The sequence below is a fragment of the Ranitomeya variabilis genome, chromosome 3, assembly GCF_051348905.1.
Source record: "Ranitomeya variabilis isolate aRanVar5 chromosome 3, aRanVar5.hap1, whole genome shotgun sequence".
Lineage (NCBI taxonomy): Eukaryota > Metazoa > Chordata > Amphibia > Anura > Dendrobatidae > Ranitomeya > Ranitomeya variabilis.
The window spans coordinates 486,570,706-486,714,884 of NC_135234.1; the positions used below are offsets into that span (position 1 = coordinate 486,570,706).

The 144,179-nt window shown below is 45.4% G+C and overlaps 3 protein-coding genes across 7 annotated transcripts; 2 read left to right on the forward strand and 1 right to left on the reverse strand.

Moving 5' to 3' along the window:
* Window positions 1-457: 457 nt before the first annotated feature.
* Window positions 458-59,195, reverse strand: ZBTB11 (zinc finger and BTB domain containing 11). 2 transcript variants are annotated; one of them, XM_077296766.1, is made up of 11 exons: window positions 58,882-59,195; window positions 35,473-35,705; window positions 34,744-34,975; window positions 31,838-32,988; window positions 25,066-25,239; window positions 18,762-18,974; window positions 18,161-18,305; window positions 17,167-17,284; window positions 16,255-16,413; window positions 15,947-16,122; window positions 458-1,250 (listed from the first exon to the last, which is right to left on the reverse strand). In XM_077296766.1, exons 2-11 carry the CDS (start codon window positions 35,608-35,610, stop codon window positions 736-738), a joined length of 3,021 nt encoding a protein of 1,006 aa, XP_077152881.1. In that variant the 5' UTR covers window positions 35,611-35,705; window positions 58,882-59,195; the 3' UTR covers window positions 458-735. The 2 variants fall into 2 exon arrangements, with proteins under 2 accessions (XP_077152881.1, XP_077152880.1); XM_077296765.1 differs by lacking the exon at window positions 58,882-59,195 and adding an exon at window positions 36,847-37,156.
* Window positions 37,259-67,688, forward strand: RPP21 (ribonuclease P subunit p21). Of its 3 annotated transcripts, none has more exons than XM_077296769.1 (6): window positions 37,259-37,339; window positions 52,551-52,610; window positions 56,383-56,483; window positions 58,502-58,584; window positions 60,954-61,085; window positions 67,304-67,688. In XM_077296769.1, exons 2-6 carry the CDS (start codon window positions 52,554-52,556, stop codon window positions 67,381-67,383), a joined length of 453 nt encoding a protein of 150 aa, XP_077152884.1. In that variant the 5' UTR covers window positions 37,259-37,339; window positions 52,551-52,553; the 3' UTR covers window positions 67,384-67,688. The 3 variants fall into 3 exon arrangements, with proteins under 3 accessions (XP_077152884.1, XP_077152883.1, XP_077152882.1); XM_077296768.1 differs by having other exon boundaries at window positions 37,333-37,462; XM_077296767.1 differs by lacking the exon at window positions 37,259-37,339 and adding an exon at window positions 37,354-37,490.
* Window positions 67,689-93,309: 25,621 nt separating this feature from the next.
* On the forward strand, window positions 93,310-130,099 carry CEP97 (centrosomal protein 97). Of its 2 annotated transcripts, none has more exons than XM_077296783.1 (11): window positions 93,310-93,451; window positions 98,427-98,569; window positions 100,250-100,408; window positions 101,096-101,197; window positions 101,340-101,453; window positions 107,069-107,235; window positions 107,605-107,769; window positions 116,409-116,539; window positions 119,142-119,817; window positions 125,361-125,436; window positions 126,401-130,099. In XM_077296783.1, exons 1-11 carry the CDS (start codon window positions 93,400-93,402, stop codon window positions 127,040-127,042), a joined length of 2,427 nt encoding a protein of 808 aa, XP_077152898.1. In that variant the 5' UTR covers window positions 93,310-93,399; the 3' UTR covers window positions 127,043-130,099. The 2 variants fall into 2 exon arrangements, with proteins under 2 accessions (XP_077152898.1, XP_077152897.1); XM_077296782.1 differs by lacking the exon at window positions 93,310-93,451 and adding an exon at window positions 93,492-93,734 and having other exon boundaries at window positions 126,401-130,087.
* Window positions 130,100-144,179: the final 14,080 nt, after the last annotated feature.

Here is a 144,179-nt window from a genome sequence, read left to right on the forward strand (position 1 = left end):
GGATACTGGAGGTGACACTACCAGTGCTCGTCTGTAAAGCAGGGTGGAGATCGGTGCCCTTGAAGGGGCCCGTCACCCCAAAAGTCAGCTCAGGCAGTGGCATCCCACGTCGCAGGAGAGGATACGGAGAGGTAAAACTCCCGTGCTCGCCTGTTGTTGGTTCGGGGAGACCGGAGCCTTGAAAGGTTCCGTCGACCCTTCGGCCAGTAAAAAGTTAAATCCAGTGTGCCTCCTACGGACACTAAGCTTGAACTGGGTCTCTGGAAGCCAGCATGAGGGTGTATACTGCAGGGGAGGAACTAACCTTTTTTGTCTCAACTTAGTGTCAGCCTCCTAGTGACAGCAGCATAACACCATGGTTCTGTGTCCCCCAATGTGGCGAAGGAGAAATGGTCTTTTGATCACACAGCTTTTAATAAAGAAAACCAACATTCAGCTGTACCTCTAACACACAAGACACATTGCAAAAATTAATTTTAATCCAAACATGTCCAATGAACATAGGTTCAGAAACCTAAACTTTATAGATATATATATAAAAAATTATTACAACCTGCAATGTTTGGTTTTGAATACCATTCTTACAACTGTGGTTAATAAAACAATCTGTGCAAATTCACAAAATAAGCCAACCGTTTAAATAGTTTTTACACATAAAGCGCGCACACTTTATTGGCATAGACTAAATGGTAAGTGCTAAATTATGTACAATTAGTTATGCTTTTATACAGAAGGTCAAAGGACCTCAGACACCTGGTCAACCTCTACTTCCACAGTTTCAATGTGATCAGTCTCTTCAGGAAGCTTCACCCCTTGTTGTTGGGCCAGTACATAGTTTACTACTTGCATGATGCTCTGGTCAGAAAGAGAAGACACTGCTGTTGAGCCATCTTGGGTGCCAGACTCATCTTCAATGACATCTTCAGATACTAAAACAGTCTCAATCTCCTCAGATACAATTTCTGAATGTGACTGTCCAATGTCATTTGACAGAAAACTGACAGCATGTTCAACCTGGGTTCCTTGGTGGTGAAACTGTAAGCTGTCTTTCTCCAACATAATTTTGCAAGGAATATAGTTATTGTGATACTTGGTCATGTGTTTGCGTAGGTTGCGGGCATCTATGTAGGCTTCATTGCACACAGGGCAAACGTATGGCCTCTCTCCTGTGTGCGTCCTTACGTGGCGTTTTAGAGAACGTGCATCGGCCCAGGCTACACCACATGTTAGGCACTCAAATGGTTTTACCCCTTTAAAAAATAAGCACAGTACATTACATAAGCAGTAATTATACAACACACTGAGGAAAGAAGATACATCACACATGGCAAATTACACATCTTATTTGGATAACATTTATCTAATAAAGCTGACCATACTAACCAGAATGGGCTGATTCCATTTTCACTTGAAGTACCTAAAAAACTATTATTTGGGAAAATATTGTTAATTGGACACATTTGCACTGATTGATCAAACCAGGAGATTTATTTGTCATGTAGTGGATCACCACTGGCTAGTCAACAAAAGTAAAAGCCAGCTTGTTTGGCTAATGAAAGTCAATAATCACGGTGGCCCTTTACATCAGAAGAACGTTGCTCAAGTGTTAATTTTGGTGATATTTGCCTGAACAGTGTTCAAAAATGCAGAGTAAACTGCACAGTGTACAGCGGTATTTGCACGAGCATGCATCTGGCAGAATGTTTCAAATGGTCCCATTGACCACAGTTCCAGAATTAGTGTAAGGGTGTAAGGGGAGAGTCACGCGGCTGTATAAATCTGACGAGGATCGCAAAGCAATGCTTGGACTTTCCATCGGCTCACCCAATAGGAGTTGGACAACTGCATAGAAAAACATGTTCTCATGCTGGGGTCAGGAGATCTGACGGCTAATCCAAGCATTGCATTGCTACCCATGTCCGAGTTACACGGTCGTGTAATTCTCCTGTAAAAATTAATATGATTATGATGTCCATTGTTTCCCGCTAACCACTAAATGATAAGTAATCCTAATCGAGTATTTTCAGCGTGCTTGAAAAAAAAAAAAAAAAAAATGCTCGAGTCACCGCCGCTGCATGTCTTGCGTCTGTTTGTTAAGCAATCCTTGAATGTGTTTCGGCTGTTGAACAGCCGCTAAACATGCAGTGGTGGCGACTCGAGCATTTTTTTCCCCCAAGCACGTCGAAAATACTATGACATGAGCATGCTAGGATAACTTCTTATCATAGCACGCTCACTCATCACTAGTATACAAATAGTGCTGTATGAAGTGATCACCAGCCAGTATGTGTACAAGTACAGAAACAGAGGGCTATTAAGTGCATGGAGGGTATAGGAACGAATGTTATGAGTAGAGTTGAGCAAAATTTTCAAAATTCGGTTCCAATTACAATCAGCGGGAATATTGGTTTTGCAATATTTGCTGAACATTGCCGAACATCTCCGGTGTAAATGGGAGCAGAAATTACGGAATATGTTCAGAACAGATCATCAAATATAAATTTTGCACAAATATGGCAAATTCATATTCGGCGACTAAATCCAAACATTCGCTTAACTCCAGTTATGAGGTTTCAGATATGGAAGAAAATTTTGGAAGGGCAAAAAGGAAATAGTTACCGTATACACTTGAGTATAAGCCGACCCAAGTATAAGCCAACCCCCCTAATTTTGCCACAAAAAACTGGAAAAACTTAATGACTCGAGTATAAGCCTAGGGTGGAAAATGCAGCAGCTTCTGGTAAATTTCAAAAATAAAAATAGATACCAATAAAAGTAAAATTAATTGAGACATCAGTAGGTTAAGTGTTTTTGAATATCCATATTGAATCAGGAGCCCCATATAATGCTCCATACAGTTCATGATGGGACCCATAAGATGCTCCATGCAAAATACGCCCCATATAATGCTCCATACAGTTTATGATGGGCTCCATAAGATGCTCCATATTAAAATATGCCCCATATAATGCTGCACAAAGGTGGATTATGGCCCCATAAGATGCTCCAGAGATATTTGCCCCATATAATGCTGCACATGGCCGCATGCAGATATTTGCCCCATATAATACTGCACATAGCCCCATAAGATGCTCCATACAGTTAATTGCCCCATATAATGCTGCACAAATGCTGATTATGGCCCCATAAGATGCTCCATACAGATGTTTGCCTCATATGCTGTTGCTACGATAAAATAAAAAAAAAAAAAAAAAAATCACATACTCACCTCTCAGGCCCCCGGCACTTGCTATATTCACCTGCTCCCCCCCCCCCCGTTCCACCGCCGACCGCTGCTGCGTCTTCTCTGTCCTGTGCACCGACGCTCAGGCAGAGGGCGGTGCGCACACTAATCGCGTCACCACGCCCTCTGACTTGAGCGTCATCGCAGAGGACGTGGAAGACGCAGCAGCGCCGATGGTGGAACGGGGGAGCAGGTGAATATAGTGCACTGCGTTATACTCACCTGCTCCTGGCACGGTTCCTGGACGTCTGTTCCCTGGCAGCTTCTTCCTGTAGTGAGCGGTCACATGCCACCGCTCATTACAGTAATGAATATGCGGCTCCACCCTATGGGAGTGGGGTGGGGTCCATATTCATTACTGTAATGAGCGGTACCATGTGACCGCTCACTACAGGACCAAGATGCCGGCGCCGGGAAAAAAAAAAAAACGTCCAGGGACCGCGCCAGGAGCAGGTGAGTATTATTACACAGCTCCGCTCCACCTTCCCTGCGTATGACTCGAGTATAAGCCGAGAGGGTTACTTTCAGCCCAAAAAAGTGGGCTGAAAATCTCGGCTTATACTCGAGTATATACGGTACATAAGTGGGGTGAGGCAATGGGCCAGTCTAAAGAAGTGCATTTTTAGGGCACGCTTAAAACTGTTGGTATCGAGAATTGTCCTGGGTAGTGTATTCCAGAGTGCAGCTCGCAAGAAGTCCTGGAGATGGGAGGTTCAGATTATTGAGGATGTGAGTGTTAGGTCATGAGCGGAACGGAAGGCAAGAGTAGGATGAGAGAGGAGATGTATGGTGGTGCTGAACCGTGGAGTGCTTTGCGGGTGAGAGTGAAGAGTTTATATTGTACTCTGAAGCACATGGACAACCAGAGCAACGTCTTGCACAGGGTAGAGGCATTGGTTTAACTGTTGGAAAGGAATATTATCCTGGCTGCAGCATTCAGGACGGATTGGAGAGGGGATAGTTTAGTAAGCGGGAGAGTTGCAATAGTCCAAACAAGAATAAATAACAGCAACTAAGAGTTTTTCCAGAGTCAAAGGTAAGAAAAGGTCAAATTCTAAAGATGTTTTTGAGGTGTAGATGAAATGAGAGAGAGCTTAGGGATTTTTTTTTTTCTTAAACTGAGACAACTTAGAAAGTTACTGTATTTATTCGATCCCCATGAAAGCATAACGACAGAGGTGATCCGCCCTTCAAGGACAGGAAACCTACAGACATAAAAGGGCAGCACCTCTCCCACGCATCAATTGGTTTCCTGTCATTGACGGGTGAACCTCTTACATACATGCTTTTTAGAAGCATTTTAGGCTTGACATGGGCGCTTCTTCCAATCTCACATTTGGAAGAAGGGTGCTTCAGGCTGTGGTTCCTCCCTAAATTCTTACCTCTCTGTAAGGCTGCCGTCACACTAGCAGTATTTGGTCAGTATTTTACATCAGTATTTGTAAGCCAAAACCAGGATTGGAGCAATTAGAGGAAAAGTATAAAAGAAACCTATGCACCACTTCTGCATTTATCACCCACTCCTGGTTTTGGCTAACAAATACTGATGTACGAGAAATACTGACCAAATACTGCTAGTGTGACGGCAGCCTAACTCTCTTGTGGTGCTGTCATGGGTGGATCGAATAAAGTTTTAGTTACCTGTAACGGATTTTTCGGAGCTCATGACAGCACCCTTATAATACCTCCCTTCAAGTGTGGGTGAGCACTTCTTCCACTTGTACGTATTCACGTGTGAGAAATTATCTGGTGTTCGGATTGTATAATTTTTTGCTATTAACCATGGGAGGTCCTCCTGTGCTTTGTAATCCAACTGATGCGTGGGAGAGGTGCCGACCTTTTACGTCTGTAGGTTTACTGTCCTTGGAAGGGCAGATCCCCTCTCTCGTGTTGCTGTCAGGTATCATTTTAAATCAGTATAACGGTGCTGATCTGACACTGTATGTATGTTACTGTGCACAATCCTGCTGACAGGTTCCCTTTAACCCCTTTCTGACATTAGACGTACTATCCCGTCGAGGCGACCTGGGCCCGTATGACCATCGATGGGATAGTACGTCTAACGCGATCAGCCGCGCTCACGGGGAAAGCACGGCCGATCGTGGCCAGGTGTCAGCTGACCACTCCTGGCACATTAACCACCAGAACACTGCGATCAAACAGTGCTTCCCTGAGACCTTCAGAGCAACGCGATGTGATCACGTTGCTCTGAGCATCTCCTCCGTCCTCCTCCCTGCAGGCCCCGGATCCAAGATGGCCGTGGGGCTCCTTCCGGGTCCTGCAGGGAGTTGGCTTGCAAGCGCCTGCTCAGAGCAGGCACCGGCAAGCCTCCTGCAGTGCCTGTCAGATCGCTGATCTGACAGTGCATTGCAAAGTGTCAGATCAGACACCATAACATGATGTCCCACCCTGGGACAAAGTGAAAAAAAATATATATATATATTTACATGTGTAAAAAAAAAACAAAAAAAAACAAAGCTCCCAAATAGATAAATAAAAAATATTGTTCCAATAAATACCTTTCTTTATGTAAATAATAAAAAAAAACAATAAAAAGTACACATTTAGTATCGCCGCATTCGTAACGACCCGACCTATAAAACTGTCCCAATGGTTAACCCCTTCAGTGAACACCGTAAAAAAAAAACCAAAAAAAAACCCAAACAATTATTGTAACGCCGAAAACGTCATCTTGTCCCGCATAAAACGAGCCGCCATGCAGAATCATCAGCGAAAAAATAAAAAATGTTATAGTCCTCAGAATAAAGCGATGCAGAAATAATTATTTTTTCTATAAAATAGTTTTTATCGTATAAAAGCGCCAAAACATTTTAAAAAAATGATATAAATGAGGTATCGCTGTAATCGTACTGCCCTGAAGAATAAAACTGCGTAATCAATTTTACCAAAAGCGGAACGGTATAAACGCCCCACCCAAAAGAAATTCATGAATAGCTGGTTTTTGTTCATTCTGCCTAACAAAAATCGGAATAAAAAGCGATCAAAAAATGTCACGTGCCCGAAAATGATACCAATAAAAACGTCAACGCGTCCCGCAAAAAACAAGACCTCACATGACTCCGTGGACCAAAATAGGGAAAAATTATAGCTCTCAGAAGGGGTAACACAATTTTTTTTTGCAATAAAAAGCGTCTTTTAGTGTGTGACGGCTGCCAATCATAAAAATCCCCTATAAATAGTAAATCAAACCCCCTATTATCTCCGCCTTAGTTAGGGAAAAATAATAAAATAAAAAAATGTTTTTATTTCCATTTTCCCATTAGGGTTAGGGTTGGGGCTAAAGTTAGGGTTGGGGCTAAAGTTGGGGTTAGGGGTGTGTCAGGGTTAAGGGAGTGTTCGGGTTAGGGGTGTGGTTAGGGTTGGGATTAGGCTTAGGGGTGTGTTGGGGTTAGGGTTGGAGTTAGAATTGAAAGGTTTCCACTGTTTAGGCACATCATGGGCTCTGGAAACGCAACATGACATCCAATCTCAATCCATCCAATTCTGCGTTGAAAAAGTAAAACGGTGCTCCTTCCGAGCTCTGCCGTGCGCCCAAACAGTGGTTTACCCCCACATATGGGGTATCAGCGTACTCAGGACAAATTGCACAATAACGTTTGGGGTCCAATTTCTCCTGTTATCCTCGGGAAAATAAAAAATTGGGGGTGAAAAATCTTTTTTGTGAAAACAAGATTTTTTATTTTTACGGCTCTACATTATAAACTTCTGTGAAGCACTTGGGGGTTGAAAGTGCTTATCACACATCTAGATAAGTTCCTAAAGGTACCGTTACACTAAACGACTTACCAACGATCACGACCAGCGATACGACCTGGCCGTGATCGTTGGTAAGTCGTTGTGTGGTCGCTGGGGAGCTGTCACACAGACAGCTCTCTCCAGCGACCAACGATCAGGGGAACGACTTCGGCATCGTTTAAACTGTCTTCAACGATGCCGAAGTCCCCCTGCAGCACCCGGGTAACCAGGGTAAACATCGGGTTACTAAGTGCAGGGCCGCGCTTAGTAACCCGATATTTACCCTGGTTACCATTATAAAAGTAAAAAAAAAAAAAAAACCACTACATACTCACATTCTGATGTCTGTCACGTCCCCCGCCAGCGTCCACAGGGTTAAAACTGCTTTCGGCAGGAGTGCTGCTAATATGTACGCGCTGCTGCCGACAGCTTCCCTGCACTGAATGTGCATATTAGCAGCGCTCTTGCCGAAAGCAGTTTTAACCCTGTGGACGCCGGGGGATGTGACAGACATCAGAATGTGAGTATGTACTGTTTTTTTTTGTTTTTTTTTTTACTTTTACAATGGTAACCAGGGTAAATATCGGGTTACTAAGCGCGGCCCTGCGCTTAGTAACCCAATATTTACCCTGGTTACAAGTGAACACATCGCTGGATCGGCGTCACACACGCCGATCCAGCGATGACAGCGGGTGATCAGCCACCAAAAAAAGGTCCTGATCATTCCCATCGAACAACGATCTCCCAGCAGGGGCCTGATCGTTGGTCGCTGTCACACAACGAGATCGTTAGCGGGATCGTTCCTACGTCACCAAAAGCGTGACGTTGCAACGATATCATTAACGATATCGTTAAGTGTGACTCAGCCTTTAGGGTGTCTACTTTCCAAAATGGTGTCACTTGTGGGGGGTTTCCACTGTTTAGGCACATCAGGGGCTCTCCAAACGCGACATGGTGTCCTATCTCAATTCCAGCCAATTTTGCATTGAAAAGTCAAATGGCACTCCTTCCCTTCCGAGCTCTGCCATGCGCCAAAACAGTGGTTTACCCCCACATATGGGTATCGGCATACTCAGGACAAATTGTACAACAACTTTTGGGGTCCAATTTCTCCTGTTACTCTTGGTAAAATAAAACAAACTGGATCAGAAGTAAATTTTGTGTGAAAAAAGTTTTTTTTTTTTTTTTTTTTTTTTAAACATTCCAAAAATTCCTGTGAAACACCTGAAGGGTTAATAAACTTCTTGAATGTGGTTTTGAGCACCTTGAGGGGTGCAGTTTTTAGAATGGTGTCACACTTGGGTATTTTCTATCATATAGACCCCTCAAAGTGACTTTAAATATGATGTGGTCCCTAAATAAAAATGGTGTTGTAAAAATGAGAAATTGCTGGTTAACTTTTAACCCTTATAACTCCCTAACAAAAAAATGTTGGTTCCAAAATTGTGCTGATGTAAAGTAGACATGTGGGAAATGTTACTTATTAAGTATTTTGTGTGACATATCTGTCATTTAAGGGCATGAAAATTCAAATTTTGAAAATTGTGAAATTTTCTAAATTTTCGCCAAATTTCCGTTTTTTTTCACAAACAAACTCAAGTAATGTCAAGGAAATTTTACCACTAACATGAAGTACAATATGTCTCGAGAAAACATTGTCAGAATCACCGGGATCTGTTGAAGCGTTCCTGAGTTATAACCTCATAAAGGGACAGTGGTCAGAATTGAAAAAATTGGCCCGGTCATTAACGTGCAAACCACCCTTGGGGTAAAGGGGTTAAAAGTGAACCTGTCAGCAGATTTTGCCGATATAAGTTGCGGCCACTGCCTTTCAGGGCTTATCTACAGCATTCTGCGGTCCGGTCCGATGGGTGTCGCAGGTCCAGGCCCTCCCACCTTCTTGCGATGCCGCCCTCCTGCTTCTTCATCGCTCCCACGCATCGGCGCTCCTGCGCAGGTGTATGTCTCTGCCCTGTTGAGGGCAGAGTAAAGTACTGCAGTGTGCATGTGCTGGGAAAGGTCAGAGAGGCCCGACGCCTGTGCACTGTAGTACTTTACTCTGCCCTCAACAGGGCAGAGACGTACACCTGCGCAGAAGCACTGTAGAATGTTGTAGATAGGCAGTGGCCACATCTTATAGCAGCAAAATCTGCAGACAGGTTCCCTTTAAGAACACAAATGGCAACCACTTAATTGGCTGCATTCATACATGCATTTTTCTCATTTGTTTTAGAACTGACAGAAGGCTGACCCATTCACGACCCATTCACAACCCATTCACGCATCACCTATTTATGAAATTCATGCGATGTCTTTTTCGCATCAGTTTTTGTGAATCACACTCAGCCAGTGAATTCGATCCATCAGAAATGTATGAAAATTCTAAGAATCCGGTTCCATAGCTTATTTGTTTTTTAATAATAAAATGAATTAAATTCAGAAAAAGAATAAGAAAACAATTTGCAGTAAGACAAGAATTTACTAATCATATATGTAGAAGGAGTTAAGACTACAAGAATTACTGGTGGGGAAGATTTTTCATATGATAACGCAGCACAGGCTTTTCCCCATGCCCCAGAAAAATGGAGCACTCTAATACCTCTCAGGGAAAACTCGAATATAGGTAATGAGTGCCATAAGGACATGCTCAGAAGATGACATAATTAAGTCACCTAGGATTGCTCCAAATTCTTCAGTCTCTCCAGATTCCTTGCCATCCCCAATTGTGGGACATTGCCTGTGTTTTCCAATATTTGGGTATCATGCTGCATTCTGCAGTGATTAATACTATAAGGGTATGTTTCCACGGTCAGGAAACGCTGCGTGTCTGACGCTGTGTACAGCCGCAGCGTCAAACACGCAGCGTCCAGATGTTACAGCATAGTGGAGGGGATTTCATGAAATCCTGTCTCCACTATGAGTTAAAAGACGCAGGCAGCAGACCCGTGTAAACGGACATGTGGCACGTCTTTCCAGAACGCAGCATGTCTGTTTACAATGCGGCGATGCTCCATCGCTGCGCCGTAAAACCGCATCTAATGATTAGTCACATGCATAGTAAGTGGGTAAAGGCAGCTTACTACGCGTGTCTACCGCAGGAAGTCCGCATCCACTGCAGTTCTCGCGATAACTTAGCTTACAGCGAGAACTGCCGTGCACATGACCGGGGGTTATCAGGTCACCCTATGCTGGTTCTCGCGGTCAGCTGACCGCGAGTGCTACAGTGTAGGTGATCACTGGACAGTTATCTCCGGTGGTCATCTACGAGCTCTGCTATGTCTGGATGTCAGTCATCCAGATGTAGCAGAGCTGGACTCGTCGTGGGACACTCGTTATTAACGATTCGTCGGACCAGAGAGTATACTGTGGGTTTTTTTTTTTTTCCAGGAGATCAAGGACTTCACTTGGATTACCAGTGTAATAAAGATGGCAAAACTGTGGTGTTTGATTTCATTAAAAGACTTTATTCTGCGCGCGTGCGTGTGTGTTTTATTAACCCTTTACCAATTATAGGATTGGTAATGGTAGGAGTCTTAGGGTACCGTCACACATTGAAATTTTCATCGCTGCGACGGCACGATTCGTGACGTCGCAGCGTCGTATAATCATCGCTCCAGCGTCGTAGACTGCGGTCACACGTTGCAATCACGGCGCTGGAGCGATGCCGAAGTCCCCGGGTAACCAGGGTAAACATCGGGTAACTAAGCGCAGAGCCGCGCTTAGTAACCCGATGTTTACCCTGGTTACCAGCGTAAACGTAAAAAAACAAACAGTACATACTCACCCGTCGGTGTCCTTCAGGTCCCTTGCCGTCTGCTTCCTGCTCTGAGTGCAGCCGTACAGTGAGAGCAGATCGCAGCACCGCTGTGATCTGCTCTCACTTTCCGGCCGACACTCAGAGCAGGAAGCAGACGGCAAGGGACCTGAAGGACACCGACGGGTGAGTATGTACGGTTTGTTTTTTTACGTTTACGCTTGTAACCAGGGTAAACATCGGGTTACTAAGCTCGGCCCTGCGCTTAGTTACCCGATGTTTACCCTGGTTACAAGCGAAGACATCGCTGGATCGCTGTCACACACAACGATCCAGCGATGTCAGCGGGTGATCAAGCGACGAAAGAAAGTTCCAAACGATCTGCTACGACGTACGATTCTCAGCAGGGTGTCTGATCGCAGTAGCGTGTCAGACACTGCGATATCGTAACGATATCGCTAGAACGTCACGAATCGTAACGTCGTAGCGATGGAAATTTCAATGTGTGACGGTACCCTTACTGACGCCTCTCCATTACTAAGCAGGCTTAATGTCACCTTACAAAGGTGACATTGACCCCTTTTTACCCCATATGCCACCGCTACAGGGCAGTGGGAAGAGAGAGGCTAAGTGCTGGAATTGGTGCATCTTACTGATGCGCCATTTCTGGGGCGGCTGGGGGCTGGTATTTGTAGCCGGGGGGGGGGGGGGCAACATCCATGGTCCCTTCCTAGGCTATGAATATCAGCCCGCAGCTGTCTGGGGCGCCCCCTATTTAATAGCCAGGCTAAATATACAGCTGCGAGCCGATACTCACAGCCTGGGAAGCCCCATGGGTATTAAACCCTTCCCAGGATACAAACATCAGTCCCCCAGTCGCTGGCTTTCCCTCTCTGGCACAGAAAATTCCGCAGGAGCCCACGCTATTTTTTTTTTTTTTTTTAATTAAACAGATATTGCATTTATGACTGGGGTCACACTTGCGAGAAACTTGCCCGAGTCTATTATCTATCTATCATCTATAGCAATATCTATCTATCTGTGTGTGTCAACATTATTCTTTAATGGAGTATGTAAAAGAGAATGAACTAGGAAATTACATCAATTTTTTTTTTAGATCTTTATTTAGCTTACAAAAGCACACAAATCCGCATTAAAAAAAACACATCAAAAACGCAGGTGACCTTCCAGTGACCTCAGATGCAGATTTTACCTGCATCAAATCGTGAGCAAATCCTGACCGTGGAAACATACCCTTTAAGGTACCTTCACACGAAGCGACGCTGCAGCGATAGCGACAACGATGCCGATCGCTGCAGCGTCGCTGTTTGATCGCTGAAGAGCTGTCACACAGACCGCTCTCCAGCGACCAACGATGCCGAGGTCCCCGGGTAACCAGGGTAAACATCGGGTTGCTAAGCGCAGGGCCGCGCTTAGTAACCCGATGTTTACCCTGGTTACCAGCGTAAAAATAAAAAAAAACAAACAGTACATGCTCACCTGCGCGTCCCCCAGCGTCTGCTTCCTGACACTGACTGAGCTCCGGCCCTAACAGCACAGCGGTGACGTCACCGCTGTGCTTTCACTTTCACTTTAGGGCCGGCGCTCAGTAAGTGTCAGGAAGCAGACGCTGGGGGACGCGCAGGTGAGCATGTACTGTTTGTTTTTTTTTACTTTTACGCTGGTAACCAGGGTAAACATCGGGTTACTAAGCGCGGCCCTGCGCTTGGTAACCCGATGTTTACCCTGGTTACCAGTGTAAAACATCGCTGGTATCGTTGCTTTTGCTTTCAAACACAACGATACACAGCGATCGGACGACCAAATAAAGTTCTGGACTTTATTCAGCGACCAGCGACATCACAGCAGGATCCTGATCGCTGCTGCGTGTCAAACGAAACGATATCGCTAGCCAGGACGCTGCAACGTCACGGATCGCTAGCGATGTCGTTTCGTGTGAAGGTACCTTTAGAATTCCCTTTGAGGAGGGAAACAAACTAGGAAAACTGAAAGTAGTAAGACCTTTAACCACTTCACCCCAGCCTGTTTTCACCTTCCTGACCAGTCCAAATGTTACAATTCTGACCACTGTCACTGTACGACTCTGGAACGCTTCAACAAATCCCAGTGATTGAGTGTGTTTACGTGACACATTGTACATAATTGTAGTTATAAACTTGTCAATATGATCTGCGTTTATTTCTCCGCTGATGGAGCTGTATTGGCAGCTTGTTTTTGCAGGACAAGATTATGTTTTCAGCAATAACATTTTGATTTATATTCAATTTTTTTATCTAGATTTCACCGTTTTTTGGCAGTATGATGAAAAAGCATAGTTATTGCCAAGTTGTTTTTTTTTGTTTTTTTTTAATGGTGTTCACTGAAATGTGTACTTTTGGTTTTACATAGACATACATATTCATAGGCATATTTTTTCAATTTGCATTATCAAGTTTTGAGAAAAAAAAATTATATATATATATATATATACACACACATATATATATATACACACACATACGTGTGTGTGTGTGTGTGTGTGTGTGTGTATGTATGTGTGTATATATGTGTGTGTGTGTGTGTATGTATGTGTGTATATATGTGTGTGTGTGTGTGTGTGTGTGTGTGTGTGTGTGTGTGTGTGTATATATATATGTGTGTGTGTGTGTGTGTGTGTGTGTGTGTATATATATGTGTGTGTGTGTGTGTGTATATATATGTGTGTGTGTGTGTGTGTATATATATATATATATGTGTGTGTGTGTGTGTGTGTGTGTATATATATATATATATGTGTGTGTGTGTGTGTGTGTGTGTGTGTGTGTGTGTGTGTGTGTGTGTGTGTGTATATATATATATGTGTGTGTGTGTGTGTGTGTGTGTGTGTGTGTGTGTGTGTGTGTGTGTGTGTGTGTGTGTGTGTGTGTGTGTGTGTGTATATATATGTGTGTGTGTGTGTGTGTGTGTGTGTGTGTGTGTATATATATGTGTGTGTGTGTGTGTGTGTGTGTGTATATATATATATATGTGTGTGTGTGTGTGTGTGTGTGTGTGTGTGTGTGTGTGTGTGTGTGTGTGTGTGTGTGTGTGTGTGTGTGTGTGTGTGTGTGTGTGTGTACATATACACACACACACACTCACCGGCCACTTTATTAGGTATACCATGCTAGTAACGGGTTGGACCCCCTTTTGCCTTCAGAACTGCCTCAATTCTTCGTGGCATAGATTCAACAAGGTGCTGGAAGCATTCCTCAGAGATTTTGGTCCATATTGACATGATGGCATCACACAGTTGCCGCAGATTTGTCGGCTGCACATCCCAAAGATGCTCCATACAAGGCAGGATGGATCCATGCTTTCATGTTGTTTACACCAAATTCTGACCCTACCATCCGAATGTCGCAGCAGAAATCGAGACTCATCAGACCAAGCAACGTTTTTCCAATCTTCTACTGTCCAATTTCGATGAGCTTGTACAAATTGTAGCCTCAGTTTCCTGTTCTTAGCTGAAAGGAGTGGTACCCGGTGTGGTCTTCTGCTGCTGTAGCCCATCATCTGCCTCAAAGTTCGACGCACTGTGCGTTCAGAGATGCTCTTAGGCCTACCTTGGTTGTATCGGGTGGCGATTTGAGTCACTGTTGCCTTTCTATCAGCTCGAACCAGTCTGCCCATTCTCCTCTGACCTCTGGCATCAACAAGGCATTTCCGCCCACAGAACTGCCGCTCACTGGATTTTTTTTCTTTTTCGGACCATTCTCTGTAAACCCTAGAGATGGTTGTGCGTGAAAATCCCAGTAGATCAGCAGTTTCTGAAATACTCAGACCAGCCCTTCTGGCACCAACAACCATGCCACGTTCAAAGGCGCTCAAATCACCTTTCTTCCCCATACTGATGCTCGGTTTGAACTGCAGGAGATTGTCTTGACCATGTCTACATGCCTAAATGCACTGAGTTGCCGCCATGTGATTGGCTGATTAGAAATTAAGTGTTAACAAGAAGTTGGACAGGTGTACCTAATAAAGTGGCCGGTGAGTGTATATATATATATATATATATTTTTGTAGTTTGTCTTTTTTTTTTTAGGCTGAAAGTGCCCCTCCCGGCTTATACTCAAGTCACCCCCACCGGTCTCTCTCCCCTCTCCGTCTCTTACCCCCTCCTTCACAGCAGCAGCGGCACAGCGAGATCCTGGCATGTATTGAGTCCCAGAGGTAGCGGCGTGCTGGTAACGTATGGAGCAAGCGGTAGCTGTACGGCAAGCGGAGGTTGCGGGCGGCCTGTATTTTCAGTGCCGCACGTTTCACTTCCGCTGATGTCACGAATATTCTTAAGTAAAAATGAGCGGTAACGGAAGTGAAGTGTGCGCAGCGAAAATACAGGCCGCCCGCAACCTCCACCTGCCGTATAGCTATTGCTTGCCTCCAGGACAGCTACTCCATACGTTACTGGCACGCCACCACCTCCGGGACTCCATACATGACAGGATGGCGCTGCTCCGCCGCTGCTGCTGTGAAGAAGTGGGTAAGAAACACCCCCGTGGGAGACTCGGGGAGACTTGCGGACAAAGTAGCTGCTGCATCTCCCCCCTCAGTGTATACTCGAGTCAATAAGTTTTCCTGTTTTTTGAGGTAAAATTAGGTACCTCAGCTTATACTCGGGTCGGCTTATACTCGAGTATATACGGTATTTCCTTTATGTGACTAACTTTTAGTACTCTGACCACTGGTATAATGCATTGCAGTGCACATGTGACACTGACAAACGCCTTTTAGACCATGCTCCTGTCAAGATCTAACAGGCCACTGTAGATGGCAGACCCGGTGGTCATCATTTGATCCCAGACTGCCACAACAATGATCGGCAGGCCGCGAATACGTCACAGGGGTGCTGATCAGAATGCAGAAGGAGCCCCCTCCCTCTCGTGGCCTCCTAAATGCTGCAATCACTATTGATGAATATCAGTATTAATTTATTATACAGATTTGCGTGAAGTCTAATTTTAAATTAATCTAAATTATCTAAATCTCAGCTCATTCTGAGCCAAGAGATGGTACTAAATAGTGACTGACAGGGAACACAATGTGCACAATAATACAGTGAATACAGTCAGCCATTGACCAGACCACCCACTGGACTCCTCCTAAGCCAACAATGATCAGAGACTCAGGACGACAACTTGTCTTTGTTTTACCTTCATGGTTGTTGACATGTCTTCTGAACTCTCTCAGTTGGGTAAAGGTTTTTCCACAATGGGTACAAACTCGCTCAATATTCCTCTTAATTCTTCCCTTCTTGCCATGGGTTGCCTTATTGACATGTCTCCTGAATAATGACTTCTCAAAGAACTCCTTTCCACATGTGTTACATCTGAAATGATGAAAGTGGACACATGGGGTAGCAAATTTGATGAGATCAACTACACCCAGAGAAGTACAGAGCTATAGCGAGAGGGATAGTCAGATGTGTTACCATACAGTACAAGAAATACAGGATCCTCACCTGTACGGCTCGGTTACAGAATGGGATTTTACATGCGAGTACCAATCTTTCTTCCAGCTGTAGCACTTCCCACAAACCTCACACTCAAAGGGCTTCACGCCAAAGTGCTTATTCATGTGCTGCTGCAGATCCCGGGCTTCTGAGAAACTTTTTTCACATCTATACTCAATACAAATATCAGAAACTGAAAATCTCTGATAGAAGGTGAATGTCACAAATAGAAGTACAGTTATTGAAATGCTTCCCACATGGGAACTTACTGGGTGCAAATGTATTAAAGGTGTAATATGCATTTTCTATACTGCTATGGAAATCGGTGGTGGGGAACATGACATCTGAAGCTTTTTGCAGGAAAACTGACACCAGTTTATGCTTCCCAATCTGAAGGCAGCATAAAATAACGACAAGACCATGATTCCAGTGCTGAATAACTTACTTGGCTTCTTGCTGTAGATTTAGTAATAATACTGTTATCTGCTGCAGATTTGCTAGTCTTCTCAAAGTTGAGTTCTATATAACTTCACCCACTTTTGATTGACAGATGTCTGCCTGCACTGTGTATAGGCAGAAAGCAGCCAGTGTTGGAGGTGAGGCCATACAGAGCTCATGAATATCGAAGACTATGTTAACAGGAACTGATTATAGAGGAATACCAGAGCTGCAGCAGATAAATTGGGTTTATCAAAATTACAGTTTGTAGCCCAGTAAGTGATCCAGTGTCAGAACCAGGCCATTTTCAGTATAAGAAACCTCTAACAGTTGAAAGAATATTTTGGACAGCCTGTGAATACCAGCTGAAGGGAAAAGGCGATGTTACTCAATCTCATTACAGAGGGGTAAAATAAAAGACATCCCCTGTGCGGGGGGCTTGTTGGGTCCAAGACTGTGAGAAGAAACAATGTGGACACTTACTGTGTGCAGCGATATTTCTGAACTTCAGGTTTGGGCTTGTGCTGCTTGAGATGTTTACTGAGACCAGATGCCCGATGGAAAGTTTTCCCACACAGTGTGCAAAGATACTTTGTTTCACCTACAGAACAAAAAGAATCAATTATGCTAAGACTCATTGAAGCCCAAGAGGATAAGGGTACCGTCACACATTGAAATTTCCATCGCTACGACGTTACGATTCGTGACGTTCTAGCGATATCGTTACGATATCGCAGTGTCTGACACGCAGCAGCGATCAGGGATCCTGCTGAGAATCGTACGTCGTAGCAGATCGTATGGAACTTTCTTTCGTCGCTTGATCACCCGCTGACATCGCTGGATCATTGTGTGTGACAGCGATCCAGCGATGTCTTCGCTTGTAACCAGGGTAAACATCGGGTAACTAAGCGCAGGGCCGCGCTTAGTAACCCGATGTTTACCCTGGTTACAAGCGTAAACGTAAAAAAACAAACCGTACATGCTCACCCGTCGGTGTCCTTCAGGTCCCTTGCCGTCTGCTTCCTGCTCTGAGTGCCGGCCGGAAAGTGAGAGCAGATCACAGCGGTGCTGCGATCTGCTCTCACTGTACGGCTGCACTCAGAGCAGGAAGCAGACGGCAAGGGACCTGAAGGACACCGACGGGTGAGTATGTACTGTTTGTTTTTTTACGTTTACGCTGGTAACCAGGGTAAACATCGGGTTACTAAGCGCGGCCCTGCGCTTAGTTACCCGATGTTTACCCTGGTTACCCGGGGACTTCGGCATCGCTCCAGCGCCGTGATTGCAACGTGTGACCGCAGTCTACGACGCTGGAGCGATATTCATACGATCGCTGCGACGTCACGGATCGTGCCGTCGCAGCGATGAAAATTTCAATGTGTGACGGTACCCTAAGGCGGCATTTAGCATTAGCAGCAAACAAGCCATCAGTATGGAAATCTCCACACATGTTGGACGTTCAGCCGCCATGAATTACCTGTATGGGTGCTCACATGTTCCTGCAGGCTGCGGTTGGTCACAAAGGACTTGTCACACAGATTACATTGGAACTGCTTGTGCGTTTCATGTAAAGCCTGGTGCATCTTTAAACCATTCTTGTGAGTGAATGTCTTCTGACAAATCTTAGGAGGAAAAAAAATCTATAAACAACTTGGACTTCTAGAATATATTGATCTAAATGCAATCTTATTCTATTTCCATCTTCATGGGATACTTTAAAAGTCGGATACGAATCTTGAAAAAATAAAAAAACACATAGAAAGCAGTATTTCCTCACTAATACTACAGGTTTACGCTGTATAAGTAGCTTTTTTTGCCCCGCTATTGCTTGGCTTTAGCAGCCGCCACCACCACCACCACCATGGTGGGTGCACTGCTGACATCTATACCAGGTTGGTCTCCTCCCTGTATGTTCACCTGGCAAGCCTCTTGTGTATTCATTATGTTCCCTCATCCCCCTCACATAAGTCCTACTGCGGAACCTGAGGATGCCTGATCAATAAAGTAAAGCTGTAGTACGTGTATCGCTAGCAGACGACCTATACACATCACATTTTATATTACTGCGCCACACTTACCTGGCATTCATGAGGCTTAACGCCAGTATGTTTGAGCATATGTAGCCTCAAAGAGTACATTTTTGGAAGGGTTCTTCCACAAATGTCACATATGTATTGCCGCTTGGTCATTCCTTTGATCTCTTCCGCCTCCATATCCGGCTCTGTTTTACGAGAGTGCCTGATCAAATGGGCACGTAATGACGCCCTGTACTGGAACTCCTTCTTGCACAGCTATAAGATAATTCAGATATACAACACTTTATAAAAAAAATTATTAACTTTCTGTACATTTCTATTTTTTCACTAATCTATATGTGGATGCAGCTTTAGCTAACCAACCCAGCAAAGTGGCCATTTATTTCTTGGCAAGGAAAATTTCCATACAAGATGTTGGTCATTTAAATGACAGCCCTTGGTGACATCCTAGCAGAGCGTATGGATGGTTGTCTTGATGAAACCATTCCCTTTAACAGCTTCAGAACCCCCCCATAGCCTTTTAACGACCGGGAGATCATGCTCCTACTGTATAGTGATGTTCCAAAACGTCATAGCATGGTAGTACAGCTATACATGACTGTGTAAGGAGGGAGTGGGGATTCACCATAGAGAAGGCACAGATGGTTTATTCGCTTCTGTGCCTTCTCCATTGGTGTATATATAGCAGTAAAGCAGCGCTGGGTACACAGTAATAGGAAGCCCCGATGTTGCTTCCTCCTCTATACACAGAGGACATGTGGTCGTTGTGTACAGGGAGAGAACAGGAGCTGCTGGGTGATCAGAAGCCCAGACATCTCTGCTAGTAAGGAGGCTGCATTCACTGTAACAAGGGCTAATGTACCAGCCCCAGTTACAAAAGAAATAAGTTGAAAAAAAAAAATATTTCAATATTTAAATGCCCCCAAAAGAACTATTTATGACCTTATGGAAGGCCCAATGTGTAAAATAAATTAAAAAAAATAAAAAATTACTCTTATTACTGCTGCACCCATAAAAACAAAACAAACAAACAAAAACGTGTCCAATATATAAACATATTTGTCACATAATGGGGAACAATTTTTTAAATGTATTTTAGTAACCCTTTTATGGTCAGAAAAAAAATAAAAAAAAAAAATGGGAAAAGCAGACCTTTATTTCCTTTATTTTTCCACAGATATCAGAGAAAAAAAAATAAAAAAATAAGCACCGTGCATCACAAAGAAAACCTCAAAAAATTACTTGGATAGCCAAATAATTAACTGATTTTTGCCAAGCACAGAATGCAATATACCTACCATACCCTTTAATGGTACATCACCCAACTTTCCACACAGACCCTTACCACTGCTCCTAGTATTCACATGGTATGTCTTTCAACTAACCCCAGCATTACCCCAGTGTTACTTATGACCTTGTTTACTCTGGGTTGATTGTATGCGTCTGGTCTACTCTTAAAGGTACCGTTACACTAAGCGACGCTCCAGTGATATAGACAACGATCCGACCTAAACTAGATCGCTGGAGCGTCGCTGTTAGGTCGCTGTAGAGACGTCAAACACAGCAGCTCCAGAACGATGCAGGAGCGATCCAGTGACGTAACGGCGACTCACTTATCGTTCACGCTCCATGTAAAAACATTGCTGGCATCGTTGCTTTTGCTGTCAAACATGACGATACACGCCGATCTGCCGACCAAATAAAGTTCTGGACTTCTAGCTCCGACCAGCGATATCACAGCAGGATCCTGATCGCTGCTGCGTGTCAAACACAACGAGATCGCTATCCAGGATGCTGCAACGTCACGGATCGTTGTCGTTCTCGTTGGAAAGTTGTTTAGTGTGAAGGTACCTTAAGTCTCTGACCAAGATGAACAGAGACCACTCCTCTCTGCTTCACACCTGAATGCACTTTGTAGCAGATATATTGCATAGCACAAATCTGTCAAGACTTTAGTCTGCAGTGTGTATCCTATAAGGCTATGTGCACACGTTGCAGATTTGCCTCTGGAATTTTTTGTGCGGATTCTGCATCTCTTGGCAGAAAACGCAGGTGCAGATTTGTTGCCCTTTTACCCCTGCGGATTTCTATAATGGAATGTGTAAAAACGCTGCAGATCCGCACAAAAGAAGAGACACGCTACTTCTTTTATTCCGCAGCGTTACCGCACAGAATTTCCCGCAAAATTAGCACAGAATTTTTTTTTACATTGATTTACATTGTACTGTAAATCACTTGTGGATCTGCTTCATTTCTGCACGGTAAAAAACGCTGCGGATCCGCAGGAAATCCGCACCGTGTGCACATACCCTAAGTGTGAAGATCAGAATTAATTCCAGAATTGAACTGAAGGTAACTGGATACAGTCACTGTAAACAATGTTTCTGTTTGTTTTCCCTCTCACCCCTATAATCCTTCACTTTGTAATAACCCCCCTAATCCCTACTCCTAGTAAATAACTGGTCATCTCTTCTTCAATCCTCCCCATCCATCTCGCCTCCTCCTCAGAACTGTTCCTCAACATACAATCCTCTGTCTCCAAACACAGACAGCCACCTCATGAGTTCTCCTGCTCCCACCTGCTAACACTTTCTCTGCTCCTTCTCACTGCTGGTGATATCTCTCCAAATCCTGGTCCTCCTCACCACATCCCCACAGTCAGTTCTACCTCCCATCCACGCTCTATCACAAGTTTCCATAACCTCTCTAACCTTATACCCATTCGCCCAGCCCCCACTTCCCCAGTCCCACTAACAGGAGCTCTATGGAACGCTCGCTCTGTCTGCAACATGCTTTCCTGCATCCATGATCATTTTGTTACTACCAAAATTTCCTTCCTCGCCATCACCGAAACCTCACTCACCCCTTCTGACACAGCCTCCCCTGCTGCACTTTCGTATGCTGGATTCCACCTTTCCCAGATACCCAGCCCCAGCAGCAAGCATGGTGGAGGAGTTGGTTTTCTCCTGTCAGATAACTGCCCCTTCACCCCAATCCAATTACCACCCTCTTTTACCCTCCCTTCCTTTGAGGTGCACTCTGTACGTATCTACTCCCCCTCCAACCTCCAAATGGCTGTCATTTACCGCCCCCCAGGGCCAGCAACCACCTTCTTTGACCACTTCACCACCTGGCTACTTCATTTCCTTTCTGCGGACATGCCCATTATCCTCTTGGGTGACTTCAACATCCCCATTGACACTTCCCTCTCAGCTGCCACTAAACTTCTATCTCTCACTTCCTCCTTTGGCCTCACTCAATGGTCTTCTGCAGCCACCCACAAAGATGGCCACACACTGGACCTCATCTTCACCCGCCTCTACTCCCTAGCTAACCTCTCTAACTTAACTATCAAAGTCATTTTATGTTGTGTGTGTAGCCCATTCACTATCGCCATCTATCCCCAACCCCCTGAAGATGACTGGAGCATCATTGTAAATACATCATTGTAAATACACACCTGTACTTTGTATCTCCCCAACCTCATTGTAGATAGTAAGCTCTCACGAGCAGGGTCGTCTTATTTTGCTTTAATTATTGTATTGTTACTTATGACTTATGTTTGAAATTGTTTAACTGTAAAGAGCTGTGGAATATGTTGGAGCTATATAAATAACTATTATTATTATTAACTCACCTCTTCCTCTTTCTGACCACAACCTACTCACATTCTCTTCCCTCTCCACTCCTTGTCTGCAATCCCCAACCCACAAACTTGCACACCCTCGCAGAAATCTTAAACACCTCGATCTACACTCACTCTCTGAATCCCTCCACCCTCTTACAGACATAAGGTCCCTACACAATGCGGATGCCACTCTATAGAACACCACAATATCTGTAGCTTTGGAATCTGTTGCCCCTGTCACACATACCAAAGCTCGCAAAATCAACAGACAGGCCTGGCACACCAGCCTGACTAAAGAACTGAGGCGAGCTTCCAGGGCTGCTGAGCGCAGATGGAAAAGATCCCACTCCAACGAGCACTTCATCGCATTCAAACAGTCCTTCACTACTTTCAAGGCCACACTCGCTGCAGCAAAACAAACCTACTTGTCTCTCATATCCTCCCTGTCTCACAACCCTAAACAGTTATACAACACCTTCAATTCTCTCCTCCCTCCCCACTCATCTCAGGTGAAGACTTTGCCTCATTTTTCAAGCAGAAGATTGATAGAGACAGTTTTGGTCGGCAACCCCCAAAGCCCTTCCTCCCAAATGCCCAGCCATCCACCTCCAAAACCAACTTCTCCACTCTACTCTCAAGATCACATCTCACCACCTGTGCACTTGACCCGATCCCATGAAACTTCATCCCAAACCTCGCCACAGTCTTCATCCCAACCCTAACCCATCTCTTCAACCGATCCCTAACAACTGGTGTTTTCCCCTCAAGCTTTCAGCATGCCTCAATCACACCTATCCTCAAATAGCAATATCTTGACCCATCCTCTGTATTTAGCTATCGCCCAGTATCACTTATCCCTTATGCCTCAAAACTACTGGAACAACACGTCCATCTTGAACTGTCCTCCCATCTCTCTTCCTGCTCCCTCTTCAACCGCTTACAATCTGGCTTCCGGTCACACCACTCCACTGAAACTGCCCTAACTAAGGTCACCATTGAAATATTAACCACGAAGAGCAAGCGACACTACTCTCTCCTCCTCCTCCTGGACCTGTCCTCTGCCTTTGTCACAGTGGACCATTTCCTATTATTACAGACCCGCTCATCCCTTGGTATCACACACTCGGCCCTCTCCTGGATCCTGTCATACCTGACAGACCGGACATTCAGCGTCTCCCACTCACACACCACCTCCTCACATCGCCCCCTATCTGTTGGAATCCCGCAAGGTTCAGTCCTAGGGCCCCTGCCCTTCTCCATTTACACCTTTGGCCTGGGACATGGCTTTCAGTATCACCTCTATGCTGATGACACACAGATCTACATCTCTGGACCAGATAGCACCTCCCTACTAACCAGAATCCCTCAATGTCTGTCCGCTGTTCTGCTCACTCCCCCCAGTCCCACAAGCTCGCTGCCTCGGGGTAATCCTTGACACTGATCTCTCCTTCAAACCATATATCCAAACCCTTTCCACTTCCTGCCGACTTCAACTCAAAAATATTTCACGGATCCGTACATTCCTAAACCAAGAATCTGCAAAAACCCTAGCCCATGCCCTCATCATCTCTCGCCTCAACTACTGTAACCTCCTGCTCTGTGGCCTCCCCTCTAACACTCTCGCACCCCTCCAATCTATTCTAAACTCTGCTGCCCGACTAATCCACCTGTCCCCCCCACTATTTCCCGGCCTCTCCCCTCTGTCAATCCCTGCACTGGCTCCCCATTACCCAGAGACTCCAGTGCAAAACCCTAACCATGGCATACAAAGCCACCACAACTTCTGCCCTCCATACATCTGTGACCTCGTCTCCCAGTATTTACCTGCACGCAACCTCCGATCCTCACAAGATCTCCTTCTCTACTCCCCTCTTCCCACAATTGCATACAAGATTTCTCCCGCGCATCACCCCTACTCTGGAACTTTCTACCACAACATATCAGACTCTCGCCTACCATCGAAACCTTGAAAAAGGACCTGAAGACCTACCTCTTCCGACAAGCCTAGAACCCGCAGTAACCACCAACAGACCAAACCGCTGCACGACATGTAAAGCGCCATGGAATAAATGGTGCTATAATAATAAATAATAACCAGGAAAGGGGACAGCAGCTATGAATAAATAGCAGCCTGGAAATATGGCTGACAACCCAGCAGGGAAAACTATGATAACCATTTAAGTTGTCAGACAGCCATGAATTAGCTGAACATAATCTGAAATGTTGTGATGTACTATATTATCTTTGCAAGGGCTTGTTCAGACGAATGCATTATCCGTCCATATGAAAAAATGTAGGATATCTAGTACACTGACCAATGCAAGTCAAAGTGGTAGTCACATTAATGTTTTTACATACTGACTGATACTCTGCGCGTATTAAAAAAATGAAAATAAATAAATAATTGCAGTATGAACTACTTTGATCTTTATCTTGAATCAGACTATCATACATCAATGGGTGCGCAAAAAATAAATCACATGTGGGTTATCGGTATGTCGTGATTTTGACATACATTGAAATAACAATGGAAACTTTATTTGACCTTTATTATTTATTAAATTGTGCATATAAATATGGATGCCATACAAATGGACAAAACGGACATATGTATGGCACATATATAACAAGAAGTCATGTTTTTTCTGGACGATTTCGCTCTTTTGAACCTACCCTAACTCCAATAATATGTAACATAACCCTCATTATGTAACTTACCGGGCATTTGAATTTTTTGATGTGATCATGACTCATACTGTGCATTATCATGGCATACTTGCGCTGAAATATCATTCCACATTCCTTACACGTGTGATGCTCTTCTACCTCTGGGGCGTCTTTCTTCGGTGGCAGCATTATCTTTTTACCTCTCTGCACCAATTTCCTAGCAGCCTTTAAAAGAAGAAAAATACATAACCTTTGAGCCCACTTTCTTTGGCAATAAAATCTTCACTGGATTACGGGAACAGGGACATTGTCATTTTGACCTGTATTAAACATAACTATTAAACTACAATGACATGTAAAAGTTTGGACACTCCAGAAGAAAATTACTGTTATTGTGAACAGTTAAGAAAGTTGAAGATGAAATGATCTCTAAATGTCCTAATGTTATAGATGACACATTTCCTTTGTATTTTAGGCAAAACAAATATATATTCGCTTACATTTAAAAAAAAAATTACAAAAAGTGCAAACGTTTGGGCACCCTGTATGGTTAGTACCTAGTAGCACCCCCTTTTGCAAGTCTCAGAGCTTGTAAACGCTTTTTGTAGCCAGACAAGAGTTTTTAAAATTCTTGTTTGTGGGATTTTCATCCATTCTTCCAGTTCTGTGAGATTCCTGGGTCGTCTTCTCTGCTATTTTGAGGTCTAGCCACAGATTTTCAATGATGTTCAGATCAGAGGACTGTGAGGGCCAATGTAAAACCTTCAGCTTGAGCCTTTTGAGGTAGTCTATTGTGAATTTTGACGTGTGTTTAGGATCATTATCCATTTGTAGAAGCCATCCTCTTTTCAACTTTAGCTTTTTACAGATTGTGTTATGTTTGTATCTAGAATTTGTTGAAACTTCATTTAAAGCCATTCTTCCCTCTACCCACGAAATGTTCCCCGTGCCATGAGCTGCAACACTACCCCAAAGCATGATTGATCCACCCCCATGGTTAATGGTTGTTGACATGTTCTTTTCCTGAAATTCTGTGCCCTTTTTCTCCACACATACCTTTGATCATTGTGTCCAAAGAGTTCCAGTTTAACCTCTTCAGTCCATAGAACTTGTTTCCATTATGCATCAGGCTTGTTCAAATGTTCTTTTGCATACTTCTGATGATTAATTTCATGGGGAGGACACAGAAGAGGTTTTCTTCTGATGACTCTACCATGAAGGCCATATTTGCACTAGTCTCTGAACAATAGAACAATGTACCACGACTTCACAGTCTGCTAAATCTTTCTGAAGGTCTTTTGCAGTCAAGCAGGGGTTCTGATTTTCATCACGTGGTGTTTCCTAACGATGACTGTGAACAAGCCATAACTCTAACAGGCCAATTAAGGTCTGAAACCTTGGCCAAAGTTACCTGAGAACACCAGTCTCCAAGAAACTTTAGCATTGGCCAATTTTCCTTTTTATAATTTTTTATAATGTAAAAAATTACAATATACTGTATATACTCGAATATAAGCCGACCCGAGCATAAGCAGAGACCCCTAATTTTGCCACAAAAAAGTAGGAAAACTTAATGACTCGCGTATAAGCCTAGGGTGGAAAATGCAGCAGCTACTGGTAAATTTCAAAAATAAAAATAGATACCAATAAAAGTAAAATTGAGACATCAGTAGGTTAAGCGTTTTTGAATATCCATATTGAATCTGGAGCCCCATATAATGCTCCATATAGTTCATGATAGCCCCATAAGATGTTCCATACAGTTCATGATGGGCCCCATAAGATGCTTCATACAAAATACGCCTTATGTATTGCTCCATAAAGTTTATGGGTCATTCCACATCAAGTGGACCAGTTTTAAAAATCGTCCCCACTCGACCTTCTCCGATTTTGCTGAAAATTTATAAGGATGTACATGTATGTTTGAAAAGAGGTTCTGTAAATTTGTAGGGCCAGATCTCCAATACATTGGGCACTGTTGACCTTTCGCTGGAGGTTCCACCAAGCCTGCGGCTTCAGCTAAGAGGATTTTGCAAACTTTGGCACATAGCCATTAGAGTTCTATACTGGCTATGATGCTGAAATTTGGCATACTAGCTCAACTTTTGCTGCTAAACACGATAAAATTATTACCGGCTATGACAAAACAATATTTCGGCCGCAAATTTGTGTCAAAGTAGCTTGAAAAACGTGTTGCATAAAATTTATGCCAAACTTTGCCCATATATAACTCAAGACCAAAAACCAATAGTAACTGGTGCTTTGCCCTGTACACCAAACATCTACATTACTTTGCATTGCTGCAATATCACGGTCAAAGCATATGTATTTGTGGAAATATTCACACCCACATATGATGAAAAACTTAAAAAAAACGAATTTTACCTATTTTTAGGTCAAATTTCTCAAAAAGGGTACCCCTAAAATATATTAATTCTGATATAATTAGAAAGAGCACATTTTTCTCTACAAGGATCATTGGGGGTTTTTTGGAGTCTCTCAGTTTAAGAAATGAAAAATGCCACTGAACATGGTGTTATTTATTAATACGCAATGAATGGTAACTGCACTATTCAAACCCTTGCGTTGGTCCATGGTGGTTATACCACAACCAATTCCCTAAGAATTGGTAGTATAATCCTATTAAGAATTGTAAGAATGCTGTCTTTCGAGAATTGGCAGCCCCATCGCCTAGGAGCCATGGCCGATAGCCGTGCAAGGCGAGCCTCGGGCGGTCTCTTTATCGCAGGTTCCGAAGCCTGAGGGTGGGTGTCTTTGCCTAGGATCCCAAGCCTAATATTGGGTATCTTTTGTTGGTTCCCAAGCCATAATGTTCAGTCTAAGTGGTCTGGAATTGTTGCTGAATTTGCAACATAATCAGTTCAGAGAAGCTGGATTGTCGGCCCATTGCTGTTGCAGCTGGTGCTGGAATTATTGCAATGATTGACTGCTCGGGAATCCAGCATGTATCATTTCTCACAGGCCAGTGAAAGAAGCTAGCTGGTCCATGAGGATGCATAAAATTTATTAATGCATTATGCTCGTCGACTGAAATTTCAGAAATATTTCTAATCCACCAGTTCCTATCGTAAATGCAGGCAATGTATTGCCCTGGCTGGAGGTTTGAAATTGGCACAAAAGGCATTTCTGATCTGACAGATCTATCTACATGGGCAATGAAAGATGATGGGTCATTTGACACCCTTGAAATGCAAATCTTTTTGTCATCAATTGGCACAAACTGGTGATTTTCTCTTGTTCCAGCAATCGTATGTCCATCTTTGAACCTTTCCTCTTGAACTACCCGTATTTCGTCAATTTTTTCATTTGGAACAAAAAAAAAAACCTTGATTCCATGCAGTTGCTTGTTGCAAAAGTTGAATAAATCCACCGGGGTCAGTATTTGGTTTTCAGTTGGGCGTTGAAGACTGGCACGAGCTGCCAAACTCTTTGCTGTCTCTCCAATCCCATCACAGGGCGACTCTCCATGACTGGTACCAAAAAAATTCCATTCAGCGCTGATATTGAAATCAGCATTGTGGTGGCACAAGTTGAGAAAATTTTTGAAATTTTTGTACTGGGCTGCAGATCCATCGCTGAAGTAGTGGATATGACGAATCCCATAGATGAGAGTCTTGAGATACTCCACAATTACTGTTAAGAAAGTGTGGACTACAACTGTGTCATGTCGTGAGCAATCACTGATTATGCACAAGCTGATGTTCTGCGCAGCTTCACCATTTAACTCCTTGAAGTAAATTACAAATGGGTGTACTGTAGCTTGACTATTTTCCCAGTGGAAACCTTGAATGGCATCTTGAACAATAAATGAGTAATTTTCAGCAAAGTCCATAAGGATCACAAACTCTCCAGGTCTCAGGTTTTCCTTCAACGATTTCAGACTGCAACTTTGATGCTTGGCGATGTAGTGATGGCTACAAAGTTTAGAAATTTTCAAAACCATTTCTTCCATGAATTCTCTATAGTCAGTTGTTTGGTATCAAGCGTGTCTCGATCAGTGTGAATCCATTGTTTGAACGGAATAATATCTTCAGGGTCACTGTTGACAAACACATTGACTAGAAATTCTTTTAAAACTTCAGGACCCGGGCATTTATCACAACGGCCAAGCATACAGTCCTTGGATTCAATTCCACAGACCATTTTGCACATGAGCTCTTTGTAGTCATCATTGATTGGGCATGCTGCAAGCATTAGTTTGACATTTTGGTGAATGGTACATTATAATATATAATATTATAATGGTATTATTACAACTCTTAATAGGATTATAATACCAATTCTTAGGGAATTGGTTGTGGTATAACCACCATGGACCAACGCAAGGGTTTGAATAGTGCAGTTACCATTCATTGCGTATTAATAAATAACACCATGTTCAGTGGCATTTTTCATTTCTTAAACTGAGAGACTCCAAAAAACCCCCAATGATCCTTGTAGAGAAAAATGTGCTCTTTCTAATGATATCAGAATTAATATATTTTAGGGGTACCCTTTTTGAGAAATTTGACCTAAAAATAGGTAAAATTCGTTTTTTTTAAGTTTTTCATCATATGTGGGTGTGAATATTTCCACAAATACATATGCTTTGACCGTGATATTGCAGCAATGCAAAGTAATGTAGATGTTTGGTGTACAGGGCAAAGCACCAGTTACTATTGGTTTTTGGTCTTGAGTTATATATGGGCAAAGTTTGGCATAAATTTTATGCAACACGTTTTTCAAGCTACTTTGACACAAATTTGCGGCCGAAATATTGTTTTGTCATAGCCGGTAATAATTTTATCGTGTTTAGCAGCAAAAGTTGAGCTAGTATGCCAAATTTCAGCATCATAGCCAGTATAGAACTCTAATGGCTATGTGCCAAAGTTTGCAAAATACTCTTAGCTGAAGCCGCAGGCTTGGTGGAACCTCCAGCGAAAGGTCAACAGTGCCCAATGTATTGGAGATCTGGCCCTAAAAATTTACAGAACCTCTTTTCAAACATACATGTACATCCTTATAAATTTTCAGCAAAATCGGAGAAGGTCGAGTGGGGACCACTGGTCCACTTGGCATGGAATGACCCTTATGATGGGCCCCATATAATGCTGCGTAAAGGTTGATTATAGCCCCATAAGATGCTCCATAGAAACTTTAGCCCCATATGCTGCTGCTGTGATTAAAGAAAAGAAAAATGACTTGCTCACCTCTTGTCCTGAGCAGGCGGGGACACCGGCACTTACGATATTCACCTGTCTCCGTTCCACCGCTGCACACTAAACACGTCATCGCGCCCTCTGACCTGAACGTCACAGCCAGAGGACGCGGAAGATACAGAGGCGCGTGGCGGTGGAACGGAGACAGGTGAATATCGCATGGCTCACCTCCACCGTTATACTCACGCTCCTGGAGCGGTCCCCGCTTCTCCGATGCGATGGCAGCTTGTTCCTGTGTTCAGCGGTCACTGGTACCGCTCATTAAAGTAAGGAATATGCGGCTCCACCCCTATGGGAGTGGAGTTGCACCCATATTCATTACTTTAGTGAGCGGTACCACGTGTCCGCTGAACACAGGAAGGGCTGTGTGCGCCAGAGAAGCAGGGACATGCAGAGACGAGCCGGGAGCAGGCAAGTATGATGGACAGCTGCAGCTCCCCCTCCCCCGCCGTCCCCCTGGCGCAATGACTCGAGCATAACCAAGAGGGGTATTTTCAGCCAAAAAAAAAAAAAAAAATGGGCTGAAAATCTCGGCTTATACTGGAGTATATACGGTATATTTTTTTTCCTTAAAATACAAAGGAAATGTGTCATCTATAACTTCAGACCTTTTAGAGATCGTTTCATCTTCACTTGCTTAACTGTTCACATTAGTAATTTTGACCAGAGGTAAACAAACTTTTACATGCTACTGTATGCTCGTGCAGAATTGCAAGCACAAATGTCCCCAGTATTTCTGGCTTGGTGTCTCCCATCTGCTCTATAAGCCCAAATTCTGGAAAGGGAAGTTTTTACAATACAACTACATGGTAGGTGCAGGAGAGTAAGAATGCAATGTAACAGAGTGGCTGATATCAAAGGTTGGAAGTTCTGACCAGCTCCTAAGTAAGGCACGACAACCACACTAGACTTTATTTGCAGATCTTATATTGAACTCCTGCTAATATAGGCAGATATTATTTGTTTTTGTAATAACGCAATATAAAAAAAAAAAGAAAATCAGATGTAAAAATTAAAAATGATAGAATAGATAGATAGATAGATAGATAGATAGATAGATAGATAGATAGATAGATAGATAGATAGATAGATAGATAGATAGAGAAAAAATGGAACAGCACAATGCTCACCAATGGTGGGTGCCTGGCCCCCCGGACAAAATGGTCCACTCATCTATCCAAGATGCATACAAAAATAGTAAAAAGAAGGCAGCACTCCAAGACTTTCCGGTAGAAAAAATGTGAAGTTTTTAATCGACCCACATCACTGCGCGACGTTTCGGCTCCATGAGCCTTTTTTCATGGAGCCGAAACGTCGCGCAGTGATGTGGGTCGATTAAAAACTTCACATTTTTTCTACCGGAAAGTCTTGGAGTGCTGTATATATATATATATATATATATATATATATCACGACTTTTTAGTGCTAGTAGCAGGATGCAATTTCCAAACATTCATATAGCGACAAATTGCACAGAGCAGTATATAAAATATATCTACTTACATCAAACCAAGAAGGGCTCACAATATGATCAACGTATTCTACACAGTCACTGGAACTGCAATTAACTAGTTTACAAAAAAAGTGCTTAATCAAATCTTTACCTGTTGAACAGCAGACTTGGGGATGGACTTTCTATTACAGTTCTTCTTGTCTTTGCCTCTGTGTAGTTGTACGTATTCACCTTCTCCAACAGAGCGTTCTCGTAACTTGCTTTTATATGGATCCATTTCGGACGATCCTGGACTTTCAGGGGCGGTGGTATCTGTTCCAGAAGACTGACTATCCACTTTGGAAGAGCAAGGTCCGTCAACTGCAGCTCCTTCACTAGATGCTCCGTCGGCATCATCCGGGATGGCTGGGGCGCTTTCTACATCGGTGGGAGAATCTATTGACTTGGACGTCTTACCACGCTTTCTCTTTAAGCTCTCGATAGCCTTTGATTCGAGTTCTTTCTCCTCATTAACATCTACATCCAAACAAGGTGATCCTTGGGCATCGAGAGGATGTGTTACTTCAGAGTGCTGGGTATTTCTAGCTAGATCTACCTGCTCTTCTACAGCACTCTGGCTGGGTATCTCCTGTGTTTCAGATCCTTGCACGTTGGTGAAAGATGGCTGGCTTTCCAAGGACTCAGAACTAACTTGCACTTCAGACATAATAATCTCCTGAACAGTTTCTACGGTTTGCTGAGGTGCAAGTGACACCACATCAATAATTGTAGGAAGAAGGACGTCCGGCTGCACATCCGAAGCAGAATTTGAGATGTAAATTGCTGTTGTGCCGTCAATAGAGCTGACCTGGGTGCCAACGGAATCACCCGGTATATCGGCACCATTTGTCAGTTCTATGGTGTCTACAGATAGAGTTGTTGAAATGGTATTTGGCTGCGAAGCTGCGCTTGCTATTATTTCCTGCGTACCCGGACACTTCACATTCCACACGGTCAATATCTGTTGCCCACTTTCCACCTCTTTCACTATAGATAATTTTGGCGTGCTTACATTCCCTGCCTCTCCCACTTTGAGGACCTCCACGTTCGTATCTAAAGCTACAGTGTGAACACCTCCTTTCTGATACAAGGTGAGCTGCTTTTCTTCCATCTGTTTATGCACAGATTCACATATTTCTAACACTTCATGCATGTAGAGATGGCGAGCGAGCATTACCAACTCAGCCATGCTGCAGAAATCAAAGCACAATTCAGAGGTGTAAGCAAATTCTAGCAGTGGCAGAAAGCTGGCCTTGAAAAATCCTAGAAATTAAGCAAATGAAAAAAACAAACAAAACCATCATGAGATCACAGTAATATGGCGCTATAAAAATGTATAATAATAATAATAAATAATATGTTAAGAATGGTGCATGGCTGGTGCGGGTGTAAGGAAAGGGCTCAGGAGCTGAACCTGCTCCACGGACGATGAGGGCAAGCTGTGCTGTACAGCCAGCATCTGCCACTAACAGCAGCAACTGAAGCTTGCACTGATCACTGCTGTTAAGCTGCTTAAATGTCACTACCAATATCTGACAGCGGCATTCACGTCATGCAATCAGGGTAATGTGGCAATTTGGATGCCCATTGGCCCCACATGCCATGCTCATGGGATGCTGATAGGTTGCTATGTTAGACGGGGGTCTGCAAAATTTATTTATAAAAAAATGCCCTGCACACTGAGAACACAAAATTCATGTCATCCATGTGACACGCTTCGGCAACGGGGAGAAAGCGCTACAGTAAGCGCTGTTCCCCTGCAGCAGGTGCTGAAAACGCTCTCATCATTCTCCCCTGCTCTGCCAGTGATCAGCGCAGGCAGAGGGGAATGATGAGTGTTATATTAAAGTCAGAACAATGACAGCAGGTGGGGGCTTTTGGGACTCTTACTCTCATCATCCGACACTTGCTGCCGCTAATAACAGTGACAGCAGGAGCGGAGGATCGGGGTATTCCTCACACACCTCCTGCGATATAACAAAAGAAATGAATAAAAAACCCGCCGTGGGTTCCCCCCTATTTTAACAAACCAGGTAAAACTCACAGCTGGGGACTGCAACCCTCAGCTGTCAGCAAGGTTGGTTATCAAGAATAGAGGTGTCTCCATGCTGTTTTGTTAATTTAAATAAATGTTTAAGAACAGCGTGGGGTCCCCACCATTTTTGACAACCAGCCTTGCTAAAGTTCACAGCTGGAGGCTGGTATTCTCTGGCTGGTAAGGGGCCAATTATATAGTAGCCCCTTCCCCCTGAGCCTAAAAACAGCAACCTGCAGCTGCCCAGAAAAGGCACATCTATTAGAGGTGCCAATTCTGGCGCTTTGCCCGGCTCTTCTCACTTGCCCTGTAGCGGTGGCAAGTGGGGTTCATATTTGTGGGGTTGATGTCACTTTTATATTGTCAGGTGACATTTAGCCCACGGCTTAGTAATGGAGAGGTGTCTATAAGATGCTGCGCTCGCCTCAGCTCATTCACCAGTGCTTCTCAGCCTGAACGGTCACATCTTGGCACCGTCCACGTTGAAAACTATTTAGCACCGAGACATGGATTACGGCATGGGACAGAATGACAGACAGGTAAGGTATATTGTTGTTTTTTATTTTACTTATATTACAGGAGATCGAGGGCTTCGATGGAATTAAGCGAGGTCGTAAGTATGGTTTAATTAAGATTAATAAAGGAGTCTGTCATTTTTTCAGTTAGAGGACTTTATTTTGGCTGTCTTTATTTACCATATAGCTATAGGATTAATAATAAAGAGGTGTCTTATAGACATCGGGGAACAGCGCTTACTGTAGCGCTTCTTTCCCGGCGGCCGTCCGTGTGGTACTGATGCGGCACACGTTTGCCACACATGTGCCGCAAGTATTACACACACACAGACACGGATATCTCCGGTACTGTTTTTTCCGGTACTGGAAATATCAGGACGTGTGAAAGAGGCTTAACAGAGGGATGGCACAACAAGAATTGTAAAAGACAAGTTTTGTGAAAACTAAATAGAAATTTCACTCAGTTACCTGAAAGATCCACAAAGGCTTCATGACTAGAGACAGCTCCTTTTTCAATAAAGAGTTCTCTGAAGTATTCGCTGCTGGCAGCCAGAACTGACTTATGGGCCTTGAATTCCTCTCCTTCTATGAGCAGGGTCACATCACAGAACTGGTTAGCAAGCCTCTGCTGGTTTAACTGATCCAGTACTGCCTGGCCATGCTTAAGAGAAGATTGCTTCACTACGCCTTTACTGTCAACCTGAAGAAATAGTAGAACACATACGTAAGTCTGCATATTGTTCTTTAAGGGCTACTCCAGCAGAAAGAGGTGAGCAGGGCTGGAGACGTCGCGTCAACTGAAATTTGTATATGTGATATCAGTGGTGCCCTTATCTACCGATGTGGGAGGGAGCCGGATTACCACTTTAACTTCATGTATGAACTTGGGAATTTCAAAAGAGTTTCTTAGGGAGTCTTACATCCGGCACCCCCAATGATCAGCAGACTTACAAGGCTGCAGGGCTCCAGTGAATGTCATGTCCTGATATGGTCTACCAGCTAGGCAGTGCTCTGTACCCTGTGTAGCAGATGTGCCTGGTCCTGCAGCTCATCCAGATAGGTGCAAGTGCTGGGAGTCTGATATTAATCAGTATCAAAGTCCCAAAAACCTCTACAAATTACTTCAAAAATGTAAAAAAACAAACAAACATAGCACAGACCCCCTATACTGTACAGCAGAATTAGAAAGGTACGTACAAGAACCAGCTCATGCTTCGCCACTGGCTTCTTTTTTGAAGACTTCGGGTCGGCATTTGCTCCAGATGTGGAGTTGCCGAGTTCATCATCTGTGTGGCTGCTGTCTAAATGCACTGTGATCCCAAACTCCTCCAGCATTTCAGTGGGATCATTAGAGGGACCTCGTGAGCGGTCAACCTTCTCCTGGCATTTACTGCACTTCTTGATGTAATCCTTCAGTTCTTTCAAAATACCTGTGAGTAAAAAAACACAATGACAGGTTCCGATATGTTAATAAAATGCAAAGTCAATTGCAGGAAATCTCCCCACGATGTCCTGCCGTCACCACATCAGTAGTCATAGCACACCACACGTGTCACAGCGAGTACCTAAGAGCAGCGCAGGGAATAGGGGACGTAGCACCATGGTGTGTGGGACGCCCTAATCTGCGGGTAGCCCCTTCCCCACTGTGTAAGCACAGAGCTTTATATTCAGCCCGCCATTGTTCTTCCATTAGGGAAGCGCTAGCAGTGTGATCGCAGGTGGAAACAGAAAGTCAGTTGTCGGTCGCCATCACTTTAGACTATTGCAGTGTGAAGCCTCCGCTGCTCCCCAGACCCTCTCTCCTCCGCTCTCATACATTTCACCCAATCCACTCCCAAGACTTACCCCAAATCCCCTCCCCCCATCCTTGGATTCTGTGCCCAAACATGTCCGATTGTCTCCCAAATACGCGCCCGCGATCCGGAATAGCAGCTCTCCTGCACTGCGGCAGTGATGTTATGGATAGCCGGAATGCTGACTGGAGGAATGTGTACATTTATCCCCCAAGTGATAACCTCTTGTAGTAAATTCCCCATTGTCGGGGGTCTCTCATTGACGGTTTACCTCACAGAAGCACTGATGTGCCATAGTAGGGCATGCTGTGAGCACTGCAGCCTGTCATTAGCTGCAGCGGTCACGTGCGAGTGTAAACAGAGTACGACTTCCCTGTTAGTGTGGTGGAGAATGGCAAGCTGAACATCTGAACAGAACATGGTGTCCGATGTGGGACCAGGGGAGTAGAAGTGGTAGGACCGTCCACAAGGAGACGTTTCCGTAGAATAAGCAGAGTGGCCAAGCTCCGGTGTACGCCGCCGTCGTCTGTGGGGGAAGGAGGCCTCAGTAAGAGGTATTAGATTTATTTGTAATATTTTATTTGTAGGAGACTCCTTGTAGCAAAGAGCAGCGCCCCCTGCCGGATACAGGAGCATAACAGGAAGACGGGTCAGAGGGGCTCAACAACGAGCCAGTCAGGAGGCTGCTTTCATTTCACAGGCCAAGTCACATACAAGCATGATTCTGATTGGGCCTCCCGCCATACACCAGTGACGACCACCCCACAGAAGCCCTCACCTCTCCACCAGTAGCGCTGGGACAGCCGGTGCCACGTCTGGTGCCGGGTCAGGTGCTCCCCTCCCGCCCCGGTGTGCGCCTCCTCCAGCAGCCCCTTCCTGCGCTCGGGCTGCAGCACCACCTCCAGCTCGGTGAAGCGCTCCTTATCTCGGTGCCGCCGCTGAAAGTACAACGTGCCGGACCGCACCACATAGCAGGCGGCAGCTTTGCGGATCTTGCGCTTGACATTTCCCTCGGTGCCCGGGGCGTACGGCTCCTGCTCGTTAGTGAGGTAGCGCAGGATCGCAAGGTAGCTCTCCTCACTGGACATCCTCCCGCGGACGGAACCAGGTGCGCCGCTGCCACTGACAGCCCCACGAGGAACTGCTGATATCGGAACGTCTGGCGAAGGCACTTCTCACGGAAAGACAAAATGGCTGCTGCACCACCGGAAGTGACGACACGCCGCGGGCGGGGCTTATGAACGCTTTACCTTTCAGAAACTGAAACAAAAGTGTCTTTGGTTTTCCGTTCTACGTGTGCGGCAGCGGCGGCCATTTTACCGGAGACTTATTTATAAGTGTGCACGGATGTTTTCCATGTCTCCCCGCCTTCGTGAGCCTGTGTGACGGCGAAAGTAAGGAGCCTGCGGGCGCCTCTTGTTGGTATGACAGGGGAAGGTACATGGGAGTGCGGCCCGGGAAGGTGCAGCCTGTATTGTGCGTGCTCCGGGGAGGCGCAGCCTGTAGTGTGTGCGCTCTGGGGAGGCGCAGCCTGTAGTGTGTGCGCTCCGGGGAGGCGCAGCCTGTAGTGTGTGTGTGCTCCGGGGAGGCGCAGTCTGTAGTGTGTGTGCTCCGGGGAGGCGCAGCCTGTAGTGTGTGTGCTCCGGGGAGGCGCAGTCTGTAGTGTGTGTGCTCCGGGGAGGCGTAGTGTGTGTGTGCTCCGGGGAGGCGCAGCCTGTAGTGTGTGTGTGCTCCGGGGAGGCGCAGCCTGTATTGTGCGTGCTCCGGGAGGCGCAGCCTGTAGTTTGTGTGTGCGCGTGCTTCGGGGAGGCACAGTCTGTAGTGTGTGCGCTCTGGGGAGGCGCAGCCTGTAGTGTGTGTGTGCTCCGGGGAGGCACAGTCTGTAGTGTGTGCGCTCCGGGGAGGCGCAGCCTGTAGTGTGTGCGCTCTGGGGAGGCGCAGCCTGTAGTGTGTGTGTGCTCCGGGGAGGCACAGTCTGTAGTGTGTGTGTGCTCCGGGGAGGCACAGTCTGTAGTGTGTGCGCTCTGGGGAGGCGCAGCCTGTAGTGTGTGTGCGCTCCGGGGAGGCGCAGTCTGTAGTGTGTGTGCTCCGGGGAGGCGCAGTCTGTAGTGTGTGCGCTCTGGGGAGGCGCAGCCTGTAGTGTGTGTGCTCCGGGGAGGCGCAGTCTGTAGTGTGTGTGTGCTCCGGGGAGGCGCAGTCTGTAGTGTGTGTGTGCTCCGGGGAGGCACAGCCTGTAGTGTGTGCGCGTGCTCCGGGGAGGCACAGTCTGTAGTGTGTGTGCTCCGGGGAGGCACAGTCTGTAGTGTGTGTGTGCTCCGGGGAGGCGCAGCCTGTAGTGTGTGTGCTCCGGGGAGGCGCAGTCTGTAGTGTGTGCGCTCTGGGGAGGCGCAGCCTGTAGTGTGTGTGCTCCGGGGAGGCGCAGTCTGTAGTGTGTGTGTGCTCCGGGGAGGCGCAGTCTGTAGTGTGTGTGTGCTCCGGGGAGGCGCAGCCTGTAGTGTGTGTGTGTGCTCCGGGGAGGCACAGTCTGTAGTGTGTGTGTGCTCCGGGGAGGCACAGTCTGTAGTGTGTGCGCTCTGGGGAGGCGCAGCCTGTAGTGTGTGTGCGCTCCGGGGAGGCGCAGTCTGTAGTGTGTGTGCTCCGGGGAGGCGCAGTCTGTAGTGTGTGCGCTCTGGGGAGGCGCAGCCTGTAGTGTGTGTGCTCCGGGGAGGCGCAGTCTGTAGTGTGTGTGTGCTCCGGGGAGGCGCAGTCTGTAGTGTGTGTGTGCTCCGGGGAGGCACAGCCTGTAGTGTGTGCGCGTGCTCCGGGGAGGCACAGTCTGTAGTGTGTGTGCTCCGGGGAGGCACAGTCTGTAGTGTGTGCGCTCTGGGGAGGCGCAGCCTGTAGTTTGTGTGTGCACGTGCTTCGGGGAGGCACAGTCTGTAGTGTGTGTGTGCTTCGGGGAGGCGCAGTCTGTAGTGTGTGTGTGCTCCGGGGAGGCGCAGTCTGTAGTGTGTGTGTGCTCCGGGGAGGCGCAGCCTGTAGTGTGTGTGTGCTCCGGGGAGGCACAGTCTGTAGTGTGTGTGTGCTCCGGGGAGGCACAGTCTGTAGTGTGTGCGCTCTGGGGAGGCGCAGCCTGTAGTGTGTGTGCGCTCCGGGGAGGCGCAGTCTGTAGTGTGTGTGCTCCGGGGAGGCGCAGTCTGTAGTGTGTGCGCTCTGGGGAGGCGCAGCCTGTAGTGTGTGTGCTCCGGGGAGGCGCAGTCTGTAGTGTGTGTGCGCTCCGGGGAGGCGCAGTCTGTAGTGTGTGTGTGCTCCGGGGAGGCACAGCCTGTAGTGTGTGCGCGTGCTCCGGGGAGGCACAGTCTGTAGTGTGTGTGCTCCGGGGAGGCACAGTCTGTAGTGTGTGCGCTCTGGGGAGGCGCAGCCTGTAGTTTGTGTGTGCACGTGCTTCGGGGAGGCACAGTCTGTAGTGTGTGTGTGCTTCGGGGAGGCGCAGTCTGTAGTGTGTGTGTGCTCCGGGGAGGCGCAGTCTGTAGTGTGTGTGTGCTCCGGGGAGGCGCAGTCTGTAGTGTGTGTGTGCTCCGGGGAGGCGCAGTCTGTAGTGTGTGTGTGCTCCGGGGAGGCGCAGTCTGTAGTGTGTGTGTGCTCCGGGGAGGCGTAGTGTGTGTGTGCTCCGGGGAGGCGCAGTGTGTGTGTGCTCCGGGGAGGCGCAGTCTGTAGTGTGTGTGTGCTCCGGGGAGGCGCAGTCTGTAGTGTGTGTGTGCTCCGGGGAGGCGCAGTCTGTAGTGTGTGTGTGCTCCGGGGAGGCGCAGTCTGTAGTGTGTGTGTGCTCCGGGGAGGCGCAGTCTGTAGTGTGTGTGTGCTCCGGGGAGGCGCAGTCTGTAGTGTGTGTGTGCTCCGGGGAGGCGCAGTCTGTAGTGTGTGTGTGTGTGTGCTCCGGGGAGGCGCAGTCTGTAGTGTGTGTGTGTGTGTGCTCCGGGGAGGCGCAGTCTGTAGTGTGTGTGTGTGTGCTCCGGGGAGGCGTAGTGTGTGTGTGTGTGTGTGTGCTCCGGGGAGGCGTAGTGTGTGTGTGTGTGTGTGCGCCCCGGGGAGGCGCAGCCTGTATTGTGTCTGTGTGTGTGTGTCCCGGGGAGGCGCAGCCTGTATTGTGTGTGTGTGTGTGTGCCCCGGGGAGGCGCAGCCTGTATTGTGTGTGTGTGTGTGTGCCCCGGGGAGGCGCAGCCTGTATTGTGTGTGTGTGTGTGTGTGTGTGTGTCCCGGGGAGGTATTCCATCCGGAAGTGCCGTACCTTTTACGTGCTTGTTTAGGAGCTTCAAGTCCAAGATGGGGTGCACTGTCCCGTCCTTCTTTGGCACGACGAAGAGGTTTGAGTAAAAACCTCTGAATCTCTCGTGTTCCGGAACCGGAATGATGACCCCGTTTTGGCGGAGGGATTCGATGGCGCAGTGAAGAGCGCGAGACTGAGCTTCCGAACTTGGGAGACGAGAGGGAAAAAAACCGAGCTGGAGGGGAGGCGGAGAAATCTATTTTGTAACCAGAAGACACCAGGTCTCTGACCCATTCGTCGTGGATGACGGAAAGCCAGACATGTCGAAAAAGAAGCAGGCGTCCGCCTACCTCGGTGGTGTCGACTGGAGTTCTCCCCGAGTCATTGTGAAGGAAATCTGGAAGGTCTAGAACCTCTGGTTCTGGGTTGTCTAGGTTTTCCCCACCAGGACTGGTTTGGTCTGTAAGAAGGCCGAGAGTCTCTGTCTGTGCGTGTAGATCTTTCTGACCTGGACGATGTAGTGGAGTTGGACCAGAAAAGGCCACCGTGAAAGGGGCGAAAACGAAATGCTGCTGGTGCTGAAAAGCAGCTTTTGGCCTGTGTTGACGGAGAAACTTGCTTTTTCCCCCTGTAGCATTGGAAATAAGTTGGTCCAATCTTTCTCCAAACAGGCGTCCGCCCTGAAAGGGGAGAGAAACCAGAGACTTTTTTGAGGAGGAATCCGCACGCCACTCTCTAAGCCAGATAGCTCTCCTGATGGTAACGGCGTTTGAAGCCGCGGTTGCCGTCTGCTGCGTCTAAAGATGCGTACATCACATAATCTGCCGCCATAGTAATTTGCTTGGCGAGGTCCGCCGCCTCAGACGGAAGAGCCTGGTCCTGAATGGATTGTGCAAGAGCATCAGCCCAGAAAATCATTCCTTTGGCAATCCATGCCGCAGCGAAGGAAGGAGATAGGGAGGAACCTGAGGCTTCATATACTGAGCGCGCCAGAGAATCTAACTGGCGTTCTGTGGGATTTTTGATTGATGCCCCGTCAGGTACTGATAACAGCGTTTTGGTAGCCAAACGCGATACCGGAGGATCTACCAGCAGTGGTTCCGTACAATCCTTAACCAGATCTGTGGAAAAGGGATATTTTGATTCCAGGACCTTTTTACCTGTAAAGCGTTTATCCGGTCGCTCCCTGTGCCTCCGAACTATCTCTAGGAAATCCGGATGGGAGGCGAACACCTTATGAGATCGCTTGTTTCTCGTGAAGGAGACTGCGTGATCCGGAGCTGAATTAGGGTCATCATTAATCTTTAGAGCATGATTGACAGCCTCAATGAGGGAGTCAACAGTTGATCGGAACTCCGGAGAATCCGGGTCCATGGACGCCTCAGACTCATACTCAGTCATGATCGCTTCGAGCCCCTGGGGAGGGTGAGCGAGAAGTGGAGCTACTGGAGACTGAATGGCGTGGTGAATGCTCAGGAGAGGTAGTGCGGATCCGTTTTGTGGATGTCCGAACCTCCTTCGGGTGAGAGCGGCCCCTGCTGACCGATGATTCCCCTGTTGTAGAGGGGTCTCTTAACCCGGGGAAACGAACGCCCGGCTCCCCAGAGGGGTCATGAAGGAATTCAATCGCCTTAGCTAGCGAAGCCACGGATTGAGACAGTGACGTGGCCCACTCAGGGGGGCTAGGAACACTGGGGTCGGTAGCGGCGGAGGGCTCCTGGGCACATTGGGCATCACAGGCTGGGCAGAGCGGGGAGCTTTGAGGCCTGGGGAGAGGAGCCTGGCAGGTGGTACACGTAGAGAAAAAGGTATGTACCTTAGTAATCTTTTTACCCCTTGACTGGGACATGTTGTACCCCAATGTAATGAGAAAGCTGCTATGAGGAAGCTGAGGAGTAACGCTGCAGGGAAGCAGATAGTGCCGTCTCCTTACCCGGTCCTGTGCCCCGCAATAGCTGAGTGGGAGAAGAAAGGATCCTCCGTGGAAAAGAGAAAAGCCGGCTGGCGCTGCGTGCTGCCGAGAGTCTGATGTGTAGTCTCGCAGGGAGCGAGAAGCGCCAGAAGCGTGGGCGGGGCCGCAGGGATGATGAGCCTACCGGAGTGCGGCCTAGACAGGGCCGAAGCCGGGGACTAAATTTCTGGCCTCGGCCGGCGCGCACCCGCGGACCGCAGGGAAAAGAACCCTGCCGCTATGGAGCCCCCAAAAAAGTGTGTGACCGCCAGGAAAAAACCGACCCCTAGTGCACTTACCCCAATGAAGGTGCCTGGGGTAAATAGGACGGTGCAGGGTTGGGGGAGCCTCCATCCACCATCCCCATGAAAGGGGGGTGGAGAGGAGCCATCCGCCTCCTTCCATTATCTGCTTTTTCAGTGGTGATGCAGTGGGGGCTGCACGGACGCCACAGTGGAAGAGTGCCTCTGAACAGCCGAGGGTGAAACCTGGTGGGCAGGGCAGATGTCCGGCAATAAGGCCTGGCTGCAGAAGAGGATACTGGAGGTAACACACCAGTGCTCGTCTGTAAGTAGGGGGGAGATCGGTGCCCTTGAAGGGGCCCGTCTGTTGTGAATTAGACTGAATTAGATTCGTTTTCTTGTTCTGCATAAAATGCATGATTTGGTCGTTTTGGGTCTGCCATGGTTACAGACCCATAATCCAGTCTTGGATTGGAAGGCAATGTCTGTGTCAAGTTGGGGCTGTCAGGGAATTCATGGTGATTCCCCACCGGTGTCTATTGCTTCCTCTACTCCTTCGGAAGTTCCGGAGTATTTGTCTGATTATCAGGATGTATTCAGCGAGTCCAGGTCCAGTGCTCTTCCTCCTCATAGGGACTGTGACTGCGCTATAGATTTGATTCCGGGTAATTTCCTAAGGGAAGATTATTTAATCTGTCTGTACCTGAGCATACCGCAATGCGTTCGTATATCAAGGAATCTCTGGAGAAGGGGCATATCCGTCCATCCTCTTACCCTCTTGGTGCGGGATTCTTTTTTGTGGCCAAGAAGGACGGATCTTTGAGACCTTGTATTGACTATCGGCTTCTGAATAAAATCACTGTTAAATTTCAGTATCCTTTGCCTCTGTCGGATTTGTTTGCCCGGATTAAAGGTGCCAAGTGGTTCACCAAGATAGATCTTCGTGGTGCGTACAACCTTGTGCGCATTAAGCAAGGAGATGAATGGAAAACTGCATTTAATACGCCCGAAGGTCATTTTGAGTACTTGGTGATGCCTTTTGGGCTCTCTAATGCTCCTTCAGTGTTTCAGTCCTTTATGCATGACATCTTCCGGAAGTATCTGGATAAATTTATGATTGTTTATCTGGATGATATTCTGGTTTTTTCTGATGATTGGGACTCGCATGTAGAGCAGGTCAGGATGGTGTTTCAGGTTTTGCGTGAGAATGCTTTGTTTGTTAAGGGCTCAAAGTGTCTCTTTGGAGTACAGAAGGTTCCCTTTTTGGGTTTTATTTTCTCCCCTTCTGCGGTGGAGATGGACCCAGTCAAGGTCCGAGCTATTCATGATTGGACTCAACCCACGTCAGTTAAGAGTCTTCAGAAGTTCTTGGGCTTTGCTAACTTCTACCGTCGTTTTATCGCTAATTTTTCTAGCGTTGTTAAACCTTTGACGGATATGACCAAGAAAGGTTCTGATGTTGCTAACTGGGCTCCTGCAGCCGTGGAGGCTTTCCAAGAGTTGAAGCGCCGGTTTACTTCAGCGCCTGTTTTGTGCCAGCCTGATGTCTCCCTTCCCTTTCAGGTTGAGGTGGATGCTTCTGAGATTGGGGCAGGGGCCGTTTTGTCGCAGAGAGGCCCTGGTTGCTCTGTAATGAGACCATGTGCTTTTTTCTCTAGGAAGTTTTCGCCTGCTGAGCGGAATTATGATGTTGGCAATCGGGAGTTGCTGGCCATGAAGTGGGCATTTGAGGAGTGGCGTCATTGGCTCGAGGGTGCTAAGCATCGTGTGGTGGTCTTGACTGATCACAAGAATCTGATGTATCTCGAGTCTGCTAAACGCCTGAATCCTAGACAGGCCCGTTGGTCATTGTTTTTCTCCCGTTTTGACTTTGTGGTCTCGTATTTACCAGGTTCAAATAATGTGAAGGCTGATGCTCTTTCAAGGAGCTTTGTGCCTGACTCTCCTGGAGTCGCAGAACCAGTTGGTATTCTTAAAGAGGGAGTAATCTTGTCAGCCATTTCTCCGGATTTGCGACGTGTGTTGCAGAGATTTCAGGCTGGTAGACCTGACTCTTGTCCACCTGACAGACTGTTTGTTCCTGTTAAATGGACCAGCAGAGTCATTTCCGAGGTTCATTCCTCGGTGTTGGCAGGGCATCCAGGAATTTTTGGCACCAGAGATTTGGTGGCTAGGTCCTTTTGGTGGCCTTCCTTGTCGCGGGATGTGCGGTCATTTGTGCAGTCCTGTGGGACTTGTGCTCGAGCTAAGCCTTGCTGTTCTCGTGCCAGCGGGTTGCTCTTGCCCTTGCCTGTCCCGAAGAGGCCTTGGACACACATTTCCATGGATTTCATTTCAGATCTTCCGGTGTCTCAGGGCATGTCTGTCATCTGGGTGGTATGTGATCGCTTTTCCAAGATGGTCCATTTGGTATCTTTGCCTAAGCTGCCTTCCTCTTCCGATCTGGTTCCTTTGTTCTTTCAGAATGTGGTTCGTTTACACGGCATTCCTGAGAATATCGTGTCTGACAGAGGATCCCAGTTTGTTTCCAGGTTCTGGCGATCCTTTTGTGCTAAGATGGGCATTGATTTGTCGTTTTCGTCTGCCTTTCATCCTCAGACTAATGGACAAACGGAGCGAACTAATCAAACTTTGGAGGCTTATTTGAGGTGTTTTGTTTCTGCGGATCAGGATGATTGGGTGACCTTCTTGCCGTTGGCTGAGTTTGCCCTTAATAATCGGGCTAGTTCCGCTACTTTGGTCTCGCCATTTTTCTGCAACTCTGGTTTCCATCCTCGTTTTTCCTTGGGACATGTGGAGCCTTCTGACTGTCCTGGGGTAGATTCTGTGGTGGATAGGTTGCAGCAGATTTGGAATCATGTGGTGGACAACTTGAAGTTGTCACAGGAGAAGGCTCAGCGTTTTGCCAACCGCCGCCGTGGTGTGGGTCCCCGACTTCGTGTTGGGGATTTGGTATGGCTGTCTTCTCGATTTGTTCCTATGAAGGTCTCCTCTCCTAAATTCAAGCCTCGCTTCATCGGTCCTTACAAGATATTGGAAATCCTTAATCCTGTGTCCTTTCGCTTGGATCTTCCGGTGTCGTTTGCCATTCACAACGTGTTCCATAGGTCTTTGTTGCGGCGGTACGTTGTACCTGTGGTTCCTTCTGTTGAGCCTCCTGCTCCGGTGTTGGTTGAGGGCGAGTTGGAGTACGTGGTGGAGAAAATCTTGGATTCTCGTCTCTCCAGACGGAGGCTTCAGTATCTGGTCAAGTGGAAGGGCTATGGTCAGGAGGATAATTCCTGGGTGGTTGCCTTTGATGTGCATGTGGCCGATTTAGTTCGTGCCTTTCACGCTGCTCATCCTGATCGCCCTGGTGGTCTTGGTGAGGGTTCGGTGACCCCTCCTTAAAGGGGGGGGTACTGTTGTGAATTAGACTTTTTTGGCTCCCTCTTGTGGTCACTAGTGGTATGACTCTGAGATTGTCTTTCCCTAGTTTGGCACCCACCTCGGTCGTTAGTCCAGGGGTGTTGCTATATGAACTTCCTGAATTCCTAGTCTGGTGCCTGGCATCGTTGTAATCAGTCCTTTCTGTTTGCTCCTGTCTGCTGGTCCTGGTTCATGCAAAATTAAGCTAAGTCCTGCTTCCTTGTTTTTTGGTTATTTGTATTGCTCTTATTTTTTGTCCAGCTTGTACTAAATGTGATTCCTGATTTTGCTGGAAGCTCTAGGGGGCTGGTATTCTCCCCCCGGGCCGTTAGACGGTTCGGGGGTTCTTGAATATCCAGCGTGGATATTTTTGATAGGGTTTTTGCTGACCGTATAAGTCATCTTACTATATTCTGCTATTAGTCAGTGGGCCTCTCTTTGCTAATACCTAGTTCATTCTTACGTTTGTCTTTTCTTCTTACCTCACCGTTATTATTTGTTGGGGGCTTGTATCCAACTTTTGGGGTCTTTTCTCTGGAGGCAAGAAAGGTCTATCTTTTCCCTTCTAGGGTTAGTTAGTTCTCCGGCTGGCGCGAGACGTCTAGAACCAACGTAGGCACGTTCCCCGGCTGCTGCTATTTGTGGTGCTAGGATTAGCTATACGGTCAGCCCAGTTACCACTGCCCTATGAGCTGTTTTTTTGTGTTTGCAGACTTGGTATTTATTGCAGAGACCCTCTGCCATTGGGGTCATAACACCCGTCGCACAAAAAAGGTCAGCTCAGGCAGTGGCTTCCCACGTCGCAGGAGAGGATACGGAGAGGTAAAACTCCCGTGCTCGCCTGTTGTTGGTTCGGGGAGATCGGAACATGAATCCTTCGTCCAGAGATAAAAAGGTTTAAATCCAGTGTGCCTCCTACGGACACTAAGCTTGAACTGGGTCTCTGGAAGCCAGCATGAGGGTGCATACTGCAGGGGAGGAGCTACCCTTTTTTGTCTCAACTTAGTGTCAGCCTCCTGGTGACAGCAGCATAACACCCATGGTCCTGTGTCCCCCAATGTGGCGAAGGAAAAAAGGGATATACAGTGGGTACAGAAAGTATTCAGACCCCTTTCAATATTTCACTCTGTTTGATTGCAGCCATTTGGTAAATTAAAAAAAAAAGTTCATTTTGTTTCTTAATAATGTACACTCTGCACCCCATCTTGACTAAAAAAAACAAATGTAGTAACTTTTGCAAATTTAGTTAAAAAAAAAACCTGAAATATCACATGGTCATAAGTATTCAGACTCTTTGCTCAGTATTGAGTAGAAGCACCCTTTTGAGCTAGTTCAGCCATGAGTTGTCTTGGGAATGATGCAGCAAGTTTTTCACACCTGGATTTGGGAATCCTCTGCCATTCTTCCTTGCAGACGTTCTCCAGTCCCGTCAGGTTGGATGGTGGACAGCCATTTTCAGGTCTCTACAGAGGTGCTCAATTGGGTTTAGGTCAGGGCTCTGGCTGGGCCTTTCAAGAATGGTCACAGAGTTGTTCTGAAGCCAATCCTTGGTTATTTTAGCTGTGTAGTTAGGATGATTGTTTTGTAGTAAGGTGAACCTTTGGCCAAGTCTGAAGTCCAGAGCACTCTGGAAGAGGTTTTCATCCAGGATATCTCTGTACTTGAATGCATTCATGTTTCCTTCAAAGACAACCAGTTGTCCTGTCCCTGCAGCTGAAAAACACCCACATAGCATGATGCTGCCACCACCATGTTTCACTGTTGGGATTGTATTGGGCAGGTGATGAGCAGTGCCTGGTTTTATCCACACATGCCGCTTAGAATTATCACCAAAATGTCTAGCTTCATCTCATCAGACCAGAGAATCTTATCTCTCATAATCTGGAAGTCCTTCAAGTTGACTTTGTGGAACTTTCTCTCATCTCCCTTCTGCTTCTCTGGAACTCAGCCACAGTGATCTTCGTGTTCTTCTTTACCTCTCTCACCAAGGCTCTTCTCCCACGATTGCTCAGTTTGGCTGGATGGCCTGTTCTAAGAAGACTTCTGGTGGTCCCAAACTTCTTCCATTTAAGGATTATGGAGGCCACTGTGCTCTTAGGAATCTTGAGTACTGCAGAAATTGTGTTGTAACCTTGGCCAGATCTGTACCTTGCCACAATTCTGTCTCTGAGCTCCTTGGCCAGTTCCTTTGCCCTCATTCTCATTTGGTCTAACATGCACTGTGAGCTGTGAGGTCTTATATAGACAGGTGTGTGCCTTTCCAAATCAAGTCCTATCAGTTTAATTAAACAGAGCTGGACTCCAATGAAGGAATAGAACCATCTCAAGGAGGATCACAAGGAAAAGACAGCATGTGACTTAGGCTATGTGCACACGTTGCGTATTTTGCTGCGGATCCGCAGCGGATTGGCTGCTGCGGATTCGCAGCAGTTTTCTATGCGTTGTACAGTACCATGTAAACGTATGGAAAACGAAATCCGCAGTGCACATGCTGCGGAAAATACAGCGCGGAAACGCTGCGTTGTATTTTCCCCAGCATGTCAATTCTTTGTGCAGATTCCGCTGCAGTTTACACCTGCTCCTCAATAGGAATCCGCACAAAAACCGCAGCTAATCCGCAGTGCGTTTTACCTGCGGATTTTGCAAAAAACGGTGCCGAAAAATCTGCACACTAATCTGCAACGTGTGCACAAAGCCTTAAATATGAGTGTCTGAGCAAAGGGTCTAAATACTTATGACCATGTGATATTTCAGTTTTTCTATTTTTAATATATTTAATATATTTGCAAAAATATATCAGGATAAGGTACATGTATACCAGGATGGGGCCCAGGAATATGTTACTGTATATACTCGAGTATAAGCCGACCCCCCCCCCCCCCTAATTTTGCCACAAAAAACTGGGAAAACTTAACCTGGGAACCTGTCACCCCCCCAGGCGTTTTTAACTAAAAGAGCCACCTTGTGCAGCAGTAATGCTGCATTCTGACAAGGTGGCTCTTTTAGTTCTGGGTGCTGTAACTGCCGAAATAGTCAGTTTTGTAATTTGTCCTAAATAGCTACCGGTAAATGTCAAAAGTAAAAATAGATAACAATAAAAGTAAAATTAATTGAGACATCAGGAGGTTAAGTGTTTTTGAATATCCATATTGAATCAGGAGCCCAATATAATGCTCCATAAAGTTTATGATGGCCCCATAAGATGCTCCATATTAAAATATGCCCCATATAATCCTGCATAAAGGTTAATAATGGCCCCATAAGATGCTCCATAGACACATTTGCATAATATAATGCTGCACAAATGTTGATTATGGCCCCATAAGATGCTCCATAAAGATATTTGCCCCATATAGTGCTGCACAAACCTTGATTATGGCCCCATAAGATGCTCCATAAAGATATTTGCCCCATATAGTGTTGCACAAACGTTATGGCCCCATAAGATGCTCCATAAAGATATCTGCCCCATATAGTACTGCACAAACGTTGATTATGGCCCCATACTGACACTTGCCCCATATTGTGCTGCACAAACGTTGATAATGGCCCATACTGACACTTGCCCCATATTGTGCTGCACAAACGTTGATTATGGCCCCATACAGACACTTGTCCCATATAGTGCTGCACAAACGTTATGGCCCCATAAGATGCTCCATGCAGACACTTGCCCCATTTGCTGTTGCTGCTATAAAAAAAAAAATAAAAAAAAAAAAAATCACATACTCCCCTCTCCGTCGCTCAGGCCCCCAGTATGTTCAGTATTCACCTGACTTCGTTCCAGATCCGCTCCATCTTCAGCGTCTTCTGCACTGACGTTCAGGCAGAGGGTGCGCACTAACCACGTCACCGCGCCCTCTGACCTGAGCGTCACTGCAGAAGACGCTGAAGACGGAGCGGTTCCCGGAACGGGGAGCAGGTGAATATCACGCAGCGCTGCGCTCCCCTCCCCGTTATACTCACCTGCTCCTGGCGCGGTGCAGTCCCTGGTTCCCCGGCACCGCAACTTCTCTCTGTACTGAGCGATCACCGTTACCGCTCATTACAGTAATGACTATGTGGCTCCACCCCTATTGGAGGTGGAGCCGCATATGCATTGCTGTAATGAGCGGTACCATGAGCGGTGCTCAGTACAGGAAGAAGCTGGGGAGCCACTGACCTGCAGGGACCGCGCCAGGAGCAGGTGAGTATAATAAGACAGCCCCCGCTCCCCCTCCCCTGCCGACTCCTGGGTATGACTCGGGTATAAGCCGAGAGGGGGACTTTCAGTCCCAAAAAATTGGCTGAAAACCTCGGCTTATACTCGAGTATATACGGTATTTATTTTTTAAATTGACGCGACCGCATTTGTTACTTCACTGATGACTAATTTATATAACTTTGTGATGCAAATATAGAAAGAAAATGTGTATATTTTCTCACTTTGTTTACACTGGTCACATGTGACACCAAAATATTCAGTTGAATGAATTCTCAAGGGTTATATGCTCTGGAAACACGTAGGTGGTCCTCACTAAATGGTAAAATATCCGTCATGTAGTGAAAAGGGACTGTGGGCACTTAACCAATCCTTCTCGCTAGGGCAGGGGGGGATCTTTTTTTTTTTTTTTTTTCCCTGCCAAGGACCATTTGGATATTTTATACCATCCTTCGGGGGCCGTACAAATTCCGCTCGCAAAGTGCATTCTGACACTGGTTTCAGGACATAATCTTTCATTGCATGCTTTTCAATATTCAGTAGTGAATCAAAATACAGCTCTTTGCCCAAGAATGCGGTCCCTGAGACTTTGCTCGAGGTCCTGATAAAAGGTCGAGGGCCGTAAATGGCCCTGGGGCCTGAAGTTCCCCACACCTGTGCTAGGGGCACCCTAGGCTATCCTGTCCCCCAGATTACCCCAAATGGTGGTGATACTGGGGTCTCGTATCTTGCTATGCTCCTATCTTAATACTTATCTGATCCCTCCCCTACCTATGGATGTGTGAGTCTGAAGTGTATTAGTAAACCCTAAACAGACAGACAGTAGTTTTCTTTAATCCCTGTCTGTTTACCCCTATCATACAAACACACAAAACAAAATCGAAAGGAATAGCAGGCACAAACCAAATGGGAATGTATTGCAACTGCACGCAACCTCCACCAGGGGACGCAGGTAAGGGGAAAAGTAGCACTCACCATGTAGCACCACAGTGGAAAGCGCGGAGCGGCAGAGTAGTCAGACAGGCTGGTCAGCAACAAACAGGAAGACTAAGTACCAGAGGTCACACAAATGCACGTGGTCAGAGACAAGACAGAAATCGGAACCAGACAGGAGCGCGGGATCCAAAACATGAGGAAGAAGATGTAGTCAGGGTACAAGCCATAGAGTCAAAGCCAGACGGGGAACATAGTAACAGATGGAAAGCAGGAGGCAGGTTTCAGAATTTAAAGCTGAGTCATACACTGTAGGAAACCACCAAACACACACTAAGTCCGGGATAGGGAATGGGTCAGACACAAATACGAGTAGTCAGAGGTAGAAAGATTACTAAGGTATACGGGTCAGCTGCTCAAGTCAGAGACTGGAACTATCACTGACAAATGCTACCAGAAATTGCACCAATAAATGGCTACCCACGAACCAAAGAGAGGCCAGGAAAGGTTAACCCCACCATAACCAGGCCGGGGAAAGAAAAGCAAGAAGCAAACCCCGACCTGGATCATGACAAGGAGAGGATACGGATAAACACAAACCAACTCCACGCAGAAATCTTTTGAAAAACTCTCCAACGGCTTACTCCAAACACTGAACTTCTTCAACTCCAAACCAGGTAGTGATAAACTATTACTGGCAGCTCCAAAAGTGCCAGTGGCAAGCATATATACCAGAGGGGAGTGGCCAACACAGAACAGCTGCGAAAATTCAGGATGGAGAGCTCCAAGAGATCAAAAGAACTGATTAAGCCTTGCAGTGACAGAGCAAGGAAAACCTGCACTGTTTAATTGGATGGTGAAGCAGTCCTAATCCGCACAGGAGTTTGTGTCACAAGGTGACTTAATGGCCCCTCACTGTTCCGGTGACCCCATGACAATATCTCTGGGAAACTAATATTTTTCTTGTTGTAATTCATGCATCCATGCAAGCCCCAGTTACAGGGGAAAACAGTCTTCTGCTGTGAGGACCCAATTGCTCTTCTGTGCTAGGCAGAGACTTGGGGAACATGTAATCATAAGGTCCTACAGAAACATGGACAATGCTAATATTTCTGTTCGCACTCAGCGAGATCTTTGCAGTGATGTAGCTGGCAAATGAGAAGACAGAAGTGGTAATAAACCACATCTGTCTTCTCAAGGTCCATGGATATGCCTGACAGCTGGGGACAAGACCTGCTGCTAGTTTGCAGGAGCTTCAACTTGCTCTGTCAAGTTAGAATGCCACATGGTTGAAGCCCAGGACTAAGCGCAGTAAATTTATGACATTTGGTTAATATCCAGTTAATCTACATATAGGGTTTTAGATATTTTGTTCCTGTGTTTTATGCCAGTTGCCTTTTACCCTAACAATCCCTTATTGTAGGGGCAGATACATGTAGATGAAATGTGCAAATTTTAAGCTTATATGAACAGGGTTTTTTATTTTATTTTTTTATTGTTCCAGAAAATGGCAAATCAGATTAAAGACAAAGAAGCGCTGCAGAGGCTCAACTTTCTTTATCAGGTGAGACTGGCGAACGTCTCCATATACAGTTGTACTTCAAGGTTTACATACCTCGGCAGAATTTTTACTTTCTAGGCCTTTTTTCAGATATGAATGATAACACCAAAATTTTTTCTCCACTCATGGTTAGTGGTTGGGTAAAGCCATATATTGTCAAACTACTGTGTTTTCTCTTTTTAAATCCAAATGACAACACAAAACATCCAAATGACCCTGATAAAAAGTTCACATACCCTGATGATTTTGGCCTGATAACATGCACAGAAGTTGACACAAGTGGGTCTGAATGGTTACTAAGGTTAATATCCTCACCTTTTGACTTGTTTGCTTGTAATCAGTGTGTCTGCATAAAAGCTGAGTGAGTTTCTGAAATCCAGACAGACTCTTGCATCTTTCATCCAGCCACTGATGTTGCTGGATTGTGAGTCATGGGGAAAGCAAAAGAATTGTCAACGGATCTACGGAAAAAGTTAGTTCAACCTTATAAAACGAGAAAGGGATACAAAAAGATATCCAAGGAATTGATAATGGCAGTCAGTAGCATTCAAACTGTGATTAACAAATGGAATTTCATGGGCTCTGTAACAACAAAACCACGGTCAGGTAGGCCAACAAAAATGTCATCCATAACTGCCAGGAAAATTGTTTGGGATGCAAAGAAAAACTCACAAATAACATCAGCTGAAATACAGGACTCTCTGAAAACTATGATGAAAGGAACACCTTTCCTACTGTAAAGCATGGAAGTGGATTGCTGATGATTTGGGGATGTGTGACCTACAAAGGCACAGGAAACTTGGTCAAAGTTGAAGGAAAGATGAATGCAGCACGTTATCTGCAAATACTGGAGGCAAATTTGCACTCCTCAGTCCGGAAGCTGCGTATGGGACGTACCTGGACATTTCAACATGACAGCGATCCAAAACACAAGGCCAAGTCTACCTGTCATTGGCTACAGCAGAACAAAGTGAAGGTTCTGGAGCTGCCATCTCAGTCTCCTGTCCTCAATATCATTGAGCCACCCTGGGGAGACGTCAAGCACACAGTTCATGCTAGACAGCCCAGGAATTTACAGGAACTGGAGGCTTTTTTTCCAAGAAGAGTGGGCAGCTTTACCATCTTAGAAAATAAAGAACCTCATCCACAACTACCACAAAAGACTTCAAGCTGTCATTGATGTTAGAGGGGACAATACACGGTATTAAGAAATGGGATATGTGAACTTTTGATCAGGATCATTTGGATGTTTTGGGTTGTCATTATGATTTAAAAAGAGAAAACACAGTAGTTTGACAATAAATGGCTTCACCCAACCACTAACGATGAGTGGAGAAAAAGTTTTGGTGTTATCATTCATATTCTCTGAAAAAAGTCCAAGAAAGCAAAAATTCCGCCGGGGTATGTAAACTTTTGAGCACAACTGACACATTTATTAGGCACCAATGGGGGAAAAAAAATCCATGGGTGCTAGTGGCAGGATTACTGCTAATTTGGTGTTTGTCACTGGTCATTAACTTCCTGATGATACAATCTCTCAATTTTGTGGTTTCATATGCCCCCCTCCAAGATCCATAATTATTTTATAATTTTTTTCTTTTTTCCTTTTTCAATCGTAGCTCTGAGGGCTTGATTTTTGTTGGACAAGTTGTAGTTTTGCATTACACCATTCCGTTTCCTTCATGATGTACAGAAAATTGGGGGGGGGGGGGGTAAAAAATTCAGAGGGCAGTGAAATTGTGAAAGAAATGCTGAAAATAAGTAATCAATTTACATCCTCTCCCCAATTAATCTGTTTTATCTCCTCTACGACTCAGGATGTTGTCTTTTCTCAGGCACCATGACCACTCATCTACCATTAAAGGAATATTCCCATCTCCAAGATCCTATCCCAATATGTAGTAGATATAATAATAATCTTAATTAATAATAGAAATGTAGTATAGTTTTTCTGATTAGCTATGTCTTTCATCATGTGCAGGCATTGCGGGACCTTAGGTCTCCATAGCAATTAGTGAACTGTCAATACATCAGTGGTCTAACCATGGATACCTAAGGTCCTGCAATGCCTGCACATGAGAAAAGGGTATGGCGAATTAGAAAAACTATACTACATTGGATCTTGCAGATGGGAATACTCTTGAGGCCGGAGTCACACTACAGCGAGATACATGCGAGTCTCGCAGGTTAAATCCAAGCTCTGGCACAGGCACTCCGGAGCAGAGCGTGCAGCTCCATGTTATGCTATGCAGCCGCACGCTCCGCTCTGGAGTGCCGGTGCCAGAGCTTGGATTTAACCTGCGAGACTCGCACGTATCTCGCTGTGTGTGATCCCGGCCTAAGGGTGACCGTACCCTGTGAAGTTCTCTTGATTCGTGTATGGTGACTGCTTCTTAGTGGACAGATTGGTGTCTGACATAAATGGCACCCTATATTTATATTTGCATGGTGAGAAACAGGATTTTGATTTTGCAGCAGTCTTTCTAGCTTGGCATCATACTACACCTACGGTACTTATTGGGGTTGTCTCCGCATCATAAATGGTTAGAATTGCAAAGTACCTTGCAGTTTACTTGTTAGTAAAAGTCCTCTCTATTCTCAAGTATGAAAGTATTTGTAATTCTGTAGTATACCTCTCAATGCTGCTGTTACCGGCCATCTCTGCTGGCTGTTAGCCGTGAAGGGTGCCAGTTCTTTGTCTATAGAGCTTGCAAGCTCAGAAGCTGACTGTATCTGTCCAACCTCTGTCTCTCTGCGCAGCACCCCAGTGCACAGTCTGGACCAGTAGAGCAGTTCTGCTGGTTTACACTGTTGAAATCAATCTTGAAGCCCTGAGGCAGCGGTACGCTTCTGATCATCTATAATGAGAAAACCCATTTAAAGGGAACCTATGATGTTCAGAAATACTATTTAGCTGCAGATATAGGGTCATTCTGCATAAATAAATTTTAGATCACTCCTCCACTTACTGGAGCAGTGGCTACAGGGATAAAATGGTGTTATCTGCTTTTACCCGCTCCCATTACTTCTAGTGGTTGCAGTTGCTACTCACTATACTCCCTGACACATTGAGTAGTATGGTGTGCAGACCAGGCCGTCAGAGTGCCGGGCAGTGATTACAGCCGCTCTCATTGTATAGTGAACATTAACTGTAACCGCTCCCTGCACCCCCTGATAAAGCGAGGGGAACAGAACTATATACAGTAGGGTCATTTTCTCCCTATAGCTGCACTCCCTGTAAGGCAGACAGACGAGATTTTAACCTTTTTTTTTTTCTGTAGGTAAATAATGATTCTGGACATAACAGGATCCCTTTTAACTAATTATGACTTACTGGTACGTCCTTTGTCTGGTCCTTGTGTAAGGGTGCTGGATCAGGAGCAGAACCTCTATCATAATCTGTGGAGTGTTACACAGCCAGCGTCTGCCACTAACAGCCGCGAGCTGGACAAGCCCCCATTATTGGTACATTACCGGGAAAAATAATAGGTTATCTTGGAAAAGGGGAGGAAAAAACAAAAGTGCATGCAATGGAAAATCTGTCTGAGGCATATATAAATCGCTAGTCTGTCCATGTTTTTCATCAGGTTTTTTTCCTCCATCTTATAGTAATATTTTGTGCAACTCCGCCATTGTAGGGCCTAAGGAACCCCATACTGACCCTGTATACATTGCAGTAGCTTTCTTACTGCAGGATTTTTAATTATTTTTTTTTTTTTTTTTTTTTTTTAGTAACTGGACTATGTAACCTTGCTTTTCACTCTTTCCTCCCCAGGCTGCACATTGTGTTTTAGCTGCAAACCCTGAGAATGTGGAACTTGCTCGATTTTACTGTCATACAGAAAAAACCATTGGCAAGCGTTTAGTTTTAAGACAGTAAGTTTCCTTCTCCCTTTGGGAGTAAGCCGTCTGATAAGGACCTAGTGCTTAATCACGCTTTTATGGTAATCCCGATTAGTTATGTTTTTCACTCTTCCATTTCTATACTAATCTCAGACAATCTCTGGCATGTGATAAAGGTCGGACAGAAGTTTTCACTGGTGAGGGTCCAGTGGTCACTGAAACAAAGGGGCAAAAGACTCAGATATTGGGAGTTGACAAGTTAGTAACCTACCTGCAACTCTGCACTAGTGTAGTAGTGCGACTCACAGAGATTGACCTATTTGAATACTTTTTTTTTTTTTTTCTACATTTCCCACTTCCCTCCTCATTGGGGGGGAAGAAGAATCATAGATGTAAGTTATTGGATCACAACACATTTTGAATCTCCACTTCAGCAATCTGACTACACATGAGTCTTATATGATAAGATCATGTACACTTTAGTCTAATGTGTATGGGGACCTTATGTCAGTCGATATCGACTAGATTATCTGACAATCTGTGTATGGAAGCGCTGGCCAACTGATTGTTGAGCATGTCCAATTTCGGACTTCCAATCGTTGTGTACACCTGAAGATGTGTCGCCGGCAGGGATATTTGTTGGCAACTTTCTCATAGAGAACACAAGTAGTGTTGAGCGATACCTTCCGATATGCAAAGGTATCAGTATCGGATTGGATCGGCCGATATCCAAAAAATATCGGATATCGCCGATACTGATACCCGATACCAATGCATATCAATGGGACACAAAATATCGGAATGGTTCCCAGGGTCTGAAGGAGAGGAAACTCTCCTTCAGGCCCTGGGATCCATATTCATGTATAAAATAAAGAATAGAAATAAAAAATATTGATATACTCACCCCTCAGACGGCCCCGGCTCTCACCGGTCCAAGCGTCTGCCTCCGTTCCTAAGAATGCAGGGAGTGAAGGACCTTCGATGACGTCGCGGCTTGTGACTGGTCGCGTGACCGCTCATGTGACCGCTCACGCGACCAATCACAAGCCGCGACGTCATCGAAGGTCCTTCACTCCCTGCATTTTTAGGAACGGAGGCACCGTTAAGAGCCAGGGTCCGCCGGAGGGGTGAGTATATCAATATTTTTTATTTTTATTATTTATTTTTTACATGATTATGGATCCCAGGGCCTGAAGGAGAGTTTCCTCTCCTCCAGACCCTGGGAACCATACGCACCGCACACTTCCGATTCCCGATATCACAAAAATATCGGAACTCTGTATCGGAATTCCGATACAGCAAATATCGGCCGATACCAGATATTTGCAGTATCGGAATGCTCAACACTAAACACAAGCACTCAGCCAAACGTGCACTCCTGTGTATGGGAGAGATGGTTGTCGGCCAATTCATCATTTAACTGACAGCCATCAAATGTGTAGGGCCGGCTTTACTGTAGAGTTATGAATGTTTGAGATTATTCCTATTGATTTGGAGGTGAAAGGTTTTTTTCTGTGTTAACGCAATGTGCTATTCACAATAGAATTTTCTTCTCGCATTGGTTCAAACTTGTATTACATTTACTACTTTAACGTCTATTTGTTACAACTAAGCACAATTGTACCTTGAAGAACATCAACTATGTTTTTAATGCGTTTTTATGCTGATGAATGCCCTATGCATTGCTGGAATATCTGACTTCAAGGGAATGGCACAGGAACATTGTCACATTTATTACTACTTTTACTAATCGGTCACTAAATAAGTGAAAAGATGATTGGTTTAACGTCTAGCCAACCCACTGGACGTTATCCGACCATTTGTGAACCCAGTGACTCGGCTGGCATCTGCATGTACTGGTCATGAGTAAGACTGCCTATAACTTATGTTGTGCTGCACCGTATACTGGCTAAGTGTAGGGCCACTTTAAGCAGCTTTGTCTGTAGTTCTCTACCACAGCAGGCAAAGGAGGCAGATGGTGACTTCTGCCAGATTATATATGCACTGCTACATCTAGCTAATTAATCATTTGCACCTTTCTCTTTTTCCAGGGATCCATCTATAAAAAGAACAATTTGTAAGAGATGCAGCTCTCTCCTTCTTTCTGGCATCACTTGTACTGTGAGACAGAGAAGTAAGTGGGCTCTGAGTGTTTGTTTTTTTTTTTTTTTCTCCCCTCGCCTCCAGAAAATAAATTGTATAGATCAACTGACTTCCTCTGAGAACATCCTCCTGTAATGTCTAGTGTAGGTGACCACGCTCGCCCATTAGTTTAGCCTCACAATCCATATCCTTACAGCAGGGGTGGGGAACCTTTTTCCAGCCGGGGGCCGTTTGGAAATTTCTACCATCATCCGGGGGCCACATAAAAATGATCACCTTGAAAATTACCCCGGTATATTTAGTCAAACAATTAATTATGGTAACTCACCCTTAATGTGACGGCTGGAGCTGCTTCTCTTTGGTGCAGCTGTGATGTTTGGTGTTACTGATCATGTTGCTTCTCACAGCTGCTTTTCCAGGGGTGGGACGAAGATCACATGGGGGGGATAAAGATCAAAGGAGGGCACATAGCAGGGGGACACAGATCACAGAGGGGCACATAGCTGGAGTGGACAGATCACAGGGGGTACAGATCACATGGTAGCACAAATATCACAGGGGGGTATATAGCTGGGGGGCACAGATCACAGGGAGCATATAGCTGCGGGGGGCAGAGGGATCACAGGAGGGGCACAGAGATGACATGGGGCACATGGCTGGGAGCCACAGAGATCACGGGGCATATAGCTGGAGGGCACAGAAATCACAGGGGGTACATAACTGGGGTCACAGATCACAGGGGGCATATAGCTGGAGGGCACAGAAATCACAGGGGGTACACAGCTGGGGGGCACAGAGATCACAAGGGGCAAATAGCTGCGGGGGGGGCAGAGATAACAGGATGAACAGAGATCACTGAGGGGCACAGAAATCACAGGGGGTACATAGCTGGGGTGACGGATGGCATGGGGGCACATAGCTGGGAGGCACAGAAATCACGGAGCTTATAGTTGGGTGAGTGAAGAGATCATATTGGGGCACGTAGCGGGGTGCACAGATCACGGGGCAGATAGCTGGGGGGCACAGGGATCACAGGAGGGGCACAGAGATGACATGGGAGCACAGAGATCACAGAGGGCTTATACTTGGGGGAGCAAAGAGATCATATTTGGGCACATAGCTGAGGGGAACAGGGATCACAGGAGGGGCACAGATGACATGGGGTACATAGCTGGGAGGCACAGATCACTGGGGGGCTTATAATTGGGGGTAGTAAAGAGCTCATATTGGGGCACATAGCTGAGGGGCACAGGCATCACAGGAGGGGCACAGAGATGACATGGGGCTTATAGTTGTGGAAGTAAAGAGATCATATCGGGGCACATAGTGGCGGGGAGGGGGCACAGAGATCACACTGGGCACATAGATTAGCTGACGGACACAAATCACCTGCAGAGCTGCCAGGACAGAGATTCTCTGGCTGCAGCAGCTCCTCTTCCGGGACAGGAGAGCATTTGGTGCTGGCCCCGCCCACCCAAATGCTAGCCCCGCCCACTCAAGCGCTAACCCTGCCCACCCCGATGACACCATTCATGTGCAGGGCAGGCAGCGTTCTGTGATGAACGTTGCGTGCCCTGCACTTGGACTTAAAGGGCTGGCTGCCGCCCAGACATTGCTTACTCCGGAGACCTTCCCGTGGGCCGGAGGTTCCCCACCCCTGCCTTACAGGGACTGCCCACTGGACTGAAGGTCGCAGAAAGCGCAGAGGCTAAAATGATAAAACACCGGTTATACTGAATCTTTCCTCACAAAACTGCATATCAGTCTTCTCAGCTCCTCCTGCTCTATAACAGTGTGCCTGCAGATTGCACTGCATTATCATGGTGACAGGTTCCCTTTTAGGCTGGGATCACAAATACTCGAGATACGGCCGAGTCTCGCAGGTGAAAACCCAGCTCTGGCGCCGGCAATCTGGAGCGGAGCGTGCAGCCGCTCAGCAACACATGGAGCTGCACGCTCCGCTCTGGAGTGCCGGCGCTAGAGCTGGGTTTTCACCTGCGAGACTCGGCTGTATCTCACGTATGTGTGATCCCGGCCTTAATGTGAGTGTTTGTGCCTGTGTACATGTGGGCTGCGGCAACAAACAAATCTGTGTGATTGCATCAATAAATTAATCATCTAATTGTGCAACTTACAATTTAAGGTTTTATTTATGTCACAAATTGTTTCACAATTCTCAGTATATACATCTCAAATAAAAAATAAAAAAAAGTATACTCTGCAGTAACCATAGACTGCTGTGTGGCAATCATTTCTTTTTTGGAAGTCACTGTGTTAGTAACTTTATTGTATTTATTATTATTATTCCATTGTATTAAAAGATTTATATAGATGATATATTTATATTAAAAGCTTTATATGCACTCCTAAAATATATTTAACCATTGCCTTTCATTGCAGAACATCGAGGACAGAGTCTAACAATAATTCGATGTCTCAGCTGCGGTCTTACTAAACGTTTCCTAAATAATCCCAACTACAAGCTTTGGAGTGAGCAGCCAGAGGCATTATTGGAAAACCAACCAAAACAAGGTACAATTACTTTGAGGCCTTACTTTAAGGCTATGTTCACACGTAGCGTTTTTGCTGCGTTTTTTTTTTTCTGCAAGCAAACCCTGCTCTCTTGGCGGTAAAGAAGCTGCTTTCAAAAAGCAGGTTTTGCTGCATTTATCAGGACCCCAAAGTTCAGCTTTGCTTCCACCACAGAATCATGAACACAGGTCACCAATGCAAGACATACGTGAAACCATAAAACCATTTTTGTAAAGAAGGGCAATTTGATCAAATTATTTGGTGAAAAAAGATTTTTTTTGTCTGAAAAAATAGTGACTATTCTGAACAAAAAAGTTCACATGATTTCAAGAAAAAATGCCCAATTACAAATGTAACATTCGGGGGAGGTGACTTGGTCAGGAATAGTTTACCTAAGACATTGGCTGAGCATTGAGTTTGTAGGACACACTTTTTAATTTCACACTTTGGTAGGCCCTTGAGTTGATCAGGTATTGTTCCATTTCTCACCTTGGTCAGCCAATTTACTTTACACCTATCACTAATTTAATTAAACTGTGCAAATACTAACTGACATTCTCAGGTGAGGAGACCAAGACTTTGTGGTTTAAACTTGGGAAAATCACAAAAATTAAATGGATTTCACATACTGTTCTACCTGCTTTTTTTTCACTGAAATGCAGCAAAACCTGATACCTGCGTTTTTGCACTTGCTCATTGCTTTTCATGCGTGGAAAAATGCTGAAGGAAGTGACATGCTGCAGTTTTCCAATTGTCAGGAATGTGTATGTGTGATATTTCTTAAATCTCATAGCTTTTGTTGGTACTGTGAAACGCAGCTTAAAATTAGCAACTTGTGAACATAACCTAAGGGCAGAGTCAGACGGTTGTATAAATTTGACAGGGATTGTATCTGTGCATTTGTGGGTCAGAAGAGTAGCTGGCCAGACCATACACTGCGTTCCAATCTCTGTCCAATTTATACGACTGCTGACTGCGCCCAAAAGGGAATCGGTCAGGAAAAGTTTCTGCTGAAATCTAAAGTAGATGTTGTTACATTCGATTCCTTTCTTGTAAAAATATGCTATTATCACCTTACCGACATTCCTTGTATCTAATATATAATTGCCTAGAATACTACTTCCTGCAATTTGTGCCAACTTCCGTGGCTTTGTCCGGAGCTAATGTCCGGAGCTAATGTCCGGAGCTAATGTCCGGAGATAAGTGACGTCACCAGTGTCCTACACCCAGGCAGAGCACAGGGGCCCCAGGCAGAGCACAGTGGCCCCAGGCAGAGCACAGTGGCCCCAGGCAGAGCACAGTGGCCCCAGGCAGAGCACAGTGGCCCCAGGCAGAGCACAGTGGCCCCAGGCAGAGCACAGGGGCCCCAGGCAGAGCACAGTGGTCCCAGGCAGAGCACAGGGGCCCCAGGCAGCCTATGGGGCCCCAGGCAGAGCACAGTGGCCCCAGGCAGAGCACAGTGGCCCCAGGCAGAGCACAGTGGCCCCAGGCAGAGCACAGTGGCCCCAGGCAGCATATGGGGCCCCAGGCAGAGCACAGGGGCCCCAGGCAGAGCACAGTGGCCCCAGGCAGAACACAGTGGCCCCAGGCAGAGCACAGGGGCCCCAGGCAGCATATGGGGCCCCAGGCAGAGCACAGGGGCTCCAGGCAGCATATGGGGCCCCAGGCAGAGCACAGGGGCCCCAGGCAGCATATGGGGCCCCAGGCAGAGCACAGGGGCCCCAGGCAGCATATGGGGCCCCAGGCAGAGCACAGGGGCCCCAGGCAGCATATGGGGCCCCAGGCAGCATATGGGGCCCCAGGCAGAGCACAGTGGCCCCAGGCAGAGCACAGGGGCCCCAGGCAAAACATGGGGCCCCAGGCAGAGCACAGGGGCCCCAGGCAGAGCACAGGGGCCCCAGGCAGCATATGGGGCCCCAGGCAGAGCACAGGGGCCCCAGGCAGCATATGGGGCCCCAGGCAGAGCACAGGGGCCCCAGGCAGCATATGGGGCCCCAGGCAGAGCACAGCGATATTTTGGACCACTGTGCGGTGTTTCAGACCCCCTGTGTGATGTCTGGGGCCCTGTTCTTAAGTATATTAAAGATTAAAGTAACGTATATTAAAGTATATTATAGATCAAATTTGACACGTTTATGAGCACCATTGAGTGATATACTCAAGAATGACATAATTTTTCAACATTTTATGGTTTCAAACTGTAAACGAGTTTTTTTTACTTCAACCAGAAAACCTTAACGGTTCATAAAAAAACTTGACTGTTCAGGATATGATAAAAGTCATAGTATTCTGAATCTTTAACTTATAAAGATACCTTCACATGGGGTGATTATTGGTTCCAGAGAGGCTTTCGGCCGATAATCGTACACATGGCTGGTGACAGGACAATACAATATAAACGTTCAAAGGTAAACACTGATAACATTAAAATCTAATATATAATTGCCTAGAATACTACTTCCGGCAATTTGTGCCAACTTCCGTGGCTTTGTCCGGAGATAATGTCCGGAGATAAGTGACGTCACCAGCGTCCTACACCCGCTCAGGGTGGACAAAGATATATGCCTTCGTGGTGCGCGGCACTTTTCTGATTGGTTGCCGCCTGCCGCGAGCGACCAATCAGAAATGTGCCGTACTGTCAAGAATTGTCAAGAGCTGGTGAGTGCAGCCATTTTTTGTTCTTTCTTACTATTATTTATTAATTGTATTATTCTTACATTTGAATAAATAAAGTATATATGGATTCTAGACTCCCGATTTCTTTAGAATCGGGCTGCCATCTAGTATGTTATATTCAAATTCATCTCCAAATGCTTTGACACTCCCCAAGACACTTGAAGTTAATTTGCATATACAGTGGTTTCCGAAGTATTCACCCCCTTGGTACTTTTCGTGTTTTGCTATCTCACAACCTGGAATTTCACTTTTTTTTTTTTTTTTTTGAGGGTTTGCATCAGTTCATGTAAAGAACATGCCTACAACTGTAAACATTTGGTTTTCTTTATATTGTGAAGCAAACCACAAATCTAACACAAGAACTGAAAAGTTCAGTGTGCAGAACTATTCACCCCCTAAAGTCAGTCCTTTTGCAGATCCTCCTTTTGCGGCAATTACAGATGCAAGTCACTTTGGATAAGTCTTTGTTATGAGCGAGTTATCCGAGCACGCTCGAGTGCTAATCAAATCCGAGCACGCCAAAGATACTCTATGTTCGCGTCACCGTGGTTGCATGTCTTTCGATTGGTTGACAATTGCAATACATGCAGGGATTGGCTAACAGCCGCGAGATATGCAGCCACAGTTACTCAAACATAGTATTCGAGCATGCCGAAGACAGGAGCTTGCTCAGGTAACACCTTATCAGGAGCACGCTCACTCATCACTAATAAGTCTCTGAGATTTCCACATCTTACCACTTGTATTTTTGCCTATTCCTCAAGGCAAAACTGCTCCAGCTCCCTTGAGTTTGCTGTTCATCAGAGGAAACCATCTATCTTCAAGTCTGACTTGAAGAGTCTGAGTCTCAATTGGATTAAAGTCTGGACTTGGACTTGGACACTCCAAAACATTTTCACGTTTCCCCTTAAACCACTTGAGTGTTGCTGTAGCAGTATGCTTTGGGTCATTGTCTTGTTGGAAGGTGAACCTCTGTCCGAACACTTTTGCAATCCACTGTAACTTTAACAGTGGATTTGTACAAGAAAATAAATTTCACTCTGGCTAAAACTGCCTAGAAAGCCATACCTATAGTTTTAGGTAGAAATTTCACCTGATGGGTTTCCTTTAATGGTTGCTCCTTGATTATAAAGTAAATTTACACACTCTGTTATTTGGATGCTTTGCTGCTGTCTGATGTGTTATAGTTCCCAATGGGATTTAAAGGGAATCTGTCACCTTCATATTTCGTATATAAACTGCGGCCACCGCCATTAGGGGCTTATCTACAGCTTTCTGGAATGCTGTAGATAAGCCCCCCGATGTATCCTGAAAGATAAGAAAAACAAGTTAGATTATACTCACCCAGGGGTGGTCGCGGTCCGGTCTGATGGCCGTCGCGTCCCGGTCCGGCGCCTCCCATCTTCTTACGAAGACGTCCTCTTCTTTGCTTCCTGCCGCGGCTCCTGCGCAGGCGTAATTCTCTGTCCTGTTGAGGGCAGAGCAAAGTACTGCAGTGTGCAGGCGCCGGGAAAGGTCAGAGAGGCCCAGTGCCTGCGCAACAGGGCAAATCAGTACGCCTGTGCAGGAGCTGCGGCAGGAAGCAAAGAAGAGGACGTCATCGTATGAAGATAGGAGGCGCCGGACCGTGATGCCGACCGGACCGCACCGGCACCGCCCCTGGGTGAGTATAATATAACCTGTTTTTCTTCTCTTTCAGGTTACATCTGGGGCTTATCTACAGCATTACAGAATGTAGATAAGCCCCTGATGGAGGCTTCCGCAGTTTATATACAAAATATGAGGTGATAAATGTATCTCACTGGAGTTTTCTTTAAAAATGTGTTTTGCTGCAGTCAGCTGTTCTGCGAATGCTCTTTTACACAAGTGCAGCATTTCTTAACATTAAATATCACAATGATTCCTTAAAGGGAACCTGTCAGCAGTATTGTGCACAGTAACCTACACACAGTGTCAGGTCACGCCTGAATAAAATGGTACCTTGGTCGATGAAATCCATCTTGTGGTTGTTTCTTAATCTACATTTTCAGTTTTGTGTTAATGATATGCTTGTGTCCTAAGGCGGGGCTGGGATATGTGGTGCTCTGATTATATATTCATAGTGCAGCCTGCTGACTGGTCACTGATCCCTCACTGACCCATCCCCTAGTTTACATAATGAATACCTAACATACTGAAGAAAGAGACAAAATATGCTTCTGTAGGCATGGGCTGCACGACCTTGGAGAAGGAATTTTTTTATTTTTATTTTTTTTTTCAGGTTATTCAGCTAGAGGGGAAAAAAACAAATAAAAAATGGCGCCTGCCGCGCCTGCGCAGTAGCAGTTATTGGATCACAGCAGCAGACACCGATAGGAGCTACTGTAGGGCGCAGCAGGCGCCATTTTCATTTTTTTGTTTGTTTGTTTTTTTTCCCTCTAGCTGAATAACCTGGAAAAAAATTATTTATGGCACGCAAACATGCGGTTTTACTGCAGAGCAGGTACCATGGCTGGCGTCTGCCTGCAGAAGTTGTTGTTTTTTTTTTTGTTTTTTGTTTTTTTTTAAAGTATGTACAGATATTCATTGTGCAAACTAGAGGCGGGTCAATGAGGGTGCAGTGACCTGTCAGCAGGCTGCATTATGAATATCTAATCAGAGCACCATATACCCCAACCCTGCCTTAGGGCACGAGAATCTCATTAACCCAAAACTGAAAATAAAGATTAAATAACAGACACAAGGCGGATTTCATCACCCAAGGTATCATTGTAATCAGTATAATGGCGCCGACCTGACACTGTGTGTAGGTTACTGTGCACAATCCTGCCGACAGGTTCCCTTTAAGGGGTATTTATTATCCTATTTTTTTGGTGTCTGTACTTTTGATGATTTTTGTGCAGATATATTTGTTTGATGACTTGGGCAGAAGTAACAGTTATTGACAATGCATCTAGAATTTTCACAATGCACCTGATGTCTCCTCACTGGAGATTTGTGGGTCTGGGCAAATAATACATAATGGACCCAATTAACCAAGCCGTTTTCTGACAGAAAACTGCTTGAAGTGTAGCAAAACTTTTGGAATGGTTCATATAAATAAATAAAAATATGCAACTTTTGTTATTTTCATTCCAGCATGGTAAGCTCCGCCAATGTTTTGAAATGTTACTGGAGATTACTTAAGACTGACTTGACACTGTGGCTGACAAATTCATCATAGTTTATCCCAAACAATGTGGGTAATTTTCGATGTCTCCTCCAATCTCAAAGTGGAGGAGATTTCTGACACTGGCTAGCAGCCGCTGAAAGATGCACACACTACTTTATTATTTGCTGCATGTTTTTCGTCGCTCTCACTACATCAAGACTGACTAAAAATACCAGACTTGATGAATGGGGCCAATAAGTTTTTTAATTTTTCATTTTGGTTGATGATTCAAAAGTGTAAAAATTGTCCTTAGAGTAAAGGGTTAATTCTTGCAGTTTTGTACAGGATGGTGAGAATTCCTAAACAGCATAAATTAATTTTTCCTATCTGTTTTGTTAATTTTTGTTCCTAGATACTGGATCGCAGCACAATTTGCCAAAAGAGAAGGGATCATCTGCCAAGCTAGAAAATACCAAAAAGATGGCCCCCTAACACATCACAACTCCGGCAGTAATGTGGCTGTTAATGGACACTTTCTCTAAGCTGAATGATCTTTATTTCTGTTTTTGGCACACTTTGGTTGAAGAAATTAAAACTGGACATGGATGTCATGTATAAACTAGTGCACAGATAAACTCCGATGTCTCCAACAAACAGACTACCGCTTTTATTTTCTGTCACTTGCACAATTGGTCATTATCTGTTTGTTGTTAAACCCATTTTCCTTTGACTAATTCATTCTGTTGGGTGTGAGTGAAATAACCAATTGCCAAAATAAACTTAACTGTATACTCCAATGCTGGTTACAGCTTTCCATGTTCCCTAAGACGCCTGTCATCATGTCACCTTATGGTACTACTGAGGTCAGCTGATCAGTACCCTCATACAGACTCATTGCATCGTCTTCACCATCTTGGATGTCTATCTCCACCACAATTTACATCACCATACTAATGTAAGTTGTTGTTTTTTTTTTTTTTTTCTCCTCTCCTCTCCAAATTGTTCTATATTCCTATTGGCTTCTGTACTTAAAAGGCAGCACTCTTACACATACTACCCTGCACCTGAAGAAGCCTCACACATAAAGGAACATCAGCCGTGTATTGTACTACCAAAAAATGGCGACTCAACCATAGATATAATGCTAATTGGAGAACCATGAGTCAAAAAGTTGCCAAAAACAATTTAGAGCAAAAAGTACAAAATTTATTAAAGATATATCAAGATAAAATATTACCAATTACAATGAAGTAACAAGGTGACTAAATCCGTGGATACAGTGGTGAACTGAGAACACCAGTACGGGACATAAGAATCCTAAGGTAGATATGTAATACATATGCTGTCACACAGTGTGCACTGAAGACTATGTGCCAAAAAACAGGCAGCCCAGCAGAAAAATATGGTGGTATGATAAAATGCACGAGTGCTACAAAAGTAGCCGGGAGCCAAAGCACACACAAAATAAATAAAGCAATTAATTACCCATGTGGGATGATAATGAGGTCCCGTCCGGAGCCCAGTCACATACCCCAACGCGCGTTTCGCGTTTGAACGTTGCCGCTTCCTCATTCCTTATTTTGTGTGTGCTTTGGCTCCCGGCTACTTTTGTAGCACTCGTGCATTTTATCATACCACCATATTTTTCTGCTGGGCTGCCTGTTTTTTGGCAGATAGTCTTCAGTGCACACTGTGTGACAGCATATGTATTACATATCTACCTTAGGATTCTTATGTCCCGTACTGGTGTTCTCAGTTCACCACTGTATCCACGGATTTAGTCACCTTGTTACTTCATTGTAATTGGTAATATTTTATCTTGATATTGATGTATCTTTAATAAATTTTGTACTTTTTGCTCTAAATTGTTTTTGGCAACTTTTTGACTCATGGTTCTCCAATTAGCGTTATACCTGAAGAAGCCTGTTGTGCGAAACCTGTCTCTGGTGAAGTGGACAATTTGATCACATGTTTTGGTTGGTGCGATTTCTGTGTATTTGTGTCTGTGATCTCTTGGCTATCATTATCTTGTCTTTATATGTTTTGATATGGTTATTAGCTATAGGAAAAAAAATGGAGACACAAAGCGCAAAATAGGGTCTTATCCTTTAGATAACCAAGAGAGCTTTCTTAGAATTGCTCACCTGATTTTGTTGAATGAAGAGCATGTAACGATTTCGGCTGCTGCAGATCCACAAGCCGATCAACGGCCGTGTGACAATATAAACTGTGCAGGAGGTGTGGGTTAAATCCGCGCTGCCTTAATGATGAAGTTCCAAGGATAATAAATTTAAAAGGTGGTTTATTCAACGCGTTTCAAGGTCAGTGCGACCTCTTCTTCAGGAAATTCCACATACAACATCGTATGTTGTATGATGTATGTGGAATTTCCTGAAGAAGAGGTCGCACTGACCTTGAAACGCGTTGAATAAACCACCTTTTAAATTTATTATCCTTGGAACTTCATCATTAAGGCAGCGCGGATTTAACCCACACCTCCTGCACAGTTTATATTGATATGGTTATATCATAATATAATATTCTTTTTTCAAATAACCATACAGGAAGATGTCACCCTATCCTAATAGGGACCGGAAACACAGATAGGTAAAATAGCCCCTTCCACATCCTCTCTCTAGTGCTTTTCATGTCCCTTTCGAGATGAAGAGGTCATACCTGTTGTGCTCTGTGGCTGGCGGCAGAAACTGGTATTGTACCTGGATAACCGGGTAGCTGAGAATGACTGCTACCCCTCTCCTCTTGATGCTGCTCCTGTCTCCTCGGACTCAGGACTCCTATGTCTTCTGCGCCTTCGGGTAAAGTTGGTTGGTGTTTTGGCTGGGGGCCTCCCTGAGCTCCCCAGCCTCACTCTTCTCCCTCCTCTGTGTGCCAGCCCGCACGGCCGGAGGTGACTTCAGACACCAGGCTCTTCTAGTTGCATTCCACGTGCTCTTCATTACTGGAAGTGACATCAGATGCCAGGTGCTCCCTTATAACATCACTTCCTGTTGCGTTTCACGCTGGAACGCATGTTTCTAATGGTGGCCAATTAAAAGCAGTATTCGGCAGCAGGATAACCGCCTAGTGATTACATAGCCCCTCACCAATTGTTTTCACAATTGCACCAGGGGAAGAAGTCTCATCTAATGAGATGAAGTTGCGGAGTCCGGTTATATATATATATATATATATATCTATATATACACACATACACACACACACACACACACACACACACACACACACACACACACACACACACACACACACACACACACACACACACACACACACACACACACACACACACACACCCTGGACTGAAGACACTCTGAGGTAGGACCGATCCTTTTGATGTCATGGAGGGTTTATATTCTTCCTGCTCTGCATCTGCAGAGTCTGGTGCTAATCCAGTCCCTCTCCTAGGTGCAGGCTCTTATATATAGTAGCCTGATTTTTCCTTCTCCAATTTCAGGGTGCAAGGATCCTGCACCAAAGAGTAAATCTTAAGTTAGAAGCAGTAAATGTGCATTATGTTCCAAGATGCTTTCATGTTCCCATAGAAAATGACTATGCCAAGAATATACAGATAAGATTATTAAGGAAGAGCAGCCTTCCATAATGGTGGAAATTAACCCCTTAACGACCTTTGACGCATACGCTGCGTCATGAAAGTCGGTGCCAAAGCGACCTATGACGCAGCGTATGCGTCATGGAATGATCGCGTCCCTGCAGATCGGGTGAAAGGGTTAACTCCGATTTTACCCGATCTGCAGAGACAGTGGGAGTGGTGCTTCAGCCCAGGGGGGGTGGCTTCACCCCCCCGTGGCTACGATCGCTCTGATTGGCAGTTTCACTTTCAACAGCCAATCAGAGCGATTTGTAATATTTCACCTAAAAAACTGGTGAAATATTACAATCCAGCCATGGCCGATGCTGCAATATCATCGGCCATGGCTGGAAATACTCAAGTGCCCCCCCCCACACCCACCGATCGCCCCCCCAGTCCTCCGTTATGGGGTCCGGTCCCCTCCGTCCGCCTGCCGGCTCCCCCATCCTCCTGTCCGCTCCCTCCTTGCTCAGATCCCCCCCCCCTGTGCTCCGATCACCCCCCCTGTGCTCCGATCCACCCCCCCACCACCCCTTCATACTTACCGATCCTCCCGGTGTCCGGCCGTCTCCTCGCTGGGCGCCGCCATCTTGGAAAATGGCGGGCGCATGCTCAGATTCCTTACAAGTACATTTTGATCGCTGTGGTAGGTTCTATCACAGCGATTAAAATAAAAAAAATAATAAATAACCCCCCCTTTATCACCCCCATAGGGACAATAATAAAATAAAGAAAAATTTTTTTTTCTTTTTCCACTAGGGGTAGGGTTACGGGTAGGGTTAGGGTTACGGGTAGGGTTAGGGGTAGGGTTACGGCATGTGCACACAGAGCGGATCAGCCGCGGATCCGCAGCGGATCGGCAGCGGATCTGCAGCGGATCGGCTGCGGATCCGCAGCGGATTGGCCGCGGATCCGCAGCGGATTGGCAGCGGATTGGCCGCGGATCCGCAGCGGATTGGCCGCGGATCCGCAGCGGATTGGCCGCTGCGAATTCGAAGCAGTTTTTCATCAGGTTTACAGTACCATGTACACCTAAGGAAAACCAAATCCGCTGTGCCCATGGTGCGGAAAATTCCGTGCAGAAACGCTGCGTTGTATTTTCCGCAGCATGTCAATTCTTTGTGCGGATTCCGCAGCGTTTTACACCTGTTCCTCAATAGGAATCCGCAGGTGAAATCTGCACAAAAAAACACTGGAAATCTGCTGTAAATCCGCAGGTAAAACGCAGTGCCTTTTACCTGCAGATTTTTCAAAAATCATGAGGAAAAATCTCACACGAATCCGCAACGTGGGCACATAGCCTTAGGGTTAGGGTTGGAATTAGAGTTAGGGTTGGAATTAGGGCTAGGGTTTGAAATAGGGTTAAGATTAGGCTTGTGGTTAGGGTTACGGATAGGGTTAGGGGTGTGTTGGGGTTACAGTTGTGGTTAGGGTTGGGATTAGGGTTACGGTTGGGATTAGGGTTAGGATTAGGGTTGGAATTAGGGTTACGGGTGTGTTGCAGTTAGGTGTGTGTTGGGGTTAGGGTTGTGATTAGGGTTATGGCTACAGTTGGGATTAGGATTAGGGGTGTGTTGGGGTTAGTGTTGAAGTTAGAATTGAGGGGTTTCCACTGTTTAGGCACATCAGGGGTCTCCAAACGCAACATGGCGCCACCATTGATTCCAGCCAATCTTGCGTTCAAAAAGTCAAATGGTGCTCCCGCCCTTCCAAGCCCCGACGTGCGCCCAAACAGTGGTTTACCCCCACATTTGGGGTACCAGCGTACTCAGGACAAACTGGGCAACAACTGTTGGGGTCCAATTTCTCCTGTTACCCTTGCAAAAATAAAAAATTACTTGCTAAAACATAATTTTTGAGGAAAGAACAATTATTTTTTATTTTCACGGCTCTGCGTTGTAAACTTCTGTGAAGCACTTGGGGGTTGAACGTGCTCACCACACATCTAGATAAGTTCCTTGGGGGTCTAGTTTCCAAAATGGGGTCACTTGTGGGGTGTTTCTACTGTTTAGGCACATCAGGGGCTCTGCAAATGCAATGTGACGCCCGCAGACCATTCCATCAAAGTCTGCATTTCAAATGTCACTACTTCCCTTCCGAGCCCTGACGTGTGCCCAAACAGTGGTTTACCCCCACATATGGGGTATCAGCGTACTCACAACAAACTGGGCAACAAATATTGGGGTCCAAATTCTCCTGTTACCCTTGTGAAAATAAAAAATTGCTTGCTAAAACATCTTTTTTGAGGAAAGAAAAATGATTTTTTATTTTCACGGCTCTGCGTTGTAAACTTCTGTGAAGCACTTGGGGATTGAAAGTGCTCACCACACATCTAGATTAGTTCCTTGGGGGGTCTAGTTTTCAAAATGGGGTCACTTGTGGGGGGTTTCTACTGTTTAGGCATATCAGGGGCTCTGCAAACGTAACATGATGCCCGCAGACCATTCCATCAAAGTCTGCATTCCAAAACGTCACTACTTCCCTTCCGAGCCCCGGCATGTGCCCAAACAGTGGTTTACCCCCACATATGGGGTATCAGCGTACTCAGGAGAAACTGGACAACAACTTTTGGGGTCCAATTTCTCCTGTTACTCTTGCAAAAATAAAAAATTCTGGGCTAAAAAAATATTTTTGAGGAAAGGAAACACGTTTATTATTTTCACGGCTCTGCGTTATAAACTTCTGTGAAGCACTTGGGGGTTCAAAGTGCTCACCACACATCTAGATAAGTTCCCTTGGGGGTCTAGTTTCCAAAATGGAGTCACTTGTGGGGAGTTCCTACTGTTTAGGCACATCAGGGGCTCTGCAAACGCAACCTGACGCCCGCAGAGCATTCCATCAAAGTCTGCATTTCAAAACGTCACTACTTCCCTTCCGAACCCCGACGTGTGCCAAAACAATGGTTTACCCCCACATATGGGGTATCAGCGTACTCAGGAGAAACTGGACAACAACTTTTAGGGTCCAATTTCTCCTGTTACCCTTGGGAAAATAAAAAATTAAGGGCTAAAAAATCATTTTTGAGAAAAGAAAAATTATTTTTTATTTTCATGGCTCTGCGTTATAAACTTCTGTGAAGCACTTGGGGGTTCAAAATGCTCACCACACATCTAGATTAGTTCCTTTGGAGGTCTAGTTTCCAAAATGGGGTCACTTGTGCTGGAGCTCCAATGTTTAGGCACACAGGGGCTCTCCAAACGCGACATGGTGTCCGCTAATGATTGGAGCTAATTTTCCATTCAAAAAGCCAAATGGCGTGCCTTCCCTTCCGAGCCCTGCCGTGCGCCCAAACAGTGGTTTACCCCCACATATGGGGTATCATCGTACTCAGGACAAACTGGACAACAACATTTGGGGTCCAATTTCTCCTATTATCCTTGGGAAAATAAAAAATTCTGGGCTAAAAATAATTTTTGAGGAAAGAAAAATTATTTTTTTATTTTCACGGCTCTGCGTTATAAACTTCTGTGAAGCACCTGGGGGTTGTAAGTGCTCACTATGCATCTAGATAAGTTCCTTGGGGGGTCTAGTTTCCAAAATGGGGTCACTTGTGGGGGAGCTCCAATGTTTAGGCACACGGGGGCTCTCCAAACGTGACATGGTGTCCGCTAAAGATTGGAGCCAATTTTTCATTCAAAAAGTCAAATGGCGCTCCTTCCCTTCCGAGCCCTGCCGTGCGCCCAAACAGTGGTTTACCCCCACATATGAGGTATCAGCGTACTCAGGACAAATTGGACAACAACATCCGTGGTCCAGTTTCTCCTTTTACCGCTGGGAAAATAAAAAAATTGTTGCTAAAAGATCATTTTTGTGACTAAAAAGTTAAATGTTCATTTTTTACTTCCATGTTGCTTCTGCTGCTGTGAAACACCTGAAGGGTTAATAAACTTCTTGAATGTGGTTTTGAGCACCTTGAGGGGTGCAGTTTTTAGAATGGTGTCACTTTTGGGTATTTTCAGCCATATAGAACCCTCAAAATGACTTCAAATGTGAGGTGGTCCCTAAAAAAAATGGTTTTGTAAATTTTGTTGTAAAAATGAGAAATCACTGGTCAAATTTTAACCCTTATAACTTCCTAGCAAAAAAAAAAATTGTTTCCAAAATTGTGCTGATGTAAAGTAGACATGTGGGAAACGTTATTTATTAACTATTTTGTGTCACATAACTCTCTGGTTTAACAGAATAAAAATTCAAAATGTGAAAATTGCGAAATTTTCAAATTTTTTGCCAAATTTCCATTTTTTTCACAAATAAACTCAGAAATTATCGACCTAAATTTACCACTAACATGAAGCCCAATATGTCACGAAAAAACAATCTCAGAATCGCTAGGATCCATTGAAGCGTTCCGGAGTTATTACCTCATAAAGGGACACTGGTCAGAATTGCAAAAAACGGCAAGGTCATTAAGGCCAAAATAGGCTGGGTCATGAAGGGGTTAAGGGGATGGTTCCCCAGGAGATCAAATCTTCAGTGGCCTTGTTTTCCCAGTCCACATCCAGGATCCCTTGAAATTCTAAGAAAAGGAAAATTAGTTTAGAAGAGGCGTTATCCTCAAATTCCCTTAAGGATCACATGTCTACTGGAAGAGGGGGAATTAACCTTAACCGCAGACATAGCCCTGGAGAATAAACAATATTATTTTTCTTTTGAAGATATGGAAGAACTCCTTACTGCGGTAAGGAATACCATGGAGTTAGAAGAGAAGACCACCCGAACGGCTCAAGGAATAGTAGAAGGCCGTATTTCAAAATTCCTCCCCCAGTGGCACATGATTTGTTCAAGTCAATGGATCCTAAAGTTGGTCTGAAAAGGAGTAAATATGGAGTTCTCCTCCTATCCTCCACAAGGCTGAGAATAACTCGCCTCTCTTCTTCAAAATTGCGAAACACCCTGATGTCCAGGTCTGCACTGTTTACTATCTTCGGGATTAATCTCTCCAGTTCCAGAAGCAGGGGTCATTGCTGTCGGCTTTTTCTTGTAAAAAATGCAAGTGGTGTCTACAGAATAATAATTTAAAACATCTGAACAAATACATCATTCACAGGAGGTTCAAGATGGAGTCCATCAAGTCTACGGTCTCCCTGATAGGGCAGCATTTCGTCATGGCAACCACCGATTTACAGAATACCTATTAAGTCCTCATCCATTCAACCTACCGGAAATTTTTAAGGTTTACGGTTATCCAAGTAAGATAAATGCTGCACTTCCAGTTCAATATTCTGCCGTTCGCAATATTGTCAGCACCTCGAATCTTTTCAAAGATAATGGCTGAAGTCATAGCTTTCATCAGGAGAGATAACATCTGCATAATCCCTTATCTCGACAACTTCCTGCTCTTGACTCCATCTGTACTGCTACTCAGAAAACATCTACAGAAAACAGTTCAGATTTTGACATCCCTGGATGGCTGGTGAACCATCGGAAATCCGACTTTGTCCCCTCCACTACAACAAACTTCCTAGATATTCTACTGGACTCCAAGAGACAAACAGCTTTCTTACCAAAGGAAAAACAAATCCAATTTAGATCCAGATTAACCTTCCTTCTAAGCCAGAAATTGGTATCGGTAAGATTTACAATGCCAATCCTTGGCTCCATGATGTCATGCATCCAGGCGGTAACCTGGGCACAAGCTCATACCAGAATTCTACAGACGTACATCCTTTCAAATTGTGATGAATCCCTGGACAGAAATATTCCGGTGTCCAGTTGGGAAAAATCCTCTCTGACCTGGTGGCTCAATCCAGGTAACCTAAAGAGAGGAGTACCCTGGATTCAGAAACCACTATCAACAATAAATGGATGCCACCAGAAGAGGATTGGGGCTATGATCTCCTAAACTTCCTTCCAGGAGCTCTGGACAAGAGAAATCAGCCAGAGATCCTTCAGTTTCAGAGAGCTGAAGCATGTATAGAGGAATTACTCAGATCAGCAACATCCATAATTCAAGGCACCCACGTAAGGGTTTGTTCAGACATCATGATCACTGTTGCTCACCTCCGTCATCAAGGAAGCACTAAATACAATCTCAACAAGAATCTTTTCTTGGACAGAACATCTCTCCTTATCTTCTCTCCACATAAGAGGCTCTTCCAACATCCAGGCCGACTTTCTGAGCAAATGAGATGTACATCCAGGCGAATGGTGCTTAAATTTAGGGGTCTTCCAAATGCTAACCAGAAGATGGGGTCATCCAGAAGCAGATCTTTTTGCAAGTCACCAGAATGCAAACGCGGATCAGTACTTCTCTGAACCCAAAAGATGCCTGCCAAGAGGTGGACGTGTTCGCCCACCCATGGAAATTCACAAAAGCTTATGCATTTCCGCCAATTCCAGCTTTACCAAATACATTAAAAAAATAACTGAGAAGGTCAAGATTAATCTTAATAGCACCTCTCTGGCCGAAGAGAAGCTGGTTTCCGCACTTTAAACAACTTGACGTTAGAGGGTCCACTCATTCTCTCACCAATCGGAAACCTTCACCAGGGTCTGATCTACCACCCGGACCCCGAAAGTCTGTGTCTGACTGCTTGGCTTCTGAGTTCACAATCCTAAAAACTAGAAGCCTCTCAGACAAAGGCAATCAGACTCTCCAGAAAAGTAGACCACCAGTAACCAATTCCATTTATCATAAAATATGGAAAACCTTTTGTATCTTGGTGTGTGTCTAGTCATCCAGACCCCTCCATCATCTGGACATCGCCCAGATCCTAGACTTCCTACAAGAAGATCTGGAAAAAGACCTCAAACCTTGAGGACTGCAACCTGAAAGTTCAGGTTGCAGTCCTCAGCTCATGTGTGTGGGTTTTTTTTTTTTTTTTACCAAAGCCTCACAAATCACCGCTGGGTAAAAAGGTTCATGACTGATGCTTTCAGTGTACGTCCAAGATTGACCAACCTAATCCCATCCTGGGATCTAAATAGTGTCCTCAAGGGTCTAACACTACCTCCATTTGAACCCTTATCCTCTTTAGAACTGAACAAACTATTCTGGAAAACAGCCTTCCTCGTAGCAAATACCATAATCAGGAGAGTGGGTGAACTTCGGGCCCTCTCGATCAAACAACCCTATTTGGGAATTTTGGATGATAGACTTGTTCTCCAACTTGACCCATCCTTTTTGCCCAAGGTGGTCTCAGAATTCCACAGGTCACAGAAAATTATTCTTCCCTCCTTTTGCCAAAATCCAGCGAATGATAAATAGGAAGAGTTCTATTCCTTAGACATAGTAGTCCTTCACTATCTTCAACAAGCACAATCTTGGAGGAGAGATCAAATCTTTTTATCCAGCTCTACGGACATAACAAAGGGATGAAGACCCCAAAAAGCACTATTACAAATTGCAAGGCATATCGAAATCAGAATCTCTCGCCCCCAGAAACATTTACGGTTCACTTCACTTGCGCTGTGTCTGTCTCCGGGGCTGCGAAGGCAAGCACTTCCATCGAGCAGATCTACAGATCTGCTACCTGGTCCTCTGTCCATACTTTCTCCAAACATTATAGACAAGACTTTGTCTAGCAAAGATTTAGCCTTTTGGGAGAAAAGTTCTCCAGGCTTTTATCCCTCCCTAACATTAGTCGTTGGTATTCCTCCTGAGGTGCTGTTGTGGAGGGTTATTTGAGAAAATAGAATTAGACTTACCGGTAATTCGGTTTCTAAGAAGCCTCCACAACAACACTGGTAATTCCCTCCCTTTCTCGTTATTCCTTGTATTACTTTAAATCTGGTGCTAAATATTTTTTTGAAGCATTCATATTTTTGTGGTCCTTTAGGCCATGTTCACACTTTGCGGTTTTTACCGCGGAACCGCCGCGATTTTGATGCTGCGGGTCCGCAGCAGTTTCCATAGCGTTTCCATTTACATGTAAAGCCTATGGAAACCGCAAACTGCTGTGCACATGCTGCAGGAAAAACCGCGCAGAAATGCAGCGGTTTAAAACCCGCAGCATGTCACTTCTTTGTGCAGAATCGCTGCGATTCTGCACCCATAGGAATGCATTGAACCGCTTACTTCCCGCATGGGGCTGTGCCCACGTTGCGGGAAGTAAGCGGCTAATGTGCGGGTGGTACCCGGGGTGGAGGAGAGGAGACTCTCCTCCAGGCCCTGGGAACCATATTTGGGGTAAAAAAAAGAATAAAAATAAAAAATCATGTTATACTCACCTCTCAGCGCTGCAAGCGGCCGGTTGGTCAGAGTTGCTGTGCGAACAGGACCTGCGGTGACGTCGCGGTCACATGACTGTGACGTCACGAAGGGTCCTTCTCGCTCAGCATCTTTGGAACCGGAGCGCCGGGTGCAGCGCTGAGGAGATCCGGACATCAGAGGGTGAGTATAACCAATTTTTATTATAGTGCTTTGGAACAAAGCACTATACTGTTATTCCACCGTGGTAAACTTCTTCTTATTCTTATTATTCAGTCCGCACGTAATGCGGCCCGAACCGCTAAACTCACAGACTCCAGTGAGGTGTCATTTCGAAGCCAGCGTTCCTGAGAGGTGTGCTAAGTATTTTTCGTGTCGATCGGATTTGTAGTTTTTGCGCAATTTGTGTTTGAAAAAAGTCTTTCAATGCGTTTCAATGGAGAAATTTTCCTATACGTTTATAATGGGCTGGTTTCTGAGGCAATTTCTAAAAATAACTGCCACCTGGCTGATTAGCTCATTGATATGCGCAGTCAGACACAGTTACTATGCCAACTCCTATGAAATCTACATCAGCTCACCAGGTCACAAGTTTTGTCAGATAATATCAGCTCTTAAAGTGACAGTACAGCACAATTCCAAACCACTATCCGTAGTCTTATGATTATTAGACTGTGGCCCGATTCTAACTCATCGGGTATTCTAGAATATGCATGTCCACGTAGTATATTGCACAGCCACGCAGTATACAGTGCAGAGCCGTGCAGTACACAGCGCAGAGCCGCGCAGTACACAGCGCAGAGCCGCGCAGTACACAGCGCAGAGCCGCGCAGTATAAAGCGCAGAGCCGCGCAGTACACAGCGCAGAGCCGCGCAGTACACAGCGCAGAGCCGTGCAGTACACAGCGCAGAGCCGCGCAGTATAAAGCGCAGAGCCGTGCAGTACACAGCGCAGAGCCGCGCAGTACACAGCGCAGAGCCGTGCAGTACACAGCGCAGAGCCGCGCAGTATAAAGCGCAGAGCCGTGCAGTACACAGCGCAGAGCCGCGCAGTACACAGCGCAGAGCCGCGCAGTACACAGCGCAGAGCCGCGCAGTATAAAGCGCAGAGCCGCGCAGTACACAGCGCAGAGCCGCGCAGTACACAGCGCAGAGCCGTGCAGTACACAGCGCAGAGCCGCGCAGTTTAAAGCGCAGAGCCGTGCAGTACACAGTGCAGAGCCGCGCAGTACACAGCGCAGAGCCGTGCAGTACACAGCGCAGAGCCGCGCAGTATAAAGCGCAGAGCCGTGCAGTACACAGCGCAGAGCCGCGCAGTACACAGCGCAGAGCCGCGCAGTACACAGCGCAGAGCCGCGCAGTATAAAGCGCAGAGCCGCGCAGTATAAAGCGCAGAGCCGCGCAGTATAAAGCGCAGAGCCGCGCAGTACACAGCGCAGAGCCGCGCAGTACACAGCGCAGAGCCGTGCAGTACACAGCGCAGAGCCGCGCAGTATAAAGCGCAGAGCCGTGCAGTACACAGCGCAGAGCCGCGCAGTACACAGCGCAGAGCCGCGCAGTATAAAGCGCAGAGCCGTGCAGTACACAGCGCAGAGCCGTGCAGTACACAGCGCAGAGCCGCGCAGTACACAGCGCAGAGCCATGCAGTACACAGCGCAAAGCCGCGCAGTATAAAGCGCAGAGCCGCGCAGTATAAAGCGGAGAGCCGCGCAGTACACAGCGCAGAGCCGCGCAGTACACAGTGCAGAGCCGCACAGTACACAGCACAGAGCCGCGCAGTACACAGCGCAGAGCCACCCAGTATACAGCGCAGAGCCGCGCAGTACGCAGCGTAGAGCCACGCAGTATGCAGCGCAGAGCCGCGCAGTATACAGCGCTGAGCCGCGTAGTATACAGCGCAGAGCCCCGCAGTATACAGTGCAGAGCCCCGCAGTATACAGCGCAGACACGCGCAGTACACAGCACGGACACGCGCAGTACACAGCGCAGAGCCGCGCAGTACACAGCGCAGAGCCGCGTAGTATACAGCGAAGAGCCACGCAGTATATAGCGCAGAGCCGCGCAGTACAAAGCGCAGAGCTGCGCAGAGCTGCGCAGTATACAGCGCAGAGCCGCGCAGTATACAGCGCAGAACGCGCAGTACACAGTGCAGAGCCGCGCAGTACACAGCGCAGAGCCGTGCAGTACACAGCGCAGAGCCGCGCAGTACACAGCGCAGAGCCACGCAGTATACAGCGCAGAGCCGCGTAGTATACAGCGCAGAGCCACGCAGTATACAGCACAGAGCCACGCAGTATACAGCGCAGAGCCACGTAGTTATACTGCCCAGTCACGTAGTATATTGTCCAGTCACATAGTATACTGCATATCCCTGTTAAAAAAAAAAAGAATTAAAATAAAAAAGTTACATACTCACCTCCTGGAGCGGCCGGTATCTGATGGTTGTTGCACCTCCTAGAGCGGCCGGTACACGATGCTTGTTGCACCTGGAGTGGCCGGTACCCGATGCTTGTTGCGCGCTCCGGTCCCAAGAGTGCATTGCGGTCTCACGAGATGATGACGTAGCGGTGTTGTGAGACAGAAAGACGGAAGTGCCCTTAGATAATTAGATAGTAGATTACCCCGCTCACCAATTCGGAACCCGAGAGGCCCGGCCCACCAAATCGGACCCCGAGGGGCCCGGCCCACCAAATCGGACCCAGAGTGACCCCGCCCCCTAAATCAGACCCAGAGTGACCCCGCCCACCAAATCGGACCCAGAGTGGCTCCGCCCACCAAATCGGACCCAGAGTGACCCCTTCCACCAAATCAGACCCAGAGTGACCCCTTCCACCAAATCGGACCCAGAGTGACCCCTTCCACCAAATCGGGCCCAGAGTGACCCCGCCCACCAAATCGGACCCAGAGTGACCCCACCCACCAAATCGGACCCTGAGGTGCCCAGCCCACCAAATCAGACCCTGAGGTGCCCAGCCCACCAAATCGGACCGAGTGACCCCACCCACCAAATTGGTCCCTAAGGTGCCCCGCCCACCAAATCGGACCCAGAGTGGCTCCGCCCACCGAATCGGACCCAGAGTGGCCGCGCCCACAGAATCGGACCAAAAGTGACCCCGCCCACCGAATCGGACCTAGATTTACCCCGCCCACAAAATCAGACCCAGATTGACCCAACCCACCAAATCGGACCGCCTGAGGGGCACCCAAGTGTGAAAGTCTTGCAGGGGCAGCCCGGGCACCATTCCAAAGCACTATCTGTAGTTCCTTCAGGAAATACCCATCTAGTTATTTTTAACATTACTATTGATGCTGCATATTGCTGCATATGCAGCATCAATAGTATAGGCGGAAACCCGCAGCGGAAACCGCGGAACAAACCGCGATAAATCTGCAGGGATAACCGCAGCGGTTTTGCCCTGCAGATTTATCAAATCCGCTGCGGGAGAACCCGCAGAGGGATGCCACAAAGTGTGAACATGGCCTTAGAAAAACCCTGGAGAGAGGCTGTGGGAGGGGCTACTTGACCCCTTTGTGTTTCCTGTCCCTATTAGGGTGAGGTGACATCCTCCTGTGGTGCTGTTGTGGAGGGTTCTTAGAAACCGAATTACTAGTAAATCTAACTCTATTTTTTTTTATTTATAGCTGCTATATGGTGGTATGCACATTTAGACATATTCCTTTTTGTTTTGGGCTCATTATTGAATAGATTTGACTGTGTTACTAGTTCTAAATGTGCCCAGCCTTACACCTATATAGCGTTTTTGGTTTTCCCACTTTTTTTTTTTTCACTGCATGGATTGTTTTAAAATATTTTCATCTTGTGCATTTTCAATAGTTTGCTAGTTATATTATATTTACAGTGCTTAGTCGTTTCCATTCCTCTTGTATGGGTTGAACACTCATATTGCATTTGACATATATACACACACATACTTTTTGGACCACATTGGTGTTGGTAATGTTTTGTAAGAGGCCTGATATGTCATCATATTTAACTTTTTTTTTTTTTAATAGCTGCGCTACGCCATCCCAATTAAAACTTAAAAGCCACTTATGTTTATTCCCTAAAAAAAACAAAACTTTGCTTGGATTTATTCTGGAAGGAGGATCATGGGGTCTGCAAAATTTCTCTCGTGCATCATCCCTACTCTGGAACTCTCTACCACAACACATCAGACTCTCGCCTACCATCGAAACCTTCAAAAAGAGCCTGAAGACCTACCTCTTCCGACAAGCCTACAACCTGCAGTAACCACCGATCGACCAAACCGCTGCACGACCAGCTCTACCCTCGCCTACTGTATCCTCACCCATCCCTTGTAGATTGTGAGCCCTCGCGGGCAGGATCCTCTCTCCTCCTGTACCAGTTGTGACCTATATTGTTTAAGATTATTGTACTTTGGTTTTTATTATGTATACCCCTCCTCACATGTAAAGCGCCATGGAATAAATGGCGCTATAACAATAATAGTCTTCATGTGTTCACTAGTTTTCAAGCAGCCTCCAATTATTGTAAGGTGATACAAAGCAGAGTGATCAGTAATGCCACTTTAAGAGAAACTGTTTTAGAACAAATAGAGAAAGTGTAAAAGTATTGTGGCAAGTACTCTGCTGTATTAGGAGATACTTATTGCAGTACCTGCTGCAGGGTAGTCTTATTTATTTCAATAGAGCAAAGTTATAATAACTTTCACAGCTGCCAAAAAAAAGAAAAACCCTAGTATCAGCCGATCTATAAGCTGATGTGAGACTACGGCTCTCGCACAAAGTTGCTGTCTCTTTGGTGGATGTAGAACACAGCCTGCACCTGTCCTGTATGCAGTGGGCTGATCTCCTGCACCCGATAAATGACATGTTGTACTTTTATATGTTTTGGTTTAGGAAAGGAAAAAAGCCTTGATAGCCCAACCCAAAAAAGTTGTGCAGGTGTATAATCCGTGGATGCCTTTTTCCCCAAAATGCACCATACTCTGCTCTATTCACTCCTATGGGGACGAGCTGCAGTGCCTGCCAGATCCCATGGGCAATCATGGCTCTTACATGGATATAAAATGGACAAATCTCAGATTCTGTCCAACGGTAAGGCTGTGCTCCCACAATGAGATTTTGGTGAGTTTTTCATGCTGCAGATTTTATTTAGTAAAATGGTTTATCTGCATTTAAAAAAAAAATAAAAAAATAGGCAGCATAAAAAACTCATTGTGGGAACATAGCCTTATACTATGCAGAATATTTGGTCTGAGGTTACATGGGGTCCTCGGCCCTGACATATTTGGCTACCATCCATTGCAGTATCCCGATTGCTGTATCCAACGTCCCCCAACTTGCAAGTCAGCAGACATTCAATTTTGCCGGCGTTCTCTAGGCTTTATTTTCCTCAGCATCTCTTCCAGTTTGGGAAGGTTCATACAACAGGATAAAAAAATCTGAGATTTTCATCCAGTAAACTTGGCTGATTTTCTCCCATCACTTGTTATCTGTGTGCAATCCTTTTTGCAGCAGCTACAGTGATGGAAATTTTGCAGATTTTGTTAGACTCTCACCTCTACAACATGGGCAAGACCGAAGAGCTTTCTAAGGATGTCAGGGACAAGATCATAGACCTGCACAAAGCTGGAATGGGCTATGAAACCAAAAGTAAGACGCTGGGTGAAAAGGAGACAACTGTTGGTGCAATAGTAAGAAAATGGAAGAAAAACAAAATGACTCAATCGATATCGATCAGGGGGACCATGCAAAATCTCACCTCATGGGGTATCTTTGATCATGAGGAAGGTGAGAGAACAGCCTAAACTGTTATGACCCCAATGGCGAGGGTCTCAGAGGAACGTGGAAGTCTGCAGAATACAAAATCCAGCTCATAGGGCAGTGGTAACTGGGTTGACCATATATCTACTCCTAACGCCAACACTAGAAGTAGCCGGGGATCATTCCTACGTTGATTCTAGATGACACGCGCCAGCCGGAGAATCTAGCTACCCCTAGTAGAGGAAAACAAAGACCTTTCTTGCCTCCAGAGAAGGGGACCCCAAAGCTGGATAGAAGCCCCCCACAAATAATGACGGTGAGGTAAGAGGAAATGACAAACACAGAAATGAACCAGGTTTAGCACAGAGAGGCCCGCTTACTGATAGCAGAATAAAGAAAGGTAACTTATATGGTCAACAAAAACCCTATCAAAATCCACACTGGAAATTCAAGAACCCCCGAACCGTCTAACGGTCCGGGGGGAGAACACCAGCCCCCTAGAGCTTCCAGCAAAGGTCAGGATACAGATTTGGAACAAGCTGGACAAAAATACAAAACCAAAACAAATAGCAAAAAGCAAAAGGCAGACTTAGCTGATATAACTGGAACCAGGATCAGTAGACAAGAGCACAGCAGACTAGCTCTGATAACTACGTTGCCAGGCATTGAACTGAAGGTCCAGGGAGCTAATATAGCAACACCCCTAACTAACGACCCAGGTGCGGATAAAAGGAATGACAGAAAAACCAGAGTCAAAAAACTAGTAACCACTAGAGGGAGCAAAAAGCAAATTCACAACAGTACCCCCCCCCTTAGTGAGGGGTCACCGAACCCTCACCACGACCACCAGGGCGATCAGGATGAGCGGCATGAAAGGCACGAACTAAATCGGCCGCATGAACATCAGAGGCGACCACCCAGGAATTATCCTCCTGACCATAGCCCTTCCACTTGACCAGGTACTGAAGCCTCCGCCTGGAGAGGCGAGAATCCAAGATCTTCTCCACCACGTACTCCAACTCGCCCTCAACCAACACCGGAGCAGGAGGCTCAGCAGAAGGAACTACAGGCACAATGTACCGCCGCAACAAGGACCTATGAAATACATTGTGAATAGCAAACGACACAGGAAGATCCAGACGGAAAGATACAGGATTAAGGATTTCCAATATCTTGTAAGGCCCAATAAAACGAGGTTTAAATTTGGGAGAGGAGACCTTCATAGGAACAAAGCGGGAAGAAAGCCATACCAAATCCCCAACGCGTAGTCGGGGACCCACACCGCGGCGGCGGTTGGCAAAGCGCTGAGCCTTCTCCTGTGACAACTTCAAGTTGTCCACCACATGATTCCAGATCTGCTGCAACCTATCCACCACAGAATCCACCCCAGGACAGTCAGAAGGCTCCACATGACCCGAAGAAAAGCGAGGATGGAAACCAGAGTTGCAGAAAAAAGGCGAAACCAAGGTGGCGGAACTAGCCCGATTATTAAGGGCAAACTCAGCCAACGGCAAGAATGTCACCCAATCGTCCTGATCAGCAGAGACAAAACACCTCAAATAAGCCTCCAAAGTCTGATTGGTTCGCTCCGTCTGTCCATTAGTCTGAGGATGGAAAGCAGACGAAAACGACAAATCAATGCCCATCCTACTACAAAAGGATCGCCAGAACCTGGAAACGAACTGGGATCCTCTGTCTGACACAATATTCTCAGGGATGCCGTGCAAACGAACCACGTTCTGGAAAAACACAGGAACCAGATCGGAAGAGGAAGGCAGCTTAGGCAAAGGAACCAAATGGACCATCTTGGAGAAGCGATCACATATCACCCAGATAACGGACATGCCCTGAGATAGCGGAAGATCAGAAATGAAATCCATGGAGATATGTGTCCAAGGTCTCTTCGGGACAGGCAAGGGCAAGAGCAAACCGCTGGCACGAGAACAGCAAGGCTTAGCTCGAGCACAAGTCCCACAGGACTGCACAAATGACCGCACATCCCTTGACAAGGAAGGCCACCAAAAGGACCTGGCCACCAGATCTCTGGTGCCAAAAATTCCCGGGTGACCTGCCAACACCGAGGAATGAACCTCGGAAATGACTCTGCTGGTCCACTTATCCGGGACAAACAGTCTGTCAGGTGGACAAGACTCAGGCCTATCAGCCTGAAATCTCTGCAACACACGTCGCAGATCCGGAGAAATAGCTGACAAGATAACTCCATCTTTAAGAATACCAACAGGATCAGCGAGTCCAGGAGCATCAGGCACAAAGCTCCTAGAAAGAGCATCGGCCTTCACATTCTTTGAACCTGGTAAATACGAGACAACAAAATCAAAGCGGGAGAAAAACAATGACCAGCGGGCCTGTCTCGGATTAAGGCGTTTAGCAGACTCGAGATACATCAGATTTTTGTGATCAGTCAAGACCACCACACGATGCTTAGCACCCTCGAGCCAATGACGCCACTCCTCAAATGCCCATTTCATGGCCAACAACTCCCGATTGCCCACATCATAATTTCGCTCGGCAGGCGAAAACTTCCTAGAGAAAAAGGCACAAGGTTTCATAACAGAGCAACCAGGGCCTCTCTGCGACAAAACGGCCCCTGCCCCAATCTCCGAAGCATCCACCTCAACCTGAAAGGGAAGTGAGACGTCAGGCTGGCACAAAACAGGCGCCGAAGTAAACCGGCGTTTCAACTCCTGGAAAGCCTCCACGGCAGCAGGAGCCCAGTTAGCTACATCGGAGCCCTTCTTGGTCATATCCGTCAAAGGTTTCACAATGCTAGAAAAATTAGCGATAAAACGACGGTAGAAGTTAGCGAAGCCCAAGAACTTCTGAAGACTCTTAACTGACGAGGGCTGAGTCCAATCAAGAATAGCTCGGACCTTGACTGGGTCCATCTCCACAGCAGAAGGGGAAAAAATGAACCCCAGAAAGGGAACCTTCTGTACACCAAAGAGACACTTTGAGCCCTTGACAAACAAAGAATTCTCACGCAAAATTTTAAAGACCAACCTGACCTGCTCCACATGCGAATCCCAATTATCAGAAAAAACCAAAATATCATCCAGATAAACAATCAAAAATTTATCCAGATACTTCCGGAAAATGTCATGCATAAAGGACTGAAAAACTGAAGGCGCATTGGAGAGCCCAAAAGGCATCACCAAGTACTCAAAATGACCTTCGGGCGTATTGAATGCGGTTTTCCATTCATCACCTTGCTTAATGCGCACAAGGTTGTACGCACCACGAAGGTCTATCTTGGTGAACCACTTGGCACCCTTAATCCGGGCAAACAAGTCAGACAACAGCGGTAAAGGATACTGAAATTTGACAGTGATCTTATTTAAAAGCCGATAATCAATACAAGGTCTCAAAGATCCGTCCTTTTTTGCCACAAAAAAGAATCCCGCACCAAGAGGGGAAGAAGACGGACGAATATGTCCTTTCTCCAGAGTCTCCTTGATATATGAACGCATAGCGGTATGTTCAGGTACCGACAGATTAAACAGTCTTCCCTTAGGAAATTTACTGCCTGGGATCAAATCTATAGCACAGTCACAGTCCCTATGAGGAGGCAGTGCACTGGACTCAGACTCACTGAAGACATCCTGATAATCAGACAAATACTCCGGAACTTCCGAAGGCGTAGAAGAAGCAATAGACACAGGCAGGGAATCCCCATGAATACCACGACAGCCCCAACTTGAGACTGACATAGCCTTCCAGTCCAGGACTGGATTATGGGTCTGTAACCATGGCAGCCCTAAAACAACCAAATCATGCATTTTATGTAAAACCAGGAAACGTATCACCTCGCGGTGTTCAGGAGTCATGCACATGGTAACCTGTGTCCAATACTGCGGTTTATTTGCTGCCAATGGTGTAGCATCAATACCCCTAAGAGGAATAGGATTTTCTAATGGTTCAAGAGTAAAACCACAGCGCTTAGCAAATGAGAGATCCATGAGACTCAGGGCAGCACCTGAATCTACAAACGCCATGACAGGATAAGATGACAGTGAGCAAATCAAAGTTACAGACAGAATAAATTTAGGTTGCAAATTACCAACGGTGACAGGACTAACAACCTTGGCTATACGTTTAGAGCATGCTGAGATAACATGTGTAGAATCACCACAGTAGTAGCACAAGCCATTCTGGCGTCTATGAATTTTCCGCTCATTACTAGTCAGGATTCTATCACATTGCATTAAATCAGGTGTCTGTTCAGACAACACCATGAGGGAATTTGCGGTTTTGCGCTCCCGCAACCGCCGGTCAATTTGAATAGCCAGTGCCATAGTATCATTCAGACCTGTGGGAATGGGAAAACCCACCATAACATTCTTAATGGCTTCAGAAAGGCCATTTCTAAAATTAGCGGCCAGTGCACACTCGTTCCAATGTGTCAGCACGGACCATTTCCGAAATTTTTGGCAATACACTTCAGCCTCGTCCTGCCCCTGAGACATAGCCAGCAAGGCCTTTTCTGCCTGAATCTCAAGATTGGGTTCCTCATAAAGTAAACCGAGCGCCAGAAAAAACGCATCAAGATCAGCCAATGCCGGATCTCCTGGCGCCAGCGAAAAAGCCCAATCCTGAGGGTCGCCCCGTAAGAACGAAATCACAATTTTTACTTGCTGAGCAGAATCTCCAGATGAACAGGGTCTCAGGGACAAAAACAATTTACAATTATTCACGAAATTCCTAAACTTAAACCTGTCTCCGGAAAACAGTTCAGGAATCGGTATTTTAGGTTCTGACCTAGGATTTCTGATAACATAGTCTTGTATGCCCTGCACACGAGTAGCCAGCTGGTCCACACTTGTAATCAAGGTCTGGACATTCATGTCTGCAGCAAGCATAGCCACTCTGAGGTAAAGGGGAAGAAGAAAAAAAAAAAACTCAGAATCTTCTTTCTTATAATCCCTCTTCTGCAATGCATTAAACAATTAATACTGGCCTGGCAAACTGTTATGACCCCAATGGCGAGGGTCTCAGAGGAACGTGGAAGTCTGCAGAATACAAAATCCAGCTCATAGGGCAGTGGTAACTGGGTTGACCATATATCTACTCCTAACGCCAACACTAGAAGTAGCCGGGGATCATTCCTACGTTGATTCTAGATGACACGCGCCAGCCGGAGAATCTAGCTACCCCTAGTAGAGGAAAACAAAGACCTTTCTTGCCTCCAGAGAAGGGGACCCCAAAGCTGGATAGAAGCCCCCCACAAATAATGACGGTGAGGTAAGAGGAAATGACAAACACAGAAATGAACCAGGTTTAGCACAGAGAGGCCCGCTTACTGATAGCAGAATAAAGAAAGGTAACTTATATGGTCAACAAAAACCCTATCAAAATCCACACTGGAAATTCAAGAACCCCCGAACCGTCTAACGGTCCGGGGGGAGAACACCAGCCCCCTAGAGCTTCCAGCAAAGGTCAGGATACAGATTTGGAACAAGCTGGACAAAAATACAAAACCAAAACAAATAGCAAAAAGCAAAAGGCAGACTTAGCTGATATAACTGGAACCAGGATCAGTAGACAAGAGCACAGCAGACTAGCTCTGATAACTACGTTGCCAGGCATTGAACTGAAGGTCCAGGGAGCTAATATAGCAACACCCCTAACTAACGACCCAGGTGCGGATAAAAGGAATGACAGAAAAACCAGAGTCAAAAAACTAGTAACCACTAGAGGGAGCAAAAAGCAAATTCACAACACTAAACCTAAACAGTGGGGGAACTTGTTAATGATCTCAAGGCAGCTGGGATCACAGTCACCAAGAAAACCATTGGTAACACATTACGCCGTAAAGGTTTAAAATGCTGCAGTGCTTGCAAGTTGCCCCTGCTCAAGAAGGCACATGTGCAGACCCATCTGAAGTTTGCCAATGAACACCTGGATCATTCTGTGAGTGATTGGGAGAAGGTGCTGTGGTCAGATGAGACAAAAATTGAGGTATTTGGCATGAACTCAACTCGCCATGTTTGGAGGAAGAGAAATGCTGCCTATGACCCAAAGAACACAGTTCACACTGTCAAGCATGGAGGTGGAAACGTGTTTTGGGGGTGTTTCTCTTCTAAGGGCACAGGACTACTTCACCGCATCAATAGGAGAATGGATGGCGCCATGTACCGTAAAATCCTGAGTGACAACCTCCTTCCCTCCGCCAGGACATTAAAAATGGGTCGTTGCTGGATCTTCCAGCAATACAATTACCTAAAACATACAGCCAAGGCATCAAAGGAGTGGCTCAAAAAGAAGCACATTAAGGTCAAGGAGTGGCCTAGCCAGTCTCCAGACCTTAATCCCATAGAAAACTTATGGAGGGAGTTGAAGCTCCGAGTTGCCAAGCGACAGCCTCAAAATCTTCATGATTTAGAGATGATCTGCAAAAAGAAGTGGACAAAAATTCCTCCTGACACGTGCACAAACCTCATCATCAACTACAAAAAAAGTCTGACTGCTGTGCTTGCCAACAAGGGTTTTGCCACCAAGTATTAAGTCTTGTTTGCCAGAGGGATCAAATACTTATTTCTCACTGCAAAATGCAAATACATTTATAAAATTGTGATTTTCTGGATTTTATTTTTGATATTCTATCTCTCAATGTTAAAATGAACTTACCCTTAAAATTATAGACTGTTCATGTCTTTGCCAGTGGGCAGGCTTACAAAATCAGCAAGGGATCAAATACTTATTTCCTTCACTGTATTAATAATTTACAGTTTCCAATGTTACAGAATTGTAATGTATCCGCTAAACAGATGCTGTCCTGTAGGGTGGCATCCAAATATTTTTTTTTTCTTCACGGAAAGCAAATCTGGTTTGATGAATGAATCCTTTTCTCAGAGGGCCGGTGCCTTCCTTTTCTCTGATGGACGGTGCCTTCCTTTTTCTCTGACGGCCGGTGCCTCCCTTTTTCTCTGACGGCCGGTGCCTCCCTTTTTCTCTGACGGCCGGTGCCTTCCTTTTCTCTGACGGCCGGTGCCTTCCTTTCTCTGACGACCGGTGCCTTCCTTTTCTCTGACGGCCGGTGCCTCATTTTTCTCTGACGGCTGGTGTCTCCTTTTCTCTGACGGCCGGTGCCTCCTTTTTAAAGCTCTGATGGCAGAATAGAGCGCGATCCCGGATGGAGGTGTAAGACTCGCATGCTCACGCTGTCTGCGATGATTAGCAAGGTCTGCGTGGCTTTGACTGATGCTTCTGTGACTCTGGAGAATGCCTACATTTCACTGTGCCGTCTGTTACTTCCGTGCTTGGACTTTGCATCTGTCACTTAGGCCAGTCTCACACGTCCAGAAAATTCCGGTACCGGAAAAATCGGTACCGGAGTTATCCGTGTGTCCGTGAGCTCACGTAGGCCATCCGTGTGGCACACGTGCGGCAGCCGTGTGCCGCCTGGGTACCACACGGACCGTGCAGGAGAGACAGCGCTATAGTAAGCGCTGTCCCCCCAGCATGGTGCTGAAGCCGCCATTCATCCATTCTCTCCAGCGCTCGCTGGGGAGAAGGGATGAAAGATCTTTTTTTTGTTTTTTTTTGTGTGTAAAATAAACTTTAGGGCATCCTCCCCCCCCCCCACCCCCTGTGCGCCCGGCCGCCGGCATTAAAATACTCACCCGGCTCCCTCGCTGGCGCTGCTTCCTGTCCTGGCTGCACCTTCTACTGTATGAGCGGTCACGTGGGCCCGCCGATTACAGTCATGAATATGCGGCTCCACCTCCCATAGGGGTGGAGCCGCATATTAATTTCTGTAATGGGCGGCCCCACGTGACCGCATACAGGAGAAGCTGCGGCCAGGACAGGACACTGCGAGAGAGGCGGGTTAGTATTTTAATAACAGCGGGCGGGCGCACAGGGGGTGGGAGGGGGGTGGGGACATGGATCTTTATGTTAAACACGATAAACAAACAAAAAAAAGGAATATTCATATCTTCTCTACAGCAAACGCTGCTGCAGAGAAGATATGAATTGCGGCTTCAGCACCATGTGGGGGGGGACAGCGCTTACTGTAGCGCTGTCTCCTGCACGGCACACGGACTGCACACGGACACGGACTTTAATGGGTCCGTGTAATCCGTGCGCTCCCACGAACACTGACATGTCTCCGTGTTTGGCACACGGAGACACGGTCCGCGAAAAATCAATGACATCTGCACAGATGCATTGATTTCAATGTGTCTACGTGTGTCAGTGGCTCCGGTACGTGAGGAAACTGTCACCTCACGTACCGGAGCCACTGACGTGTGAAACCGGCCTTAGGTAGTTTCTGTGTGAGTCCCACACCATGAGATATTCTGGCATCAGGACAGGGTGGCGTTGTTTGGGCCATGAGTGGTATATCAGGGGACCAGATTTACAGGAACTCATAGGATACCTGTCAGCACGTTCTACATATGTATGGCTGTGTAGGGGCATGCCCCCCAAAATAAATTATACTTTCTAAGAAATCTGATGTGCCAGTCATCAGAAATCTAGTGTAGAAGTTGTATGCAAATAAGTCACTGGGGGTGTGGCTGTGGTGGGAAAACGCCCCCAACGCACTTCTAGCCTGATTTGCATATGGCTTCTATACTTAATTTCTCATGACCGGTATGTCAGATATCTATAAAAACGTTAATTTTTTTTTTATTGGGGAACAGGTGTCTATACAGCCGCCCCACTACTTCCATAGGTAAAACCATGCTGACAGGTTTCCCTTAAAATGACAGTGTCCTGGTGGTCTTCCCTATATGATAAAAATGTAGACTGTGGATCCATGCCCCCAGTGTCTGTAATGAACTATCAGAGAGATTCTTTCATGGTCCTGCTTTAGCTATGAGCAGTGTGTAGTACTGATATAACAACTATGCAATTCCAGGAGAATCCACTAGGTGGTAGACTGGGGGAGCAGGAGTACAGTGCGCATGCGCAATTTCTGGTAAGGAAATGATGCGGTGACACTTTTCGGTTGCCTGGGAGCTGAGAAGCTGCGTGTAACATGGCAGGGGAGGAGGTGACACCGTCTCCGGGAGAGTCTACTAACGGATTAGGTAAATGAAATGCCCTTGGAAATGTTAGTGGCGGCCGCGTCCTGTGGAGACATGTTGTTGGGTCGCGGGTCTGTGCGGTACTCTGAATGTTTTGACGCGGTGACAATAGCGGGCTCGGGGCTGCCGCGCGGATTTCTGGGAGTTGTGGTTTTTCCAGTTCCACTGTTGAGTGTTGTTGGACGTGACAAAACTACGTTTCCCATAATTCAAGTTCGGGGGCGAGTGACGGTTAAACTGACAGAGACAAAGCTGATATCCCGATATAGGACCTATCGTGATATAGGTGTGTGCATATATACACATACTATTCACCAGTCACTGCTACAGCCTCCTCTCGAGGTCTCCTAATTGCTGGCCAGTATGGTGTGCCCCCCAATAATTGCGCCTCACTCGCCCCGTCCTGACCCGGCTGTGTGATCTGGCCGCCATGTCTGTGTGTAATGCTGGGCTATGGCGCTGGTCACATTTGTGCTAATCCTTGCCCCTGACTTCCATCCCTGTATCATGAAGAATATCGCATCACCCACCAATACCGCAGACATGAGACCCCGGTATAAGCCAATGGGGCCACCGTAACGTCAGGGTTAGCGCCACAAAGAAGCCGGCCATATTGTGTCATAGACGTGTACCATGTTGTATAGGGGGTCCTAAAGGGCCGCTGTTAACCCTGTGGGCAATAAACATGAGAGGAGATCTAACCGGGATATTCCATTTGTTATTCCATTATGCATATAACATATAACATAAGGGGTCACAAGTAGAACTATCCGCTCGAATAATATGTTTGAGTCCCAGCAGCTGCATGTTTCACGGCTGTTAGACAGCAGCAACACGTGCAGGGATTGTCTAACAGCCGCATCAAACATATTATTCGAGCATGCCGAAGTCACTCTCAGCACCCGAGCATGGGCCGAACACCTTATCCCAGCACGCACACATCACGACGTGGGAGTCCGAGGCCTGCTGGAGCAGTGTGCAGGGTCTGTACGTTGTTTAGTCGTTTTTGCACCTGCCCTGCCGCCGGTGTTGTTTTTTTTAAATTAAACATGCAATATACAATAGTGGCGGCTTCCGTGCAGAAGCCCCCCAAATGGTCAGTTCACTTCTTTTAGCCATTTCACGGCTTTTGAAACCTAAAGCTGTTACAAGAAGGTTAAACAAGCCGAAGACATAAGCACAGCAGGTGGTTTTGACATTTGCAATATATGTCTTCATAGCTTTATATATTTTTTTGTGAGCCCTTTTTCATGCAGGTTGCAGGTGGAATTGACGTCATGTGCAAATATCCTTAGATGCTACTATGCAAATGGTCACAGCAGCAAAGTGGTGTAAAGAGGATGTGGGCTCCCCCATAGGTGTGCTGTCAGTGCAGCTAGGGGCCAGAACATTATCATCTGCCTATTGGGTGATGAGCGCAGTCTGCTGACCTCACCCGTGCTGGGCCTATGAGGCCGTTAGATCGGGCATGATTCATGTTCCACGGACATGTGTATACTGCCTAATGCTGCATGTGGTCCTGTAGCCACGTGCAAAGGTGGCCTCATTGTTAATGTGCTCATGTAGGGCTGCAGGGGGGATGTGGTCGGCACGCAGCTGCCGTACTGTGACATGATGGCTTCATACTGACAGCAGAATTTGTGCATTTTATTATGTAAGCGATTAATGGTCACATATTCAAGTTATCATGTTGGATTAACCTCTTCTCGCATATGGGCGTAACCGTACATCATGTGCTTGGGCGGCGATGTGTGGAGGGGTTCAGCACTGTGCTTCCTCCCAGGGCTGTGGAGTCGGTAAGCCAAACCTCTGACTCCAACTCCTCAATTTCCATGACTCCGACTCCACCAAAATGGGCTCCGACTCCAACTCCAACTCCACAGCCTTCTTCCTCCGCATGGGGCAAATGGCATCTGTGCTTTGTAGCCGGCACCTGTCGCTTGACAGCCAACTTTTAGTTTACAGTATATTAACGATTTAGATTCCCCTGTCAATAATCGGCCATGGCATTTACATGATTTTACTGCCAATGCTGGCCCCTTAGTATGGATCCAGGTAAGGACAAGTATTTGTGTGTAGCTTGTCTTTAATATACCAAACCTCTAGTAACATTTTAGACCACCCCTTTAACAATGACATTGTTCTATGGATAGAGAAGACCTGTCTGTCCTGATGTATTTGTTTTAATAAAGATTTGTATTCATCATATAATAACTATTCAGAGTATCTATTCTTAGAAGTGTTTGTTGTGCCGCTCCTCTATTATTCCTATAGCAGGGATGTCAAACTCAAATAAACAGAGTGCCAAATTTAAAAGCTTGGACAAATTTACCAGCCAACCTTGATTTTATATAAAAAAAAAAAAAAAAAAAATATCTACAGTTAAGAAAGTTTTGCCTTTATCAAATAGAACAGTGTTTCACAACTCCGGCCCTCAAGAGCCACCAACAGATCATGTTTTTAGGATTTCCTTAGTATTACACAGGTGGTGGGATTCTTGTTCGTCCAGCTGATGCAAGTATCCCTGTGTAATACTAAGGAAATCCTGAAAACATGACCTGTTGGTGACTCTTGAGGACCGGAGTTGGGGAACACTGAAATAGAACAATGGCCCCACTTAGTCCTCTGTACAGTACAATGGGCCCCACATAGTCCTTCATACAGTATAATGGACCCACATAGTCCTCTTTACAGTATAATGGGACCAACATAGTTCTCTTTACAGTATAATAGGCCCCCACATAGTCCTCCATACAGTATAATGGCTTCACAATCTCCCCCATACAGTGTAATAGGCCCCACATATTTCTCACAGTATAATGGCCCCACATAGTCCTTTTTACAGTATAATGGGAGCAACATAGTTCTCTTTACAGTATAATAGACCCCACATAGTCCTTCACACGGTATAATTTCCCCACATAGATCTCTTTCCAGTATAATGGGACCAGCATAGTTCTCTTTACAGTATAATGGCCCCCACTTAGTCCTCCATACAATATAATGGCTCCACATTCCTCCCCACACAGTATAATAGGCCCCCACATATTCCTCACAGTATAATGGCCCCATGTAGTCCCCGGCGTTGTGAGCGAAATACAATCACCTTGCGAGCCTGAGTTTGACATGTGTGTCCTATGAGATGAATTAATTGACCAGTGGCTTTTACCAGTTGGGGATGATACTATCTGATCAGTGCTGCTAGTGGCAATCTATAAGTGCACCTCACTAAATCAGAATATCATCAAAAAGATAATTTATTTCAGTTCTTCAAAAAGTGAAACTCATATATTATATAGAGTCACTACGAAAAGAGTAATCTATTTCAAGTGTTTATTTCTGTTAATGTTGATGATTATGGCATACATCCAATGAAAACGCAAAAGTCATCTCAGCAAATTAAAATACTTAATAAAAAAAAAAACACACCTGCAAATGCTTCCTAAGCGTTTAAAAAGGTCCCTTATTCTGTTTCAGTAAGCTCCACAATCATGGGGAAGACTGCTGACTTGACAGATATCCAGAAGGCAATCATTGACACACTCAACAAGGAGGGTAAAAGGTCATTGCTAAAGAAGCTGGCTGTTCAGAGTGCTGTATCAAAGCATATTAATAAAAAGTTGAGTGGAAGGAAAAAGTGTGGTAGAAAAAGGTGCACAAGCAACCGGGATAACCGCAGCCTTGAAAGGATTGTTAAGAAAAGGCCATTCAAAATATTGGAGGAGATTCACAAGGAGTGGACTGCTGCTGGAGTCATTGCTTCAAGAGCCACCACACACAGAGGTATCCAGGACATGGGCTACAAGTGTCACATTCCTTGTGTCAAGCCACTCATGACCAATAGATAACGCCAGAGGCATCTTACCTGGGCCAAGGAGAAAAAGAACTGGACTGTTGCTCAGTGGTCCAAGGTGTTGTTTTTAGTTGAAAGTAAATTTTGCATTTCATTTGGAAATCAAGGTCCCAGAGTCTGGAGGAAGAGTGGAGAGGCACACAATCCAAGCTGCTTGAGGTCTAGTGTGAAGTTTCCACAATCAGTGATGGTTTGGGGAGTCATGTCATCTGCTGGTGTAGGTCCACTGTGTTTTATCAAGACCAAAGTCACAGCAGCCATCTATCAGGAAATTTTAGAGCACTTCATGCTTCCCTATGCCGACAAGCTTTGTGGAGATGGAAATTTCATTCTCCAGTAGGACTTGGCACCTGTCCACACTGCCAAAAGTACCAATACCTGGTTTACAAACAACAGTATCACTGTGCTTGATTGGCCACCAAACTCGCCTGACCTTATGGGGTATTGTCTATGGGGTATTGTCAAGAGGAAGATGAGACACCAGACCCAACAATGCAGACAAGCTGAAGGCTGCTATCAAAGCAACCTGGGCTTCCATGACACCTCAGCAGTGCCACAGGCTGATCGCCTCCATGCCGCATTGATGCAGTAATTGATGCAAAAGGAGCCCTGACCAAGTATTGAGTGCATTTACTGAACATATATTTCAGTAGGCCAACATTTCAGATTTTAAAATCATTTTTCAAGCTGGTGTTGTAAAGTATTTTAATTTACTGAGATAATGACTTTTGGGTTTTCATTGGCTGTAAGCCATAATCATCAACATTAACAGAAATAAACACTTGAAATAGATCACTCTGTTTGTAATGACTCTATATAATATAAGAGTTTCACTTTTTATATTGAAGAACTGAAATAAATTAACTTTTTGATGATAATCTAATTTAGTAAGATGCACTTGTATATAAGGACAATACACGTTGGATAAAGTAGCACTCAGTTGTAAATCTATTCAATAATGGAAAAGAAGAAAAATGGAGGATCAGCACAACACGGCATTTTAAGAAAAGATGCTCCAGAATATTTTTGTCATGGATACAAGCAGATACTAAAGCAGACCTATGAGGAGTGCTGGCAGGTTGTCCTCTGAGTACTTGGGCTGTTACCGATTCTGCTTTATTCCAGTCACTGTCGTGGATCTGTCCGGCCAAGGTCTGCAGAAGCTGAGCCCCATGTTACCATGTAGTGCTGACACTCGAACGCTCGTTTTGGACAAGAACCAGATCATCAAATTAGAACATCTAGAGAAGTGTAAAAATCTTACACAGGTCAGTAAATGACATGCTGCAATATAGTTTATAGAAGTATTCAGAACCTAATTAAAACGTGTTACAGAGCTTAATAAATGTAAGACATGATGGCATGTCTGGAACAATACGATAGTGCTGGGGTGGGCAATTAATTCACCAGGGCCACATGATAGTCTGACTGCTGTGGAGCGCAGAATCAACCAGACGAATGCAATTATGCTCATTACTGCTTTATAAGGCACATAATGTAGGTAGATTGCTCACCGTTATCCTTGCTTCTAATTTTTATCACAGTTTCCTTTGGCAACTTTATCCCATATTGGTAAGTAGTGCTGAGAGCATCACTTGCCGAGTCCAAGCTTGTGAGCGCAGCACCATAGAAAAAGCTGCTCCGGCCCCCAGTATAATAACAGTCCTTCTTTATTGAAATCGATTTAAAGCACAGTACACTGGTCCTTATTCATTTTCTATTGTAGTAAACCAACATGGACCAGTGTACTATGATTTAATTTGTTCTTGTAAATAAGCAATTTAATTATATTGAGGTGCTAGAGCAGCTTTTTCTATAGTATTGTTTTATATAAATTTTTGTCCATTACTATTGAGCAGAATTAAGTTTGTTGACTAGCTGCTACCGTTGTTTTTATAGGGCTATTGTATTATGTATTCTTATCTGCAGTAGCTAATCAAAGCCATATCATTTACTTTTTATAAAGTTTATAAATCTACTGCTCCTATTATTCAGTCCTTGGTTAACAGTTCCCAACACAATCTGATGTCCCCTCCCACGGTCCGATGTCCCCTCCCACGGTCCGATGTCCCCTCCCACGGTACGATGTCCCCTCACACGGTACGATGTCCCCTCACACGGTACGATGTCCCCTCACACGGTACGATGTCCCCTCACACGGTACAATGTCCCCTCACACGGTACGATGTCCCCTCACACGGTACGATGTCCCCTCACACGGTACGATGTCCCCTCACACGGTACGATGTCCCCTCACACGGTACGATGTCCCTACACATTCCCTCACTCAGTATGTCACCACTGAGCCCCCCTAAACAGTAATACTTTCACACATTGTATAATGTCGCCTCAGAGTCCTCCCACACACTGTCACCACAGAGCCCCTACGCAGTATGACATCCCTATACAGCGTGTCCTCATAAAGCCCCCCATACTGTATGATGTTCCCCCAATGCCTCTCATACTCTATGTAACCACAGAACCCCCCACACAGTATGAGGTCCCCTCCCTTCACTGGAACAGCCAGAGGGCAGCATATGGCCCCCAAGCCACACATTGCCCAGCTCTGCCTACGCAGTATGACGTTCCCACAAAGCCCGGCACACAGTATCGTGATGCAAGCCTTCAATGACAGTGAGATGCCGGGCAGGGGAAGCCTCGTGGTGCAGGCCGCCACTGTATCCAGCCCTATGGCTGCGTGTAACCCGCAGCCCGCACATTGCCCAGGTCTGCTCTAGCACCATAATCCATTTTGGAATTTAGAGCAGCCTGCAAATCTTTAAATCCGTTGCATGCTTGTGTTGTAGAAATGTATATTCTCACAGATTTCACACTGTGTAATGTAGCAAGTAAAAATTGTAGCATGAAGCATCAGACCGTTACTGTGTCTTCAGAATGCAGTCAGACTTCTGCTCAGTCATCTGTCTTCTGTGTCCACCTTATTTCAGCTCTCTGTAGCCAACAACCGTCTTGTTCGGATGATGGGGGTTTCAAAGCTGGTCCATTTACGAGTCCTGAATCTTCCTCACAACAGTATCGGATATGTGGAAGGACTTAAAGATCTGGTGCATTTGGAGTGGCTTAACCTTGCCGGAAACAATTTGAAGGTTTGTCTGTAAAATTAGGTTATGAGATGCTGATAGCATTTTGGTAAGAAAACAAACAGCCTGATACATAGATGTCGTGTGTACTGAATTGGTGCTATGGTGCATTTACAGGAGCAGATGATTATGCGAGCACTTGTTTCTAATATCCGGTGTACACGTGCTGGCGATCACCATATGATCATCAGGTGATCATATTGTTTATGCTAAAATATCAGTATTCTCGGCAGCACATATCGCCTTGTGTAGTAGGGGATAAGCTGCTGATAACAGGATACACCTCCAATGCTCTTTGTCAGTCTTCTTACTTGGCTGCAGCCATTCTTTGGCCTCCATGGTACTGTGCTGCACATGGCTAAGGCCAGTGATTGCTTGCAGTGGTCATGGGGGTAAAAAGTAAGCGTAAGCACTTCTTCCAGATGGTAGTTATCATTATTTGGTCTAAACTCCTCTGATACGTCGTGCTTGCTTCGTTTATAGAAAATACAATTTTCTTGTATCTGAGGATCATACATGTAATGGAAGGCTGTGTAATATTGATACGGTATCTGAAACTTTCATTATGGGAGAACCTGGTAGCACACATGATAAGCTGCTCCTTAGAAGCCAGATCTGTGCCCACCATGTAATGATTCCTCGATATGGCGTAATGAATTCTATATTCTGACGTGTCCTATTATTTTCCTCAAGGTTATCGACCAGATAAACAATTGCGTGTCCCTGCAGCATCTGGATTTATCAGACAATAACATATCTCAGATTGGTGATCTCTCAAAGTTACTGTGTCTCAAGGTACGGTTATCAAAAAGTTTCTTACCACAAGATGCTGAAGTGGGGTTATAGTCATTAGATCCACCCTCCGTATGTTCCATCCAGCGCTTTGCAGACATTTTTTGTATAGAACATTTTTTACAATGTCTTCATTCTTCTACAGACCTTTCTTCTGCACGGAAACAATATTGCCTCCTTACGCACGGCTTCCACCAGCCTTCCACAGAATTTATCCATCTTGTCACTGGCAGAGAATGAAATTCGAGACCTAAATGAGGTAATTTGCGTTCTTCTATGCAGACACTGCATACATTGGGCCTAAAGGGGGTAAGAAAGCTGCGGAGCCCACAGTATGCCTAACATACACATTAGATAAGCGGCAAAGAGCCAATTTTATGACTGAATTTGCCGAGATGTAAAATGTTTTTTGTTTTTATTCTCATCTTGTCATTTTCTTTCATAATTGTTCGAGTTACATTTACAGAGAACACACGTTTTCTTAGTGTTCCTGGATGGTAATTTTTATCACCCTTTATAGAAAAATTGGAGCAGAGCGATTTCGGCTGTGAACAACATGTCAACCTCACAAGTGTCCATTAATTGCCTTTTGTTAGTTAGTAGGGGTCAATATAAGAGTGACCCTTATTTGTACTATTTCAGCTTTGGTGGCTTGCTCTAAAAGGAACATGTCACTTGGTTTTTGCCATATAACCTACGGCCACCATCTTTTGGCTAAAGAGCGCCAACTCGTGCGCATTACAGTGTAATTGGAGTATAATAAAAAGGTGTTTGTGTTTTTTACCTTACAGGGCAAATCAGAGTCATATATACAGCATATTAGAATGCTGTAACACAAGGCTGAAAGGTGGTGGCCATAGGTTGTATGGGACAAACCTCGTGACAGGTTCCCTTTAAAGAAAAAAGTCATGGAGGTGCATTGGGCAGTAATCACACTAAGTGCTCCTGCTAAGAACAGCAGACGTTTCCCCTTCATCTATGAATATGATGCCAGCATTGTTAAGGTGCTGCTGGATTAATCACTGCGTGCTCCCTGACAAATATGGGGGCACCGTGTCAAGGCTGTTGTCACTTACTTACATAGATTGTTCTGGATTGCATAACGCTCTGGACAATGGCCACTATTCTTGGTTTGGGGCAGGTGTACCCCCGTATCAAATTCTCTTTATGTTTTGATTCATACAGTATTATTTTTAACATTACCAATCTAGATTGCAACCAGAACTGGTTTTACTGGAACATAATTTGTTTCTGGTTCTTAACATAATTTATGTAGAATAACTATTGTCACATAACATAACTACCTATTGAAGGAACGTTGTTAGCATATTTTGCAATTGGTATTTCCTGTTTGCAGGCCAATCCCTGACCCTTGAACTTTGCCGTGCCTGTTTACTCCGTGGGTTGTGCATGTATTCATAATCCTCTTATTGAGAATTCTAATCCCATGAACTATAGTATATAAACTAAAGCTGAACCTTCCTGGAAAATATACACTCCTCAACTTTAAAATCCTAAGTCATTTTGCTGCTCGCTAAAGAGTCGATAATTGGCGCTAGAGTTCTAGTTCTCTTCCACTCTGACGAAACAATTTGCATATTTAATTTCCCAGAGGAGCATGCATGGCTTATAAGTTTCCTCACTCTGGCATGTCAGGCTTGGCTTGTCACTCTCCACAAAGAGAAAAGTTACCCCTTAGACCCCAATACCAAGAAGGAAGCGTCAGGGAATTATGGAAATCATGAGATCAATAGACATGTTAATGATATGCAAATGATGAAAACATTAAAAGAACATTTTCAAAACATCTCGATGTATTGTGCCACGCACAAAAATCCGTGCACTTACACATTTTATATTATCAATGAGGTTACTAATGGTTGTCTGAGAAATGTTCTGTCACCCTGAATGCAGTTGTCCATGCTAATCATAAAGATCCACAGCTGACAGCCCCTTTTCAATTGTCGATCAATGACGTCCCAGATGTAACGGGGGTGGGAGACAAGTCCAGAGACCCTGCAGGCCATGGTAACATGTTTAGGCCATGCAGGCTCCTCATAGTAGCAGAAGAAACATGCGGCCTGTGTAGAAAAATGACTCCTGGGACACTTTGGAGAAATTGACATACCACTGGTTCTACGACTAAATCAATGTAGTGCCAAGCTGTTACTGTACCTGGAATGAAGACTAGAGGGGTTCAAGTAATTTATATTAAACCACCCCATGCCATAATTCTGTAAATAAGACCCATGTGATGTTCCCTCATGAAACCTCTTTGTAGCATTGCCCACGTGGTCTCCAAACCAATATGTGGGTTTTATTGATGGACTCAGTGCTGAAGAGGATAGACCTTCATTTCAACCTCCATTGCCGTCTTACTCTGCACCATAATTGTAAGTGAGGTGAAGACAATGGAACACCTGTAGCTGGACATCTGGCTCGTAGCTCAATATCATGCAAACACCTTCTTATGGCTTGTGTAGACACAGACTCCTTAGGCTTGGTATGGGACTGGTGGTGGTGAGGCGGCAGCTCTGGTGGTGGTGAGGCGGCAGCTCGGGTGGTGGTGAGGCGGCAGAATGGTTATTGCAGGCTGTAGGCTTTCCTGAAGAGATGGGTTTTCATGTTAAGTCTGAAGGATTTGAGGGTGGTAGATAATCGAACGTGTTGAGGTGTGGAATTCCAGAGGACGGGGGATATTCGTGAGAAATCTTGGAGGCGGTTGTGTGAGGAACGAATAAGTGTGGAGGAGAGTAGGAGGTCTTGGGAGGATCGAAGATTACGCGAGGGAAGATTAGTTCAGAGATATAGGGAGGGGACAGGTTGTGGATGGCTTTGTAGATCAGTGTTAGTAGTTTGAACTGGATTTGTTGGGGAATTGGGAGCCTGTGGAGGGATTTGCAGAGGGGAGAAAGGGGAGTAGCGAGGAGATAGGTGGATTAGCCGGGCAGCAGAATTGAAGACAGACTGGAGTGGTGCAAGAGACTTAGCAGGGAGGCCACATAGGAGGATGTTGCAGTAATCAAGGCGGGAGATGATGAGGGCATGCACAAGAGTTTTAGTAGATTGTGGGCTGAGGAAGGGACGGATTCTGGCAATATTTTTGAGTTGGAGGCGACAGAAGGTGGCAAGAGTTTGGACGTGCGATTTGAAGGACAGGGCAGAGTCGAGAGTTACCCCGAGGCAGCAGATTTCAGGTGTGGGAGAAAGCGTGATACCGTTTGCCATAATAGATAGATAAGGTAGGGGGGAAACTCGAGATGGGGGAAAGATGATGAGTTCGGTTTTGTCTACATTGAGTTTTAGGAAGCGAGAGCTGAAGAAAGAAGATATGGCTGATAGACACTCCAGGATTCTGGACAGCAGAGAGGTGACATCTGGGCCAGAGAGGTAGATCTGAGTGTCGTTCGCATACAGGTGGTACTGGAAGCCATGGGACTTTGAGTTGTCCTAGGCCAAGGGTATAGATGGAAAAAAGTAGGGGCCCTAGGACAGAGCCTTGAGGGACTCCATCAGAGAGAGGGCGGGATAAAGAGGTAGTGTGGGAGTGGGAAACGCTAAATGTGCGGTCAGGAAAATATGAGGCAATCCAGGACAGGGCAAGGCTTTTGATGCCAAGGGAAGAAAGAATCTGTAGCGGCAGGCAGTGGTCGACTGTGTCGAAAGCAGAGGACAGGTCGAGAAGGAGGAGGATGGAGAACTGTCTGTTAGCTTTGGCTGTGAGTAAGTAATTATTAATTTTGGTCAGGGCAGTTTTGGTGGAGTGGTGGCGGCGGAAGACAGATTGGAGGTTGTCAAGGAGTGAGTTAGATGAGAGGTGGGAGGAAAGTTGAGCATGGACATGCTGCTCAAGAAGTTTTGAAGCAAACGGGAGCAGTGATATGGGGTGATAGCTGGGCATAGCAGTTGGGTCAAGGTTAGTTTTTTTGAGATATGGGTGTGATTGTGGCATGTTTGAAGGCAAAGAGGAAGGTACCAGAAGACAGCGATAGGTTGAAGAGGTGGGTTAGGGCTGAAATGAGTGAGGTTGGGGAGCAGGTGGGAAGGGATGGGATCAAGTGCACAGGTGAGGGTGTGATTTAGAAAGGAGGTGAGTAAGCTCTCCTTCAGTGATGTTGGAGAGGAAAGTTATTAGGGAAGGGCAGAGGTTTGGTATATGGAGTGGTTGCGGTGGTGGAACAGTAAAGGTTTGCCTTGTTTGGTCGATCTTGTTTTTGAAGTAGGTGGCAAAGTCCTCGGAAGAGATGAGGGGAGTTAGAGGTGGCAGTAGTGGGCGGAGGAGACAGTTAAATGTGCTGAACAGTTGTTTTGGGTTGTAGGATAATCAAGATACAAGGTTTGTGAAATAGGTCTGTTTAGCAGAAGTGAGGGCTAGTTTGAAGGCAAGTGTAGCTTGTTTGAAAGCAGTGAATCGTCTGGCAGGCGTGTTTTCTTCCAACGCTGCTACGCGACCCTGGATGCTTGTCGAGGTTTTTTTGTGAGATTGTTATGCCAGGGTTGCCTATTGATTTGTCGCACTTTGCCATGCATGAGAGGGGCGACTGAGTCTATGGCTGTTGTGAGGGTAGAGTTATAGAAAGCGGTGGCGCTGTCTGTGTCGTGGAGTGAAGATATGGAGGACGGGTACAAGAGAGTCTGAGAGTCTGTGAATATCTAGGTGTGCGAGGTTTCTACGAGGATGTGGTAGTGGCTGGGCATGGAGGGCTGGTGAGGAGGACAGGGATGAGAAGGTGAGTAGATGGTGGTCAGATAGGGGGAAGGGAGAGGTTGTGAGATTAGATAAGGAACAGAGGCGGGTGAAGATGAAGTCTAGTGGGATGTCTCATTTCACTTGCTGTGCAGAATGGATCACTACTCGCTATTTTGTCAAGACCATATGGATAATGCCATGAAGCGATCTCTACAAGGGAACATCTCACCGATCCTACTCCGTGGATTATGGTGTGCGTGGCATAATGTATGGTAGCCGGACGCCTATAGTTTAAAGGGAATCTGTTACCAGATTTACCTATGGGATCTGAGGGCACCATGATGAGGAGAAGAGAGCCTGATTTCAGAGATGTATCACTTTCTGGGCTGTGTTTTGCTGTTTCAATTTCAGTATTTTATCAGCAGGAGATTACACTACAGGACAATCTGCCCTTGTGCCTCCTAGTCTAACCACGCCCCCATTGATTAGCACCACTCGGTCACTATACAATATTCACAGAAACATGTGGTGTGGGCAGGGTTACAACATTCTGAGCTCTGCTAAATCTGCAACTGGGAAAACTGTGATTCTATCATAACTGTTGAACCCAGTAAACAAAGTAATACATCGCAGGAATCATAGTCTCTGTTCCATCATCATGCTGCTGTCAGATTACATAGGGAAAACATGCTGACATATTGCCTTTAATTCCATTTTTCAATGTAACAATGCCAGACCGCATGTTGGTTGTGCTGCTGTGAGCAGCCTACATGGTTTAAACGTGTTACCATGGACTGCAGCGTGCTCTCGAGCACAACTGGGACATCATTAGTCAGCAACTGCAAAAGGAGCTGCCAGCAGCGGATCTTGATGATTTACATATCCTAGTGCATTCATTTTGGCAGAGCATGCCTCAGACATCCATTAACAACCTCAATGATATTATGTCAAGGCATTTATTTCTGTGCATGGCGCTCATGCTCAATACTGAATAAATCACGATGTTTTGAACATTTTGTCTCCATTATTTGTCATTTGTACATCATTAACATGTCTCTTGATCCTGTGATTTCCATAACTCCACGACTTTTCCCTCTCGGTATGGCAATTTCAATGTTTAGGACTGTAGATTGCCTTATAGATTCAGATGGAGGAGATAGTTATACGGTTCTGCTTTCTTCCAGGTGTCCTTTCTTGCAGGCCTCTCTGATCTGGAGCAGTTGTCAATCATGAACAATCCTTGTGTCATGGCCACTCCTTCTATACCTGGTTTTGACTACAGACCTTATATTGTGAGCTGGTGCTTAAACCTAAAGGTTTTAGATGGATATATAGTTTCTCAAAAAGAAAGGTAAAATACTAAGGCATTATTGAGCTGACCTCCATCACTTGCACACAGGTTAATATGGGTAAATCTGTTGCCTATCAGTTGTAATTTAAGTATTGTTGCATACTAGAACATATTTATGAACATTTTCTGAATGTATTAAATGTGTAGAGAAGGTATATTTCTGACAATACTTTTCTTCATTATTGATGCATAAAGGTCGCCCCATTATGGATTTATATGATTTTTCAAATATTTTTTTTTCTTTCCTTACTCCGTAAAGATGCTGCTGGCATTGAGCCTTTCAGAATAACTCCTCCCGTGTTTGTTTTATGGTGAATTTTAGAGATATTTTGTTGCGCTCGCTGTTAACTTCTTCTTTTGCTATCATAGCTTGAAAGCAGAATGGCTTTACAGCCAAGGAAAGGGAAGATCGTACCGGCCAGGTCAGCATGTTCCACTGGTGCAGTACTTGGCATCCGTGTGTCCCCTGACGTCCGCACATGGTCTTCAGACAGAGGAAGATGCCAAGTTGGAGAAAATTTTAAGTAAACAAAGGTACGTGTCTTGTGAAATCATCTAAGAATGGCATGACACTTTTATTTCTGCAGTTAGTGGTAAAAATATGAATTGCTGGGGATCAGATATTGAGCACAGGTCACTACTGGGAGGCAGCAACACAGTTATTTCTTATCTTACCTTTAAGGGAATCTGTCACCCCCAAATGCATTTTAAATGGGCTATACAGTGTGGTAGGGCACTTAGCCCCGATAATAACCATACTAGCACTGTACCTGTTACTGGTACCGTGCCTGAGAAAATAAATAACTTTAAATTCATATGCAAATCCGGAGGCTTCAGTGCACCCTCGGTGTGGCCAAGAGCTTGGTGCGCTACTTTGCCTCCTCATTTGCATATCGGGGCCCTTCTCTTGTTTCTAATTACCAGTGCTTGCTTCCCAGCTGGTGTGTGCCTCCTCCAAGGGGGCATCAAAGTTCCCTCATTTGCATATGAATTAGAAATTATTTTCTAAGTCATTGTACTAGTAACAGCTACAGTACTAATATGGGCTAAGTCTTTAACAATACTGTACAGCCCATTTAAAATGCATTTTGTGAGTGACAGACTTCCTTTATCTGCTTAGCGAATCGCAGCACGCATTAAAATGGCTGCCATTAAGAGACCTCATTCCTTACTGATGGTCAGCAATAAGTGTATAGCGCCCTGCCATGGGAGCAGTTCCCACAGGTGTCAGCTGTATATGACCGCTGACTCCCTGTGGTATGGGCCCTGGCTGGTTTTGGAACTGATTGGAGTCGATTAACTACACAAATACCACTGTCAAACACGATGGCTGTATCTAAGTGGTTAAAAGGGGGTTATAAGACCCCTTATGGCAGGATCGAACCCCCCCTGCAATAATAATTATGGATGCGATCATTGCCATGGTATTCGGAGATCATCTGATGACCCCAGGGCACGGTGGACTGTGAGATTCAGATATAATCGGGGTCTCACAGGCTGTGTCAGTGACTCACTGACAGGTCTCATGCATAATAATAATAATAATAATAATAATTTTATTTATATAGCGCCAACATATTCCGCAGCGCTTTACAACTTATAGAGGGGACTTATACAGACAACAGACATTACAGCATAACAGAAATCACAGTTCAAAACAGATACCAGGAGGAATGAGGGCCCTGCTGCTCGCAAGCTTACAATCTATGAGGAAAAGGGGAGACACAAGAGGTGCATTGCAGTGTATGAGACCAGAGATCAAAGTGAAAAATCTACATGTTCCACAGTGGGACTAAGTGAAAAAGTTAAAACAATTACATAAAATGTGTAATAAAGTAAAAAAAAACATAGAGCACACAAATCACGAAAACTAAAAACGCTGTTTGCTTTAAAACAAAAATAAACACTTGATCAATAAAACAGGATCACCGTAAAAAAAAAACACTCCAAAAAGGACGCTTTTTCATCATACTGACACATGAAAAATTGAATTCAAACCAACCAAAAGCAATCAAAAAGACACGTAAAAAAAGACACATGTAAAAAAATGGTATGTCAAATATTGTTTTTAGTATGTAAAATTAGTGTGGCATAAATAACTATATAAATCTGGTATCCCTGTAATTGTACGCAGGCCTGTGGAGTTGGTAAGCCAAACCTCCGACTCCAACTCCTCAGTTTTCAAGACCCCGACTCTGACTCCACCAAAATGGTCTCCGACTCCAACTCCACAGCCTTGATTGTACGAACACATTGGTCTGATCACTTTTACTGCACAGTGAATAGTGCAAAAAAAAAAACCAAACCAATAATTGAATTCCTGGTTTTTATTCTTTCTGCATCTAAAAAATCTGAGTATAAGTGATCAAAAAGCATTATGCGCCCCAACTTGTTGCACAAAGAATAAGCCATCATATTTTTTGCCAGAAAATTAAAGTTACAGCTCTCAGAATATGGCGACCCCAAAAAATGTCTTATTAAAAAAAAACACATACACTTTTACTGTGATATTAGCAAAACATAAAAAATAAATACATCTGGTGTAAGTGCACCGACCCGAAGAATAAAGTGAACCGCGCAAGAATAAAATAAGAGATACTATTGTACTGCTGTCTATTTGTTCCTTCTGCCTCCCAAAAATCAGAATAACGCTCTGGTCACATCCTGTGCTCTCCGCAGAGCATTTACGACAGGGTTTCACTCACTATAATGAGGCAGATGGACTCAGTCTGGTCTCTGATCCGGCGGTGTCCCATCACTTTAGGTGTCTTTTTAGTGCACAATTGTGGTCCACCACAGATCTGCGCATGCTTAAAAAAAATGGATGCCACTGGAATAGACGGCAAACGGAATCCAAAGTGACTCCATCTGCCTAATTAAAGTGGGTGGTTCCTTCTAGGACTTCATTTTTTTTGGGGGGGGGGGACTTAAATGGAAACCCTGAGGTAAGTGCTCAGTGTAGAACACAAGAATGTGATCCCAGCCTTATTCTGGAAGCGATCTCAAAAAATATTATGTGCCCCAAAATGTTACCAATAAAGCCCCTAATTTATCCTTCAGAAAACAAGCCCCCAGTCAGGTTTGTGATCCGTAAATGGAAATATCAGGGTTCTCACGTTACTGGCAGAACAAAGACTATGGAAAAGTGACACGGAGTAACAAATTATGGGGTCCACTTTCTCCTATTACTCCTCATGGAAATTGTAAATTTGGTGCTGAAACAGAGTATTTTAGTGGAAAAAGTGTATTTTCTCCTTCGCCTCATTGGGGGACACAGACCGTGGGTGTATGCTGCTGCCACTAGGAGGCTAACACTAAGTGATACAAAGAAAGTGATCTCCTCCTCTGCAGTATACAGTTGTGGCCCAAAGTATTGACACCCCTGCAATTCTGTCAGATAATACTCAGTTTCTTCCTGAAAATGATTGCATTCACAAATTCTTTGGTATTATTATCTTCATTTAATTTGTCTTAAATGAAAATACACAAAAGAGAATGAAGCAAAAAGCAAAACATTGATCACTTCACGCAAAACGCCAAAAATGGGCCAGACAAAAGTATTGGCACCCTCAGCCTAATACTTGGTTGCACAACCTTTAGCCAAAATAACTGCAACCAACCGCTTCCGGTAACCGTCAATGAGTTTCTTACAATGCTCTGCTGGAATTTTAGACAATTCTTCTTTGGCAAACTGCTCCAGGTCACTGATATTTGAAGGGTGCCTTCTCCAAACTGCCATTTTTAGATCTCTCCACAGGTGTTCTATGGGATTCAGGTCTAGACTCATTACTGGCCACCTTAGAAGTCTCCAGTGCTTTCTCTCAAACCATTTTCTAGTGCTTTTTGAAGTGTGTTTTGGGTCATTGTCCTGCTGGAAGACCCATGACCTCTGATGGAGACCCAGTTTTCTCACACTGGGCCCTACATTATGTTGCAAAATTTGTTGGTAGTCTTCAGACTTCATAATGCAATGCCCACGGTCAAGCAGTCCAGTGCTAGAGGCAGCAAAGCAACCCCAAAACATCAGGGAACCTCCGCCATGTTTGACTGTAGGGACCGTGTTCTTTTCTTTGAATGCCTCTTTTTTTCTCCTGTAAATTCTATGTTGACGCCTTTGCCCAAAAAGCTCTACTTTTGTCTCATTTGACCAGAGAACATTCTTTCAAAACGGTTTAGGCTTTTTCAGGTAAGTTTTGGCAAACTCCAGCCTGGCTTTTTTATGTCTCGGGGTAAGAAGTGGGGTCTTCCTGGGTCTCCTACCATACAGTCCCTTTTCATTCAGACGCCGACGGATAGTACGGGTTGACACTGTTGTACCCTCGGACTGCAGGGCAGCTTGAACTTGTTTGGATGTTAGTCGAGGTTCTTTATCCAACATCTGCACAATCTTGCGTTGAAATCTCTTGTCAATTTTTCTTTTCCGTCCACATCTAGGGAGGTTAGCCACAGTGCCATGGGCTTTAAACTTCTTGATGACACAGCGCACGGTAGACACAGGAACATTCAGGTCTTTGGAGATGGACTTGTTCACTTGAGATTCCTCATGCTTCCTCACAATTTGGTTTCTCAAGTCCTCAGACAGTTCTTTGGTCTTCTTTCTTTTCTCCATGCTCAATGTGGTACACACAAGGACACAGGACAGAGGTTGAGTCAACTGTAATCCATGTCAACTGGCTGCAAGTGTGATTTAGTTATTGCCAACACCTGTTAGGTGCCACAGGTAAGTTACAGGTGCTGTTAATTACACAAATTAGAGAAGCATCACATGATTTTTCGAACAGTGCCAATACTTTTGTCCACCTCCTTTTTTATGTTTGGTCTGGAATTATATCCAATTTAGCTTTAGGACAATTCTTTTTGTGTCTTTTCATTTAAAGGGAACCTATCACCCCGTTTTTTTCGGTATGAGATAAAAATACTGTTAAATATGGCCTGAGCTGTGCATTACAATAGTGTAGTTTGTGGACCCCGATTCCCCACCTATGCTGCCGAAATACGTTACCAAAGTAGTCATTTTCGCCTGTCAATCAGGCTGGTCAGGTCGGATGGGCGTGGCTTCTTCCCCCAGATATTGCGTAGTTTTCCGTTGGTGGCGTAGTGGTGTGCGCATGTCCAACGTCCCCAATCCTGCACGGGGGGGTGAAAATAGCAGCGATGTCCGTTATTCCATTGGTGGTCGGTGGGCGCGGCCATCTTCCTTTGGCCGCGCGTGCGCAGAAGCGGCGCTCTGCTGGCCGCGGCTTCAGGAAAATGGCCGCCGCGATCTCCATCTGCGCACGCGCGGCATCCCGCGGCCATCTGGAGATCCGAATGGTAGTCCTACAGCAGGTCCTTCTGGCTGGTCACCCCATCCGAATTCTATTGGATAATGCCACGGCGGTGCCATACGTCAATCATCTAGCAGGTACCCACGGTCAGGCGCCTTGACCAAGGTACCTCACATTCTGTGATGGGCCGAGATCTACCATTTGTGATCTCGGCAGTATATATCCCAGGAGTAGAACTCTGGACAAATTCAGCCGTCAGGGTTCCGCCTCTAGTCAGTGGGAACTTCACCCCAAAGTCTTCCATCAGATGTGCCTTCACTGGAGCTCTTCAGATGTAGATCGGATGGCGTCCAGACTGAACGCCAATGTGCTCGAGTTCGTGATTCGGCCTCGAGATCCAAGAGCCATCGCACTGCATGCTCTGGTTCTTCCGTGGTACCAGTTTCCATAACTCCCCTTCCACTACTTCCGAAAGCAGAAAGGGGCCCAGTGATCCTCTGAGATCCACACTGACCACGTCAGTTTTTTGTTTGCGCAGCTAGTATCCTTCTGCCTTATTGCAGCAAAACTGCAAGTAGGGACTTTCTCACAGGGAGTTTTCTCACGTAGTTCTTCCCTATCGCATAACATTAGATCATTGGGACCTTAATGGTCCTAGGAGTCTTACAGTAGACTCCTTTTCATCCCGGCAGACTTTACTATGAGGGAAGATCACCCTTTTTTCTCTGCAATAGCCTCACCCTGACGAGTCTTCGGAGCTAGCTGCTCTGTTCTTTCAGACTTTTTTCCCTTATTACCTTCAAGGCAAGGTTGTCCTCAGACCATCCCTTGTTACCAAGGTGGTATTGTATTACCCCTGTTATGAGGGCATACTTCTTTCCTCATCTCTTTCGGCACCAGTCCACAAAATGGAATGAGTTCCCCATATTCTGGACGAAGTGAGTGCTCTGAGTAGATACATCTCGAATACGGCGTCCTTCCGAAGGTTGGACGCTTTATTTGGGCTTCCTGATGGTAAGCGTAAGGCTTCCTTACGTTTTCAGGAAGGGTTTAGCCGTTTCATCGGCCATGTTAGCTTGGTGGATTCGTTTCACTATCCAGGAGTCCTTCCGTGCTAGATGTCAGCCTATCTCCCTGTCTATCGACGGTTCTAGGCACCAGGCGTCGGCAAGGCATGCCTGCAAGCTTGCGGATTCGTCCAGTCCGCATGCATTCTTGAAGCACTATAATGCCCACACTTCCACAGATGTGAGTCTTGGCAGGCGGACTCTGCAGGCTGCGGTGGCGCACTTGTAAGTAGCAGTTACACAGGGCCTGATCTGATGTTGTCCCCACCCAGGGACTGCTTTGGGATGTCCCATGGTCTGCGTCCCCCAATGAGGCGAAAGAGAAATAGGGATTTTTGTGTACTCACCGTAAAATCCTTTTCTCAGAGCCATTTATTGGCGGACACAGCTCCCACCCTGTTGTTAGCTTAAGCTTGTTTTTTATAATCTGACATGCTATACTCTCATATATAATGACATGCTATACGCTCATATGTTGTTATTAATCTCCTACTGATTTTGCACCAAACTGGTTAGCTGAGAGCCAGCAGGAGGGTGTATACTGCAGGGGAGGAGCTAACTTTCTTTGTATCACTTAGTGTCAGCCTCCTAGTGGCAGCAGCATACACCCACGGTTTGTGTCCCCAATGAATGGCTCGGAGAAAAGGATTTTACGGTGAGTACACAAAAATCCCTAATTTTTTTTTTCTTTTCACAACTAAATGTTATAGATTTTGTGAATCACCTGTAGGTTAAAAATGCTCAGTTCACCCCAAGATGAATTCCTTGAGGGGTCTAGTTTCCAACATGGGGTCCCTTGTGGGGGATTTCTGTTGTTTTTCAGGGGTTCTGCAAATGCGACATGGCATTCACGATGTCTTACAGAATATACGCCCCAAAAATAAAATAGCGCTCTTTCCTTTCCGAGCCCTGCTATGTACCTAAACAGCAGTTTTGACTACATATGGGGCATCTTTATGTTCAGAAGAAATTGTGTAACAAATCATGAGGTTTGTTTTTTCATATTATCCATTGTGAAAATGATAAATTTGGGGCTAAAACTATATTCTAGTAGAAAAAAAATGTTATTTTCATTTTCAGATCCACATTTTAAACAGTTCTGTGAAGCACCTGCGGGTTCAACCATCTCAATACATGCCTAGATGAAATCCTTGATAGGTCTAGTTTCCAAAATGGGGTCACATGTGTTTTGGTACCTCAGTGGCTCTGCACATGAGATATGGTGTCTGCAGTCTACTGCAGCCAAATTCACTTTCCAAACACTAAATGTCACTTCTTCCCTTCCGTGCCTTGCCATATGTCCAAACAGAACTTTTTGACTATAAGTGGGGTATCTCCACACTCAGAAGGAAGTGGGTAACAAACAGTGGGGTCCACTTTTTCATGTTACCTCTTGGAAAAATGAAAATTTGGGGGCTGAAGCAACATTTTCATGAAAAAAAATGGAAATTTTCAATATGACGACGTACAATTATCAAATTCTGTGTAGTACCTGTGCGTTCAAAATGCTCGCTATATTACTGGATAAAATTCTCGAGGGGTGTAGTTTCCAAAATGGTGTCACTTCTGGGGGTTTTCTGCTTTTTGGGCACCTTAGGAGCCCCTCAAATGCAACACTATGTCTGTAATCTATTTCAGACAAATTTGTGTTCCAAAATGCCGTTTGTCCAAACAGAGGTATCTGACCATATGTGGCGCGCTTAGAATAAATCAGGTAACAAATAGTGGGGTCAATTTTTTTGTGCTGTTACTTATAAAAGTAAAAAAAAAATGGGGGCTAAAGCAACATTTTAGAGTAAAAATTACAATTTATTTTTTTTTCCATTCAACTTTGTAGTAATTCCTGCGTAGCACCTGAACCGTTAAAAAGTTTCTTGACAGCAGTTTTGAAGTACCGTATTTGAGGGGTGCGGTTTTTAAAATGGTGTCACTTTTGGGGAGTTTTCAGTGTGTAAGCCCCTCAAAGTCCATTGAAATCTGAATAGGTCCGTAAAGAAACAGTTTTTGCAAATTTCTTGAAAAAAATGAATTACTACTAAATGTTTAACCCCTCTAAAATCCTAACAAAATAAAATGACTTTTAAAAAATTATGTAGACGTAAAGTAGACATATGGGAAATGTTTTTTCTTAATTATTTTGTACAGTGTGACTAACTGGTTTGAGGATATAAAGATTAAAAGTTTATAAATTGCGAATTTTTCAAAATTTTCCCCTAAATTCTGATATTTTCACAAATAAACGCAAAACACCTCTTTTTTACGCAAAAAAAAACGCGTTGCGGTAAAAAACGCAGCATGTTCATTAATTTGGCAGATTTTTCACGTTTTAGCCACTATTTAATGCATTGGGAAGCTCCGGAAAAAAACGCACAGAAAAGGCGAAAAAATGCATGCGGATTTCTTGCAGAAAATGTCCGGTTTTGTTCAGGAAAATTCTGCAAGAAATCCTGACGTGTGCACATAGCCTTAGGGCGCAGTCAGACGGCCGTATAACTCTGACCGAGATCGGAGCGCAGTGCATGGACTGGCCATCGGCTCTCCTGACCCCAGCGTGACGGCTTCATTTGTTTATAGTTCTCACGCTTGGTTCAGGAGAGCTACCAGCCAGTCCATGCACTGCGTTCCGATTTCGGTCAGATATATACGGCTGTCTGACTGCGCATTTATACTGAACCACTGTGTAATCTTCAGTTCTCCGGAAGCTTGTTCATCATCCTCTGTCACCTGCATCATCATATGGAGGAGTTGTCTCCAACTAAACCTTTACATCTGTATCAAATATAGATTTTGTTTTCAGAATATGATCACAATCTAATTCAGTTTTGTTGTCTTTGATTAGGTTACATCAAAGACAATTAATGCACCAGATTCGTAACGAGGCCCATCTCTCTTCAACTCCTAATAAAAGATCGTACACATCAGCTGAGCAGCAGAGCCCCACCAGAACTCTTCATCCGTCTAATAATAGTGGTAAGCAGGCATATATTTTTTTCTTCATTGTACATATTTGACAATATAGATGTAATTCACATTAAGCAAAAAAGATATACAGGATCCTGGTACAACGGCCACATCAGAAGTCCATGGTTGCCGGCCAGAGTACTGCGTACCTCCCCCTACCTACCACCATCTTCTTGTTAGTAGGCCCACAACATCATTCTGTTGTGATGACACACACAAATAACATCACGCTGGCCTAATAATTAGAAGAAGCGCCAGCAATGGCTCCTGTAGTAGGTTTGCAGGGCTCTGGTCTAGCGGCCACTTAACTAGGTTTCTGCAAATATTTTTGTTTTATTATTCACGATTCAGTGGGGGTTTTTTTGGTTGTTGACCTTTTTTCTACTGAGAACATTCATTGGAATAAGGCATACATGCATTTTTCCATATAAAAAGCAAGAAATATAATTTGCTTTGTGGGAAATATGATTGATTACATTACAAATAGTGTAACTTATAATCCGTTCTCTAATATACTGTCAAATAGTTGCGTTTTCCTGTTGCAAGCAGAGGCGGATGCTGGGAAGCCTGGAACAAATCCTGGTAACTTCCCTTCCGTGTGCACACGCCACCATATATCACGTCACATAGGCAGACACGGCATAAATATGTTTTGCGATCAGAGGAGCAGATTTCCATACATTGAAAATGGCCGGTAATGATCTATATAATCACAGTACCTGTGTTTCCTAAGCATTATGTGCTTTTACTGTATTCATCCTGAGGTTCTTGATGACAGTGGTGTAGCGTGAGAATCTATAAATGCAGAGGGAAAGCGGACGAGATGGTACATGTAAGCATATAGTGGCGCTGTATTCTACTCCATACACAATCTCTTATCTATGGAGGTTTGCGCTCCTCTACACTTTGGCAATGTCCTCACATTAGATCTGTGATAAAGGTTCTTGTAGGGTAACATCTATATAAATTGCAACTTTTGTTCTTAGGTACATTGGATGCTGTGCATTATTATCCGTTTTATTTCTTTTGCTTTTGTTGCTAGGGCAGGGAGGTTGGAAAATCTGAGTAGATAGTAGTAGGCTCTTTACTTCCCACCCCATAGGTGCACTATAGGCTACTGTAACTGACTGGGGGTATCTCAGGGCAAGTGGGGCATGCTCTGCTGCGTCTGCGGATGGACCATACAATAGTGAGATGCAGCGACACCTTTTACCAAGGACTGCTTATACTAAGGAGATGGTCATACAGAAAATCTGATAGAATTATCTGTGTTTCTGATGTCTTCATGTACGGGTTTTCTCATGTTTCATCTGCAGCAGTGCACGGCTTTTCTGCCTCCTGGCTTCTTGCTGGCCTGGGGTTTTAGACGACTAATTGTGCATTCTGCAATGTTGCAAGCAGTGGCGGCTTTACCTCTGCAGCATAGTTGGAGTGCTGTAGTACTAAAGCTGGCTGGATGGTGCACTGTAGTGATCCGGCCATGTTTAAATCAGCACATACAAGCTCTATTACCAAGAGCTTGTAGACACGGCACATGCTAAGCAACCACTGCAAGACCACAGCATCCTGACATTTTTGAAATTTGAGTGGATTTTTAATAACAAGGAAAATAGTTTTTAAAAAGCAAAGAAAGAAAAGCCTCAACGTGCACAAATGTAAGCTGTCATACCCAAAAGGAGCAGGTGTCAATTCATGACCGATGACAAATGATTAATGTCCAAGAAAAAATGGACTTTCACATCTGTGGGTAAGTAAAAGTCTTAAAGCTTTATTGGGACATTTTAAGACACAAACCACTATGGTGGTTAGTAAGAACACGCTGCCACCTGACATGTTTCAGGCCTTGGCGCCCTTAGTCGTTATATGGCTAGGTACTGTGGGATATCGTATCTAAAGGAATGGAACATGAAGTGTCACTGGAAATGCAAACAACGTACAAAATACATTACAATGGTGGAATACATATTCCTCAGATAAAGAAGACATTAATAGACGGGTCTCATCTCTATAATTCATGCCGTTTGGCGTTTTGGTGTCCTATCTAATAATCCAAAATGCTTTTCTTAGATGGAGTTTTTTTTGCCAATCTCTTCCCCTAACTGGTGGATTAACCATCTCTATTCCAAAAAAAGGAAAAACCATCCGTTTCCCCATTGTGGGCATCCAAAAAAGTCACCTTTAGCATCCCATATAGTTTACAGTAAAGCATGATACCATGCTTATGTATTAGTTTCTCCTTTATTTCAGGTATGGTATATTTATTCTGTCCTTGTAATGTATTTTGTATGCTCTGTTTGCATTTCCAGTGAATTCCTATCTTTTGCACATTTCTTCTTCCGTTCGACTGCTAGTTTAACCTTTAGATAGGATATCCCATAATACCCAGCCATACTAGGAATAAGGGTGCCAAGGCCAGAATGGTGTCAGGTGGCAGCGTGTTCTTACTCACTACCGTGGTGGGTTTTGCTTTGATATGTCCCAATAAAGCTTGAAGACTTCTACTTACCCACGGATGTGACAGGTCATTTTTGCTTTTTTCTTAAAATTTACAAGCACTTTGCAATGTGGTGACACTTATTTTTTTATTAAGTTGTTTATTTGACCTTCCTAGATCCAACCGTCATGGTCAACACTTGGCTAGGCACAAGTAATTCTGAAGACCATTATTCCTCCACATCAAGAAATCTGTCCTCCAGCTCGGCTCAGTCTGGACCATCACATTACAGCAACCTTTATCTTGAAGACATCCAGACTGATGAGGATAAGCTGAACCGTAGCCTTCTTTCCTCTGAGTCCACCTTCATGCCCGTTGCTCCTGGTCTATCCCCCATGTCTCCTGGTGTAGAGCACAGGGTACCTGGCCTAACAGAGGAACTAAATGCAGGGAACTCCCTGACGGAGATGAGCAGAGGTAGTTCTGAGAATTTAGTATCGCAGGGAAAAGAAGATGAAGTTGGCCCAACAGTTGTCGCCATCATTCCGGGAAAGTCTGCTGAGCATCTGTCACAATGTAACGACAGTTCTCAGTCCTCTTATGACTCTGTGACGGAGCATACCCAGCCATCCAGTGCCTCCTCCTCTTACAGTGATGCTGTAGACAGCAAAGGGTTACAGGAAACAGACACCGACCACCTGAATAGGAAGAACAAAGCAGCGACACAACTGCAGTCTTGCTGGAGAGGCTTTTATGTTAGAAAACATAACCCCAAAGTCAAAGAAGTCCAGTATGAAATCAGACTAAGCAGAATGCAGGAGCACATCGTCTTCCTCGGCCAACAAGTCTCCAGGTATGTCCCACTGATTGTTTACTCACGGGTGAACTCGGCATCTCTCATTAATGGAAACTATATGAGCTGGAATGGGTTTTACATAGGGGTGCAGGACCCAGACTACTGGACTTGCTGCATTCTCCATCACACCCATCTCACGGGGCTATGTACATGACCCCTTATATTCATACAATGTAGGAAATTGATGGGGTTGTCCAGGATTTTCATATTGATGGCCTGTTCTTAGAATCAGATTGTTGGGTGTCTGACCAATCCCACCAATTGCCTGTCCTCAGCAGCCGGATGTAAGCAGTATATGGATGACGCAGCAGCACAGTTCTGTTCACAATGTAGTGGCCGATCTTGGGTGCTGAAGCTCGGCCGTCGTTACAGTGAACGGAGCTGTGCTGTTGTGCACCTATACGCTGTGTACATCTGACTGCTGCGGCACCTGGAGACATCCGATCAGTGGGGGTGCCGGGGTTAGGGTCCTCACTCATCTGATAATAGGGATATGACATATAATCATCCAAGGGAATTATAGTATGGTTTTATTATAGAAACATAATATAGTGCAATTATGGAAGGAAGTATTTAAATTCACTTGGATCTCGGCAAGTCTCACACCCGTGGCATCTTTGTAAAGGATTACTTATTTCTTATACTTATATAGCACCAGTGTATTCTGCTACACCTTCCAGACATTGCCATCACTCTATGAGGGGCTCGGAATCGAAAGGTCCTAGGTCAGCTTATAACTCAGGGCTGCAAAGCTACAGTGCTAACCACTGAGCCACCATGCCGCCCGTAATATTAATCTGCCGGCATGACACCATCTGTTATAAGTTGCCCTGGGAGAGCTACTGTATATTTCAGTAACCATTTTGTGACCATCTTCACACACAGAAAATGCTATATGAAAGGCCACGTTCAGTATTTGGTCAGTATTTACCTCAGTATTTATAAGCCAAAGACAGGAGTGGGAGATAAATACAGAAGTGGTGACGGGTTTCTATTATACTTTTCCTCTGATTGTTCCTCTCCTGGTTTTGGCTTACAGATACTGAGGTAAAATACTGAACGTATGAATGTGGCCTAAGGCTTCTTTCACACTTGCGTCGGTACGGGTCCGTTGCTAAAAACGTGGCACGACGTGGGCAGCGGATGCAGTTTTTCAACGCATCCGCTGCCCATTCTGAAGTCCGGGGAGGAGGGGGCGGAGTTTCGGCCACGCATGCGCGGTAGAAAATGGCGGACGCGACGTACGAAAAAATTTTCCCTTGAACGTTTTTTCGTGCCAACGGTCCGCCAAAACACAACGGATCCGTTGCACGACGGACGTGATGTATGGCGATACGTCGCGATCCGTCAGCAACACAAGTCTATGGGAAAAAAACGCATCCTGCGGGCACATTTGCAGAATCCGTTTTTTCCCAAAGCGACGGATTGCGACGTACGTCACACAACGCAATTGTGAAAGAGGCCTTACAGTTGTGGCTGGAGTTGAGCACCGACACGGCTGGTAACATTTAGAGGACAGCGGTCTCTGGGGCTCGCACCCAGTGGCTCCCACTGCTCCCCCGCAACACTGATGGTTTACTGTAGCAGCCTGGGGCCTTCTGAAGCCCCCTCTGCGACCTGGTACTCCATACTGACCATGATTTACACTTGGATTGCAGTATATAGTGTAAGCGATTGAGTGAATGCGACCCTGAGGGAACTAAATAGTAATGTGCAATTAAATAAGTGGGAAAAACATATTTGGTATCCTCTCTTCCGTTAAAGTCCAAACCATCAAAATATAAAATTAACCTGTAAAAAAAAAAAATATAGAAATGCACCAACCCCCAAAAAATAACACAATAAGCTCCCCAGGCAAAAGACAATCCTGCACACAGATCAATTGGCGAGAAAATGGAAACGTTACGGAACGTCTTGGAAATGGCAAGAAAAATCTTTTTTTTTTTTTTTTTTTCTTTTTTTTTTATACAAGCTTATGACTTTTTTTTTCATTACTTTAAATAAATAAAAAAGAGAGAAAAAAACCATCTAGGCAAGTTTGGTATCACTGTAATTGTACTGACCTGTGGAGAATCGTGTTCCCATGTCATTTTTACCATTGAATGGGCTCTTATCCCTCTTTTGAATTTTTCTTTCCCCACTGAAAACAAGCGGTCACACATCTATATCAATAGAAAAATAAGAAAGTGAAAATTCGCCTTGTCCTTAAGGGGTTATCCTAAAATGCTGTATTGGAGAATTCTCTGAAAATGGAGGAGGGGTCCTAAGTACACAAGTCTGGTTTATTAGCCAGAATGGAGGGTGAATGGTGAAATGAATATCTGAATATTCCACATTCATAATTGTGTGTTGTTGCAGGCCAGTCTGTTTAATCGTACAATATTCTGCTCATAGAGATGCAGGAGAGGACGCTTTGCTTCACTGTTCTCTGCTGGTGACCAGTAGATGGCGCTGAGGTAGTTTCCCTGTGTTTTTGGCCTTGGTCCCAGTGTTATTTGTATGGATGATGGAAGGCTTCACCTCTCACTATTAGGGCTCATGCACAGTTCTGATTTTTGCGTATGTGTGCTATCCGTGGATTTCACAGACATGTACTAGCTGTGTACATCTCCTATTTTTTCTTTCCTTTGGACTGAGTGGTTAAGGAAAATATTAGAGACATGTCCAATTTTGACCCAAAGGTCAGATCAAGAGAAGCAATGCAAGTCAATGGGTCTGAGAAAATATTAGACTGTACTCGGATGACAATTGAGTGTGGTCTGATTTTCACGGATTATCAGGTTTAAGAAACTTTTTTTTTTCCGTCTTGTGGTTCTTTAATCTTTTTTTTTCAGTTTTGAGTTAATGAGATTCTCGTGGTCCAGGGCGGCCTATGGGGGTCTTCCTGTGGTGCTGATTAGATATTCATAATGAAGCCTGCTGACAGGTCACTGATCCCTCACTGATCTGCCCCCTAGATTACATAATGAATACCTGTACATACTGAAGAAAAAAACCCTTCTGCAGGCTGGTGCCGGCCGTGACACCTGCGCTGCAGCATAATCGCATGGTTACTGTCCTGATAATGATTGTGCTTGATGTTATTCAGATAGTACAAAAAAAAATCAATTTTAAAATGGTGCCCGCTGCGTCTGCACCACATGTAGCCGCCCCAGAGCACGAAGCATATTATTAGCACAAAACTGAAAATAAACAACAACCACAAGACGGATTTTATCACCCAAGGTATCATTGTAATCAGTATAATGGCGCTGACCTGACACTGTGTGTAGGTTACTGTGCACAATCCTGGTGACAGGTTCCCCTTAAATTTCTCCACAATGGATGACACTCGAACCACACTCTGATCAAAGTCTGGTCAGAATATCTGGTCTGTTGTTCTCATACGTGGAATAATCAGACGTGTGAATGAGTCCTGGGGGTATGTGCACATGACATCTTTTAGACCCCTATGTTCCTGCTTTGTTTTTGTTTTTTAAGTAGAAGGAAAAAGCCAGCTGCGTTTTCCCTGAGGGTCGCCTTTGATGTCTTCTGCATCAGTTTTTCAGTGGAGCGGCTTTATTTTTATTTCATATATAAGATAGTGACGGCTCAAAGAATGGTCAGGCCACCTATTCCAGCCATTTCCCGGCTTTCAAAGCCTGAAGCTGTTTAAAAGAAAAGAAAAAAGAGAGCGAAAAAAAGATGAAACCAATGCACAGCAAATCGTTTTGACATTGCAGTGCATATGTTCTCTCTTTTTCAGAGGGGTTCTAGGCGGAATCCTCCAGAGAAAGATGTCGTGTGCATATGGCGTCTCTAGACGCTAGCACAGCCGTCACATTTTCCCAGCAGACACCGGCGGTAGTTTTCCTTTCCTTTCTTTTGCTGCTGGCTTTTACTCCATACTGTGAAGTATAGCAGGTGGCAGCTTCTGAGCAGAAGCCACCCAAAAAATGCCATGTCACTTCTCACTTCAGCTCGTCTCTTTTCGGTGAGATGGTTTGTTAGTTTCTCATGTCGGACAAGTGTGATCTCTGTGCAAGAAGAATCCTGCTCCACCTGAACGGCAGGAATCTGTTCCGGATTTCTATCTTTAGTATCAATCCTATATATAGCAGTGGAATGTACACAGCAGGGTTATTTTTTACCTAATTTTAGCTTTTTGTTGCCAGAAGTCACTTATTGGAAAGTTTCCATCCTCTGTGTTAGACATGTTTCACATGGTGCTGGAAATAGCTCAGGTCTCGGATCTATAGTGATCTCTCTAGGTTTCTTACTCTGGATCTATGCTATTCAATACCATAAAGATGACAAGTGGCAAGACATGAGTGGACGTCTGACATCCTGAACCCCCCAAACCTTGATCTGCAGGTTGGAGCCTCTTCACTAATGTTCCTTGCACTGTGACGCTCCGTCGCTTTCTGTGCAGGGGAAAACAATAACACCCTAATATGCCCGTAACTCTGCCATGCCTGAGATGTCAGAATGACCCCTACACCTTCGTTCTCTAGATCAGACCCACTCCAACCTCAATGTTGTGACACGTACTAGCATGTGCCTTGACCTTGTATAACGGGACCTCCTTTGTAACCTCAGATGCTAGATAAAATCATTCATGGTGTTGACACATTCATTAAGGTGAAATCCAATTGAAATGCAGAACAATATACAATTAAATTTACTATATAATCTTATAATTAATGGAACCATGAAAAGGCACATTCTTTTATACTAAACGGCTCATTATAATCTGTATATAAGGAAATGAAACTACAGCTGCATGTGCCACTAGGGAGCAGTGTGTGACTACACGGATTCCGTGCTGATGTCATCTGTCACACTATGAAAGGGAGGAACTGAAGTCTCCTTTCTGTGTTTAGTATTTAGCCTGCCGCCTATAGAATACAAAAACGTTGGCAGCTAAAAGCACTAGGGCCCGATTCATCAATTTTCGCCAGAATTCTGCCATAAAACTGCTTGAGATGACACCAGATCTTTGCACAACTCAAAGTTGTACAAACATCTTTGTGACTTTTATGACTTCTCCACCAACGTAGCGGAGAATAGCCTGGATAGGGCTTAGCCAATTGCACCCTGACAATGCAGGGGGCAGGGGTCTGTAGTCACTGAGAGGGGGGACGCAGCACTACTCCAGCTTTTGGATATCATGGTGTTATAAGTGTGAGGCGTTCATGAGTTCTAGAGCAGAGATTACACCGGCCACGTCCATTACAGCGTCTTCTGCCATCTGGTTACAGCCGATAGCATGCTTATGACTGGTAACAGATTATTTTCTGCAAAAACTAAAAAGAGGAATAATAACAATAATCATACTAGAATTATAATGTAAGGATGCTAGGGCTAACATGTACTCGCTTTATAGCCCGGTAAGGTCCCGCTGTACATGGACATTGCCTTACTCCTTGTGTAACTAGTCAGTATAATGTTTGCATGCTTGTAATTGTCATTATTCTAGGTTGTTTTATCAAATAATCCTGACAAATTAGGCGTATTGTTAAAAAAAAAACACAATAATAACCTTTTCTTTTATGCTCTAGGTTGAAGAAAGAAAGAGACGAGGAGCGGGTACAGAGACTTGTACAAGAGGACGCTCTCCGATACTTATGGGACCAGGTAGTTTTATTAAAGACCATTGTGTGAGAAGGGAAACCTAACTCTGAAAATTGTGATTGACACCTGGCATCAAAAAGGACATCCCTAAACGTTTAAAAGATATAAATTACAGCCCAAAAATAAAAATATCAGAGTATATAACCTAAACACTATTCAAAAAGCAGGCAAAATCGGTATATCAATGACTTTACTGATTTCATTATATGAGAACAGTAGATCTAAAAACGACATGAAACAAGAGACCTGATTCAAAAATGTATAAAAAGGGGAGAGGAGGGGGAAACTAAATTCATGCAAATAAATAAGTAATATCAATAAGCTAAGTATAAAAATAACTGATAATGATAACTAATAAGCGAAAAGAGGACAAATCTAATAGATCCAGATATAAATCTATGTTTATTGCACAGTGCCAGAGATATAAGCCCACAATAATGAGGTAGTATATCAGAGTGGACACGTGATACTAACCATGGAGGGCAGGCCACAGCCTCGTCGCACCACTCCAACTCGCGTTTCGCTTATGCTTCATCAGGGAGTCTTCATACTATGCTGCTTTTACACATGTCAATGAAGTCTGTAGATAAATCCGTTTACAAGGCAATTTACAACTTGCTCTGCTATAGAGATGAATTATATTCATCTTCTGGAATATTTAAACCATTAAATAGATTTTCTATTTTTAAGAGTCATTTGCAACACACAGTGGATCACAGTAGTCGTGCAGTACATTAGTATTGGTAAGCAGAAGATATGGATGGAGATATGACGCAGCATACAAGGACACTAATAATTGTGGTGTGATTGTACAGTGTTTTACATTTCGGAGTCAGATTTTATAATTTCCAGTGATCTGTTGCCGTGTTGAGTGATTTCTTTGTGTTTCAGTATTTATTTCCATTGGTAAATTCACTATAGAGAAGCACAAACTTACCTTGTATCTGGGAATTTTGTGTCTTCTCAGGTCCGATCTATTCAAGAATGGCAAAACAAAGTATGTGGGCAGATTGATAGTATTCCAGAGTCTGACGTCCATCCACCTGAGGGATCGGGAAAGCAGTCATTTTCAGCAGAATCTGCACCTGAAACCACAAGTAGGAAAACCAGCCCTGACATCCCAGACTCAGGGTTTCACTCTATTAATATAGAACAGACTTCTCATCAGGAAATGAGCAGTTCTGAAAAGAGCTCCACGGAGGGAAGCGTATCTTCTGAGCAATCCCTGGTGACTGTGAAACACTATCATCCGCCATTATCTGATCTCATAGAGGTTCAGGAGACAAAACCTCAATATCACAGTGACAGTAGTAAGGATGACTCCAGTACAGACCAAGACAGCAGTCTCCTGCAGCAATATCTGGAAAAAGTGCAGCAACTTGAGCAAACAGAGGATGACACAAGTGATGTGACTGAAGAAACTAGGCCTGAAATGAGCAACAGCTCCGTAAACTCTGATCTCCTCTCCAGTAGCTTCAGTCCTGATTGTGAGAATGGGAAGAAGGAAGGGCTGGAAGCACATGAAGATGTTTGTGAGACCTCTGATGTGGCACAAAGCTTGGTGGCATCACCGGACACTTGTACTGAGGCACCAGAAGTAATGCAGTAAGGAGAGGCTGCCCTGCCACCTCCTCGGCACTGGCTGGGTATTGTAGTAGGATTAAATAATGACTACTATAGGCCGTTCTGTAAATGTTCCATTCCATGAGATGGAGGCGGAGATACAACTGGAGCACTCCTACATGAAATAATCACCATACATGTCAAGGCTTTAGGTCTCTTGAGTAGAAAAGGTCGCAGTAAGTTGTCTGATTTGTCCCATGTGGTACAGTTGCTTTCCAGTGTACACTTTGTTGGTGCATGAACTGTGAAGCCCCATTGAAGTTACAGACCGTATTATTACTGTCTCCAGTCAGGAGGATAGAGCTACGTCCTGGTTCTACATCCGAACCGATTTGCAGCATGTTTGTCTGTTGTTGCTAGAATTCCGTCATGTTTCTAGGTACATATGGCACATATCATAGCCATAAAAGAAGCAAACTTCCATTGCCGTTAATTTCTCTAAAAGTAGTTTTTTTGCCAACAGATGTGACAGTAGCAGGATCCTTTTTAATTGTCACAGAGTGGAAATCTAATTCTTATGGTGAATAAGTGCTTGTTACCATGCACTGTGCCGACCAGAAACACAATCATGCTGGCAACCAGTCGAAGTCCTCTAGAATAGGGAACAATCCTGCTAGCACCCAAAATGATCACAGCTGAATGACATGGCCACAGCAAGGGCCACCTTGGCACATGTATTACCTGCTGGCCATGCAGATGAATGGTGGTCCATGTAATAGAAGGGGAGCCCGAGTCCTCCAGAACAAGAGCTGTTGGTTCGGAGGAACGCACTGAGCCTCGATAGGGCATTAATAAGACTCCTTTGATAGCCTGCCTCGCCACAGTGTCATTAGTTTAGAGCTCTGTCTTCAGCAGTTGATATCTGAACACATGGCACAGTACGAGTCTGAAAACACAGGATTTATTTTTCTGCAGCTCTCACTAGTTGTCTTTTAGGTTTTTCATAGCATGATATATCTTCAGTTAAATTCTTGGGTTACACTGCAGCTGGGATTGCCCTTATTGTATGGCAGGTCGTCGGATCCCCTCCTCATGGTCACCTGAGCCTTCTTCCATGAATAGACGGCTTCCACCCTTGTTATATTGGCAGTGTTGTTCCATAAGAAGCGATGACTTGTCTCATTGACATCAAATACTTCTCCTTGTAGCCTACATGAACCTGTTGAACACAGCGGTGAAGGAATCAGTCCAACTTAATATCATTCTGCCTTCACTTGCCCAGAGATTTTATTACATTACATAGGTAAAAAACATGAAGGCACAATTTGGGTGTGTGGACCATTCTGTCCCCATTGCTTGAGATCTTGCCTGCCTATGCCTGTGCCACAGTGATCAGTGTCACATTGTACCTGTATTATGATTTCTATGCTTATTTTATAGCACATATTTATATTATTTTATTTCTGAGTGATCTCTTGGTTAGCTTTCTCCATGTTATTTTGTATATTGGCACTGATGTGTATTTGTGTATGCGCCTTACGATAGTGTACACTAGTGGTAAAGCTGTAACACCCAGCATGCTGGTTGTCAGGGCATGCGGCTAGGATGGTAAAGCTGTAACGCCCAGCATGCTGGTTGTCAGGGCATGCGGCTAGGATGGTAAAGCTGTAACGCCCAGCATGCTGGTTGTCAGGGCATGCGGCTAGGATGGTAAAGCTGTAACGCCCAGCATGCTGGTTGTCAGGGCATGCGGCTAGGATGGTAAAGCTGTAACGCCCAGCATGCTGGTTGTCAGGGCATGCGGCTAGGATGGTAAAGCTGTAACGCCCAGCATGCTGGTTGTCAGGGCATGCGGCTAGGATGGTAAAGCTGTAACGCCCAGCATGCTGGTTGTCAGGGCATGCGGCTAGGATGGTAAAGCTGTAACGCCCAGCATGCTTGTTGTCAGCACATGCGGCTAGGATGGTAAAGCTGTAACGCCCAGCATGCTGGTTGTCAGCACATGCGGCTAGGATGGTAAAGCTGTAACGCCCAGCATGCTGGTTGTCAGGGCATGCGGCTAGGATGGTAAAGCTGTAACGCCCAGCATGCTGGTTGTCAGGGCATGTGGCTAGGATGTAGACGTTCCTAAAAGTTTCATACGCATGAGATTTAAGGGAAGCTGACCGGTCCCTTCACTATTCCCAACTGCTACTATGCTGGTAAGGGTGCCGATTTATTTTATAAGGTGTTTGACATCCTATACGTTTAATTCTCATTATGGTAGGACCATTATGCCAGCTGGTAATTATGCCCATGGAACAGTCACGTGTCCATTATAATTGTCTGCACCACTGATTTTGATGGGATCAGATGCCTATCTCATGTACATGGGAGCTTCCACCTCTTCCCTTGCGGAAGTATCTGGCAGATCCTTTTACATTCAGGGTAGATTAGACTCTGCCAGAGCTGTCTGACAGCAGCTTTATCTTCTATCCCTTCTATGAACAGAGCATTCATGTATATTGGGGAGTTAAGAGGGCTAGCTGTCAATGGAACCCGCCATCGGCCAACCTCTTTCTTGTGTGTTCGGGCACCTTTATAGATAGAAGTCGATCAGTTTCGTACCACTGGTCCACACTACTTTCACACCTAAATGTACAACTTATTGATCCCCAATCCTACCACGCAGAAATATGAGAATGTATATTCCTGGTAAATTTTAGGCTCTGCTCACACTTGCATTACGAGGGACTATCAGGGGTTCAGTTAAGGTTTCCATCATCTTTGCACATTAGCATAGTGCACCATAAAGTCTATGACTATGTGGAATTGTCCTTTAAAAGGAAGCCATGTGTGAATAGAACCTAAACAGGGAATGGGCTGTTAAGAATATATATTGGTGAGAAAGGAAGGCTTCCAGAATAATAATTTGATGCATTCAGTTATAAAAAAAATATATATATTTTGTATGAACAAGTGTGAATTGAGTGCATGAATTACTTAAGCCCTTTTATCATATATATTGTGTATTTTTTTAGTGTGCAAATTTTGTTTTTCATTTTGAGCAGTGAATAAAGCTTCTGACAACAAGCAAAAAATTAAAGGTTATTTTTATAATATGAAAATTTTTTCGTCTTTTATTCACTTTTTTCCCCTCTGTTTGAAATTCATATATGATAATATAATCTCTATTTAACCCCTTAAGGATCAATCCACTTTGCAAATTAATGACCAATCCCCAATAGTGACACCATTCTAAAAACTGCACCTTTCAAAGTCTTCAAAACCACATTCAAGAAGTTTATTAACCTACAAAGGGAACCTGTCAGCAGGATTGTGCACAGTAAACTACAGATAGTGTCAGGCTGGCGCCGTTATACTGATTACAATGATACCTTGGTTGATGAAATCCGTCTTGCGGTTGTTGTGTAACCTTTATTTTCAGTTAATGAGATTCCCGTTCTTCAGGGCAGCCTGGGGTGATGGTGGTGGTGGGGTCTTCATGTGGTGCTCTGATTAGATATTCATCCTTATGGCTTATGACAGGTCACTGAACCTTCAGTAACCTGCCTCTTATTTTACATACTGCATATAATAGTGACCTGTCATGACCCATAAGGATGAATAAGCAGAGCACCACATAAACCCCCCCCCCCCCCAAAAAAAAAAAAAAAAAAATACAGATTAAACAACCTCCACGAGACGGATTTCATCAACCAGGGTATCATTTTATTCAGTATAACAGCGCCAACCTGACAGTTTCTGTATTTTACTTAGCAAAATCCTGCTGACAGGTTTGCTTTAAGATGCTTCACAGGAATTAATGCAATGTGGAAGGAAAAAATAAACATTTTCCTTTTTTTCTCAAAAATGTTACTTTCGCCCCTTTTTTTTCACAAAGGTACCAGGAGAAATTGGACCATGAGATTTGTTGTGCAGTTTCACCTGAGTACGCCAATACCCCATATGTGGGGGAAAACTACTGTTTGGGTATACAGCAAGGCTCAGAAGGGAAGGAACACAGTTTGACTATTTGAACAAAAAAATGGCTGGAATCAAGAGCGGATGCCATGTCGCGTTTGGTGGGCACATGATGTGCCTAAACAGTGGAAACCCCTTAAGGAATGTATCTACATGTATGGTGACCACGTTGAACCCCCAGGTGCTTCACAGACGTTTATAAATTAGAGCCGTGAAAATAAAAATCACATTTTTCACACAAAAATGTTCTTTTAGCCCCCAATTTTTTATTTTCACAACGTTAACAGGAAAAAATGCACCATACAATTTTTTGTGCAATTTCTCCTGAGTACACAGATACCGCATATGTGGACGAAAACTACATTTGAGGCACATTGCAAAGCTCAGGAGGGAAGAAGCGCCATATTGGAGTTCAAATTTTTCGGGGATGGTTTGAGGGTGCCATGTCACGTTGGCAGCATCTTCGAGGTGCCGGAACAGCAGAACCTCCCCCCCCCCCCCCCTCATTTTACAAACTACACCCCCCCCCCCCCAATGAATTTATTTAGGGGTGCAGTGAGCATGTTGATACCACATATACCTCACAAAAATGTATAACATTTTAGCCTCAGGTTTTACATTTTCACACGGGGAAAAATGGCATCGAAATTTGTCACACAATTTCTGTTGAACGTGTAAATCTCCCATAGGTGGCTGTATAGTACTGCTTAGCCATATGGAGAGACTCGGGAGGGAGGCTGCGCTATTTGCCTCCTGGTGTGAAGATTTTACTATAATAGTTTGCGCCCTCCATATACAGAGCCCCCAAGTGCTATAAGAGCAGAATCCCCGCTCAAGTGACCCCATTTTGGAAATTATACCTCTGCCAAATGTGGATGCTAAATGTGGTTTAGACACACAAGCTCAGAAGGGAGGGGGCATTTGGATTTGGGAGAGCAGAATTCACTGGATTTCTTTTGGGGGCTGGGGGTGTATAGCACGTTCGCTCATCACTATGTACCTTTTCACAGAACCCCCCCTACAAATTTCAAGTGCCTGAGAAGCTGAATAAAACGAGACACGTCTATTTCTAAAGCCCACAAAACGGTTGCTTGCTCTTGGCATAACGCCCTTTCTGTCAGGAGTGTATATACACCCCATCCACATTTCAATAAAGTGGCCTCTCCTGCTGGACACTGATTCTCTGAGCTCATCACAACTCTAATCTGCCTATGGTGCCCACAAACCCCTTAGTGTTGGAAGCAATTTTAACCTTAATGACCATGCCAAATATTTGAAACCTGACCAGTTTCTCTTCATACAAGGGGGTACTTAAAAAAAATATATATGAGAGCTACTTATTTAAATTTTTTAATTCAAGATAACATCTTTAAAACATTAATCCCCTTCAAAATCTATGATATGCAATTTTCCCAATAGTTTTTCCACGGTTCTAAATATTTTTTATATTCTTTTGAACTAATGCTATTAGAAGGGGTAAAGAAAAAATAGCTGGAGGCACTTACCGTAACTGTCCTGAAAACGCTTTCCCTTTAGGTTTTTCTTAATTCTTAGGAATAAGAAGTCGCAACGGGCTAGGTTGGGCGAGTAAGGGGGTGAGGAATCTCTATCATGCCGTTTTTCACCAAAAACTGGTTGAATTTTATGTCTATGTGGGCACTTGCGTTGTCATGATGAAGCAGCAAGTCCTCCCGATTGCTGCAATTCAGGTCGTTATTTTTCTCGCTGAATCACGCAATCAGCACTTGGAGATAGTAACGTTGGTTCATTGTGTTGCCCGGAGAAATAAATTCAACGTGAACGACTGCTTTGACGTCGACAAAACAAACTATCATGGACTTCAAATTTTATTTCACTTGCGGTGCTTTTTTGGTCTGCCCGATGAAGCTGTCTTCCACTGGCTGGACTGTTGTTTTGTTTCAGGATCTAAGGCGTAACACCAAGATACATTCCCAGTGATGACTTTTGACAAAAAAATCAGGGTTACCCCCTTACTCGCCCGAGCTAGCCCCCTTTGACGTCTGATTCCCAAGACCTGAGTAGGGGCTGGTTTTGTGCAGGATAAGTTTTTATTGGTAACATTTTTGGGTACATAGCATTTTTTGACTGCTTCCAGTATAAGGCTGGGATCAAATTCTTGTTTTCTACTCTGAGCACTTACCTCGAGGTTTCCGTGTGATTCCCACAAAAATGCAATTCTGACGAAACCGTAAATGAAACCACCCACTTTAATGAGGCAGATGGAGAAACTTCGGACTTCATTTGGTGTCTGTTCCGGTGGTATCCATCTTTCTAGGCATGCACAAATCTGTGGGCTAAAAAGTTTCTTAAAATGATGGGACACCACCGGAACAGAGACCAGACTGAGTCCAAAGTGACTCCATCTGCCTTATAAAAGTGTGTAGTTCCACCAGGGGTTTTGTCTGGATCGCATTTTTTTTGAATTTACAAACCCCGTCGTAAGTGCTCATCAGAAGGCACAGGATAAATGTGAGCCGTTCCTTATTCCCATTTTTGGGAGGTAGAATAAACAAATAGACAGCAGTACAAGAACAGTTATTTTTATTTTTGCGCTGTTTACTGTGGAATAAGTGATTAAACTGATTTATTCTTCGGGTAGGTCCAATTCCAGTGATACCAGATTTATATTGGGGTTTTTATGCTTTGCTGCTATCACACTGTAAAAATGCTTTTTTTTTAATACAAATAAATATTTTTTTTGTTGCCATATTCTATTTATTTTTATTTTTTTTGCAGAGCTGTACAAGGGCTTATTTTAGTTGGAGATTATTTTGACACCATTTTGGGGCACATAAACTTTTTGTCATGTTATAAATAAAGCTGCTTGTTTTTGATACTTCCTGGTATTTGTCTTTGACAAAACTTTATTGCAACAGTCATGTGCAGATAACATACATTTCAGTGTGCTTCTTCAGCAGGAACGCACTGAAAACGCATATGCATTTTTCTTAGCTGTGGGCTTTCTGCGTCTGATGCAATTTTATGGGGAACTCCCTCACATAATACTCTGCGTACTCGCAGAACAAATTGACCTGTTGCGGATTTCAAACAGTTAATGCTGTGCCGAAAAGAAATGCAGTGGGCATGAGACTTCTATAAATCGCATCTACTTTGCCTGAACTGTAAGACGCTGCATCTTTTGTGAGGCGAAAATACACAGCGCAAAAAAATCAGCCTTGGAACTTAACCTAAAAAATTCACAGTGGACAAGGTCCTCATTTATCACCAGCAACAGCACAGCGCCTCCAGCATTGTTTTAGACATCTGCTTTATCTCCATCATCTTTGAAGTAAAGAAAGACGTATTTTAATTTCCCAGTACAGGTGCAGATGAGGCATGAAGCAGCAGATACCACCACGTTCATCATATCTCCAGGTTACGTTAATAAGTGTTTCTCGGGTGTCACAATCTAGAATGATTCAAGTCTTCCATGCTAAATATGTTTCCACATAATTATAGTGTATGCTTCACAATAGAGTGACTCGGACATGACGTGATATACTAGCAGACCAATGACAGAGTGATTCATAATCCAGAAAGCCCCAAATTATAGTACCATCTTATTGGAAATATGGCAGTTTTAATAATGTAACACTGGGAATAACTGATACCCTGAGTTATGCCAAGTGGAGGGCAGCCATAATTGATGTGATGATTAGCAATCTGCTCAGTATTACATGGAACCTGTTATCTGGATTTCCTTATATAAACTAATCTACCACCTTTGTCGCCTTGCACAGCATCCTCCGACCTGTTTATCAGTGCTCAGCTCTCCGGCATATTAATCCTCTGCGCTATATGCTAATCAACATGGCCTGGTTCAATGGGTGTTGCTGGTCTGTGCTCGGTGCCTCCTCTATCCCCGCAGTCGCCGGCCACCCTGCCTTGATTGACGTGGTTGACATCATTCATAGAGTTTGTTGCTCTAGCACAGCTCTTGTTCGCGATAGTTGAATAAGCCGTGGATGACGGAAGAGACGTCAATCAAGGTAGGAGGGCCAGTGATAGCAGGGACAGAGGTGGTGCAGAGTACAGACCAGTGACACCCATCATACCGCACTGTGCCAATTAGCATATGGTGTGTATATATATATATATATATATATATATATATATACATACAGCGGGGCAAAAAAGTATTTAGTCAGTCAGCAATAGTGCAAGTTCCACCACTTAAAAAGATGAGAGGCGTCTGTAATTTACATCATAGGTAGACCTCAACTATGGGAGACAAACTGAGAAAAAAAAATCCAGAAAATCACATTGTCTGTTTTTTTGTCATTTTATTTGCATATTATGGTGGAAAATAAGTATTTGGTCAGAAACAAAATTTCATCTCAATACTTTGTAATATATCCTTTGTTGGCAATGACAGAGGTCAAACGTTTTCTGTAAGTCTTCACAAGGTTGCCACACACTGTTGTTGGTATGTTGGCCCATTCCTCCATGCAGATCTCCTCTAGAGCAGTGATATTTTTGGCTTTTCGCTTGGCAACACGGATTTTCAACTCCCTCCAAAGGTTTTCTATAGCGTTGAGATCTGGAGACTGGCTAGGCCACTCCAGGACCTTGAAATGCTTCTTACAAAGCCACTCCTTCGTTGCCCTGGCGGTGTGCTTTGGATCATTGTCATGTTGAAAGACCCAGCCACGTTTTATCTTCAATGCCCTTGCTGATGGAAGGAGGTTTGCACTCAAAATCTCACGATACATGGCCCCATTCATTCTTTCATGTACCCGGATCAGTCGTCCTGGCCCCTTTGCAGAGAAACAGCCCCAAAGCATGATGTTTCCACCACGCTTTACAGTAGGTATGGTGTTTGATGGATGCAACTCAGTATTCTTTTTCCTCCAAACACGACAAGTTGTGTTTCTACCAAACAGTTCCAGTTTGGTTTCATCAGACCATAGGACATTCTCCCAAAACTCCTCTGGATCATCCAAATGCTCTCTAGCAAACTTCAGACGGGCCCGGACATGTACTGGCTTAAGCAGTGGGACACGTCTGGCACTGCAGGATCTGAGTCCATGGTGGCGTAGTGTGTTACTTGTGGTAGGCCTTGTTACATTGGTCCCAGCTCTCTGCAGTTCATTCACTAGGTCCCCCCGCGTGGTTCTGGGATTTTTGCTCACCGTTCTTGTGATCATTCTGACCCCACGGGGTGGGATTTTGCGTGGAGCCCCAGATCGAGGGAGATTATCAGTGGTCTTGTATGTCTTCCATTTTCTAATTATTGCTCCCACTGTTGATTTCATCACTCCAAGCTGGTTGGCTATTGCAGATTCAGTCTTCCCAGCCTGGTGCAGGGCTACAATTTTGTTTCTGGTGTCCTTTGACAGCTCTTTGGTCTTCACCATAGTGGAGTTTGGAGTCAGACTGTTTGAGGGTGTGCACAGGTGTCTTTTTATACTGATAACAAGTATAAACAGGTGCCATTACTACAGGTAATGAGTGGAGGAAAGAGGAGACTCTTAAAGAAGAAGTTACAGGTCTGTGAGAGCCAGAAATCTTGATTGTTTGTTTCTGACCGAATGCTTATTTTCCACCATAATATGCAAATAAAATGACAAAAAAACAGACAATGTGATTTTCTGGATTTTTTTTTCTCAGTTTGTCTCCCATAGTTGAGGTCTACCTATGATGTAAATTACAGACGCCTCTCATCTTTTTAAGTGGTGGAACTTGCACTATTGCTGAATGACTACATACTTTTTTGCCCCACTGTATATATGTTTTCCTAGATATGTGGTGAGCTGGAGGGCTGTTCAATGCAACATAAAGGTGTTGGATATAGTTTATATAGGGAAAACTTGGTCACAAGTTCCTTTTAAAATTGCTGATCAATTTATACTAGTTTTAAACTAGAACTTTTATTGTATGAGAAGATACAATGACTCATTTCTATTATAGAGTCTTTTCATTGGCCCAGACTATGATATAATAATAAGGCCCAAGTCTCCAGTAGAAGCCAGCCTCACTTGAAGATCTTGGAACTAGTCACTTTCCACTAGGATAGCTTCTGATGAGCAGGATAACAAATGGCGTGTGTATTCTGATGCAATAAACCCTGTGTAATGATAACACGGATATCGGTGCCATTGAATCGAACATGTTCTATGTAACAGGAGGGTGAACCTGAAAGGGTATTAGTTATACTGCGAGATTCTCCTGAAAAAGCATTGTGAAAATATTCTCGTTTCAAGATTATTTTGCTGTGTAAACAAACTGTCGATTACTCGGTGAACAAGCAAAACAGTTTTTTTTTTTTCAGTTGGATCTTTTGCACAGAAAATCTGCTAGGTTTCCCTTTCCAACCAAGACAAGATTTTATGAGAATTCCAACCCACTGTTGAGTTTAAAACATGGTGCTTTTTTCCGCAAGGGTGTCACACTCATTTTCATCAAGGTAAACATCAGTATTATGGTTGCCTTCAAAGGGCTGCTTATAATTGTACGGCCTCCTGCAGACATCTGTGACATGCGGTCCAAACAAACTAAAATGCGCGGACTGGCTGCAGGTCTCCTGACCCGAGCATGATCGCTTCTATGAGGCTGTCACGCTCAGGAGATCTGCAGTTAGTCCGAGCATTGAAGTCCATGCTTGACCATGTTGCATGAAAAGACTGTATAAATATAATTACTCATTACCATATTGTTACATAACCTGAGACACCATATTGCACACCATCAGCATCCAATGATCATGTTCTGAAAAGAACAAAAACAAACAAAATGTAAGCACAAATACTCACGGTTAAAATGTAATTCAACTAGATTTCTTGGCTGAAATAGTGTATCATATTTTTAATTCAGCTTTTTTAAAAATGCTTATCTATTTTGTTTTCTGGCCAGATGTCTCTTGTGGTCGGTGTGCCTATGTCTGGCTTTAGAAAGCTAGAGAAAAGAGCTCCTTGTGTGGATCAACAATGATAAAATTTGGTAAGTGAATATTGTTTCTCTCACCTAGTCTGGTTGTGCAAGGCAGGCACAGCACTCTGTATATCCAGAGTTAATTCCTCCAAATGTTTGCTGCTGCGACCGCTGGTTCCTCAACTCGAAAGTGCCGGAACTGAACACAAACTGATTTGCAGAAAAAAAAACTAGCGGATCTAAGGAGTGCTATCAAGGATGTAGAAGATCCAGAGGAGATACAGTAAAAAAAAAGCTTTTATTTATTAGTTTTAATAAAGTTTCTTTTACAGTATCTCCTCCAGATCTCCTACATCCTTGGCTGCGGGCGTTAGATCCGCTAGTATTTTTTTTTAATGCAAATCAGTATGTCTGGTTTTAGGTCTCGTGCTGCAGCACTCCATAAGGCTCACTTCACACGTCCTGATTAGTGATGAGTGAAGGTGCTCACATAATGTCTTATCCAAGCACTCTTGGGTGTTATCCGAGCATTGAGTGTGCTCATATATTATGTTCCAGTCCCCGTGGCTGCATGATTTGTGGCTGTTAGACAGCTTGAACACGTAGAAATTGCCTGTTTGTTAGGGAATCCCCACATGTGTTGAGGCTGTCTAACAGCCACAAATCATGCAGATGCTTGGATACTACGCGAGCGTGCTCAGATAAGACTTTATCCGAACATGTTCGCTCAAGTCATCACTAGTCCTGATATTTCCGGTACTGCAAAAATCAGTACCGGCGATGTTCATGTGCCATTCGTGTGACAAAGTATGACACAATCTGTGTGGCAAACGCATGTCTGTGTGTACCGTCCATGTGCACCATCAGTGTGACAGGTAACGGAATAGAATGAACAATACAAATGACAGATGTTTAGGTGTTAGATGTGCAAAGATAGTGAGAGCTGTCTCTGGGCAGTAGGGCTTAGAACAATGTCAGTGGGTAGTAGGGTTAAGAAAATCGACCCCGAGCAGTAGGGCTAAGAACGCCGTTCCTGAGTAATAGTGGTAAGAGTGCCATCCCTGGGAAGTAGGGCCAAGAACGCTGTCCCTGGCTGGTAGGGCCAAGAGAACTTTGGAAGAAATAGTGGAAAAATCCAGCAACCGCAAAAAATATTTTGTATATAGAAAAAATATTTTTTGCGGTTGCTGGATTTTTCCACTATTTGTTTCATGGTTTCAGCTCTGGAGCCAGCCTGATCCTTCTGTGCACTGCACCCTGCTTCAATGTATCTTCTACGCTGGTGAACTGATGAACTGTTTGTTTTTCTCATGCTAAGAAAGCTGTCCCTGGGTAGTAAGGCTAAGAGCGCTGTCTCTGGGTAGTTGGGCTAAGAGCACTGTCTCTGGGTAGTTGGGCTAAGAGCACTATCCCTGGGTAGTTGGGCTAAGAGCACTATCCCAGGGTAGTTGGGCTAAGAGCACTGGCTCTGGGTAGCTGGGCTAAGAGCACTGGCTCTGGGTAGCTGGGCTAAGAGCACTATCCCTGGGTAATTGGGCTGAGTGCGCTGTCCCTGGGTAGTTGGCCTGAGTGCGCTGTCCCTGGGTAGTTGGCCTGAGTGCGCTGTCCCTGGGTAGTTGGGCTGAGTGCGCTGTCCCTGGGTAGTGGGGCTAAGAGCGCTGTTCCTGGGTAGTGGGGCCAAGAGCGCTGTCGCTCAGTAGTGGGGCTGAGCACTGTCCCTGGGTAGTGGGGCTAAGAGTGCTGTCCCTTGGTAGTGGGGCTAAGAGCATTGTCCCTGGGTAGTGGGGCTAAGAGCATTGTCCCTGGGTAGTGGGGCTAAGAGCGCTGTCCCTGGGTAGTGGGGCTAAGAGAGCTGTCCCTGGGTAGTGGGGCTAAGAGCACTGTCTTTGGGTAGTGGGGCTAAGAGAGCTGTCCCTGGGTAGTGGGGCTAAGAGCACTGTCTTTGGGTAGTGGGGCTAAGAGAGCTGTACCTGGGTAGTAGGTCTAAGAGCGCTGTCCCTTGGTAGTAGGTCTAAGAACGCTGTCCCTGGGTAGTAGGTCTAAGATCGCAGTCCCTGGGTAGTAGGTCTAAGATCGCAGTCCCTGGGTAGTAGGTCTAAGAGCGCAGTCCCTTGGTAGTAGGTCTAAGAGAGCTGTCCCTGGGTAGTAGGTCTAAGAGAGCTGTCCCTGGGTAGTAGGTCTAAGAGCGCAATGGGTAGTAGGTCTAAGAGCGCTGTTCCTTGGTAGTAAGGCTGAGAGCTGTCCCTGGATAGTGGGGCTAAGAGCGCTGTCTCTGGGTAGTTGGGCTAAGAGCACTATCCCTGGGTAGTTGGGCTAAGAGCACTATCCCAGGGTAGTTGGGCTAAGAGCACTGGCTCTGGGTAGCTGGGCTAAGAGCACTATCCCTGGGTAATTGGGCTGAGTGCGCTGTCCCTGGGTAGTTGGCCTGAGTGCGCTGTCCCTGGGTAGTTGGGCTGAGTGCGCTGTCCCTGGGTAGTTGGGCTGAGAGCTCTGTCCCTGGGTATTTGGACTAAGCGTGCTGTCCCTGAATTGTAGGGCTGAGAGCTGTCCCTGGGTAGTGGGGCTAAGAGCGCTGTCCCTGGGTAGTAGGGCTGATAGCTATCCCTGGATAGCGGGGCTAAGAGCGCCGTCCTTGGGTAGCTGGGTTAAGACCACTGTCCCTGGGTAGTAAGGCTGAGAGCTGTCCCTGGTTAGTAAGGCTGAGAGCTGTCCCTGGGTAGTGGGGCTAAGAGTGCTGTCCCTGGGTAGCTGGGCTAAGACTGCTGTCCCTGGGAAGTAAGGCTGAGAGCTGTTTTGGGGTAGTTGGACTAAGATCGCTATCCCTGGGTAGCGGGGCTAAGAGCGCCGTCCCTGGGTAGCTGGGCTAAGACCGCTGTCCCTGGGTAGTAAGGCTGAGAGCTGTTCTGGGGTAGTTGGACTAAGAGCTCTGTCCCTGGGTAACTGGGTTAAGAGCGCTGTCCCTGGGTATTGGGGCTAAGAGCGCTGTTCCTGGGTAGTGGGGCCAAGAGCGCTGTCGCTCGGTAGTGGGGCTGAGCACTGTCCCTGGGTAGTGGGGCTAAGAGTGCTGTTCCTTGGTAGTGGGGCTAAGAGCGTTGTCCCTTGGTAATGGGGCTAAAAGCACTGTCCCTGGGTAGTGGGGCTAAGAGCGCTGTCCCTGGGTAGTGGGACTATGAGTGCTGTCCCTGGGTAGCTGGGCTAAGACCGCTGTCCCTGGGTAGTAAGGCTGAGAGCTGTTTCAGGGTAGTTGGACTAAGATCGCTGTCCCTGGGTAGCGGGGCTAAGAGCGCTGTCTCTGGGTAGCTGGGCTAAGACCGCTGTCCCTGGGTAGTAAGGCTGAGAGCTGTTCCGGGGTAGTTGGACTAAGAGCTCTGTGCTTGGGTAACTGGGTTAAGAGCGCTGTCCCTTGGTAGTAAGGCTGAGAGCTGTCCCTGGGTAGTGGGGCTAAGAGCGCTGTTCCTGGGTAGTGGGGCCAAGAGCGCTGTTGCTCAGTAGTGGGGCTGAGCACAGTCCCTGGGTAGTGGGGCTAAGAGTGCTGTCCCTTGGTAGTGGGGCTAAGAGCATTGTCCCTTGGTAATGGGGCTAAGAGCGTTGTCCCTGGGTAGTGGGGCCAAGAGCGCTGTCGCTCGGTAGTGGGGCTGAGCACTGTCCCTGGGTAGTGGGGCTAAGAGTGCTGTTCCTTGGTAGTGGGGCTAAGAGCGTTGTCCCTTGGTAATGGGGCTAAAAGCACTGTCCCTGGGTAGTGGGGCTAAGAGCGCTGTCCCTGGGTAGTGGGACTATGAGTGCTGTCCCTGGGTAGCTGGGCTAAGACCGCTGTCCCTGGGTAGTAAGGCTGAGAGCTGTTTCAGGGTAGTTGGACTAAGATCGCTGTCCCTGGGTAGCGGGGCTAAGAGCGCTGTCTCTGGGTAGCTGGGCTAAGACCGCTGTCCCTGGGTAGTAAGGCTGAGAGCTGTTCCGGGGTAGTTGGACTAAGAGCTCTGTGCTTGGGTAACTGGGTTAAGAGCGCTGTCCCTTGGTAGTAAGGCTGAGAGCTGTCCCTGGGTAGTGGGGCTAAGAGCGCTGTTCCTGGGTAGTGGGGCCAAGAGCGCTGTCGCTCAGTAGTGGGGCTGAGCACAGTCCCTGGGTAGTGGGGCTAAGAGTGCTGTCCCTTGGTAGTGGGGCTAAGAGCATTGTCCCTTGGTAATGGGGCTAAGAGCGTTGTCCCTGGGTAGTGGGGCTAAGAGCGCTGTCCCTGGGTAGTGGGACTAAGAGCACTGTCTTTGAGTAGTGGGGCTAAGAGAGCTGTTCCTGGGTAGTGGGGCTAAGAGCGCTGTCCCTGGGTAGTGGGTCTAAGAGCGCTGTCCCTGGGTAGTGGGGCTAAGAGCACTGTCTTTGGGTAGTGGGGCTAAGAGAGCTGTCCCTGGGTAGTGAAGCTAAGACCCCTGTCCCTGGGTAGTAAGGCTGAGAGCTGTTCCGGGGTAGTTGGACTAAGAGCGCTGTCCCTGGGTAACTGGGTTAAGAGCGCTGTCCCTTGGTAGTAGGGCTCAGAGCTGTCCCTGGGTAGTTTGGCTAAGAGCTCTGTTCCTGGATAGTGGTGCTAAGAGCGCTGTCGCTCGGTAGTGGGGCTGAGCACTGTCCCTGGGTAGTGGGGCTAAGAGCGTTGTCCCTGGGTAGTGGGGCTAAGAGCACTGTCCCTGGATAGTGGGGCTAAGAGCACTGTCCCTCAGTAGTGGGGCTAAGAGCGCTGTCCCTGGATAGTGGTGCTAAGAGTGCTGTCCCTGGGTAGCTGGGCTAAGAGCGCTGTCCATTGGTAGTTAGGCTGAGAGCTGTCACTGGGTAGTGGGGCGAAGAGCACTGTTCCTAGGTAGTGGGGCTGAGCGCTGTCCCTGGGTAGTGGGGCTTAAAGCACTGTCCCTGAGTAGTGGGACTAAGAGCGCTGTACCTGGGTAGTACGTCTAAGAGCGCAGTTCCTGGGTAGTAGGTCTAAGAGCGCTGTTCCTTGGTAGTAAGGCTGAGAGCTGTCCCTGGATAGTGGGGCTAAGAGCGCTGTTCCTGGGTAGTGGGGCTAAGAGCATTGTCCCTGGGTAGTGGGGCTAAGAGCATTGTCCCAGGGTAGTGGGGCTAAGAGCGCTGTCCCTGGGTAGTGGGGCTAAGAGAGCTGTCCCTGGGTAGTGGGGCTAAGAGCACTGTCTTTGGGTAGTGGGGCAAAGAGAGCTGTCCCTGGGTAGTGGGGCTAAGAGCGCTGTCCCTTGATAGTAGGTCCAAGAGCGCAGTCTTTGGGTAGTAGGTCTAAGAGCGCAGTCCCTGGGTAGTAGGTCTAAGATCGCAGTCCCTTGGTAGTAGGTCTAAGAGCGCAGTCCCTTGGTAGTAGGTCTAAGAGCACAGTCCCTTGGTAGTAGGTCTAAGAGAGCTGTCCCTGGGTAGTAGGTCTAAGAGAGCTGTCCCTGGGTAGTAGGTCTAAGAGCGCAGTGGGTAGTAGGTCTAAGAGCGCTGTTTCTTGGTAGTAAGGCTGAGAGCTGTCCCTGGATAGTGGGGCTAAGAGCGCTGTTCCTGGGTAGTGGGGCTAAGAGCACTGTCCCTTGGTAGTGGGGCTGAGCGCTGTCCCTGGGTAGTGGGGCTAAGAGCGTTGTCCCTGAGTAGTGGGGCTAAGAGCGCTGTCCCTGGGTAGTGGGTCTAAGAGCACTGTCTTTGGGTAGTGGGGCTAAGAGAGCTGTCCCTGGGTAGTGGGGCTAAGAGCGCTGTCCCTGGGTAGTGGGGCTAAGAGCGCTGTCCCTCGGTAGTGGATCTAAGAGAGCTGTCCCTGGGTAGTAGGTCTAAGAGAGCTGTCCCTGGGTAGTAGGTCTAAGAGCTCTGTCCCTGGGTAGTAGGTCTAAGAGCGCAGTCCCTGGGTAGTAGGTCTAAGAGCGCAGTCCCTTGGTAGTAAGGCTGAGAGCTGTTCCTGGGTAGTGGGGCTAAGAGCGCTGTTCCTGGGTAGTGGGGCTAAGAGCACTGTCCCTTGGTAGTGGGGCTGAGCGCTGTCCCTGGGTAGTGGGGCTAAGAGCGTTGTCCCTGAGTAGTGGGGATAAGAGCGCTGTCCCTGGGCAGTGGGTCTAAGAGCACTGTCTTTGGGTAGTGGGGCTAAGAGAGCTGTCCCTGGGTAGTGGGGCTAAGAGAGCTGTCCCTGGGTAGTGGGGCTAAGAGGACTGTCTTTGGGTAGTGGGGCTAAGAGAGCTGTACCTGGGTAGTAGGTCTAAGAGCGCCGTGTCTTGGTAGTAGGTCTAAGAACGCTGTCCCTGGGTAGTAGGTCCAAGAGCGCAGTCTTTGGGTAGTAGGTCTAAGAGCGCAGTCCCTGGGTAGTAGGTCTAAGATCGCAG

Excerpts from the sequence above, each read along its gene's own strand:
- ZBTB11 (XM_077296765.1), bottom strand. The coding sequence starts at position 37,156 with ATGTCCAGTGAGGAGAGCTACCTTGCGATCCTGCGCTACCTCACTAAC. Across the intron at positions 34,976-35,472 it reads CGAAGCATGAGCTGGTTCTT|GTTGACAGTAAAGGCGTAGT; the intron begins GTACGTACCTTT and ends CTATTTCTTCAG. Across the intron at positions 18,975-25,065 it reads TCAAAAAATTCAAATGCCCG|CTGTGCAAGAAGGAGTTCCA; the intron begins GTAAGTTACATA and ends ATTATCTTATAG.
- RPP21 (XM_077296769.1), top strand. The coding sequence starts at position 52,554 with ATGGCAAATCAGATTAAAGACAAAGAAGCGCTGCAGAGGCTCAACTTT. Across the intron at positions 52,611-56,382 it reads GGCTCAACTTTCTTTATCAG|GCTGCACATTGTGTTTTAGC; the intron begins GTGAGACTGGCG and ends TTTCCTCCCCAG. Across the intron at positions 61,086-67,303 it reads GGAAAACCAACCAAAACAAG|ATACTGGATCGCAGCACAAT; the intron begins GTACAATTACTT and ends TTTTGTTCCTAG.
- CEP97 (XM_077296782.1), top strand. The coding sequence starts at position 93,503 with ATGTTGTTGGGTCGCGGGTCTGTGCGGTACTCTGAATGTTTTGACGCG. Across the intron at positions 93,735-98,426 it reads TAGGACCTATCGTGATATAG|TCACTGTCGTGGATCTGTCC; the intron begins GTGTGTGCATAT and ends GCTTTATTCCAG. Across the intron at positions 101,454-107,068 it reads AAATTCGAGACCTAAATGAG|GTGTCCTTTCTTGCAGGCCT; the intron begins GTAATTTGCGTT and ends GCTTTCTTCCAG.